General features: G+C 39.3%; 9 protein-coding genes, 3 non-coding genes and 1 pseudogene across 14 annotated transcripts; 8 read left to right on the top strand and 5 right to left on the bottom strand.

The window, feature by feature from the left end:
- The first annotated feature begins 10,731 nt into the window (after positions 1 to 10,731).
- On the top strand, positions 10,732 to 12,472 carry LOC111783834 (thiamine thiazole synthase, chloroplastic). Its single transcript, XM_023664681.2, has 3 exons — positions 10,732 to 11,203; positions 11,455 to 11,943; positions 12,026 to 12,472. Exons 1-3 carry the CDS (start codon positions 10,793 to 10,795, stop codon positions 12,197 to 12,199), a joined length of 1,074 nt encoding a protein of 357 aa, XP_023520449.2. The 5' UTR covers positions 10,732 to 10,792; the 3' UTR covers positions 12,200 to 12,472.
- A 1,310-nt stretch (positions 12,473 to 13,782) lies between these two features.
- On the top strand, positions 13,783 to 17,066 carry LOC111783842 (COBRA-like protein 10). Its single transcript, XM_023664686.2, has 2 exons — positions 13,783 to 14,695; positions 15,223 to 17,066. The coding sequence occupies exons 1-2, from the start codon at positions 14,059 to 14,061 to the stop codon at positions 16,650 to 16,652; spliced, it is 2,067 nt and encodes a 688-aa protein (XP_023520454.2). The 5' UTR covers positions 13,783 to 14,058; the 3' UTR covers positions 16,653 to 17,066.
- Positions 17,067 to 34,698: 17,632 nt separating this feature from the next.
- Positions 34,699 to 38,824, bottom strand: LOC111783809 (uncharacterized). Its single transcript, XM_087117179.1, has 11 exons — positions 38,290 to 38,824; positions 38,109 to 38,204; positions 37,781 to 37,884; positions 36,499 to 37,439; positions 36,222 to 36,344; positions 35,989 to 36,077; positions 35,763 to 35,868; positions 35,583 to 35,680; positions 35,234 to 35,488; positions 35,067 to 35,150; positions 34,699 to 34,992 (listed from the first exon to the last, which is right to left on the bottom strand). The coding sequence occupies exons 1-11, from the start codon at positions 38,377 to 38,379 to the stop codon at positions 34,978 to 34,980; spliced, it is 2,001 nt and encodes a 666-aa protein (XP_086973305.1). The 5' UTR covers positions 38,380 to 38,824; the 3' UTR covers positions 34,699 to 34,977.
- A 1,886-nt stretch (positions 38,825 to 40,710) lies between these two features.
- On the top strand, positions 40,711 to 41,552 carry LOC111783823 (early nodulin-like protein 9). The gene is made up of 2 exons (XM_023664664.2): positions 40,711 to 40,941; positions 41,005 to 41,552. Exons 1-2 carry the CDS (start codon positions 40,755 to 40,757, stop codon positions 41,418 to 41,420), a joined length of 603 nt encoding a protein of 200 aa, XP_023520432.2. The 5' UTR covers positions 40,711 to 40,754; the 3' UTR covers positions 41,421 to 41,552.
- A 1,162-nt stretch (positions 41,553 to 42,714) lies between these two features.
- TRNAK-CUU (transfer RNA lysine (anticodon CUU)) lies at positions 42,715 to 42,787 on the top strand. The gene has a single exon. It is a non-coding gene; the product is annotated as a tRNA-Lys (tRNA).
- Positions 42,788 to 43,971: 1,184 nt separating this feature from the next.
- Positions 43,972 to 44,044, top strand: TRNAK-CUU (transfer RNA lysine (anticodon CUU)). The gene has a single exon. It is a non-coding gene; the product is annotated as a tRNA-Lys (tRNA).
- A 5,766-nt stretch (positions 44,045 to 49,810) lies between these two features.
- Positions 49,811 to 53,488, top strand: LOC111783844 (glucose-6-phosphate/phosphate translocator 2, chloroplastic). Its single transcript, XM_023664688.2, has 5 exons — positions 49,811 to 50,661; positions 51,007 to 51,232; positions 51,798 to 52,020; positions 52,966 to 53,179; positions 53,258 to 53,488. The coding sequence occupies exons 1-5, from the start codon at positions 50,146 to 50,148 to the stop codon at positions 53,267 to 53,269; spliced, it is 1,191 nt and encodes a 396-aa protein (XP_023520456.2). The 5' UTR covers positions 49,811 to 50,145; the 3' UTR covers positions 53,270 to 53,488.
- Positions 53,489 to 55,880: 2,392 nt separating this feature from the next.
- LOC111783829 (uncharacterized) lies at positions 55,881 to 65,916 on the top strand. 3 transcript variants are annotated; one of them, XM_087117696.1, is made up of 10 exons: positions 55,881 to 56,088; positions 56,208 to 56,388; positions 56,728 to 56,840; positions 56,973 to 57,051; positions 57,450 to 57,478; positions 58,364 to 58,457; positions 58,689 to 58,778; positions 58,937 to 59,126; positions 59,435 to 59,864; positions 65,721 to 65,916. In XM_087117696.1, exons 2-9 carry the CDS (start codon positions 56,242 to 56,244, stop codon positions 59,845 to 59,847), a joined length of 1,155 nt encoding a protein of 384 aa, XP_086973822.1. In that variant the 5' UTR covers positions 55,881 to 56,088; positions 56,208 to 56,241; the 3' UTR covers positions 59,848 to 59,864; positions 65,721 to 65,916. The 3 variants fall into 3 exon arrangements, with proteins under 3 accessions (XP_086973822.1, XP_023520444.2, XP_023520445.2); XM_023664676.2 differs by lacking the exon at positions 65,721 to 65,916 and having other exon boundaries at positions 59,435 to 60,035; XM_023664677.2 differs by lacking the exon at positions 65,721 to 65,916 and having other exon boundaries at positions 56,235 to 56,388; positions 59,435 to 60,035.
- GDC1 (Ankyrin repeat family protein) lies at positions 60,091 to 61,354 on the bottom strand. Its single transcript, XM_023664678.2, has 2 exons — positions 60,776 to 61,354; positions 60,091 to 60,468 (listed from the first exon to the last, which is right to left on the bottom strand). Exons 1-2 carry the CDS (start codon positions 61,025 to 61,027, stop codon positions 60,211 to 60,213), a joined length of 510 nt encoding a protein of 169 aa, XP_023520446.2. The 5' UTR covers positions 61,028 to 61,354; the 3' UTR covers positions 60,091 to 60,210.
- Positions 65,917 to 67,799: 1,883 nt separating the features above from the next.
- On the bottom strand, positions 67,800 to 77,228 carry POLGAMMA2 (polymerase gamma 2). The gene is made up of 12 exons (XM_087117686.1): positions 76,869 to 77,228; positions 75,158 to 76,127; positions 74,784 to 74,975; positions 73,347 to 74,026; positions 72,663 to 73,125; positions 72,162 to 72,257; positions 71,734 to 71,826; positions 71,381 to 71,575; positions 68,966 to 69,058; positions 68,679 to 68,891; positions 68,504 to 68,593; positions 67,800 to 68,345 (listed from the first exon to the last, which is right to left on the bottom strand). Exons 2-12 carry the CDS (start codon positions 76,073 to 76,075, stop codon positions 68,184 to 68,186), a joined length of 3,195 nt encoding a protein of 1,064 aa, XP_086973812.1. The 5' UTR covers positions 76,076 to 76,127; positions 76,869 to 77,228; the 3' UTR covers positions 67,800 to 68,183.
- On the top strand, positions 69,425 to 70,789 carry LOC147789426 (uncharacterized; annotated as a pseudogene).
- A 27,913-nt stretch (positions 77,229 to 105,141) lies between the features above and the next one.
- LOC111783808 (putative serine/threonine-protein kinase PBL23) lies at positions 105,142 to 108,723 on the bottom strand. Its single transcript, XM_023664648.2, has 5 exons — positions 108,285 to 108,723; positions 107,129 to 107,310; positions 106,849 to 107,038; positions 106,150 to 106,541; positions 105,142 to 105,862 (listed from the first exon to the last, which is right to left on the bottom strand). The coding sequence occupies exons 1-5, from the start codon at positions 108,406 to 108,408 to the stop codon at positions 105,542 to 105,544; spliced, it is 1,209 nt and encodes a 402-aa protein (XP_023520416.2). The 5' UTR covers positions 108,409 to 108,723; the 3' UTR covers positions 105,142 to 105,541.
- A 17,534-nt stretch (positions 108,724 to 126,257) lies between these two features.
- LOC111783846 (small nucleolar RNA R21) lies at positions 126,258 to 126,334 on the bottom strand. Its single transcript, XR_002813438.1, has one exon. It is a non-coding gene; the product is annotated as a small nucleolar RNA R21 (small nucleolar RNA).
- Between the last annotated feature and the right edge of the window lie 17,845 nt (positions 126,335 to 144,179).

Below are 144,179 nucleotides of genomic sequence, written 5' to 3' on the forward strand. Positions count from 1 at the left end.
ATTTTGGAAGGCCCTTCCTGCAAACCAGTCTTTTCGTTGTTAGAAATTGTTAAGTATCCAACTGAGGTTGAGAGGCTTTCTGTCTCTCTCCACTACAAAAGTTTATTAATTTAACACGGTTAAAAGCAACCTATTTTTGCCTTGCAAATAATTTTTTTTTCTTAGGAGTAGATATTTGTGGGGCACAATTTTGTAGAATGTAGGTAGTGGTTAAATAGGAGGTTTTTTTGGAAAAAGGTCGTCAAATCTTCTTTTGATTCCTTGTGCATGTAGTAACTTTCCTTAAAAGAGGGTATTTAGGCACATTGTGTCCTTTATATGGAAATCAGAGGCCAAAAGGTCATTCCCTTGTATAGATAAGAATCTGATCCCACTAGAAATTGAGCAAAAAGGAAGCCAAGAGGCCATTCCCTTAACTTGTACCGATTATAATCTGGCTCCACGAGAAATTGAGCAAATGGGAGGTCAAGAGTCCATTCCCTAATACGTACTAATCAGAATCTGGCCCCATGAGAAATTGAGCAAAAGGGAGGCCAAGAGGCCATTCCCTTGACTCGTACCGATCAGAACTTGACCCCACGAGAAATTGAGCAAAAGGGAGGCCAAGAGGTCATTGCTTTCACTCGTATCGATCAAAATCTGACCCCACGAGAAATTGAGCAAAAGGGAGACCAAGAGGCCATTCCCTTGACTCAACCGATCAGAATCTAACCCCATGAGAAATTGAGCAAAAAGGAGACCAAGAGGCCATTCCCTTGACTCGAACCGATCAAAATCTGACTCCATGAGAAATTGAGCAAAAGGGAGAACAAGAGGTCATTCCCTTAACTCGTACCAGTCATAATCTGACCCCACGAGAAATTGAGCAAAAGGGAGACCAAGAGGCCATTCCCTTGACTCGTACCGATCAGAATCTAACCCCATGAGAAATCGATCAAAAGTGAAGCCATGAGGCCATTCCCTTGACTCGTACTGAGCAGAACCTAACCCCACAAGAAATTGAGCAAAAGGGAGGCCAAGAGGCCATTCCCTTGGCTCGTATTGATCAAAATCTGACCCCACAAGAAATTGAGCAAAAGGGAGAACAAGAGGTCATTCCCTTGACTCGTACCGATCAGAATCTGACCGCACGAGAAATTGAGCAAAAGGGAGACCAAGAGGTCATTCCCTTGACTCGTACCGATCAGAATCTGACCCACGAGAAATTGAGCAAAAGATAGGCCAAGAGGTCATTCCCTTGACTCGTACCGACCAAAATCTAATCCCACCAGAAATTGAGCAAAAAACTGCGGAATTTGCCTATTTCTTTTTTGGACCTTTTCCCTCATGTTGATATTGAAGCAGTGGAAGAACTTGAACGGCAAAATCAGCATTGAGCTCTACCTAAACAGCAATCATAACATTTTCAGTAAATTCATAAACATTTACTATTAAGATCTTTAATTTAGGTTAATTTTTCAGGAATTGAATAGGTTGAGGCTAATAACATCTTACTCATGTTGTATTTAATGTAAGTGTTATCTTAATTAACCTCACCTGATTTGATATTATTGTATTTGATTATATCATGATTGTGATAGTTATAGTTGTGATGGTTGCACATGCATATATGACATGCATTAGCTTATTATTCAAGTCTTAGGAACACAAATGATAGGTATGTTGAGCAAAGAAAATAAGGATGGGGCATGTGATTGGGTGTTTGCTTATCAAGCCATGCTGTTTAAACCAACGTGAATTTTTAAGAAGATTGCTCCAAGAAAAACAGGCTAACCATGAAGTTCTTATGACTCAACCACCGAAAAAGAATGTGCACCTTGTTAATATAAGTAGTAACTTTCAATTCATAAGAGTCTTTCTTAACTATTATATCATCAGGATCGATCTCAATCGAATGCAGTCTTGGTTTATTCATGTTCCACTCCTTGGCTTGCGTGTCCCCATATATATATTTTTTTTATATTCAATATATCTAATATATTAAATAATAATTTTTACACTTTAAATTAAATATATTTTTTATTTTTAATATATATAATATATTAATATAAACTAACTAAATCATGGAAAAAATATAACTCACCTTATGGTGGAGAATGAAGAAGAACAGTGATTTTCTTTTGAAAGCAAAATAGTCATATACATGTTCGATTTGTGTGAGAATTTATTGATAGGGCGAAAACATTACTGAGCAATTTATGTTGACTTATGTTGTCGAAATTGATACTCTTATTTTCTAGGGAGAAATTTCAAACTAAACCGTTATTTGGTAAATTATTTATTTGAAAGGTAAATATTTTGTTGGATTAATTAAATTAATGGAGCAACCTGTTTTGTTTTTCCAAAGAGTTGAAGAAAATTGATTGAAGTTGGAGATTTGTTGATTCCACTCCCCAAAAGAAAGAGAAATCTCTTCGTCTTCTTCCTAATTTAATGCAAAAACTTACACCAAGGGAACCATAATCATGTTTACCACTATAAATATGTTGAAAACATGTTCCAACAATTTGAAGCCACATCAAAGCTTTATAAGAATTGTTCCAACAATTTGAAGCCACATCAAAGCTTTATAAGAATTGTTCCAACAATTTGAAGCCACATCAAAGCTTTATAAGAATTGTTCCAACAATTTGAAGCCACATCAAAGCTTTATAAGAATCCTTCCAATTGTGGGTTTGTTGCTTTAAGCTAAACCCATTTGAGTGTTGATCTAGTTTGGTAGAGATGGATGTGTTTGTGAAATCTTTGCAGAGTGGCATGATTTTGGCCCTAGATGTTTTTGCCGTCGGACACGATTGGCAATGTGAAGGCTAAGATTGAAGCCAAGATAGGCTTACCAGCTGATACGCTGAGGCTCATTTTCGCAGGAAAAATTCTGGACGATTGTCGAACGGTTGCGTATTACAACATCCACAATGATTCTGCAATGCACTTGGTTTTTCGTGGTTATGGTGGATTTTAACTGTGTCGCATGTGTTCACTTTCTTTTATTGTTATTATTATTAAAATGAAACAACACAGTTCATATGATTTCAATGCTATATAATTAGATCGTGTTCAAAATAAAATATTATTATTATTTGATTTGAATTTAAAGTAAGTTTAAGCATACTGGCTCCAGAAATAGACATCCCAATAAGGAGACCAACTGGTATGTTCTATTTAGCCAAAATTTGAAAGAATATCGCAAGACATCCTTACATCATATGTCTATAAAAGAAACTTTCATTCTCGAACGTGATTAAATAATTCAGGTTATTGTCTATTAAATAATTCAGTCAAGTATTTGCGAAGCATGAATATGTGGCAGATGTTATGCACCGCAAAGAGCGATGGTAGTAGAGGCTAATTTGTATGTCACTGGCTTGATCCGATCTACAATGTCAAATGGTCTGATGATCCATGTACTTAGCTTGCCCTTCATCTGACTTTTAGTATGTCTTTCATCGAGGTCACCTTCAAGCATACATTGTTGCAGGCTTGAAACCCAAGCTCCTATATCTCAAGTCAACGTAACTTTGTTATCTATCTAGGGTCGTGCGCATCACTATCCTAATCGTTTGCTAGACCTCAATGTACACACAATTTATTGTTCTTAAATGGAGTCTTTGAATGCTAAAATTGTCCTTCAAGCTAGTAAATGGAGTCTGGAACTAGTTGTTACTTATGAAGTATGGATGACAATGCAAATACTCGATTTCGTGAATGAAGAAATTTGGGTGATAGACGATGGAGTCGGTCCATCGACATCTTAGAGACAATCATTTGCATCAATGCATAAAAAAGACATTTGAAATTAAAGGATTATTTTCTTGTAAGAGCTTGTCGCAACTTATTTCTAGTTTGAATTAGTTATGGAATATATGATATTAGTAACGAATATATTAGTTAGGGAATATATCTTATATATTCATAATCAGTTAAATTTGAATAGATTTAGTTAGTTTATATTTACTCATTTGTAGTTGTAGGTATTAGTTGGTATCTATTTAAACGCTGTGAATATCAATGAAGATTTAATCTACAATTCCAATTCTATTTCTCATTCTTAAATTGTATTCTTTGGTTGAGTCATAATATTTTCATATCTATTCACACTCTTGAGTGGTAGATATTGCGTCAAGTAGAGGTCGTAAATTAGATAAATTATGAGTTAATGCCACAATGTTCTATATGGAAGGACAGTTTTGTTGATGCATTCCTCTCGAGAATGGAGAAGATAAATGATCTTTTGAATAGAAATTTTTTGTCAAATAGATCAAATCATTGCTAAAAGCGAAACATTACCGAGCAATTTACATATCATGTTGAGATGAGTGACTTATGTTTTTCCCTAATCCTTACTTTTGGATTTCTCGAAAAAAAAAAAAGAATAAAGTTTATTGGCACAACCAAATTTCTGACATGAACGGTCTCTTTCTTGCCTTTGATTATAAAAAAAAATTTAGTTCGTGAGAAAGCTCATGTAAAAGTAGCGGTATAATAAAATCTAATGACAAACTCGACAACGATCAACTATCATACAACGATGATGGCAAACAAATACAAGTTCCCATGTAAAATTTGATTGAAGTTGGAGATTTGTTACGTCCGTTTTAGGGATTGGCTACTTACCCATTCAGTTACTTTGGCACCCTAACGATGTTTACACTATAAATATGTTGAAACATGTTCCAAAAACTTACTCCAAGGCTTTAAAATGCGTCTTGTGGGAAGGTTTCTTTGGGCTTTCTTTGGGCTTTTCCGCCCCCCTCGAGGCTTTAAAATGCGTCTGCTAAGGGAAGGTTTCTTTGGGCTTTCCCTTTCGGGCTTCCCCTCAAGACTTTAAAATGCGTCTAATTAGGGGAAGGTTTCCACACCGTTATAAAGGGTGGTTTGTTCTCCTCCCCCAACCAATGTGGGACATCACAATCCACCCCCCTTCGGGGCCCAGCGTCCTTGCTGGCACACCGCCTCGTGTCTACCCTCTTTCGGGGAACAGCGAGAAGGCCGACACATCGTCCGGTGACTGGCTCTGATACCATTTGTAACGACCTAGATTCACCGTTAGCAGATATTGTTCTTTTTCGGTCTTCCCTTTCGGGCTTTCTCTCAAGGCTTTAAAACGCGTCTGCTGGGGGAAGGTTTCCACACCCTTATAAAGGGTGATTGGTTCTCCTCCCCAATCAACGTGGGACATCACAGTATTAGTGTTAAATTACTAAATGTTAAATTGCATTAATAAAAAACACGAATACTAAAACGGGTTTGGAGGAAGGCACCAACGGTATTATAATCAGTAGACTTAGACGATATCATGAATCTTGAATCGTGTTCAAAATAAAAGATAATTGTTCCATTTACCTAGAATTGAAGCAACGTTGATCTAAACATGCATGCATAAGTGGTGTATGATAGAATAATCGTGTTCACTTGTTATTACTTTTATATGTCGCGATTTCTTAAATAAAGAATGGTGTAATTTTGTTTGTAAATTGTTTGGAATAACAAAAACAACTAATTTTATAAAGAGAAATATTTTGAAAAAATGGGAAAGTGAGAACCTAATTGACTGCACATCTGCAACCCTGGCCTAGTCAACCCAACCTCTCTGCCCCCGACCCAGAAATAGTCTCAGCCCACAGCCCATTCGACCCTGCAGCAAACCGCCCAGCACTGCAACCCATACACCAGCAGCGACCCAAAACTAATTCACCAACTCCAGCCCACCCTCACGGCCTGCAGCCCGAGCGCCTGCAGCTGCGACTAAGGAATTTGAGTTATTAACAAAAAAACGAGATGGACGTTCTAATAAGAAATAACTACCGGTGATACTTGGAGCAACTTCGAGGGACGGAATTCAAATATACTCGAAATTAGGGATAGTACCGTAGGAAAATAGACTGTTATGATAGGTCTCGTCATTGCATCCGCATATTCTTGCATCATAACCCTGATAGGGGGTCACTTACTGAGTATTTTTAAAATACTCAAGCCTCGTGCTACTACATTTTGCAGATAAAGGCAAGGCACCCCTGTGAGGTTGACGAAAGCATTGCAAACCCGAGACCGTGACACATGCATAGGATAAATTTACATTTTCTTTAGTAGTATAGGTTACTGTAGGTTGAGTTGTATTTTCCATTTAATAAATATAGGTTGGTTCAATTCGAACTTTCATTACCATTTGTAGAATAGGGTAGTATAGGTTGATTTGTATTTCTTTTGTCTCCTTTGTTAATTTCTTCCCAAGCATCCCTCGCCTTGACCAACATCGTCAAACACTTGAGAGAGAAAGGGAAAAAGGGCGAGTATGTAAATATACCAATTAAGCAACCTATTTGTAGGCGTCCATCACCTCTTTGACCCGATAGAGGATTACGTGCTTTACTTGTAGGCTTTAGAGATTCAACTCTTGTTATTAATGGGTCTGGGTAGCTAGCCTATCCTTCGCAGCGGTAACTGGTATCTAAAGATGAGGCGTTACCCCAAATAACTTTGTACTAGGTGGGGGACAACATGGTGAGTGCTAGTCTACTTGTCACCCATAAGGGAGTTAGTTGGCAAACCCATCCCACAGGTCATGAAGTCACCCAAGGTTGGGGGCGCTACCCCCAGTACGTGCCAGCTCTACTAGTTACCTGCATGATCAACGCTCTCCCATAGGACATATCCATCGTGCGCAATAGTCTATCTATCCTTCTAATCCATCATGCACAGTAGTCTATTCATCTCTTAGTAACACAATTCTAACTAGCGTCACGCCTAGCTCGATGATACCGTATCATAGTGGCAAAAGAAGTGGAAGCTCCTCATACATTATACCCGTTGCTAACAACCTAGAAGGCTACCATTGTCTACTCGGATTGCTGAGGTGGTTTACTAGGTCTCTAAGGGGGTTTGGGAGTCTCATAGGGATTCTCGTCTCTAGGTTTATCATATTCAATTCCCCGAGTCTGTTCGATAAGGAGCATTAGAGCCCCACCCATTGATTGTCTCTCACGATTTAGCTGCACTTAGACCTCTGGAGGCGTTGCACCCTAGGTCATGGTCTAGCCAAACCAACATTCTCACCCTAGGTTTAAGCTATTTCTACTACTTACTCTCTATGGGGAAAATTTTCACATTCATTGACCTGAAGCTAGTGTACAAGTAATAATGCAACAGTCACACATGCTCAACAGGGTGATAACATCCATCAATATTTTATTACTACCTATACATAATTATAACTACCAAGTGATTACTCCAAGCATTGCATTCTAAGTGATTACTCCAAGCATTGCATTCTAATTTTCTGGTAGTTATTTATAGGTTGGTCGTGTACCTTTTTTAGTACGATTTCCCACCAATATGTCCAAAATTTCTAAATTTCCTCTAGTGTGACCTAATTCGCATCAAATGAGATTAGTATTAAAATCGGGATGAAAAACTGACAAATGGGGTGTCAAACGACAAAGAAAATGTGATTCACATGTGGCTCATGCGTTCTACACACATCGAAAGGTATCCTTATGCGTGCGTATCACGGGCCAGACGAAGCTACAATCGCGGGTTGCGGGCCAGCGCACGGGTCAGGTCGGGTCAAATGGTGGGGGATGGGTCACCCTAATTCGCAGGTGCTAGTTCGAGTTTGCACGCTGGTTGTCGGGTTGAGTCGTGGATGTAGGTTGTAAGTACGAATTGGTTACCAGGTCGCGGGTACGGTTCAGGTCGCACTGCGTATCGTTGCTCAAGGGAGGATGCATTCATTTGGTTTGCATTTGACGTATGTCCACCTCTGGCTATGACACGCTTCTACCGCCATTGATCGACGCGTGTCCTACCGTCATTCGTTGGTTCCTTTGGTTAATTTTTTTGTATTTTTCCTCATGTTTTACATTTCAAAACTATTTCTTTGAATTTTCATAACTTTCAATTCTTAATTCAAAATAAAATATTTACTTCCCGAGAAACATAGACCACGTATCTAGCAATTCGAAAGTAATTTTTATATAAATTTTTGTCAACCACAGAGCCTCTACTAAAGTTTGTAATCTATTTAATTTTGTAAATGATTATAAATAGAAAGTTTTCACGGCTATTTAAATGTGTTGATTTTAGCAAATATTCTCACTCTGGATGACCATTTACGTATATCAATTTGGCTTTCAATTTTTTAATTTTTTTTTTTCTTGAATGTGTTAGAGTTTCTACTCTATTTGAAGTTCTCATTGTTTCTATGGTCTTCTCCCACCGTCGGTTATAGGTGATCATGGGGTAGTGTTGTTGTTTACCACCACTTTTAGTTGATTTCATCCGAGGAAGAATATGAGCCAGGATTGCTAGGAGAAGGAAATCACTCAATGAAAAATCGATTTGGATCAGTTTGCGATCGATTCAGCTTAATTCAACTTGGTTCAATCTGATTCATTGTTGGTTCGTTACATTCCATTTGATTCGAGCTTTTCACTCGTTTCTAGTTTGATTTTGGTTGTACACGTTGATTTTTCCTTTGGTTCACGTTCAATTTTTATAATTTTACTTTAATTTTGATTGATTTAAAATTTTTGAAAGATTAAGAAATTTTAAAAAATTTATGTGGTTTTTATGTGGCAGCTAAATATGTGATGATGAATTGACAATTTTGCCCCTGACAAAGACGACATAAATGAATGACTAAGCTGCCACATAAAAACCACCTTAACTTTGTTTGTCTTAAAAGATATTATTTTTGAGATTCCTAGAGGACCACAACACCTAGCCCCTTGTTAGAGATGTTACCTATAGCAAGTCGTGACTCTTCCATTCATGTTAGACTTCTTTGGAGCTCGAGAGCACCTCGGCTTATGCGCATGAAGTGCGATGACCAAATGGACCATAGAGAGTAGAAAACGAGAGACTAGATGCACTTTGAAAACCCAAATACACCCTTGAAATAGAAGTAGAATATATGAATTTTAAGAGCCTAAAAGTGATTTAAGTGAACCCAAGTCATGGGGCTGGCCAACTCTAAGACCCCGATTGAACACTTAGGTTAAGAATTTTTTAATATGAGAAGTTTCAACGAGAGTCTAAAAGTATGTAACGGCTCGAGTCCACCTCTAGCAAGTATTGTCCTCTTTTCAATGTTACTTTCTTAAAACATGTGTTATTTGTACTTTTAATACTTTTTAGGTTGGTTCACAACTTCAATTTACTTCTTTTTTTATCTTTAATCCCGGTGACAATATGCTATTTAAAAACTTAAAAAATCTTTAAAAATAGATCATTGATTAGTAAATTAGTGAAAAAAAAAAAAAAAAAAAAAACAAACCCTTAAACTTAGGAATTTGTAAATAATAATAATAATAATAAAAGGTTGAATTTTCATTTCTAAAATGATTTATTGCAGCTCAATTTATCTTTTTATTTATTTGTATGTTATATAAAATAATAATGTTATTGAAGTCTTTTCATTTCTTTTTTTTTTCTCTTTTTAAAATCGCCTTTATTTAAAGTTATGACTAATTATTGAAGATTTTATATGAAAGTGACAATTTTATCACTCTCTTAAAAATAGAGTCCACATTCTAGTAGGGTGTTAAGCGACACAAACACAAGGTCTCGTGAACACCACACAATGACTAGCAGCAATGTACAGTGTTTTTTTTTTTCAAACATGCAACAAATTCACATGAAGGAGTGAAAAAAGTGAACTCGTAAGAGATCAAGAGAGCGAAAAGGAAAGCAAGAAGAGTAGAAATTTTTATTTAAACACAATTTTTTAGAGCATATGTAAAATAAATAAATAAATAAAAAACTCGAATTATAAGATTTCATCCGGTTTTAATAATAGCCCGCTCTCATGTCGAAGAGGACGAAAAATAGTGGATGCACAAGAACAAGTTGAGATGTGATGTAGCTAACGATGGAGACGTCAATTATAAATGAGTGAGATAGGAGAAAGATATTGTGAATTTAATAATATCAGGTAGAAAAAAATATGTAATTTCTATCTTAATAAATTAGCATTATTATTATTTTTTTTTTTGTTAAATAAAATTTGATTTTCTTTTTCCCCTCAGTTTAGAGAAATTATTTAGTAAATGAACAAATATTTATAATTAATTGACTTAAATTAGCGTTAAAAATTGGTATTAATACAAAAAATATATTTCTAAAAATGGCATTAAAATGAGTGGAAAAGAATTAAAAGAAAAAGGAGTGGCGCATATATAAATATGTTTTTGATATATAAAAAATATCTCTGAGCAAACGTCAGATATTGGAAAACAAATATAATATATATATTTAATCACAATGGCTATCATGGATGACACGTGTACAACCCTACCACCTCATTCTCAACCCTTCATTTTCTATCCTCTCCCCACGTGTCCCCTCCCAGATATTTTTAACTTTTTTATTTTTTATTTTTAAAAACTTTTTTTATAAAGTCAGCAGGGTTCGATTATTATTTTTTTAATTATTTTAAAAATCTCATTTATTATAAAAATAAAAGATAGCACAGTGTTGTGTTGGGTAAGATTGTAACTCTAATTTTAAGTTGGTTGGATTAGTAGAATAAAAAAATATAAACCTGCAAATGGAACTGAGTTTTCAGACATTCAACTTAGACGTAATCGATGAGGTTGTCAGGTCATGAAATATAAAAAAAAAAAAATTAAATATCTAAATATAATAATTATATTTTGTAAATATTTGAAATTTAGATGTAAAATTGTGTGCGGTAGTCTTCGATATCTTCTATAAAACCCTTCTCCCTTCCCATCTTCTTCACACACACTCTCATCCCAAAATTACATCTCCTCTGTTTTCATCTGCTTCAAAAATGGCTTCCATTGCCTCTTCTCTCCCCACCAAGCTTCACAGGCCCTCCTTGCTCGAATCCTCCTTCCATGGCTCCCCTTTGCTCCCTACTCCTTCTTTCCGTCTCAAACCCACCACCGCTGCCGCCTCCCTCTCCATCTCCGCCTCCGCCGCTCAGCCTCCCTACGATTTGAACCAATTCAAATTCAACCCCATCAGGGAGTCCATCGTCTCCCGGGAGATGACCCGCCGCTACATGACCGACATGATCACTTACGCCGACACTGACGTCATTGTTGTCGGAGCTGGATCTGCCGGTCTCTCTTGCGCTTATGAACTCAGCAAAGACCCCTCTGTTCGAGTCGCCATCATTGAACAATCCGTCAGCCCTGGCGGCGGTGCATGGCTTGGCGGCCAGCTCTTCTCTGCTATGGTAACAAATTCATTTCCCTTTCCATGTATACCCATAACGTCTCATTTTCTTCTTTTTTTTTCTTCCATATTTGGATGGATGCTCTGTTTTTTGTTCTTTCTTTGGAAATACCCAAAATTTTGAAAAACCCACAAAGCTTTTCATGATTTGTACTCATGCATGTCGTTTTAGAACCCCGAGATTGAATTTAATTGGGAGATTTGAAGTTCTTAAGCCTGGGAAAATGTTTGATTTTGAGTTGAATTTAACAGGTGGTGCGGAAGCCAGCCCATTACTTCTTGGACGAGCTGGAAGTGGAGTACGATGAACAAGAAGACTATGTCGTGATAAAGCACGCGGCTCTGTTCACATCAACGATCATGAGCAAGCTGTTGGCCCGGCCAAACGTGAAGCTGTTCAACGCCGTGGCGGCAGAGGATTTGATCGTGAAGGAAGGCAGAGTCGGCGGCGTGGTCACGAACTGGGCGTTGGTGTCCATGAACCACGACACACAGTCTTGCATGGACCCCAATGTGATGGAAGCTAAGATCGTGGTCAGCTCATGCGGGCACGACGGACCATTCGGCGCCACGGGAGTGAAGCGGCTGAAGAGCATCGGGATGATCGACAGCGTGCCGGGAATGAAGGCGCTGGACATGAACTCGGCGGAGGATGCCATTGTTAGATTCACGAGAGAGGTGGTTCCGGGAATGATTGTGACAGGGATGGAGGTTGCGGAGATCGACGGAGCGCCAAGAATGGTAAGGAAGGGTGATGAAATTGAATAAATGACGATGAAATTGAATGAATTGTAATGAGATGTTTTGAATTGGTGGGATGCAGGGGCCGACGTTCGGGGCGATGATGATATCAGGGCAGAAGGCGGCGCACTTGGCGCTGAAGGCGTTGGGGAAGGCGAACAGCATTGATGAGAAGGGGGAGAATGGAGGAAGGGAAGTGGAAGCAGCAGAGATGGTACTGGCGGCGGGAGAGACGCCGGAGGTTGCAGATGCTTAGAAGTTTTACATTTAATTTGCTTTGGGGTTTGGGGTTTGGGGTTTGGGGTCGGTGTGTTTGTTTGTTTGTAGTGAGTTTTGAGTGAAGAAGAAAAGGGTTTGGGTTTGGGTTTGGGGTTTCCATGTGATGGCTCTGTTGTTTTCGTAGCATAATGGGTTAGGTTGTTGGGTTGGGGTTGGGGTTTGTGGCTCAGTCAAAGACAATATCGGTTGCCTTTTTCTTTTCTTTTTTTTTTTTCTCTCTTTTTTGTTAATAAATATGGGGTTTCCAAGATATCTCTCCTACAATTATATTAAGGTAAAATTGAAGATACTTTTTTAACTTTTTTAACCTAAACAAAAGATATTTTCATCATAATTATTCAATACAAATAAATTCGTTTTACAGTAATTGGTTACTGTAATTGGTAATTGGTAATTGGTAATTGGTACTTTTCTGAGCCATTGGTTACTTTAAAAGGTAAGGAAAATGCTGTTTTCTATCCTTTTTTTAAAATTGGTAGATTAAAAGTAAAAAAAAAAAAGAAAAAAAAACCACTTTCAAACACAGACATTAGTATCAAAAAATACTTTCATGAAAATAATATCAGCTTACTGCCATCCAGTTCCAAAAAATAAACTTACCATATTTTTGTATGGATAAAATTATAAATGATGTATTTAAAAATAGTAACTAGAGAAATATGAGAGCTGTGAACTTTGTTAAGTTCTTTAGAGTTTCAATCTCACATCGTTAGGCAACATACATAGGTGGGATCAAAAGTCCACCTTTGTTTGTTGCACTTTCGATCACAATTCTATTTCTTTTTGAGTCATGCTCTAAACTTAGTCATGTCAACAGAATTCTCAAATGTGGAATAAAAGACTCGAAAAAGAAAAAGGAGTCGAGGCTCCTCGAAGCCACAGTAAAAAATGACAAAGACTCCAAAAAGAAATAGAGTCGAGCATCTTTGTTTGAGGGGAGGTGTTGGATGAAAGTTCCACATCCGCTAATTTAGGGAATGTTTATGGGTTGATAATAAAATAATACTCTCTCCATTGATATAAGGCCTTTTGGGAAGCAAAGCAAAACCATAAGAACTTATGCGGACAATATTATACCATTGCAGAAAGTCGTGTTTGTCTAACACACATAGTAATCCTCTTTCAAATGGATGGTTTTGACCCTTTTTAAATGCCATTGTCGACCCATTTATTTTCACCTATTGGTTGTTTAATAACATGTCGAATCTATACAAAAACGTAATCATTAGTTGAAAATGAACTCCCTTAGCAATCAAGATTCATTCTACACACATTACGACTTAGCATGGTAGGGTAATACAAAGTTAGGATGTAATCGATCCAAGAACATCAACAAATTTTCAGCACTTGGTTCAAAGACTCATTCTCACAAAAACAAGAGGTGAGGGACAAGAATTAAAAGTGTTTAATAGATCCTTAAACTTTAAAAACTTTTTATATAAACATTTGTGAAGAACAAAATTATAAAAAAATTAATCTTTTAAGTTAATAGACTTATTTTATTTTATTTTAATTTAATTAATAGGTTAAGAAAATGCTTGAGAAAAGGAAGCGAAGGAAGCAGAGTCAGTTTGTGGAGGGGGCGAAAATGGCGGTAACACCAGAGGCAGAAAATGAACCTGACTCTCTCTTCTTCTTCTTCTTTCTCCTCCTCTCTTTCCTAACAATCCCTTTCCATTTCCGACTTTCCTCCACTCATTTTCCCCCCTGCACCGCCGCGTCATTGCGCGGCGCCGCTTCCCGCCTTCCTTCACTGATCTTTTATACCAAAACGAAAATACACACACCAAACCCATTTTCAATTTCTCTCCGCTTATCATCCTCAATACTTCCGGCATGCAATTTCCAATGCAAGGTTTGATCCACCTTTCCCTCCTTATTTCCCTGCTTCTTTTTTCCCATTTTTCTATCTGTTTCGGACAAGACTACATCATCGGCGACGGTGCCGGTACCGTCGGCGGTGGAGGTGGCGGTGGCGGTGGCGGTGCTGGTGCCGGCGAAGCCGACGCGAAGGGGGCAACACCACCGCCGGAGCAGAACAACTGCAATGGCATATTCTTGTCGTACACTTTCGTTTCGCGTGAGAAGGTGTTTCCCCGACTGAAAAACGTGACGGCTCAGCCATGGGCTTTCAGGTCGGAGGCGATGATTCTAAACGCCGGATTGACGGAGCTGAAGGCATGGAAGATGTTCATCGGCTTTCAAAACCACGAGATCCTGGTGTCGGTCAACGGCGCCGTGGTGATAGACGGGTCGGATTTCCCTGTGATGGTTGGGAATGGAACCACCTTGGCTGGTTACCCAATGACGGATCTGAAAACGTCGATTGAAACTGCCGGCAATATGGATGAGATTCAGGTGAACGTGGAGCTGGTCGGAACGATGTTCGGCATCAAGCCTCCTGGTTTTCCAATGCCTAAGACCATTAACCTTGTTAACGATGGGTACAAGTGCCCTGCGCCTCGCCGTCGCGGTATTCTTTCCACTTTCCTTATTAACTTTTCTACTTCTAACCTTAGGGTAGAGAAGGAATGTTAGGACTATCATTACCTCTTATGGTTTCGAACAAAGTACAACATAGATCCTCCCCGAGGCTTATGGAGACCTCGAATAGCCTCCCCTTAATCGAGGCTCGACTCCTTCTTAGGAGCCCTTGAACAAAATACATTAGTTTGACACATGAGTCACAACTTTTTTTGTTCGACATTTGAGGATTCTATTGTCATGACTAAGTCAAGGGCACGACTCTAATACCATGCTAGGAATAAAAGACTCTACAATGGTATGATGTTGTCCGGCTTTTGCTTTGGGCTCCCTCAAAAGCCTCGTTACCAATGGAGATGTATTCCTTACCTATAAACATGATCGTTCCTTAAATTAGCCAATGGACTCCCTCCCAATAATCCTCAACCGAAGAAGCGGTTCGTTACATTTTTATTGTCCTGTTTTTGTATTGGTAAGCTGTAACAATTTAGTTGTGTTTGAATGACTGATACATAGGAAAAAGAACAATGCATATATGCTGCACAAAGGATCCAAAATTCAAGGTGAAAGCACCAGAGAAAACCAAATTTTTTCCTCGCCAAGATGGAGATCTCTCACTAACCTATGATGTAATGCAAGCTTATGGAAATAACTATCTTGCTCAAGTTACAATCGACAACAACAATCCCTTGGGCCGTCTGGATCACTGGAACTTAACATGGGAATGGATGAGAGGAGAGTTCATTCATAGCATGAGAGGAGCATATACTTATACAAGAGATATCTCTCAATGCATTTACGGTCCGACAGGCCAATTCTATCAAGATTTCGACTTCACCGGAGTCATGAGTTGTGATAAGAGGCCAGTGATCGCAGATCTCCCGGTGGAACGAAAGGACGATGACAAGATCGGAAAGTTGCCATATTGTTGTAGGAATGGAAGTTTGTTACCAACAATGATGGATGAAAGCAAAGCCAGGTCTATTTTTCAACTACATGTCTTTAAGCTTCCACCAGACATGAACAGAACAGCTCTTACTCCACCACAAAAATGGAAGATCACCGGCATTCTCAACCCGAAATACGTATGCGGGCCACCGCTCCGAGTCGATCCGACCGAGTTTCCAGACCCGAGTGGGCTTCAATCAACAAGTACAGCAGTTGCAAGTTGGCAAGTTGTGTGCAACATTACAAGGCCAAAGATGAAACAATCAAAATGCTGTGTTTCATTTTCAGCATATTATAATGACTCTGTGATTCCTTGCAATACTTGTGCATGTGGGTGTGAAGACATTGATACTGATACTTGCAATCCAAATGCAAAGGCAATGATGCTACCTCCAGAAGCTCTTTTGGTGCCATTTCATAACAGGACAGCCAAGGCAAGAGCTTGGGCTAGAATCAAGCGCTACCCAAATCCTAAAAAGTTGCCTTGTCCTGATAACTGTGGTGTTAGCTTGAATTGGCATATTAACTCAGATTATGCCGGTGGATGGACTGCAAGACTAACACTTTTCAACTGGGAAGATTACCCATTTGCGGATTGGTTCACTGCTGTTCGGTTGGACAAGGCCGGCCGTGGCTATGAAAACGTTTATTCCTTCAATGGCACCCTGCTTCCCAACCTCAAGAACACCATCTTCCTTCAAGGCTTGCCTGGTTTAACATACTTGATGGGGGAGGTCAATGGGACTCATCCTGAAGCCGACCCAAGAATTCCAGGGAAGCAGCAATCTGTGATTTCTTTCAACAAGAAGGGCATTCACGACTTCGACATACTACTCGGTGACGGTTTCCCGAATAAAGTTATTTTCAACGGCGAAGAATGTTCACTTCCGAGTGAAATTCCCTTGGCAAGTTCAGGCCAACGCTCCAGCCATGCTCTTATGCCAATCATCTTCGTCTTAGCCTTTACTTTCATGCATATCACACATCGCTTACATTGATCCGACCAATCATGTAGGCCTAAATGATACTGGAAGACAGTTTTGAATACCTGTAGCAGATGTATGGTTTATAGATAAAAGCTTGAGCTGACGATGACTACGACGACGTCGTTGACGACCCAGCAATCTGTTAAGGGGTCCTCAATTGGAAGGGACAACAATCTGCCATTGAAAATGGGAGATTTTCAGGAGTTTTTTTTTTGTTTTTCTTCTTTTTTTTTTTTTTTTGTACATATGATTTTTTTGATCCGTTGGGATTAGGTTGAAAGAAATTTTAGTGTTTGAGCCAAGTTCAACAATGAATGTTCATCATTAGTTGTAACTGGACAGTGTCTGTTTGTTTTGTTTTTGTTTATTTATATGTGAGACTTAATATTTGTCTCCAGATTCAAATAATATTTAGTGTTACAATTTTTTCAAACTCTACAGATTCATAAACCATGCATTTGGACTTTGTTTAAACAGAAAACATGATTCAAATGTAATTCATCCATAAATTCAGGTTTGGGGTGTTTTAGTCACGTTGCTAAAGAGAATCGCTAGAATCTGAGAGAAGAAATCTACGCTCATCAAAGATATTATTCCTCATATTCATCGGAGCATCATAGCAGTATGACGGTATCCAGAATCTCCACATCCTATTGACTCCAATATGCCGTTAGTGCTAGGAGAGCTCTACCAAGTGGTATTAGAACATGTATCGTCGAGCCAGGCCTAGGTTTGAATAGTGTAGCGCACGACAAAGCAACTAGGTGCCACTATCGTGTGTGGAAACAGTCAAGGGTCCCTTGAACAAGCTCGTCGTACTATAAACCTGCCTTGAGAGTAGTGAGAGATCACATGGGTAGACTGTCGTACTATAAACCTGCCTTGAGAGTAGTGAGAGATTGAAGACTGTCGTACTATAAACCTGCCTTGAGAGTAGTGAGAGATCACATGGGTAGACTGAGTAGTTGGCAGGCACACAAGGTCACTCTCCCAAATGTTGATTGTATGGTTTTTCTCGTGGAAGGGTCACCAGTTAACCTTACACAAAGGCGTTCACACGATATATCATATTGTCCTATGAGATGCGTTGAAGTCGCACCTCATACCAGGATACCGGAGATGAGATTCGTAATTATTGGGACAATGTAAGCGTGCTAAGTGTCACGATCATGCATGTCCAGGATGTGTTGTCCATGGTTGCATGCTTGTTCCAAACCCCTTTTACATGCTTTTATCCTAGATAGGTCTTTACGATTCTATATTGGGTCAATATGAGGGTGTATGACCGTTCACCAAAAATCGTGTCTACACCTGCAAGGGCTAAAATGCCCCAAAATGTACTATAGGGGGATATGCCCAGTTGTCAACTTCTTCCTACCCAATAGTTATATGCAGTAAGCCGTTGTTGTTGCCTTTTTGCTTACATTCTCATATAACACCATTTTCAATTTTTTAAATCTTGCTTTCAAAACTCGCTTTCGAAATTTCTCTGCCCCCGTTTTCTAAAAACTTTCTTCTTGAACCGGGGACAGAGGCTCGAGCATATGTCGCTTGGCCGTAGGCAACGCAAGAACGAAAAGACTTAACTCACTTGTTGTTGGGAAGTGAGTGCCGCACAATCACAAGTTCGCTATCATCAAAGTGCAATTGTGACAAGTGGTATCAGAGCCAAGTTCGGCTCCTTGGAAAGTATTACGCAGACATGCCCGCCAAGAAACAACTGGGCAAGTCCCAAGCTGATCGATTAGCTAAAATCGAAGAACAGTTACTCTGCATGAGTGAAATTCCAGATGGAATGGGGCTTTTGGAATCTCGCATGAATGAGATGTCCACTAAAGCTGATAGGTTCAACGAGATGGCACGCCACCTTGAAACAATGTCTATCATTGAATTAATGACTAGGGTCGAGGCCCTAGAAGACAAGGCCACAAGAGCTAGTATCTTTGAACAAGAGGGTTGTTCGACGGGCTCTATTGTTCGAACAGAGGAATACGCCGAGGGCTTAAACAATGCTCAACTGCCAATTATCCAGATGGTCTCAGAATTGTCTGAAGACTTTATTTAGAGAATCCCTTAGAATGGTCAGGGCCAAAGTGGCAGATCTAGACACCAAACTAAACCTCACTATGAGAGCGGTGAGGGACCAAACCCCAACTGGGGGTGTAGCACGATTTAACAAGATAAAGGTTCCAGAGCCCAAACCCTTATGTGGGGTTCGAGATGCCAAGGCTCTAGAGAACTTTATCTTCGACCTTGAACAATACTTCCGAGCCACAAATATCGGGGCAGAGGAAGTGAAGGTAACGTTGGCGACAATGCACCTAGCCGACGACACAAAGTTATGGTGGAGGTCCAAGTACATGGACATTCAAGATGGTCGATGTACTATGGACACTTAGGATAACTTGAAACAAGAACTCCGCTCTCAGTTTCTCCCAGGAAATATCGAGATAATAGCCAAGAGAAAACTAAGAGAGCTAAGGCATACGGGCAATATCTGAGACTATGTTAGGCAGTTTTCTGGGCTTATGTTAGATATTTGTGATATGTTCGAGACAAACAATATCTTCAATTTTATTATGGGGCTGAAGCCGTGGGTGAAAACCAAACTCTACGAACAAAGAATTCAATCCCTTTCCACAGCCTATGTTGTTGCTTGAACAATTGTTTGATCTTGATAGTGATGAAACCTCATAAATGGGGCAGAATCAAGCATCCACAAGTGGTGAAAATGAGAATTATCGACCAAACTCCCCTAGAGGTGGGGTGATAGCTCCGAAGACAAGGAGGAGGAATATGAATCCTCCCAATAGAGAGGTAGGGCTCCTTGGCGAAGACCATACAAACAGATTAGTCAGAGTCAAAGTCACAACCCCCCTTCTTGCTTCATATGTAAGGGGGCTCACCAAGTATCTGAATGCCCACAGAAGGCAGCATTATGTGCCTTCCAAAAAAAATTTCGAGCTAATTCAAAAGTTGAGTACGAAACAGTAGAAACAGAAACACCGTTAGATAGGACTGTTGGATATCCCCGTGTTGGGGCGCTAAAGTACTTGTCCGCTCTTCAGAAAATAGTGGAAGAGATAGAAAAGTCAGTGGAATGCGATCTTATGTATGTTGAGATTTGGGTAAATCATAAAGTAGCTAGAAACACCATTGTCAACTCTGGAGCCACCCACAACTTCATGACGGAGACCAAAGCAAAACGTTTGAATATCTTTTGGCATTGGGATGTAGGGAAGATAAAGGTCGTCAATTCAACAGCCTTACCCGTATTAGGAGTTGCGAAGAGAACTCCCATCAAACTGGGGATTTGGATGGGACAAACCGACTTTGTGACAGTTAAGATGGATGACTTCGACATTGTGTTACGGATGGACTTCCTACTGGAACACAAAGTCATCCCCATACCCCTAGCAAAAAGTTTAGTAATAACAGGGTCAAACCCGACGATTATCTAAACAAACACTTGTCGGCTAGGAAGGGTGAAAAAGATGTTAGCACTACAGTTGAGGCAGGATCTAAGTCGTGATGAACTTACACTCACTGCCATTACCGTATCGGAAGAGGGAAGCTCGAGTGAGCCAACCTCAACAAAAGTCTCGCGGTCAACTAAAAAACATTGCAACATGAGACAAGGAAGTCGGACAAAGTATTTATCTCCAGATTGGAAGATAAATAACAAGGTTGATGTCATATCAGGGGCAGAATCACCTGCCACGAATGAATGTCATACTTCTGAACCTAAGCTAGCTAATTTTACGAGCAGCTAAATGACTTACTAACAATTGGGTCCATCAGGCCCCAAATACCACGGTTAGTGATCACCCAAGGGTTAGAGAGAGGCACCTAGCCAACACTGTCGCTGAGGGAGGGAGACAGAGACAAACCTTAGAAACAACACATGGTCACGTAGAAGTACCATCAAGACAGAGAAAGAGAAGGGTAGGTCGAAAGCGTCGACCACGACAGTTTCAAGAAGGAGAGAGTGTTCTTATCAAGTTGAGGTCAGATCAACTCCAAGATCAAAATAACAAGAGTCGAAGAGTGGTGAGAAAATATTATGGACCAGTCGAAGTTATTCACAAGATCGGAAAGGCGTCGTATAGGATCCATTTGCTCCCATGGATGCGGACTAGCCCTGTTGTCCACGCCAGTAACATGAAACGCTACTCTTCTGAAGTAAAAGACGTCAAACACAGATAGGTGAAACTTTGACGGAGAAGAATCCTGAAGCAAAAGATGTAGGAGAAACTTTGACGGAGGAGACGCCAAGAGCCAACGAACCAAGAAGCAGTTTTCAACATCTCCTTACAGAATTGACGAGACTCTGCAACACTGAAATCAACTAGAAACACACTGAAGAGACCTAAAAGTCAACCTCAGCCTACAACACAGAGTTGTAACGAGTCGGTTGACAGAGATGTCAACCAATTGAGTGGGGGAGGATGTCACGATCATGCTTGTCCAAAGCATGTTGCTTATGGCCGCATGACAAATGTCCTAGTCTTGCTTGATCGGGTCGGTTGACAGGGACGTCAACCAATTGAGTGGGGGAGGATGTCACGGTCATACATGTCCAAGGCATATTGTCAATGGCCGCATGACAGATATCCTGGTCTTGCTTGTCCAAGACGTGTTGTCCATAGTTGCATGCCCGTTCCAAACCCCTTTTACATGTTTTTCCATTCCATATTGGGTCAGTATGGGGTGTATGACCGTTCATCAAAATCGTGTCTACACCTGCAAGGGCTAAAATTGTTAAAATAAGTCACTAATTTGTGAAGTAAATCTCACACACACTAACGATAGAACGCTCTGATACCACTTTGTGAAAATACTACTCGCGTATTTGTGAAGGAGATGTCAAGAAAGAAGAGACAAGGAGACGAAGATACCACTTTGTGAAAATACTACTCGCGTATTTGTGAAGGAGATGTCGAGAAAGGAGAGACAAGGAGACGAAAGACACTGATTTTATCAAAAAGTCTTTTCTATTGCTCTGTATTTCTTTTCTTTCTTGTTCTCTTGTTGCTCCCTGACTTCACAATAAAAGGATTAGGTATTTATAAGTTTTCTAACTCTAATAATAGGTATGGGAGAGCACCCATAAACCTACCATGATTCATACAAATGCTTTAGGTTTTACTTTCACTTGACTTTTTAAATTAACTTTCCTAACAAATTAACTAAAGTTAACATTTAGCATTTTTAAGGTTATTTCAACAAAACTCCCCCATAAACTTAAATGCTCCTACCATCGGTCATGTCAATCATCTTCTTGTATTTGTCGAAAAGTACTTTCGGCAGTGGTTTTGTAAAGATGTCCGCATCTTGATCTTGACTTGCCACATGCAGCAATTCCATGCTTCCTTCCTTCACATGATCTCGGATAAAGTGAAATCGAACATCAATGTGTTTGCTTCTTTCATGGTTCACTGGGTTCTTTGCCAACTCAATTGCTGATTTGTTGTCAACTTGAATCACGATTACACCTCGTTTCTTTAGCTCCATCTTTCTCAACAAATTTCTAAGCCATATCGCGTGACACACACACCAAGATGCTGCCACATACTCAGCTTCACACGTCGAGAGTGTCACGATCGGTTATTTCTTTGAAAGCCAAGTAAATACTGTGTTGCCCATGAAGATACATAACCCGATGTACTTTTCGGATCGTCTATGTCTCCGCACCAATCACTGTCAGAGTAACCAACTAATTTGTAATCTTCTGTTTTCGAGTAGAATAACCCAAGTTGCACCATTTCTTGGATGTACCGTAGGACTCGCTTCAACGCCTTCCAATGTGAATAAATCTGCTCCTCCATGAACCGGCTTATAATGCCGACACTTAATGAAAGATATGCCCTTGTGCATGTAAGATAACGAAGGCTTCCTACCAGGCTCTGGTACCTATTTGCATCTACTCATTCTCCTTCATCGTACTTTGAGAGTTTTGCACCTGGTTCCATTGGTGTTGATACCGCGTTGCAATTTTCCATCTTGTACTTCTTCAAAATCTACTTTGCATATTTCTCCTGTGATATAAAGATACTCGTCTCTCCTTGCTTAACCTCCAAACCAAGGAAAAACTTCAACAAGCCCAAGTTTGTCATCTCAAATTCTCGTGTCATTGTGTTTTTGAACTCTTCAATCATTTCATCATTGTTTCCTGAAAAGATGAGGTCATCGACATAAAGAGCGACAAGTATCACATTACCTCCACTTTTCATTGTGTAAAGTGCATGCTCGTGGGGACATTGCTTGTACCCGTTCTCCTTAAAGTATGTATCGATATGAGTATTTCATGCTCGCACCGCCTCTTCAAAGCTAATATTTTCAGCATTTGCCAGAAGACATACAAGGTATGCCTCATTTGTTGAGTCATACAAGTCTCGTAAACTTTGCATTTTGGGTTGTCGTGGTTCATCTTCATCATCGGAAATTTCTGAGTCTGTTGGTGCACTTGTTGGTGCAACGATTGATGATTCTCCAACTTCGATATTGACTTCCGTCAAATTGTTTCAGTCTCATTTGCTTGCTTCATTTACTCGCACATCACGACTCACTATCACCATCTTGCTTATCAGGTCAAGTAGCTTGTATTCTTTTGTCTTCTCATCATATCCAATAAAAATATACCTTTTGCTTTTGTCTTCAAGCTTCGTTCTTCGTTGATCCAGTACGTGGGCATAAGCCACACTACTGAACACTGAGATGAGAGATTGTAGGCTTTTGTCTGCTCCAAGCCTCTTGTGGTGTTTGATCATCTAACTTCGCATGTGGACATCGATTTTGTACGTAGATGGTGTTAAATAAAACCTGAGTTTTTGAGTTTTTCCTTATTTAGATTCACACGATTTCAGAATACCTCCGTTTGATCATTTGACAAACACGTCGAATGGATCACCAAAGTTTTAGACAGAAATTTTGTAGGGAGTGGCACAGATTTAGTTGGCCACTCTCCAGCCATTTTTAGGATAGGTTATATTTAAATAGGAAATCTGTTCAAAAGATTCAATAACCTGATTTTAAGAGCAGTCAAAATTTCAGCCATTCTCTCTCTTTGTTATTTTACGCATTTTATTTTTCTTCCAACAACCTCCTGTTGACGATTTCCTCTCACCGAAAAGAAAGGATTTCTTGGCCGATTATCGGAAAACAACAAGTGGTATCAGAGCCAAGTTGAAACCATCGATGTATATCATTGCGGAGGAGCCAACCTATCAACAATCAAGTTGAATAGCTCAAGTGGTTAGAGTGTCGACCTAACAACACACAGGTCTCAGTTCGAGTAGAAGAAAATGCAAAATGCGAAAATAAACACATCGTGGGGTCCATCCCGAGCAAGCTCGCTCACTCCTCCACGTCGCCGCCAAGTGCCGACATCTCCATCACCACCACGAAGAGGCCGACGTCGTGATGACGGGCGTCGAGTTGTCGTTGAGCGAGTGATCAGGGAGACAATGACTGCTGTCGTTCAGTATCCGATATTGACAAGGTCCAACTATAACGAGTGGACCTTGTTGATGCGCGTCAACCTACAGGCACAATGGTTATGGCACGCTGTCGAGCCAGAGGAAGGAGAAACGATTGAGTACTGGGAAGGATCGGCTGGCGTTCGCCGCCACATTACGATCTGTGCCCCCAGAGATGCTGGCATCTCTCTCCACCAAGCGCACCGCGCAATCGGCCTGGGAGGGAATCAAATCTTGTCGGGTCGGTGTACAGCGAGTGTGGGAATCCAACATCGAGCAGCTGCAGAAGGAGCTCTCGGAGATCCGCTTTAAGGACGGCAAATCCGTCGATGATTTTTCAATGTGGATCACGGGGCTCGCCAACAGCATCACCACACTCGGTGGCAGCATCAGCGAGACAGAAATCGTGAAGAAGATGTTGTAGGTCGTCCTCGATCACCTCGAGCAAATCGCGATTTCAATCGAGACATTGCTTGACGTGAACGACCTAACGGTGGAAGAGGTGAGCGGAAGACTGCGTAACGTCGAGCAGCGGAAGAAAAATACCATTTCAGCTGTCGACAAGGAGGGTCGTCTACTCCTCACTGAGGAGGAATGGCTTGCATGCCTAAAGCTCCGTGACGACACCGGCGAGAGAAATGGGCCCTCCAGCCGCAAAGGTAGTAAGAAGCCATAGAAATCAATCTCGCCGGCGCATGCACGGGAAAGAGGCGGATCAAAAGAAGGAGGAGCCGATTGATGATGACGGGCCAATCCAGTGCTCGTACTGTGGGAAGAGAGGTCACCCGAGCAAGAATTGCTCAGCAAGCTCAAGAACAAGGAGGCCGAGAAGGCCCATGTGGCTCAATTCGAGGAGGATGAGCCGACCCTTTTCATGGTGACTGCATCAGTCCTACCTGACGTCGAACCCGAGGAAGAGCTCCCCAAATCCACAGAGGTAATTGACGACGGCATAACTGCTCCGGTGAGCGTCGAACCCGAGGAAGAGCTCCCCAAATCTACAGAGGTAATCGACGAGGACATAACTGCTCCGGTGAGCGTCGAACCCGAGGAAGAGTTCCAATTGTGCATAACAAAGGCACCGGCTGGGGAGCCAATTCAACTGAAGGAGGAGCGAGTGTTAACTCAAATCAGTGGAAGAGGTGAGCTGCAAGAGAACCGACGATGGGTCCTCGACACGGGGGCAACAAACCATATGACCGGGGCCAAGTCTGCGATCTCCGAGCTTGACTCGAGGATTCGCTGGACGGTGAAATTTGGCGACGGCTCCGTCGTCGAGATCGAAGGGCACGGCACCATCCTGTTCGTCGGCAAGGGAGGCAATCATCACAAGCTGACCGACGTCTACTTCATCCCGAGACTCAAGGCTAATATTGTGAGTCTGGGTCAACTCGATAAGGCCGGCTGCCACATTTCCATCAAGCGCGGGCTACTTAGGATCCGCGATGATCGACGACAGTTGCTCACGCAAGTTCGGTGCACGGCAAACCGCCTTTACATTCTAAAGTTTGAGATAGAGCAACCAGTCAACCTCTTTGTCAGGTACTGGAAGATGGAAGACCTATTAGGAAGAGGTGAACCACCTGGACTGGCGACGCGCCAACTCGAAGAAGAGGCGGCCAGGTACCAGAGGATGGAAGACCTAGTAGAAAGAGGTGAACCACCTGGACTGGCGGCGCGCCAACTCGAAGAAGAGGCGGCCAGGTACCGGAGGATGGAAGACCTATTAGGAAGAGGTGAACCACCTGGACTGGCGGCGCGCCAACTCGAAGAAGAGGCGGCCAAGTACCAGAGGATGGAAGACCTAGTAGGAAGAGGTGAACCACCTGGATTGGCGGCGCGCCAACTCGAAAAAGAGGCGGCCAGGTACCGGAGGATGGAAGACCTATTAGGAAGAGGTGAACCACCTGGACTGGCGGCGTGCCAACTCGAAGAAGAGGTGGCCGAACAAGACGTGGAGTCTGGAGGACATGCCGCCAGGGACACCGAGTCATAGGGCTCAAATCGGAGTTCAAACAAAATAAGGTAGATATACCACAAGTTTTAGGAGGAGATTGTTAGATAAAACCTGAGTTTTTGAGTTTTTCCTTATTTAGATTCACACGATTTCAGAATACCTCCGTTTGACCATTTGACAAACACCTCGAATGGATCACCAAAGTTTTAGACGGCAATTTTGTTGGGAGTGACACAGATTTAGTTGGCCACTCTCCAGCCATTTTTAGGATAGGTTATATTTAAATAGGAAATCCAAAATACTCAATAACCTGATTCAGTCAAAATTTCAGCCATTCTCTCTCTTTGTTATTTTACGCATTTTATTTTTCTTCCAACAACCTCCTGTCGACGATTTCCTCTCACCGAAAAGAAAGGATTTCTTGGCCGATTATCGGAAAACAACAGATGGCGCATTGCACGGCTTCTACCCAAAGTTCGTTTGGCATCCTTTTGCTCTTGAGCATTGATCAACGCATGTCGAGAATGGTCCGATTCTTTCTCTCGGCCACACCATTTTATTGAGGGGTGTACGGTGCGGTTAGAAATCGCCTTATGCCTTGCTCCTCACAATACTCCATGAACGTCGTCGAAGTATACTCGCCACCTCTATCGGATCGTACAGCTTTGATGTGTCTACCAGTTACCTTCTCCACCATCACTTTGAACTTGTTGAACACCTCTAATGCCTCAAATTTTTCTTTCAGAAAGTAAGCTCAAGTTTTTCATGAGTAACTCGAGAGGTTGTTTAGCCCAAAATTCAACATTCTTTTGAATTGAGGTTCTCGCATGCTTGCTTAGCACGCATTCTTCACAAAATTTTCCTTCAAAGTCCATGTTGGGTAGCTCATGCACCATATTCTTCTTCGCTAACTCCTTTAGGCTGCCATGACGTAGGTGACCAAAGCAGAGATGTCACAGTGATGTCTTGCCTTCTACGTCGATTCGCAAACACTTTTCTCGTATGCTTCTTAAATTCAGTTTGTACATCCGATTTCTTCCTATCTCGACTCGAGCAACCAAATGCCCTTGCTTATCCTTTAGGTGTAGCAGGCGGTTCTTTAAGAATATCGAGTAACCTTTATCTGTGAGTTGTCACATACTCAATATATTTGTCTTGAGTTCTGGTACGTAATAAGCATCTTGGATTGACCCCATTAAACCATCCTTTTGCAAGAAATGTATCGTACCTCGGCCTTTGACCTCCACCTTTGACGCATCTCTAAATGAGACATGACCATTTTCAATCTTTTGCATCTCTTTAAATAGGTATTCGTGACCGAATATATGGTTGCTTACCCCTGAGTCGAGGTACCACACAGTGTCGTTGTTGATGTTGTCTTCATTTTAAGCCATCAAGAGAATACCTCCGTTTGTTGCATCATCCAAAGATAGGTTGATCGTTTCTTCCACCTTTTTCTCGACTCGACAATCTCTTGCAAAATGCTCCACTCTGCCACAATTGCAACATTTGTCGGAGTTACAATCATTCTCATAATGACCATATTTTTTACATTTATAGCACTGAATGTTGGAATAATATCCTTAACTGCGTCCTCTTCCACACCAATTTGCTTGGCTCGATTGTCTCTTCTCCTTATAATGTCCTTCATTTCTGCTACCTTGACCACCTCGACCATTTATGCGACTTCTTCGACCTCTACCTTGAAAATTTTGAGAGTAGAGTACCTTTTCATCTTTTATTAATGTCTTGGTTTGAAGTGCTTGATCGAGTGTTTCCTCCTTCTTCTTCTTACGTTGCTCATGTGCCTCGAGAGAACCGGCGAGCTCATCGACCGTGAACGTCGCTAGGTCCTTTGACTCTTCTATCGCACACACAACATTCTCGAAGTTGTTGGTTAATGACCTCAAGATCTTCTCCAGAACCCGCGTCTCAAATAACATTTCTCCGTTACGATTTAGTATGTTTACCACATTTTGTACGTGCGTAATGTAGTTAGATACATTTTCTGAGTCCTTCATCTTCATGCTCTCCAATGACAGAAACACACATACAAGGAAGTGATTTTTGCACAATAACGTTATTCTCTAAGAGAGACAATACTTAAAAAATAAACAAAACAAACTTACTTATTTTATTCAACTTGTTACACAGTACATATATAGACAGACAGAGAGAAAAACTAACATCTTATAATCTTAGCCACACATTAATAACTGCTAATAACTTCCCTTGATCTTATCCACAAATACTAAAATTGACATAATTTAAAATACTAACAGCAAATACAAATGAATTACGGTTAATACAAGATTAAATAAACTAACAAATCATCCCCTTAATCTTGTATTTCGATCTTCACATTCTTGCATTCTTCCAACCAATTCTTTCTCGAAGCTCTACAAATTTTTGTCGTCCTATTGGCTTCGTAAGTATATCTGCCAATTGATCCTCAGTTTTTACATGATCCACTTCAATCTCTCCTTTTTGCACACATTCACGAATGAAATGGAACCTCATGTCTATATGTTTGTTGCGATCATGATGAACTGAATTTTTCGCTAATGCTATAGCATACTTGTTATCGATATTTAAACGAACTGGATTTACTTCCTTCCCATGCAATTGCTTCAGTAGTTCTACATAAACCTCTTCCTTCAACTCACCATTAAGAAACGCTGACTTGACATCCATATGATGAATCTCCCAACTCTCTTGCACTGCTATAGCAATCAAGACTCGCATTGTTTCAAGCCTTGCAACAGATGCAAATACCTCATCAAAATCCACTCCATATTTCTGGACAACACCCTTTGCGACTAAACGGACTTTATACCTCACGATCTCCCCATCCGAATTTCTCTTCAACTTATATACCCATTTCAACCCGATTGCTCGATGTTCCTTTGGTAGTTTTGCGAACTCCCACGTGCCATTTTTTTCAATAACAGACAACTCTTCTAGCATTGCTTGCTGCCATATCTCATTATCTCTTGCTTCCATATATGAATTTGGCTCCTCAAGTGAAAGAAAACACATCCCAGCTTTTTCATTCAACTCAATAGAATCAGAGTAAATTTCTCTTAACGATCGAAATTTTCTTGGACTAGATGAGACGTATGAATCGTCTCCTGGTGATGAATTGTCTCCTGGTGATAAATCATTTGCTGGTGGTGAATCGTCTCCCAATAGAGTCCCTGATGATTCTCCCCGCTCTTCTAAAATGTCCTCGTCATTCACATAGACCTGTGGATCATAATGAACAGCGAATTTACCACCTTCCTCTTATTTTCTTCCAATTATTGCACATCCCATTTATATTCTTCTTCTTCTAGAAACTTGACGTCTCGGCTGATATGAAGTCTTTTCGCTTTAGGATCATACAAACGATAAGCTTTTGAACCTACTTCATATCCCACGAAAATCATTGGCACACTTCGGTCTTGTAACTTGGTTAAATTTAGTGTTGTATTTCTTGCATACGCCAGGCTTCCGAACACTCTAAAATGCTCTACATTAGGCTTTCTTCCTCTCCATTTCTCATAAGGAGTTGCTTCAATTACACTCTTCGTTGGAGATCTATTAAGAATGTAGACAGTTGTCTTCACCGCTTCTGCCCAAAAATACATCAGCAAATTTTTGCACTTCAACATGCTTCACACCATTGCAATAACTGTTTGGTTTCGTCGTTCAACCACACCATTTTGTTGCGGAGAATAGGGTGCTGTTAAATATCTTTTAATCCCACTGCTCTCACAATATTCTTTGAACTCAATACTTGTAAATTCTCCACCTCTATCAGTTCTAAGCGCTTGCAATTTCTTTCCGGATTCAGTTTCAATTTTATTTACACGTTTGAATCTCAAGAATGCATCATATTTATTTTTGAGCAATTCAATCCACATATATCTACTAAAATCATCTACCAACATCAAAAAGAATTTATTACCTCCATGAGTTGTTGGAGTAATTGGACCACACAAATCGCCATGCACCAATTGTAGAACACTAACGGCTCGAAAATTCGCTTGTTGTGAGAATGGTGTTCTTCGTTGTTTAGTGATTACACAACTATCACAAACTTGTTTGATCCTTTCAACATGCGGAATTCCTTTCACTATTTGTTTTGTAGACAGGTTTCTTAAAGCCTCAAAATTCAAATGCCCATATCTAGCATGCCACAACCAAGAATCTTCAGACAACTTACCAAGTAGACATGTTGGTTCGTTGTTTTTAGGTTAATTGTATATAGCCTATTTCTTGACCGCTTCACTTTTGCCAAGAACTCCTTTGCCTTTGTGAAAATGACAAGTAAACCATGTTCGATCTCAACTTTACAACCCTGTTCATCCAATTGTCCTAAACTTATAATGTTACTTTTAAGTTTAGGAATGAAATATACATCGGAAAGAATACAGTGATCTCCATTTTCACATTGCAGCATCACATCACCACGTCCTTTTATCTCTACAAGTGATCCATCTCCGAACTTCACCATGCCAGTCACTGACTCGTTCAATTCCGAGAACCAACTTCGACAACCAGTCATATGATTGCTAGCTCCTGTATCTAGGAATCAAGTGTTGTTTTTCTTCTCAATTTCTTCCGGGCCAACCTTCTCTTCATAAAGAGCCATCTCTGTCAACTCTGGTGAATCGAGAGTTCGGACTTCACAAACTTGTGCTGTAAGTAAGGCTGGCTCATCCTCATCACCTTGCGTCTCAGTCAAGTGCGTCTGATCCTCCCTTTTCTTCGATCTACAGTGGGATGCATAATGGCCAATCTTTTGACAATTATAACACTTCACCTTCCGACATTCTGAGACATAGTGGCCTAGGCCTTGACAATTGTAGCATTTTACCTTGCTCTTGTCACCCTTCTTCTCTTGATGTAACGAGTCGTTTCCACATCCATGACCTCTCCCTCTCCAGCGACCACTGTGACCTCGCCCTCAGCTATGGCCTCCATTGTCGCTACGTTTTTTCTCGAACGTTGAACTTTCACCTTTGCCTTTCGATTCTTTTGCTTTTCATTCTCCTTGAGTCAATAAGACATGTTCAACATTCTCTTTGTTGCCACCAATCCGTTCCTCATATGCTTTAAGACGGCCGATGACTTCCTCCATGGTCATCACCTATAAATCGGCAAATTGCTCTATTGCCGATGCGATATGAAGAAACTTAGAAGGTACTGAGCGGAGAAATTTTTTCACCAAGTATGCCTCTTCAAACTTGTCTCCAAAAGTACGTATTTTATTAACAAATCCTGTCAACCTTGCTGCATAATCATCAATAGTCTCGGACTCCTTCATATTCATAATTTCGAACTCAATCTTCAGAGTTTGGATCTTTGCCTCCTTTACACGTTCAGCACCGACATGAATAGTTTTTAACGTCTGCCATGCTTCTTTTGCTGTCTCTTTCTCTACTAACAAAAACAACATCTCCTCAGGGATTGCTTGATAGATAGCTGCTAAGGCCATTTGATCCTTCCTTTCATCAAGACTATCCAGAGACTCAGTTGATTCGATTGCGTCCCACACCCCTTGAGCACGCAAATAGACCTTCATCTTCATAGCCCATGTTGAGTAGTTGGTTCTCGATAACGTCGGGTATTGGAGTGATACCATACCTTCCTTTGTTGCAGACTTCGACGACTCTCCTCTCTCTCCAGTGTTGTTATTATTTCTCGACATGATCTTTGGCATGTAACCACGCTCTGATACCAAATGACAGAAACACACATACAAGGAAGTGATTTTTGCACAATAACATTATTCTCTAAGAGAGACAATACTTAGAAAATAAACAAAACCAACTTACTTATTTTATTCAACTTGTTACACAGTACATATATAGACAGAAAGAAAAACTAACTTCTTACAATCTTAGCCACACATTAATAACGGCTAATAACTTCCCTTGATCTTATCCACAAATACTAAAACTGACATAATTTAAAATACAAACAGCAAATACAAATGAATTACGGTTAATACAAGATTAAATAAACTAACATCCAACTCGTCATGAAGAGTTTGGAGACGCACTTGCTCGACTCGGTCAGTTCCTTTGAACATCTTTTCTAAAGTGTCCCACGCTTCTTCTGAAGTAGTTGCCCTGGCAATCTTCTCAAAGCCCGACTCGTCAACGGCTCGAAACAGCATGTATAATGCCGCCTTATCCTTTGATCGCAATTCTTTTAACGCCTTGTTTTGTGCCGCCGTATAACCCGTGGTATCCTTTGGTTCTTCGAAACCTTCTTCGATCACTTCCCATGCATCTTGAGAATCGAGAAGAGCCTTCATTTGGATGCTCCAATTCTCGTAGTTCATCTTCGTTAGTCGTGGTAGCGGCATTTGACCCATCACATTTGCATCGGCTCTGATACCAATTTGTCAAAATAAGGCTCACTAATTTGTGAAGTATATCTCACACTCACTAACAATAGAACGCTTCGATACCACTTTATGAAAATACTACTCACGTATTTGTGAAGGAGATGACGAGAGAGGAGAGAAAGGAGACGGATGACACTGATTTCATCAAAAAGCCTTTTCTATTGCTCTATATTTCTTTTCTCTCTTGCATTCTTCCTCTCTGACTTTACAATAAAAGGAGTAGATATTTATAAGTTTTCTAACTCTAATAATAGGTACGAGAGAGCACCCATAAACCTATCATCATTATTACAAAGGCTCGGTCTTTTCTTTCACTTTGACTTTTCAAATTAACTTTCCTAACAAATTAACTAAAGTTAACATTTAGCATTTTTAAGCTTATTTCAACAAAAATGCCCCAAAATGTACTATAGGGGTATGACTAGTTGTCAACTTCTTCCTACCCAATAGTTATATGTAGTAAGCCATTGTTGTCTTTTTGCTTACATTCCCATATAACACCATTTCCAATTTCTTAAATCTTGCTTTCAAAACTCTCTTTTGAAATCTCTCTACCCCCGTTTTCTAAAATTTTCTTCTTGAACTGGCGACGCAAGAACGAATAGGCTTAACTCACTTGTTGCTGGGAAGTGAGTGCCGCACAATCGCAAGTCCGCTGCCATCAAAGTGCAATTGTGACACTAAACATGAGAATAAAAAATTGGTTCACCTCAAGTTGAGATTCACCATCCAGAAGATATGTGGCACTAGAACCTGATGAACAAATTCCATACTCCAATAGGGTCTACGACATTTAAGAGAACCGCTCGAAACTTCGAGACTTACTCAGAAGCTCAACTAGTTGTGAAATTAGGCATGAACTTCTTAGAGCTCAAAGAAAAGCTTGTAGTACATATTAGGTTAAGAATGCGATGAGAGTTTACAAGTAGGTTCCTTGAGAGCCTACAATTTGGTTGAATAAACTATATAAGAGGTAAGAAATTACTAAAACGCAACTAGGATGAATTTTGAGATGAATGTAATATGTGATTCATGTGATTGATGGATGTTATCTCCTTGTTAAGTTTGTATGAATGTTTAGTTTACATTTTTAGGTGTCTTAGGTGATTGATAGAATCATCTCCCTAATAAACGTGCACGAATATTTAGTTCATGAATATCATGCTCTAGGTGATCGATGGAATAATCTCCCTAGTAAATTATGGACAAGAAAATCAAGTTAAGACTAGGGCACAAGAGTTAAAGTGGTTTCGAGTTGATCCAGGCCACTATATTTCAGGTAGATCAAGCACTCAAGATAATGAGCGACGATCAAAGGTTTAAACATGTGTGCACCCAGAGAATGAATTAGCTCAAGGAGTTAGTCTTAGATGTCATAGAAACGAGAGACGAGATTTAAATTACCTAGATACCATTAGGAACCTAATAAACCTCCACCGCATCCAAGGACGACCAAGGTAGCTTTCTAGGCTATCAGCCGTATGAATGATGTCATCAAACTCTCCTACCTTTTCCACTCTGGTACCAATACTGTCAAGCTAGACATAGACTAGTTAGGATAATGCGTGCCCCAACCTTGTGGAAATGGCCCCGGGTATCTTGAAAAGGGTCACTATGTTGTAAACCTATCCATGAGAGGGGATGTGTAGTAGTTGGCCAACACACATTGGATCACCTTCCCAAAACTTTTGTGACTTTGTGAGAGAATCCACTAGCTAACCTTCCATGGATGATATTCAAACTAGAAAAACATCACATTCCATCCCGAAACGGGAGTTCTCATTTTCAATGTAGGTCTGTTTAGAGTGAGGAACTGTCTCATTAAAACTTTATGAAGTAGCGCTTCAACCCAAGTTGTCAGTGAACCCTAGGGAGATTTATCGCCCAATAGACTTGTGAAGCCAGAAATGGGTGAACCACGTCCACTAAACCCGAACCCATAATGTGTCCGTGAGTAAAACAAATTGAAAACTAAGAGAGAGATTGATTTACAAAACCCAATTCAACCCATATTGCCTTCATATATATATATATATATTTCCCTTTTTCAATGTCATAAGAGATATTTAAAGCAAATTTAAAACCCAATTCAAGATTCAAAGCATATCAAGAAAAGTTGTAAATAAAAAGATGAAGAATGAAAATAGAATTGAATCAAAACAACAACAATGAAGATGAATTGGAGAAGTTTAAGGTGATTTTGAACTCCGAAGAAAAAAGATATAAAAAATAAATAATAAATTCATGAATTGCTGTGGGAATATTTCCCGTATACAAATGATATTTACGTCCGTATCCATCAATTTGTTACAAAGAATCATAGAAGAAAATGAACAATTACATACAACAAATTTGAAATGTGGGAATGTATAGAGCTGGTCAGAAAACTCGGATACTTCCACTTAATTCCGCCCACCTGTTCGTGCCAGACAAGTATACGATAATCTCTTGCCCCGATCAACTCGATCATCGGAGAAGACATAGCTTCAGCTTTCTCTATGGCTATGGCTTCTTGGCCTGCACCACCACCAACAACAACAATGTTCTAACAACACAACACAACACAACAAAACAAAACAATAAGTCATTACCTTTTTTAGATATTTCTTGTGAAGCTTCATTGCTCCAGTGCATGCTTTCTTGGCATCCAGATTTCCAGTCATGTCGTTCAATATCTATCACACAACAAGACGAGACAATAAGAAACCATCAATCCATTCGACTGGAATGCTTACAGCGAATACGACAAGTCTCGAACCTTCACAACATCGTCGAGACCCCGAGCTTCTGTAAGCAGCTTTGTGCTCTTATCTTTCAACACACTAGCAACAAGGAAAACAGAGATTGGAAGAGGAGCTTGTGAGTTCTTTGCTTTCAAGTTCTCCCTCTCGTATTTCCCGCATTGACGTATCGCTTTTGCTTTTCCTTTCGACCCATCGCCTTTATCACTGCACACATCAGGTTCTTCATACACTGTGAACTGATCAGGATCATATTCCAGTGCCCACATCATCTGTTGCAGCAACACCAAAAGTGTCAAATATTATGCCATTTTTTATGCCATCTTCACCCAACATAGCATCATCAATACAGATATAGAAACGTACCTCCCAGAGATACAAAGAATCGCAAAACGAAAACTCTCGACGAAACAAAACCATAAGCATCCTGAAAGCGAAAAGATAATCGCCACCACCAAGTGTCTCTGTGTTCATACAAACCAAACCACACATTCAATTGTTACATATTCAGCTCAAACTGTAATAATATAAGTCCATGAGCAATACCCAAGTGTTGATGGAGCTTTGGATCAATCACTTGCGTGATAGCAGCCAGATTACTGAGTTGAGTCTCCACACCGACAGAGCTATCCGTGCATCGGAAGTTCCCTCGCTTTATAATTTCAAAAATAATAATACTTCATCAGAATCTAAAAATGCAAATATATTTAAGACTATCTACGTAAAACAAGCAAACAAAGAACTTGATCGATTGATGAAGAAAGGTTAGTACCAATCTGCGCATCAAACGTTCAAAGCACCAAAACGCATCGCCTTCATCCTCGAGAAGCATTATCATGGGGGAACAAAGATCACTCATTCCTACTCAAAAATATTCATAAAGTCAGGTTTAAAACATGTACTTTCTCCAAAGAAATGGATAATTCCATGGCAGAGTTGTCAACCGATAATCTAGAGAACCTATCTCGTTTTTCAGAAGAGAAAGGCTTTAATAAAATTACGCACCTTGACAGTAGCCAACGTCTTTATCGATCCAAGCATAAACAGCAAGAATATCCCAAAGTTTCGACAAGTTTTCTTGTTTTTCATAGAACACCAATGTTCTGTCAGTCCGAACCACATCAAGACCTGGAATGAACATTTAAATACTGATCAGCTTAACTACAAACCGAGTTATGTCACAACAAGACCACTACTTCAAGTAGATGAAGCAAATAAGTATTAGAAGTGATGAATTTGACCAATCTGTGAATGTATGTATGCAATTAAAGCTTCTACTAACCTATCTGATGTAAAGTAAGCATCCACTGAATTATTTTTGGATCAGTCACAGGTTCCATACTATTAGAGGAATTTGATTGTGAATTTGATTGTGGAACATTCGGATCAGCATCAGCATTGGCATTGGCATCGGCATCAGCATTGGCATTGGCATTGGCATTGGCGTCGGCGTCGGCATTGGCATTGGCATTGGCGTCGGCGTCGGCATTGGCATTGGCATCGGCATCGGCATCGGCATCGGCATTGGCGTTGGCATCGGCATCGGCATCAGCAACAGCATCGGCAACGGCATCAGCAACAGCAACAACATCGGTATCGGCAACAGCATCGGCATCGGCAACAGCAACAGCATCCGCATCCGCATCCGCAACAGCATCAGCATCGGCATTGGCATCGGCATCGGCATCAGCACCCGCACCAGCATCAGCATCAGCTTCAGCATCAGTATCAGCATCAGCATCAGCATCAGCTACAGCATCAGCATCAGCATCAGCATCAGCATCAGCATCAGCATCGGCATCAGCATCGGCAACAGCATCGGCAACAGCAGCAACAGCATCGGCAACAGCAGCAACAGCATCGGCAACAGCAGCAACAGCATCGGCATCAGCATCAGCATTGGCAACAGCATCAGGATTGGCAACAGCATCAGCATCAGCATCAGGATTGGCAACAGTATCAGCATCAGCATCAGCATCAGTAACAGCATCAGAAACAGCATCGGAAACAGCATCGGAAACAGCATCGGAAACAGCATCCGCAACAGCAACGGCAGTATCTTGGGGTATAAGCGGACCACTCCCTGGATTTGTTTCCAAAAGTACAAGCGGATCATGAATAGGCGTACCATCCTCTGTGATTACAGGAGCTGTGATGTATCTACCACTTCCAACGACAGGAAACATCTGTCGACAGTCTTCCTTAAACGTAGCATACTGTATCCTGCAAGTACAAAAGCTCACATCTAACCATTCGTGTAATTTAAAGAAGTCGTGCTACGACTTACTAGAAATTCTTAAATAATTGACAAGAAAACAACATGTTCCCATGAACGTATGGTCCACAAATAGTACAAGCTGCAAGGTACATTGGTTAGGATTTCATGATTACTTTATTACAAGCATTTGCCTATAACTCTCGGTTATAGGAAACTATAGAGAACGGTTTGAACTAAGTTATTCGAATGGCTCATCAGAGTCGCTTCGACGCTGAACTATGTAGATTATCAGCATCGAATTAGATTGAAATCAATTTAGTAACGTGAGAGAATTAAATAGGACTACCTTCGACGCTGGCGAATCTCTTCTCTTTCCTCATAGGTGCTGGTAGGATCATAACAACCAAGAAGAAACTCCCACACTTCTCCTCTGATTGAAGGATGGATCCCCTGTATTAGATGCAAATTTTGAAAAACAAGAACATTATCATTAGACCTTTGATTATTGCTATCTCGATCGCATAGTTTCTTGAATATCCTAAACCTTCCCAAAGAACAAACCATTTTCATTATGGAATGATCACACAGTGATCAAAAGCAAATGAGTTACCAATCAGAAGATAAAGTTGAGCAAGAACTAAAAAACAGAATTGAACAATGAAATTTGAACGTACCCCACGATGAATGCGATTTAGAGTCTTCGCAATGTCCAGTTGGCCTTCGGGATTGAATGCTCCTTGCCATTTTCTAACACTCAAGGTCTTCCCAGCCTGCATCATGAAAAGGGAAGTTTAGAGTGTCCATGAAAACAACGATCCTAGAATTGAAGATAAAGAAAAGGAAAAGGAAAGAGACCCTGATCTTGAAGCGAGTTTTGGGAACATCGGTGCACTCAGGGCGAACCTCATAGAAAGAATCAGCAGGAGCTCCAGCGTCCCTCCACATTCCCTCAAGACACCAGAATCACAACCCAGAGATGATTAAAAGAGAAAAGCGATTAGAAAGCAAGAAATGCGGTGACCCCCAGAGATGATGAGACCCCAGAAGAGCAAAGAAAAGAAGAGGAAAAGGGAATGAAGGGGAAAAGGGGAAAGAAGGAAGAGCCAGAAGAGAAGAGGATGAGAAGAGGAGGGGTCCGTGGGGGCGGGGGGTGTGAGGGCTGGGTAGCAGATCCAGCTCCAAATAAGCAGATTAAGAACCCAAAAATAAATACAGAGAAGAAGAAGAGGAAAAAGGGGCGAAGAAAAATGGAATGAAGAAATTAATGGATACGAAGAAATGGAAGTTGGGGGAATGGTTGAAAATGGAGAGGAACGAACCCACTTCCTCATTTTGTCTTACTCTCTCAAATCAAACCGTTCATGTTTTTCGCACAAACCCCACACCATTCCCTTCCTCTTAACAAATTTAACCTCCCGAATCCTTCGCCTTATTGTTTTTCTTTTTTCTTTTTTTTTTTTTCTTTTTTCTTTACGGGAAAAAATAAATTAGAAGAAAAGACAGAGACAGCGTGGAGCCCCCACATTCCACGCGGTCGTTGACTCAGTCCAAGTTGGAGTGGACCAGAGTGGTTGACTTTGACCACTCTACTTTGGACTTATGGATTGGGCCTCCGACCAAAACAAATCCTCAAATGTCGAACAAATAACTCCAAAAGAAAAGGAGTCGAGCCTCCTCGAAGGCATAGTCAAAAAATGACTAAGACTCCAAAAGAAAAAGAAGTCGAGTCTCCATTAAGGGGAGGCGTAAGGACTCAAGACTCCTCGAAGGCATAGTACAAAATGACTAAGACTCCAAAAGAAAAAGGAGTCGAGCCTCGATTAAGGGAAGGCGTATTTTGTTCGAGGGGTGGAGTTTTATTTAAGTCAGGCAATGATTAAGGGGAGGCGTACTTTGTTCGAGGGGTGGAGTTTTATTCAAGTTAGGCAATTTATCTCTTCCTGTTCTATGACAAGGTTTGTCATTCTCCTTAGCTCGTATCTCATCTCTTGCGCTGAAACAATTGACTATGTCATGATCTCCTATTGAGGCTAAATATCGAGCTTTAGCCAACACACTTTGTATGCATATTGGTTGCACGAGCTATAATGTAACCGTTCATGTTTTTCTTCGCATCAAATTTTGCTAACACGACGTGTCAACAAATGATTGGAGTTTCTATATAGAGAGTAAAGTAGGAACATTACATTAATATTTGATGTGATAAGTTTGTAATTGATTTCTTAAATCAACATTTCTAAGTTTGTCATTTTGTTTTCTTATATGCTTTGAGAGATGTTGACTTTTTATCTTTCTTCACAACAAAGCAATTCTAAAGGCACATTAATCTATGTTTTACGCCTCTAATTACACACACTTTCCACGCTCCAAATTATTCAAAGTTTTCCCCATAACGATGAGAACGACCATGATCTTGTATTTGGATATATAGAGAGTAAAGTTGTATTAGATTCTGTGTTATGAAACTCTCAGGAATTCGATCTTATACCCTTGTTGAAAAACAAAACTTTTATATCTAAACTTTAAAAAAAAAAAAAAAAAAAAAAACTAAAAAACCATAACGAATTAGCCCATGGGAAGTTTTGGAATGAATTACCTTGATAATCATGATCAATCGTAAATAAAACTCACTTCTAAACTTGTGGTTCAAATCACTCCATAAAATACACTCGCCCGGACTACTTGAATGACTATAGCATGCAAATATGAACACTGTGATTATCGTCACGTCTCTAAGAGAGACATAAATGCGAGATACATAGAATCTATGTAAGTGAGCATACCAACAATAGACTTAAAAAGCACAACAATAATATAAATCATCTTATTAATCGTATTCATATACATATAAAAGTGTAAAACAATTATAATAGTAAAAACGCCAATCACCAAATATTACATCATTATACAATAGATGAAAATTTACATGTTTATGATCAGAACCATCAAATTTACTCAATTTATCCGTCTTTTCTTCCCGACGATCATCTTTTCATACGTTATATTTCTCTCAATCTTAAAACATACAATACTTCTTCCGATCTACGAATGACACAAAATGGATTGACTTAGAAACATAATCGAGAATAATCAAGTCTCGTAGCCTTAACCCAAAGGAGAAGACATGAATATTCTTGGAAATAGATTGAAGGGAAAGCATAATCCTAGAACCCAAAGTTTAAAAGGGCAAAAGTATATGCTTGATTTGCAGCCAAAGCAAAAGAGAATAAACAAAAACCTCAAAACTTTGCCTATAAAACCTGGTTTTGAGCTTCCCTTACCTTTTCAAACTTCTTGGTTTGCTTCTTTTTGCATATCAAATGGCTCACAACAACAATTTTGGCCATTTTGCACCGAAATTGATTGGATTATTGCTATTGGTTCAAAGGGTGGTTCATGGAGTTGAGTTTCAAGTGGGTGGATCAAAGGGTTTGTGGGGAGTTCCTAATGCTCATAGCTTTAACCAATGGGCTGAATCACAAAGATTCCAAATTGGAGACTCTTTAGGTAATTAATGTGTTGTTTTTGTTTGGTTTAGACCATTTTCATAAACTATGTGTTGTGGTGCAGTGTTCAATTACGAAGGTGGCCAAGATTCAGTGCTATTAGTGAACCAAGATGACTACAACAATTGCCACACGGAGTCACCCATTAAGCACTTTTCTGATGGCCACACCGTGATCAAGTTTGAAAAATCTGGCCCTCATTACTTCATAAGTGGTATCAAGGACAATTGCCTTAAGAATGAGAAGTTGGTGGTTATTGTGTTGGCTGATAGAACCAAGCAATACTCTTCTCCACCCCCGGCTCCCGACGCCGGTGAAGGCTCTTCTAAGCCTCCTGAAGCGTCGGTCGAGATGAACCCGACCCCGTCTCCGATCTCTGAGGAACCACCAGCTAATGGTGCGATGTCTTCTGCTTCGCCTATTGTCACCTTCTTGGGGTTGAGTGGAGTGTTTGCTACTTCAATGGCTCTTGTTTTGTGATTTTATGTTGTAATTTGATGGTTGGGGGTTTTATTTTATGATTGTACATGGGTGGATTGTTTGTTCCGGTTCATCTTTTAAGTAATAACCTAAAGGGACTATTATATGGACAATGTTGGATACCTTATCCTAGTAGCACTATTGATATGACCTACTTTTATTTGTAATTGTTACAAATCAATTTAACCTAAATGGTTCATGCAGAGATACGAGAGTGAGGATATCCACAATGAATTTGTATGCGTTAATCTCTCCCTATAAATTTGTTATTTGAAAATATTAATATTTCAAAACATGATTCTATGTAACTTAATCTTAATGGTGCGTAAATTATGTGCCCTCGCTTATAAAGGTTAAAATGACTTTGGAGCTTATTCAATATGTCTACGATCTTTGAGACTTTACCAAATAGAGAATTGAAAACACAATTTTACGAGATAGAATTCACTCCTCCCTCATATAAAATAAGTAGATGAGTAATTTCTTAAGTGCTAGTTTCGAGACTTAAACAATGGGGTCGCACCCTTTCAGTGGCCCAAAAGGAATTAGTTTATAGTTAGATTAAAAACAAGTTGTTCATTAAAGAATCGACTATATTTAAGGTATAAGATTTAATTACATAAATAAAACATATTTTTGATCCAATTGTAATTATAAACCATTCATGAAAAATTGAGTTCTTTGTAATGATTATATCAATTGACAACTCATTGTAACGACCCATATCTCAATAAGCTTGAGCCACAAATCATCACAGATATGTAATATTTAAAAATACGTAATAATTTAAAACTTTTTATAAAATGTGCACATTTAATTTAAATGGAATAAATACAACAAAACATTTAAAGTACTACCTAATAGAGTTTACAAAATAATGGACAAATACAAAGTATTGGATAAAATCTTGGAAACAAAGACATCAATCTGTCTTGATCCCTAAAATCCCACAGCTCGTGCACGACATCGACTCAATTGCTCCGTTTAGGCTTCGTTTGAAAGATAAAAATACTATAAATTTGTGACATCTCACGTTGGTTGGAGAAAGAACAAAACATTTTTTACAAGGGTATGAAAATCTCTTCCTATCTGATATATTTTAGAAATCTTGAGGGGAGTCCAAAGGAAGAAAAGCCGAAAGAGAACAATATCAAATAGAGCTTGAGCTTCGTAATCTTCGCGTGTAGTTTGCTTATTGTTTTTAGCTCATTTTTAAGTCTTATGTCATTGGTTGGTTGGCTCGTTCATTTATATTAATTATATAAATAGGAAAACCTAGATTTTAATAAACAAAGCCCGTCTAGCTCAGTTGGTAGAGCGCAAGGCTCTTAACCTTGTGGTCGTGGGTTCGAACCCCACGGTGGGCGTGTTGACGAAAAATCTTTATTTTGATATTTTCTTAACACATTTATACAAAATCTTAAGTAATTTAAATGACATAATTGAGAATGTGTTCTTTGTATATGATTTTTTAAATTTCAATTTATTCTTTAGATTATAATCTCAAATATAGAGATCATAATTTATTTTCAATTCATGGTTAATGGGATGAAATTAAAATTCAAATGTTGAATTTCAAATAAAATAAGATTTCAGAATTTTCTCAATAGTTATAACGGAAATAAATAAATAAAAACTCTTATTATTCATTAAATAAAAAAAAACAACTATATAAAACATTAATATACTAAATATGTAGATGGAATATAAAAATATAGATATGCACAATTACCCAGGTATATGGAAGAATTTTTTGTAATTAACTAATAAGAAGATAAATTTGTTACAACAAAAAGAAATGAGAAAGCACGATACGAACAGTAGTAGTTTTGATAACCGAACTGAAAATGTCAGTGTAGTCGAAATTAGGAATCTGAGTATTACCTTTGGCAACAAGACAAGCTTTGAAATGCTCGATAGATCCATCAGGCAAATATTTAATTCGAAACACCAATTTAGAGCCCACAATGTTGGTGTTGGCAGGGCGATGAACCAAAATTCAAGTGTCATCTTGTTGTAAAGCTCTAATTTTCTCATCCATGGTAGCAAACCAAGCAGGATTCTTAACCGTAGATTTGAATCTTTTTGGCGCAATGGATGCAAAAAGAGTATAAAGAAGTCCAGATGAGCCAAAAATACCAAGATTTGTTGGTTGGCAAGTATCGAAGATACTAGCTTGGCCCATGTAATCATAGGATGAGAGCCTAAAGAAGAAGAGAAAGCAACAACAGGTTCAATAGAGAGCAGATCAAAAGTCGAGGGTGGCAAAGAAGAACTTGCAAGAGAAGTATTAATTTGCACAGACTCATCCACAAGGTTAGAACAAATATCACACGGAGAAGAGATGGATCGAAGAATGTGCGGTGAATCAATATGGTAAGAGATGAATCAATATGATAAAGATACTGTTCCAATAAATTTAAAATATGAAGAGAGGAAAGAGGTTGTATCTGTCAGCGATATACACGAGGAAGGTGAGTTTTTTCAAATTGAGCGTGGCTGTAATATATTGTAATTAAATTTTTAAAAAACCTAGAATTTTAACAACAAAGCCCGTCTAGCTCAGTTGGTAGAGCGCAAGGCTCTTAACCTTGTGGTCGTGGGTTCGAGCCCCACGGTGGGCGTTTTTATAAAATTTTCGTAATTTTTTATGCACAAATAATTATTTAAACCATCCTCATAAAACAACAGCATGCGCGTATTTAAGGAGTTTTTTTTATATCAATGTAAAAGAAATATTAAATAAACCAAAATGAATATTAAATATAATCACGCCCTATACTAACCTAATGTCAAAGCCCTTTATCAATTGGTGCGCACTCGACTCCATCCTTTCAACTCACTCTTGAAGCGTTTTTAGCTTAAATAGAGTTGAAAAAAAGTCTGGTTTGATTATCGTTTTAACCAATTAGAATTATTTATCATTGTTTAGAGTAAATAATGTACTCACCATTGGAATGTCTACAAGCTAGGTTGGATGAAATTGTTTGATGCATGAATAACATATATCTTATGATCCTATTTACGTGTTAATATGACATTCAAATGAATTATATGAAGCATGCATGTTCTTTCATGTTTGATTATGATTGTTAGGTTGATATAACCATGTTTGCACCCTGTAAGATACGATGATGTACCAAATATGATAAGCATGAATAAAATATGATAAATATATATATGTACGTCTTCTACGAAATTTTAGTCATGATAATTATAGAAGTATTATATGCATTATCCCATTGTGTCATAATTTTTAATGCGGAATCACATGCATATTATATGTCATATAATCATGGAATAGTTCTTCAACATGTTATGTACAGCCACGCTCACCATGATATTATTTGTGTTTCTTTCCTTTCCATTAGTTTTCGGCAGCGTAAGTATGCACTAGTTCAGAGTTAGGTTTAGGGGATATGCTTATAAGCCCACGTAGTGGGTCCACATGCATATGTGTGGACTGAACTATGTGTAGAAAAATATTTTGCATCTAAAAAAAAAAAACTCATGAGTTTTAGGATCTTTTAGCCATGTTGTATATGAATGCATTTTTCTACTGTAATAGTGGGGTCACATAATTATTAAATGCAAGTTTACCATTATCAAATATTGTCCTCTTTGGGCTTTTCCTTTCGAGCTTACTCTCAAGTTTTTTTTAAAACGCGTCTGCTAGGGGAAAGTTTTCACACCCTTATAAGGTGTTTTGTTCTCCTCCCCAACCAATATGGGACATCACACAGCATATTATTTTTATTTCATGTTTTTAATCTTGCATAAGAAGTCATTGAAAATTCATTTATAGGGTTGGTTTTTTCCTGAATGAATCAAAATCGAGTAAAGTGACTCAGACATTTTCTTAAAAGTTTGAATCAATTTGAAATGTTATATAATGATCTTTTACTTAGTAACAACTTGAAATTTTTTACTTAATTATAGATCACTACTGTATACATATCATCAACATTGAATGTGGAAATACTTTATTTAAATTTTCATAAAACGTCATCTTAATCTTCAAACACATCCATGGACTTGCGTGTTTCGAAAACACTTTTAAAAATGACACAACAAAAGACTAAACAAAATAAATAAACGTTTAAATTAAAAACATCATATTCTAGCCCAAGTCTAAGAAAATAAATACGACTACCCTATGCGTGTGTCATGGTCTCGAGTTGCGATGTCGTCGTCAGCCGTACAAGAATGTCTTGCCTTAACCTGAAATAAAGGTAGCACGTGGCTTGAGTATTTTAAGAAATACTCAGTAAGTGACCCCACTATCGGGGTTAAATGCAACATGCAAATGCAATGACGTGACCTATCATATTAGTCTCTTTTCCTACCACATTATTCTAATGGGCAGTTTTGATGTGTACCATATACTCTACACGCAGTCCATACCTGCGAGTATGGACTCACTAAACAGTTCGCACACTGTTAGGCCCCTTTTCTTGTCGGGCGAGCCTACTCTTGTAGTTCCTTATGCCGGACACTCATTAGAATTAGTAACCGTCACGACAACATTATGTAAAACATAATGATACTTCACCTGTCTAGTGGTGTAAGCGTCCGTACCCTCATCATTCATATCATATTGTTTCTCATTTTTTAGTTCTTATATCATATATAACTCTAACGGGGTTATATTTCATGTCATTCATATCATGTTTGTTGGCTTTTTGGCCTTTGATCTCACTCTAATTAATTTCAATCAATTAATTGAGTGATGTTTTGATGATAACAAACATACTTTTAATTATTAACTATTTTCAGTATTTTGAACTGTTCACAGTATAAGGTCGAGAATAACGATTACAACGACTTTTCAATTACTCAAATCAGAGCTAAAACAAAGAAATTAGAGTCGAGACAACATACCCGACGTGATAATATGGCAGCAAAATCAAAATGATAGACAAATCAAAATATATCAAAGTATGACATTTATAATTTTGGAAGAGTAACAAATAGTGGAGTTTTTCTTACTATTATATTTCTAAATAAAATTATTTTTACAAAATATAAATTTGAATCTAACCGTTACTCACATCGATTTTTATTATTACTATATTATATTATTATATTATTATATTTTAAAATTTTGGTAGTTACTCACATCATTTTTATTATTATTATATTATTATATTTATAATAAATTTTAAATTTTCATTTGACCATTACTCGACTTTTTATTATTATTATATATTAAAAATTTTAAATAAATGAATTTGGAAAATTTTCTTATTTATTTACTTTTAATCTCCACCTCCCATTATTCCTAACACAATACAATTGTCAATATTAATTCCTACATTTTGCTACTTTTCTCCTCTATATAAACTTATCTTCTCCCACATTTTAATACACACAACTTCCATAAATTTTCCAATCCTCATTTGTTCAAAGTCTCCATTGTTTGTTGCTCTCTCCAAGCTTACAAGTTTATTTCTCTTCATCTTATTCTTGAGAGGGATTATTTATTATTGTATTGTGAGGAAATAGTTGTGAGTGTTCCAAATTGTAAATCTACTCTTTGAGAGAATTGTAGTGTGTTACTATCAAACTCAAATACTTGTATCGGTTTGATCCTGCGTCGTGGAAAGGATTGAGTATGCTCTTGAACTCGTAAAAAGAGCGGTATAGCGGTTTGGCTCTGATCTGTGGAAAGAGTTGAGAAAGTTGTTTATTCAAAATTCCCAAGAGGCGCTTGGGGAGTGGAGTAGGTCGAGTTTGACCGAACCGCTATAAAATTATGGTGTCATTTTCTCTGACTCTTTCCTATTTAATTTCAAAATTATTATTGTGATTTATTACATGTTCTACTTGATTATTGTTTTGACTTGAATTATTTTGTTCTAGTAATTATCATCTTCTACTTATTTGTAAAAAGTTTCATCATTAGAAAAATTAATCACGTTTAAACACTTTTATCGTTAAAACCCTATTCACCCCCCCCCCCTCTAGGGTTGCTATACCGATCCAACAATGTTGTATACATTCAATTTAAGAGACATAACATAACGTTCCATGCTTTGAACATAACATCTCTTCATATACATCTAATATCATAACATATCGTATCACAATATATCATTTCATAAACATGCCAATTTATCACATATCTCGTACCATAACATATTTTAATATCGCTTTCATATCATACCACAACATAAATATATATATATATATATATATATATATATATATATATATATATATATATATATATATATCGTTATTCACACGTCGTATCATAATCATATTATAGCGTAAACACTTCGTGGTCATATCATCCCTAACTTATCATAGCCTTAGCGTTCTTATACATATCACAGTCATATCGTTACATGAACGTACCTTAGTCATATCGCCACAGGAACATATCCTAACGTTATCGTTCTATCAATCTATCACAATCTCATCCCTTTCTACCCATAACCTAATCGTATTTTTTTTATCAATCTCTCATATCCATAGCACTTTAATACGTAACCTAACTTTAACGTTTCATGAGCATATCTTCTCCTATCGTTACATTACGTTTTGTGCATCCTTCTCGTATCCTATCTCAAACATATAATTGAACACATCGTATCATAAGTATTATCATATAATTCACATATTATAACATATCATAAACATATCATAAGTATATCGATCCACAAACAATTCACACATATCAATATATATGACACGTGTAAAACCACATGGCACGTGTCAACATCAAATATAATCATGTCAATAGTAAGACCACTTACTTGGATGACCTTACCGAAGTTCTATCTAACTCCAAATTAGCTTGCTTTCGTCCCTCGAATTCGTTCCCACTTATATCAAGGCACTTCACCCTATTAAAGATGATCACCAAATTCCTTTCAGTTTTGTCAAGTATTTAACAAATTCTTAATTTTTTAATTTAGATTTAATATTTTTTAGATCTCCTATTTTATTTTCTCTCTCCATTTTTTTTTAGGTTTTGGTTGTATTGATAAATATTCTTGGCCAATTTTTAATCATGGTTACTCTCAAAGCTTCTCTTTTATTTTCTTTACGTAATTTCTTTTTTTTTTTCTTTTCTTTTGAATTCGTTTAGTAGTATGTTTTGGTTTTTTGTTTGTTTGTTTATTTATTATTATTTTTTTTTAAACTTAATTTTTTTTATAATTATTTTTATTTGTATGTCACCATCGCACTTTGATGGCAGCGGACTTGCGATCGTGCAACACTCACTTCTCAACAACAAGTGAGTTAAGTCTATTCATTCTTGCGTCGCCTACGGCCAAACGATGTATACTCGAGCCTCTGGCCCCAGTTCAAGAAGAAAGTTTTAGAAAAACGAGGCAGAGAGATTTCGAAAGAGCGTTTTGAAAACAAGATTTGAGAAATTGAAATTAGTGTTATATGAGAATGTAAGCAAAAGACAACAACAACGGCTTACTGCATATAACTATCGGGTAGGGAGAAGTTTAGTGTATATAACCATGAAAGAAATAGCAATGATTCATATAAATCACTTAATGGTAAACTTATACAGACAAAAGTAGCTATTATGCCTTTTTTTGATGAAGCATAAAGTCCTACAGTTTCATCTAATAAGGTTATCAAATGAATTGTAATGGCAGTATGAATTGAATGACAGTTGAAAGGACCGAAAAAGATATATGAATTAATATATGTTCTAAAGTTGAAAATATCATAATTTTTTTTTTAAAAAAGGTATCTCAATTCAATTATTTGAATTAATATCGGAGACGTGAATTAATTATATTATAGAACTTGTTTTGTAATATAAAATGACATGCCGCTACTCAAACTCGAACCAAGATGCTCTAGACAACTTCTCTCTACCCAATAGTTATATGTTGTAAGCTGCTGTTATTACCTTTTTGCTTACATCACACATAACACCAATTTCAATCTTTCAAATCTTGCTTTCAAAACTCTCTTTCAAAATCTCTGGTTTTCTAAAACTTTCTTCTTAAACTGGGGCCAGAGGCTCGAGCATACGTCGCTTGGCCGTAGGCGACGTAAGAATGGATTAGCTTAAATCACTTGTTGCTAGGAAGTGAGTGTCGCACAATTGCAAGTCTACTACCATCAAAAGTGTAATTGTGCAATTGTCCGTTACCATCAAGAACAAATTAATGTCCAACTTTTTTTTTCGTCCTAGGCCGTGGTTTACTTCCATGCTTTTATTGATTTGGAGCTAAGTTCATTAGTCTCTAGTAAGTGTCTTTGGAAACTTATGCTTGTTGGTGAAGTTACAAAGGTTATACCTCTAAACCCATAATTTGATTTGATTTCAATTTCAAAAGCTAAAGAAAGGAGAATTTGATTTGATTTTGGATCCTCACCGAATCGCCCAATTCCATGAAGAAAAAATGTTACATTTTGAAATGGATCAAAGCCGCCACCCACCTTAATTTTTTAGAATATCGTTTGAAAATTTTCATTTGAATTCTCTCATTATCTTCCATGTTCTTATTGTATTAAAAAAATCTTGACTACCAATCCCAAAACTGTACAGATTCATTGAAACAATCACCAAATACGCTCTGCTGCATCGGTGCCTTCCTTTTTAGACTTCCCCTTAGCTTACTTTCTACGATATGCCACCGTTTTTTCAACTCTTCATCTTCCTTCTCCCACCTACCCGCCTTCTACCATCGGTGCCTTCCTTTATTCTCATTATTAGAGCGATTAGAGCTCTTATTTTCCGATCATGATCTCTTCTTTCACTCAATCTGCAAAACCCATTCATGGGTCTCACGTCGTTCACCGCCGGAGCTCTCCGGCGCCAATCCGGCCGTTTTCTTGCCCACCTCCATTGCCGGCGCTAAAGCCCCAAGGCTTCGTTCTCTGTATGAAAAATGCCCTTCATATCTCTTCGGTTTCTAATTTCGGGCCACTGAGAACCCGTAAGAGTGATTTGGTTACGAGCAAAGCCTACGAGGCTGACCGATCGCACCCGATTGAGTCGAACGTTGAACTGACGGTAGCCGAAGCGCGAACAGAGGCGGCGAAGAAAGTGAAGATCGGACTCTATTTCGCTCTCTGGTGGGGTTTGAATGTCGTGTTCAACATTTACAACAAGAAGGTTTTGAATGCGTTTCAATATCCATGGCTAACCTCCACGCTTTCCCTCGCTGTTGGCTCTCTCATCATGTTAGTCTCTTGGATGACAAGGATCGCCGAGGCACCCACCACCGATTTTGAGTTCTGGAAATCTTTGTTCCCTGTGAGTTCTGTTCTTCTGGGTTGTGTTTGGAAGTTTTTGTTGGACTCTGATCATCATGTTGTTCTTGAATTTGATGAATACCCATTGTTTGTTAGGATTTGAGAAAGTTTAGGAAGTTTCTGTGATCATCTTGTTGTTCTTGAATTTGATGAATACCCATTGTTTGTTAGGATTTGAGAAAGTTTAGGAAGTTTCTGTGATCATCATGTTGTTCTTGAATTTGATGAATACCCATTGTTTGTTGGGATTTGAGAAAGCTTAGGAAGTTTCTGTGATCATCATGTTGTTCTTGTATTTGATTGTTGTTTTGGAATGTTGTGTGTTTATGTTGATGATTTTGAATAGGTTGCTGTGGCCCATACGATTGGGCATGTAGCGGCCACAGTGAGCATGTCAAAGGTTGCTGTCTCATTCACTCATATCATCAAGAGTGGTGAGCCTGCATTTAGTGTATTGGTTTCAAGGTTTCTGTTGGGTGAGACTTTCCCTGTTCCTGTCTACCTCTCTCTTCTACCAATCATCGGCGGTTGCGCGCTTGCTGCCGTGACCGAGCTTAACTTCAACATGACTGGTAACTCAACTCTTACTTTTGTTCGATCACTATCACTACACTTCCATGTTGCACGACACTCCACAATAGTATGATATTGTCCACTTTGAGCATAGGCTCTCATGGTTTTGCTTTCAGCTTCCCCAACAAAAGGCCTCGTACCAACGGAGATGTATTCCTTGCTCATAAATCCATGATCATTCCCTAAATTAGCCAATGTGAGACTCCCTCCCAACAATCCTCAACCGTGTCTACGGTTGAGAAGTGTTGCGAGAGGAGTCTCACATCGACTAATCATGGGTCCATAAGTAAGGAATACATTGGAACAAGGCCTTTTGGGAAAACCAAAAGCAAAGCCACTTTGAGCTGGAGTGTCGTGATTTCTAACATCGGCTAGTAATCTTGCATAACGTTTCGTGAACTTCTGCACTAAATCACATGTATTTAGTTCGATTTGTAAGTGGATACCGGAGATTGTTGTTACTTTTGAGAGGAATTGGTTCGTTTATCATGTTCCCAAGATGTTCTTAACGTTCTTGTTCCATATGATTGTTGAGAGAGCTGTTGGATGTGTTGACCTCTTCAGGATTCATGGGAGCCATGATATCAAACTTGGCATTTGTGTTCAGAAACATATTTTCCAAGAAAGGCATGAAGGGGAAGGCTGTTAGCGGGATGAACTACTACGCCTGTTTGTCTATTCTGTCCCTTTTGATTCTTACCCCATTTGCTATTGCTGTCGAAGGACCGCAGATGTGGGCTGCAGGATGGAAAACTGCTGTCTCTCATAATGGACCTAACTTCGTTTGGTAAGCAGATTTTACTCTTAATTTTCTCCTATTTAACAGAGTTATCCTATGAACATTACGTATACTCAACGATCTATGGGCATCGACAAACCTTACAAATCACAGGGTTGGTTAGAAAGGGGAACGAAGCATTCCTTATAAGGGTGTGGAAACCTCTCCCTAGCAGACACGTTTTTAAAACCATGAGGCTGACGGCAATATGTAATGGGCCAAAGCGGACAATATCTGCTAGCGGTGGGCTTGAGTTGTTACAAATAGTATCAGAGCCAAACACTGGGCGGTGTGCCAACGAGGGCGCTAGACCTGCAAAGGGGGTGGATTGTGAGATCTCACGTCGGTTGGAGAGGAGAACGAAGCATTCCTTACAAGGGTGTGGAAACCTCTCCCTTGCAAATGCGTTTTAAAACCGTGATGTTGACGACGATACGTAACAAGCTAAAGCGGACGATATTTGCTAATGGTGGCCTTGAGCTGTTACTAATGGTATCAGAGCCAGACACTGGGCAGTGTACTAGCTAGAGCTAGGATGCTGGGCCACCAAGGGGGTGGATTGTGAAATCCCACATTGGTTGAAGAGGGGAATGAAATATTCCTTATAAGGGTGTGGAAACCTTTCCGTAATAGACGCGTTTTGAAACCATGAGGCTACCGGCAATATGTAATCGGTCAAAGCGGACAATATCCGCTAGTGGTGGGTTTGAGCGGTTAGAGTTGGTAACTTGACTTCTGCATTTCATTTTCTGCTAAAATATGTGTTCAGTGGGATGTCTTAGATCCAGTTAAAACTATGCGCCTGCTCGATAACTCTGTTAACTCGAGTCCAACCGTCATCAATCCTGTGTGTGGTTTGCTGTTGTGAGCCTTGAAGAGCTCAAATCTTCATGGTTTCATATGAACATATCTCACTTTGGTTTTGAAAGTGTACTGTTTTTGTGTTAATGGTAGGTGGGTAGCAGCTCAAAGTGTGTTCTATCATCTCTATAACCAAGTATCCTACATGTCTCTGGACGAAATTTCTCCCTTGACATTCAGCATTGGTAACACCATGAAACGTATATCGGTCATAGTTTCTGCAATCATCATCTTCCGCACACCCGTCCAACCCGTCAACGCTCTTGGAGCTGCGATCGCTGTTCTCGGGACCTTCTTATATTCACAGGTAACAGACCTCGTTCATCATTCAGTTGGTTATCTGCTTGCCTTACGCCTTCAATCTCACTGAATCTTATCAATGCAGGCAAAACAATGAGAAGAAGACTCTTAGAACTTAAGTAATTATATAAAAAAGAGAACGGAGCAAAGCATTCGAGAAGTGTCGGGATTTTCGATATGGCAGCGAGGAGATTGATTCGAGTTTATCAGTTTTTGATGTTGTGTTTAATCATTGAGAGATGAACAAGTAGTGATTTTCTGTGCATCAAAGAAGGTCATACATGAATAAAGTGAGTTGGGAAGGTAAATTGTGTAATTCTTAACTAAAAGTTGCCTTAATATGAAATTAACACAAAAAATATAAAAATTAAAATTAATAAAGATTAGAAAATAATAAAAAATTTACATTAAACAAATTTTGTTTTCGAAAATTCACGATTCATGAATTTTTTTTAGCTCTATTACGATGCAGAACACTTATCTACATTTATAGTAGCTAAAATAATATTTGTCGGTTTTAATTTGGTTCAAAAGAACTTTCAAAACGATTCAAACACTCTTTGAACACCACCTTGGAATAGATAAGGATGACATCTACTAATATGATAACAAATGTGTTTAGACACTCTTTGAATGTTCATGGGAGACGCATTCGTTTGACCAAAAGACATCAATAAATTCGAAATGGTATGTCATACCTTAATATGAACACCATCTTTTAGATGGTTCTTCTCCTTTCTTTTTTATCTGATGGTAGCCCAATTATTAAATTTTGGAGAACGTTGTTGCCTCCCGTAGCTAGTTGAACAAATCTTCTATACGAGGGAGGGGATATTTTGTTCTTCGCTATCACTTTTTTAACTCTCGGTAATCAATGTGCAATTACATCGATTCATCCTTATTCTTTACAAATAAGACTCTGCATCCCAAGAAGAAGTCTTTGTCTAATCGATCCTGTAACTATACTTTCAATTCCTTCAATTTTGTCCGTGCTTTCATAGTTGCAATGTAATCTATAGGTGGCAAGATGACAACCGTACCTTAGATAACCTTTAAAAAAAAGTAGTTATTTTAGTGTTGAAGTTACCTTTATGTTCTAAAATGCTCATAAGAAATGGAGGAGGGAGGTGATCTATGAGATACAGATAAAATATTATTTAAAAAAATTAGGCAATTACCGGTAGGGATGTACATGATTCGGGTTGGGTTAAGTTGGAGGATTTTTTTAACCCAACCTAAAAGTTCGGGTTGGGTTAGGTTGGAGGATTTTTTTAACCCAACCTAAAAGTTCGGGTTGGTTGGATTGGTAACCCAACCCAACCCGAAACTTTTCACAACCCAACCCTCTATTTCCAGGTTGGATTCGGGTTGGGTCCGGATTGGGTTGTTAATTTTTTTTTTAAAGTTTTATTTATTCACCATTTATAATTATTCGGATACAATCTTAGATAAAATATATTAAAAGTTCAATAAAAAATAACGAGCAAAAATTGTAACATATTAACATCGTTCAACATTGTCATAAAACTAAAAATAATTAAATACAGACATTTTTTGAGAATTGGTTAAAAGTAACAAAAATACAAGGATAAATCATAAAATTAAATAAACAATAAAAATCATTAGTTTAAGAGTATGACAAAAATAAAAAATATATAAAAATATTTTAATTGAAATATGCTTATATTACTTTAAATTATTAGAAAAATAAAAAAATATATAAATTATGATAGAATAATGTTACATAATAAATATATTATAATTTAGAATATATTTTAAAATGATATATATATAATTTATGAACATAATTGGTTTATTTTAAGGTATTTTTAATATATATATATATATATATATATATATATATATATAAAACTAAATAAAGAAATTAAAAAAAATATAAACAAAAACAAACAAATTAAAAATAGTATGAAATATTAAAATATTTTTAAAATATATATATATAAAAGAAATTAGATAAAGAAATTAAAAAAAATAAAACAAACAAATATTAAAAAATAAAAATATATATAAATTTTGATATAATAATGTTACCGATAAAAAATATATTATAATTTAGAATATGTTTTAAAATTAATATATATATATATATATATATATATATATATATATATATATATATATATATAATTTATTAACTGTATTAATATTATATGTTAGTTTATTTTAAAGTATTTTAAAAATAATATAAAATATTAAGATATTTAAAATATATATATATATATATATATATATATAACTAAACACAGAAATTAAAAAAAGAATGAAATAACAAAATAATATAAATAAAACAAAGAAATTAAAAATAGTATGAAATATTAAGATATTAATATAAAAAAATTAAACAAAATGTATTATATAAAAAAAAAAATTAAAAATAAAAACATATATTTGGCAGATGTCGAACTCGGGGCGAGTGTAATATATTCTATACATTTTTATTTAGATCGGGTCAACTCGAAGGTTTTGCCCATGAACTCGAAATCGAACCGATTCAGTTCGGGTTCAGAAAAATAAACCAAATCCTATTTGAAATGCTAATCCAACTCAACCCAACCCAACCCAAACTGGGTTGGTCAGGATTGTCGGGTTGCCGGATTCAATGTACACTCCTAATTAGGGGTCTAAAAATAATCTGTTTTCTAAAATGTTATTTATTTATTTATTTTATTTTATCAATTACCAGTAGGAAAAATAATCCCAAAAGTATAAAAGTGGGGTGAGGGCTCAACCCTCCGCCTCCGTCGAGTGGTCGCCGCCAGTCAAACTCGTTTTTTCTCAGAGTCGGTCCGTGAAGAAACACCGTCGTTAGGCTACGTTTATTTCACTGGCGCACCATACCTAAACCACCTCTTCTCTCCCTCGCGGTCTTGTCTCGTCTTCCTTCTCTCCACCTAGGTTAGTATTTATACTCCGCTTCCTTGTCTTCATCATTGTTCTAATAATTCTTCGGTTTGAATCGACGTTCGATTTCTGGTGAAGCTTTATCGATTGGGCTTCATGTTTTTAATTCTTAGGTTTTGGTTGTAATTTCAAAATTCTAGAGGTTCCATGGCCTCTTCTGTAGCTGAAAACCGTCAGGAGAAGTTGGCATCCATGCTTGACCAGCTCTATTTAGAATGTGGCATTCTACATAAAATGATTTATAAGAACAAGAACCAGCATCGCCGGAGTTCCTATTTTCGATATCTTTTACAGGTTTTCATCCCCCTCCCTCTTAAGAAAATTGTGGTTAATTGATTAGTAACTGAGAAAAGAAAACTGAACTGCAAGAAAAGAAGTGCATGACTTGTAGGAGGAGAATATTGCTTTTATACGTATATGTTAGTCTGTGTAAATATATGTTCATACAAGCAATAGGTGGGAAACATTTTAATATTGATGACACCAGTTGAAAGGGAACATTATGATACACAAAACCAAGAGTCATAGGAAGTATGTAGTTAAGTTGGTGAAATCATTCATTAAGTGTTAGATGAACAATTTGAGATTTTTGTCATACATTGTAACTTTCCTTGCGTCTATAAAAAATGTTAGGTAAGGAGAGATTTAAGACTTCTACAAGCTGCCAAGTTAGAGGAGTTGGTAAATTCCTGCTTTCAAGTTATCGATGGAAAGAAACCTAAGCAAAAGATTCATTTTTTAGAAAGGTACGTGATTTTGAGTTCCTTCTCCTCATGAATTTTTTTTCTATTTAGCATATAGTAAAGAGATGATTAGATTATAAATGTATGTATTCGTTTTCCTTTGATCTTCTGTTTTGACTTTCTATTTTGTTACAGTTTGAAACGGAGGAAATGTGAAGTTGGGAAATATAATTTCATGGAACAGCTTCTGGGGGCAGCACGCCTTCTATCGGAGGTGATTTTTCTATTGAATTTGTCTTCTTTGCATGACTAATTGGGAGTCTTTATGTAGAATGTTCATTCTCTTTCTATATGTTTATGCTTATGATTGAAAAAGATCATGGTGTATTCCTATACCAAAAAAAAAAAAAAAAAAAAAAAAGGAGATTATGATATAGTATATTATCTAAATCTATTTTGCTTGATGTAAGCTGTTCCATGTTCACTAAAAAATATTTTCAAGTAGTTGGGCTTTGTTTTGAATGAGAGGTCAATCAAGGGTTATTTTTGCTATTGACCTCAAGGGGCAATGATTCTACTGTTACGGAAATTATAAAATGATGTTCACTTTACATCGTAGATTTACCCCTTTGGACATTATATTGAAGGGATCTTTTTCCAAACCTTTTGCAGATGGTGGAGCCAATTTTTAAGGCAGCAACGTATCCTTTTTATCTATTGGTCTAATGCATTAGAGATAAGTTGGTGTTGCTTGCTGCTTTCTGTTTGCTCAAATTCATTTTATTATCCATGAGAATCTTTATCGTGGTGTAAGTTGGATTTCTTCAATGGCTATTCAATTAGTCTTCCTGTATGTCCAACAGTGGAAGTGGAAAACATGCCCTGTATGCCCTGTATTGCACAGCGTTTAGTATGAAAGCTGGCTGGCTTATTTACTTGGTTAACTTGTTCCTTTGACTACTTGACTGGCATATATGATATGTAACTTCATGTTTTCCTTAATATAAAACGTGAAGCTGTTAGATCGTATTACATTACATCAATTATGTACAGCAACTCACCTCAGCATCTGTCAGTGTTAGATATTTGTATGTAAAAAGGTTTTTGACAATATTGACATTTTTCGACCTATTGGATTCTTGCTCCTGCCTTCTTTTATTTTCTCTATATCTTGGTTGTGTTTTGGGCATTCTTGAGATTCAGCACAGTCATTCTTTTTTGTTTTTGCCCACTTCATAAGTTTGCTAGTTAATGCACCTTCACGTAAGTGAGAAGTTCAATAGTGAGAACGTTTCCCACTTAGATGGTAGCTATGTAAAATAAGTGCTTTGTTTTCTATCTCTGCCTCGGAAACATTTACATCAGCGCCTTGAATTTGGTGCTGTTAAAATCTTGTCTGGCACATTATATGGTTGTATATAACACCAGTGATTTTTTTATTCACAGTTGTTGAATGCTTACTTTTCGGCATTTGTGACAATTACCTTGAAATGATGTCTTCTTACCTGGAGCTAATTTGTTTGTTAGACGATGGAAACTAATTTGAAGAAATTCTTTGTGCAAATATCATCCTTGACTATTATCAGTGAGATATCTATCTTGCTTGCTCGAACATTTTTCACAGGGTTTTGCTTTATAATTTTGGCATTACTGGCACGTATTCGGGTGTTGGTTCAACAAGTAAGTTCCATTTTTATTGATAAATATTTAAGAAAAGCAGGAATCATTTGACATTTCAAGGTTAGGATTTTCAGAAACTTTCAAAGGATTGCATGACAATTGACAGTACATTGTCATTTTTCTGAAATGGAAATTGTGGCAACATAATTACCATCGCTAACTTTGATTATTTTACGTTTATGATAAATTTGCATTCCCGTTAACCATCTGTTTCTTTATTGTTTTATACAGATATTACTCGATGTTGTTTCAATATTCAACATGGTTGCGTCTATCTCCAAAAAAAAGCATGTAGTTACAATAAACCAGGAAGGAATTCAGGTATATGGGCTCCACTCTTCCATTCTTTTCCAAATTGCAAAGCCTGCTTCTGTATAATCAAGGGATTCTTAATCTATTCCACTAGGGTTCTCATATCTGCCTTTCTAATTATCTTCACAAAATAGAAGTTTTTAAATTATTTTCCAATATATTTACAGGTCTTTAGAGAGTTTTACCCTACAAATGATGAATTTGTCCTCTTAGAGTGTGTTTGGAAAGAAGACAAATTTATATTGCAAGAAAACAAACAAGAAGTTGCGACTAACAATCAGGAAGAACATATTGGGCCAAATGTTTCTTCGACAGCATCAGCTGTGCGGTATCAGAGCCTTGAATCTTTTCTTGGAGGTAAGGTTTTTAATGGTATTATTCTCGTGACTCCCTTCACATATTTTCCTTTCTTAATATATATATGTGCGTGCGCGTTCTTCCTCACCTTTCAATAAAGTATCCAATATTCCTCTTTGTCAATTGCATTTCAGCAGTAATACATTTTGCTTCTTTGTAGAGCTAACTAACCGAACACAATTGCAACGTCTAGTCGCCACTTTTCTGTCTTCTAATTCTTTGTATGCAGACTTGATTTTTGTTTTCATCTTATTATGAAAAGAAAAATGAACTCTAGTCTACTTTGTATTACTTCTTTTTGGGTGTAGATGATGAACCTGCTACCAAGCAGGCAGAGGCAAATCAAAGTAATGACGAAGCTCTTGATCTAATGAAAATGAGTAAGAATGATTTGCTAGCAAGCCCTTCCAAAAGAGTTAACGATATTTCTGTCAAAGATATTACAGAAACAAAAGACAGTTCAATCAGTCCTGCAGCGACCTCGAGCCAGACATTCGTGCCTCGAGAAGGTAGTTCTCTTGTAAATTCAAGCCCCTCGCTGGTTGGTGCAAAAAAACTGCATTCGAAGAGGCCAGCATTTGTTTCAATTAAGCCTCCCAACCTGATTACAACTAGTGCAGTGGGAATTCAATTCAATGAAACCAAAGCTGATAGTGTGGAGAAGGAGGATCCATTTTTCGCTTTGCTCACCGGTGGGAAACGCAAAAGCAGTCTATTTTAGCAGTAGAGAGAATTCTAGTAAGTAGTCTTTTTTTCTTTATTATTAGAAAGTGCGTAAATGCATTGTTTATGAAATATCATCCAATAGTATTTATTCATAAAATTTTGAGAGCAGTGCTGTACAATCATGTATGATTATAGATAGATAGATAGGTAAAATCAAGTTTAATCCTTGGAGTTTAGGCTTAATTGATAATGTTCTTGTTTTCTGAACTTGTCTATGATGTTTATCAACATTCTCAGAGAAAATGAACGCCAAAGATCATTACTAGTCATTCAAAATACTCCAAAAACAAGGCAGAGAAATACAAAGCTTAAACCTCTTTCTAAGCCTATCCCAAAATAGAGCCACTTACCAACCAAATCATAGCTTCTCAACAGAAAAATTAAGAATAAAATCCTTGATTTCTTGATTAGGTGCCCTATCAATGGCTGTTCGGCCATCTACATCTTTAACATCATACTTAGCCCCAGCTTTCAATAGCTCCTCAAGCTTTGGTTTGTCCCCTTCTGAGGCAGCCAGCATCAGCAAAATGTCCACTGGGTGAATGTCTTGGCTCAAAAGAGCCTCCATTTTGTCATACGTACCCTCCACAGCCAGCATTCCCATGTAGTTGAAATACTGCACAACCAAAAATGTATGTTTCTTCCTTTAAAACTTGTTTCTAGGAATGATGTTAAGCTCAGTTCAGAGCTATAAGACATACTACCATAAGCTAGTTGAGCTTAGCTTTAATGAATGATTGATTGGATTAAGAACATCAAAACTAGCCCCAAAATCATCAGAAATAGATTTTGGATTAAGAACATGGAAGCACAGGAGGTGTAAAGAACAATTTGAACTTCCAAATCATCAGAAATAGCCCCAAAACAGCAATGAAACTGAAGAACAAGAAACAGAAATCCACAGAACAATAAGAAAGAAGAACCTGCTCAACATCGTCTCTGATGAAGTCGTCTCGGGACTGGCTGCCATAAATGCCTGCACCTTCGGCATTTTGCCTAAGGTTGAACCAGCAGGTTGCTCTAGAGCCGTTGGAGGGTCCAATGGCGATGGGTGAGACCCATCGGAGGTTGGATTGAAGACCGAGAAACTGGGAACCCAATTTGAGTGGGGGGCGAGAATTGAAGGATGTTGGGGAGAGATTTATGGAGGTAGAAGTACAGGAGACGGAAGCCATGGCTGAGTTTTTGCAAGTTTTGTAAGAGGAAGATGAGGTTTTGCTCGCGCAGTGTGTTGCAGATTCTATCCATCCACTCGGAATCCAGTGGGCCAATAATGGGTATGTAGGGAAGAGATCTTGGACGTTGGATGGGTTTTGACAGAGATGAAATCTTGAATGATACAGAGATGGGGTGGTGAATGGCGATGAACTGATGATGAGATAGATGGGCTTTGATGGCCCATCCCTAACAACTAAACAATCTATAAATGTGGGTTTGGGAAATGGGTTTGGATTTGGAGGGAGCGAGTTCAAAACCCAAACTCTCCATTTTCTTTAATCATAATTATGTTGGATTTTTTCTTCACTAACTACTTTAATTTATGAACCTTCCAAAATTGTAATTATGAAAGATAAATAAAATGTCGTACACAATAAAAATTAATGTGTCACAAGACATGTTGAGCGGCTTGTTCCTCTTAATCCTTTATAGGCTTTGAAATATACAAATATTGTCTACATTCGTGAGCATATAATGGTTAAATTGGTGTGAAGATATTGTGAACTAGTGGTCTATATCATCGTTATTGAGGTGGAACGACCAACATCACCCTACTTATAAGTGATAGAAGGCGTTGGTAGCAATTGTTCCTCTAGTTGGAAGTTAAATTATACATCACCCTACTTATAAGTGATAGAAGGCGTTGGTAGCAATTGTTCCTCTAGTTGGAAGTTAAATTATACATCATATTACCCTGTCTACACGATAACAAATTTTTATAAACACACACTACTGTCATACTTAATTGAATGTACACTTTTGACCAAAATGTTAGGATCGATACCAATTGTTAGCTCTGATACCGATTGTTAGGATCACTCAACAACGCACACACTCGATCAAGATGAACACAAAGAACAAGAGAGAGAAAATACAAGGAGGAATATTGGCTAAAGGTTTTATTATTGATGACTCAACAAAATACAGAATGAAAGAAGTACCTTCTGAGCACTACCTAAGGGTATATACATGGTTTCAATTTTCTAAATATATCTCTATCAAATTTTTACCAATTCTCCTACATATAGATCTTTATCATATCAGGCTCCCTATCCCAACAATCTCCCACTTGGAGACTGATCCAGTCAACCGCAACAATCTCCCAATTAGAGACGGGTCCAGTCAACCCCAACAATCTCCTACTTGGAGACTAATCCAGTCAACCAAGAATTCCATTCTCAATCTGTACCATACCAATTGAGGCTTTGTACAACCTCAATGTTCCAACATCAACACAAAATGTTTGCTGGATTCCTTGCACCCTCTATCTTCTCCAAACACATCACCATCTTCAACTAACCTCCGAGTGAATGGTATCGCCTTCTATGTTTTGAATGATAGACCGGGTTCCTCGCCAACTACATGACACTCTAACTATCTATCTGAAGAGTCTTCTCGTGTTGCTTCTTGTCTAATTCTTCTAGATAGTCTGTCATTTATATCATCTCCTTTCCAGCTTCAGCTAATGCCAAGTACTCAGCCTCAACAACGCATTTCTGAAGCCTAGACATCCCATCATCCATGGCTTGCTCTCATTTAGTTGTATCCTCCAACTGTAGGACCTCATCAAGGGGCTTTTGTTCCCTTCATCAGTCACCAACCGATAGTGTAAAGAAGGTACATGCCTATTTGGTAATCTGATGGCTCTGGAGGATCTTTTCAACACCAGTTCAGGTGTCACTTGCTCCACTGCTGATTCCTCTGCAGTAGTCTTAGGAGTTTCATGAGTATCTGCTACAACATCACTAGGTGAATTTTATTGCAACTCAAGCTCAACTCCCACTTGCTTCGTGGTCTTGGAACTATGGTCCACATCTGGTTCCTCAGCAGTAGTCTCAGGAGTTTCATGAGTATCTGCTACAACATCACTAGGTGAGTTTTCCTGCAACTCAAGCTCAACTTCCACTTGCTTCGTCGAACCTTGCTCCACATATGGTTCCATTTTCAACCGCACTTTCTTCAATTCTATGGCGGTCCTTGTGAAGCTAACTCGTTTCTGCTTGCTCATAACGTAGTTCTCACAACGACCCACATCAACAGATTTCAGACCTTCTAAAACTCCTTTCACGGCCAGCGTCTTCATTCCTTTTACGCTCATATGTCCAAGTCTATTGTGCCATAGACTTGAATTTGAAGCACTCTCAGCAACAGCAACTATGTTCATACACCCTGCAGTGGTGTATAAGTGTAACGACCCAAAAAAAAGAAAAAGAATAATATAAATAATTAAAATAATATTTTTCCTAAACTACTCTCCACTAACCCCTTCCTCTCCCAACTATATCTCCTCAACCAACTCATCAGTCAAAATCCCAAATAAGAATACAGGATTCATTGGTGATTCCTACAATGAAAAAAAAAAAAATACCAACAACCAGATCTACAACGGGAGGGGAGCTGGAGATTTAATTATTGGAGAGAGATCTTGCTTTCTTATTACGGTAAGTCATATTTCATATCTCTTTTTCATTTATCCTATCGATTTCCTTTCCTTTGTCTAATTATTCAAAATCAGATCTCTTTTCCCTACCCATCTATTTAGATTTTCGTTATCAGGTTATAGAAAATTAACTATAACCGAGGCTAATATCTGTCAATAGAATAAAAAATATATATATATATACAGAACAGAGAAAAAAAATGGAAGCTAAGAAGTAAATACAGAACAGGGAGGAAAGAAAATATTCGGTTTAAAAAAATTAACAAGTAAATAAGAAAGAAAGATTTGGGAAGGAGAATTTATATGTGACATATGTGAATTTGAATGATAACCGAATTAAAAGAAAGAAAAAAGAGGGAAAACCAGAGAAAGGAAAGATTTGGAAAAAATAATTAATTAGAATACAGGAAAAATATAGAGAGCAGGAGAGATGCCAGAATATTGTTAACAAAATCAGAAAAAAAAAAGACACAAATATATATATAAGAGAGCAGGAGAGATGCCAGAATATTGTTAACAAAATCAGAAAAAAAAAGACACAAATATATATATAGGAGGCCAAAAATCTTGTAAACAAAATCAAAAGGAAAGAGAAACCGGAAGAAATGCAAAGAAAAGAAAAAAAAAATAAAGAGACAAAATCAAAAGGAAAGAGAGAAGAGAAGGGGGCCAAAATCTTGTAAACAAAATCAAAAGGAAAGAGAAACCGAAAGAAATGAAAAAAAAAAAAATAATAAAGAGACAAAATCAAAAGGAAAAAAAGAAGAAAAGAAATGCAAAGAAAAGAAAAAATAATTAAATAGGGCAGGGCAGAACTAAAAGAGAGAGTACAGAGAACATGTACAGAGGAAAAAAATAATAAAGAGAGCCGGACAGAAATAAAAGAGAATACGTAGTAGCCATAATACAAAATCAAAAGAAAAAAAAAATACAGAAAAAGAGAAAAACAAAAGGGAAGAGTTGGGAGTAAGAATCGATGGGATTAACCAATGATTAATAAGAATCAATTAAAAAATTGGTAAAAAATATGTCTTGAACAAAAATTGAGAGAAAAAACTGAGTATAGGAAGAATATCAGAAGACAAGAAAGTAGACGCCCGAAATAAAAAATAGAAAATGAAATCTTAATATAAATAGAATATATATATATATAATATGTATATTATAACGTTCCAAGACTTTATCCATGCAAAGTCTTTAATGCTCGCATGAAGTTTAGCACATGAATCATTGTAAAAGTTAGAGAATTGAACATGAAATTGATGACATGGATTCATATAGGTGGCTTGGATATAAAGGGGAAAATCAAACTTTCATTAAGGATAAATTGGTCACCCATATAAACTAACCAGGTAAGTGGTCTTACTATAGGATAGACTAAAAATTGTATGAGTTACGATGATGTATGAACTATGTCGTACGATGCGGTATGTGAGTTATGATGATGTATGAGTTATGATAATGTGTGAGTTACGATACTTGATGATGTGCTCAGTATATATATATTTTGATGAATGTCGTACTTGATATGTTTGATGTACTTTGTGGCAATATGATGAGTATGAGGATTGCGTGACGTTTACCTTAATATGATGATGTTTTCCATATTGAGCATGCTATATGATGATGAGTGCCATATTGCATCATGTCGTTAGATCGACATAGGACACAACCCTAAGAGCGTGAAAATGATATTAATATAAATATCCATGAGTATCTGTTACCTAGAGTAACAAAGAGATGAGACTAGAGGGTTGTGTTAGAAGAGACATTATGATGGATTTAGAGGGACCTCATGCATATTGTATGTTCATGAGCATAGGACTACTTTCCCTAGAGATGATGAGTGCGGACGCGCACCGTATGATGAGCGCGAATGCGCACAGGTGCGAACGCACACAAATAAGGGTGTTCATGAGGCGCATGACACTATGGGGTTCCGCTGACCTCCGGACGTCGCTACAGATTAGTTTGACCTGAGGGTCCAGGGGGTGTGCGAGCGCCCTGGGGATTCACACTCGCACGTGTGAGTCGTGTGTAGGGAAGTACTACACATCCAATTTGTCCGAGACTGGAGGCCATCCCTAAGATGATTAGAGATAGGTCCCTAAATCATGATTGTATGTGTCTGCATTTGCATGGCCCTATAGTGTAGCCACTTACTGAGTATTCTTTGAAATACTCAGGCTATGTGCCACATCATTTTTCAGGTAAAGGGCCAGGCGCACTTGTACGGAGGATGGCGGCATCGCGAGCAGAGACTGTGGCACGTGCATAGGATAGATTCATATTTAAATTCTTAGTTTTAAATTAGAATAGGTTGTTTTGCATTCCATTGTTTTAAATTACTTTTTATGTGTTTTTATTTTCTCTAAATTTTAGTATTTTGTATTTAAACACGTAAGACCATGACTGTGTTTTCTAGAGAATAAGTTGTTTTAAACGTTTTTGAAGTTTACATTATAAATGATGTTCATGTAAGAGTTATATTTCCGCTTTATAGATGAGCATGAGACGTTAGTGGCGACTCTAGATATGTGGAAATTTAGTGTCGTTGCAATAAGGTTTCAGATTTTGAGCCACGTGCTACCACCGTAGCACCTTTCATAATCTTCCACGACCTCTTCCTTAACTTTGTTGCATAACCTGTGCTGTCCAACTGACCAATAGAGATCATGTTCTTTTTTAGACCAGAAATATATTTGACATTCTTTAATGTCCACTAATTTCCTGCCGGAGTTTTTATGCAGACATCTCCTTTTCCTTTAATCTCCAAATCTTTGTTGTCGGCAAAATACACCTTCTCGAAATTTTCAGACTTGAAATTCCGGAACAACTCTTTATTTGGAGAAGAATGAAAAGATGCACTTGAATCCAAAATCCAGGATTCAATCGAACTGTCCATGTTGAGGACTAGAGCATCCCTAATATCTTCTGTTGAATTTGTAGAATCATCATCATCTCCAGATTTGTGATTCTGCTTCTTCTTCAGTTTTGTACAATCTGTCCGAAAGTGTCCTTTTTCTCCACAACTCCAACATTTTACATTGGCTTGTTTGGAAATTTTTCTCGGTTCCTTGATTTTGATCGCCCATGTTTGTCTGAGCTCTTTGATTTACTTCTTCCCCTTCGGTCAACACTGAGAGCATTGCCTGACGAATCTCCAATTTCTCGTTCGCGAATACTTTCGCTGAGAACTACATCTTGAATTTCATCAAATTTCAGTTTATCAGATCCTCGAGAACTGCTGATTGCGGCAACAACAGTGTCCCATGACTTGGGTAAAGATGACATCAAATCAACGCTTTAATTTCATCCTCGAAATTAATTTCCACCGAACTCAGTTGACTTACGATCATATTGAATTCATTTATATGATTAGCAATAGATCCACCTTCAGACATCTGTAGATTGAACAATCTCCCCATCAAATACACCTTGTTCATAGCCGACGGTTTTTCATACATATTCGACAGCGCCTTCAACAGATCTGATGTTGTCTTCTCCTTGATGATATTGAACGTCATGTTTCTGGATAGCGTCAACCGGATCAACCCTAAGGTCTGACGATCCTTGAGCTTCCACTGCTCCGTGGTCATAGTATCCAGCTTCACCCCCAACAAGGGTTCGTGAAGATCTTTCTGGTACAGATAATCTTCAATCTGCATCTTCCAGAAACCGAAATCGGATCCATCGAACTTCTCAATTCCAATCTTTGAACTTTTCATCTTCACAGATCGTGGTGACTTTCGCCTTGCTCTGATACTAGTTGTTAGGATCAATACCAGTTGTTAGCTCTAATACCAATTGTTAGGTACTCAACAACGCACACACTCGATCAAGATGAACACAAAGAACAGGAGAGAGAAAATACAAGGAGGAATATTGGCTAAAGGTTTTATTATTGATGACTTCAGGTATGTACAACAAGAGAGAATACAGAGAATGAAGAGAGAATGAAGAGAATGAAGAGAGAATGAAGAGAGACGGCCTAATAGGGTATATATATGGTTTCAATTTACTAAAGATAACTTCCAAAGATTTAAGCGAGATATAATCTAACAAATATATCTCTACCAAATCTTTACCATGTATATCTCTATCATATCTTAAATATCTTCCAAATATATCTTTCCAATTAAATATCTTCCAAATATATCTCTACCAGATCTAGGCATCATAGTAACCAAAAAAGTAGATATTACCATGATTCAATTTGGTTTATAGACATTTTCTCTTCTCCTTTTTCAACTCCCAAAAAGAAAATCATAGCTACGAACTCCATGATGTCAACGTTTGCTTAACGACATGCCTTTGGCTAAGAAGTTAGATATTCAAATGATAGTTCGTTTCATGGATTACATAGACATGGAGAATTGAGTTACATAGACAACACTTCAAAAAGAGCAAAAACCTAGCTATACATACAATCACAAGCCTACCTTTAGTCACATAAATTTCAGAATGCCTTCCCACAGATGAGGAAATAGGAATCATCATTTCCCATTTGGCTGGACAATTATCACCAGCATCATATCATCATCAAGGAGGGGTGAGTGGTCAATATTTCACATCAGCCAGCATAAACACAACCTTCAGAAGGCATCTAGAGTCGAACGACTGATGGCTGTTGATGTCGGTTAGTTTAGTTAGAAATTCATTTTGGTACATATCTATTTAGCAGAATACCAGTTTTGTGCACACTTGGCATCCACAGCAAGGTCGACTTTAAGAATATTCTTTCCATTGAAGGGTTTCGACATGCAATCGACAACAATGGCCTTAGCAACCTCAGCTGACTCAGTTGGTCCTTCCAAGATCACTTCATCATGAACCTGACTTAAAGGAGAAGTGTTAATTCATGCAGTATCTCACAGATAAGTACAGAAAAAATAGGGTGCTGCAGGAAGGGATGCAAGTTATAATTGAAAAATAACCAAAAGAAACACAAGTCTTCAGATATTAAATCGCAGGTAAGGTAGTGATGACTGACCTGCAAAAGCAGCCTCCATCCAAGTTCCCTCAAACGTGAATTTTTAGATATTTCCAACATGGCACACATGGCAACATCGGCAGCACTACCCTGTAACATACCGACGTTCGTGAACCAAATTTAATACTGGAGATTGGGATGAGGAGAAGCCAAGAAAGGAAATTTATGCACAAACCTGCACAGGCGTGTTAATAGCAGCTCTTTCTATATGCCCTTTTTGGGCACGAGTAACTTGCTTCATTGAAGGAAACTGACGAGCTCGTCCTAGCAATGTGCGAACACATGATTTCTTCTCAGCCTCTTCCCTTCGAAGTTCTTGCCATCTACGAACCTCTGTTCTTTCATTATACCACAAGTCAACCGTCTTACTTGCTTCCTCCACAGTAACCTGAATGGTGAGGTAACCAGCCGCCAGTTAGCAACTTAACGATATTTAGACAGAAAGTTGGTTTTGGAAAATACCTTCCAATCTTTGGAAAGGCCAATAGGAGTCTTGCCATATGCAATGGAAAAATTAAGCATTTTAGCTTTCCTTCTTTCAGAAGCAAAGGCATCCTGCAGAAAAGAAAGAAATGTTCACATAAAAGAAATAAAAAAACAAGAGATCGTTTAAATGGCACTTTGTTCTTGCTGGACGAACATGGTTGCACAAGAATAGACAAAAGGATAAGAAACTGCTACATATTAAAATGAAAATGTATCGACAGGAATTACAATAAATAAAAAATGACTGATAAGTAAATAGAAAATAAATAACAATTGAGTTCAATTTTGTGTATCAACTGATAAACGCAAGGGTTTCAAAGGGATACAAAGCATCTGATTTACATAAAAAAAGAAAAATAATAAATAAATAAATAAATAATTAAAAAAAGTTAAAAAGACTTGGTTGACTATGTTGGGGGATGAAATATTACTACGATGAAGAATCTCCGTCAGGACCAACAGTTCAAGATTGCAAAATCACCTTTCTCTTAAGGAATCCAATCACCCACAAACCTAATCCGACCGTGTCTCCAATCGTGAATATATTGATCTTCTAAGCTACACGTGAGACCTCCAATCATGAATATTCCTCAACGTCTACATCCGACAATCCGGGCATAGGTTATCAGTTGTAACCATGTTGGGCTAGGTACAATCAAACAAGCCTAGATGGTGGAAGATTGAGATCCAACAGTAAGGTTAGCCTAACGAGGAGAAACCAAGGCCCCATAATGGCCCATAGTGGCACTAACAAGGCAACCAGAGGCCATCACAAAACGGCCAAACTAGATCATTAATGTCACTTAGACCTGACTGTTACACTTCTTGAAAAGGCGGTGAAACCGAAGGGAACCGGCCACTAAAAGACTCTCGAATGCTGAGTACCAGGCAAAGACTCGAAGGGACTTTGTTTTAGGTGTGATGAGAAGTAGACCTAAGAGAACCTTTGTAAGAATTGAGAAATTTGGGAATTAAGGATTTTGGTAGCTAGTGCCGAATAAGAAAATATTGATTGATATAGAGGAAATGAAAGAGAACCCCCCAAGTGAAGAATTTGGAAGTAGAAGATTCGATGGAATTAGCTATGCTCCATCATGCTGTTCGTCACCAAGAAAAATGAAGGTGAAAGGATAAGTGAATCAAAGTGTAGTGGTTCTTATAGATTGCAAAGCTACGCATAATATCATCTTTCAGTTGCTAGTAGAAGAGCTGAAGTTACTCCTCACTGAGACAGCGAACTATGGTGTAGTGATATGGGAAACAGAGTTTCCATTTGTGGTATAGGAGTCTGTAACTCAGTTGTGGTTTGCCTACCTGAGATCACTGTAAGGGAAGATTTCTTACCCCTAGACCTAGGAGGGGTAGATGTCATTTTGGAAATGCAATGATCATGGAAGATGGGGTTTGTGCGTGTGGATTGGATGTCGCTAACCAAGACCTTCTACCTCGGTAGAACAAGGTGACATGTGAGGGGATCTTTCCCTCACTAAGGCCAAGGTCTCAGTAAAAATGCTTGCCCGAACTGGAGAGGACTAGAACATGGGCTTCTTAGTTGAATTAGATCTTGAAGGATCACCAATGGGGAAGAGGCTAGCAAAGACGATGCCAACTTGGATGTTCACAGGGAAATGCATTTGCCTTAGTGGAATACAACCGTATCTCTGAGTTACCAAAAGGCATTCGACCAGAGCGGCCAGCTGAGTATGCTGTTGGCCAGATCAACGTCAAATTTTATAAGTATGATAAAAATTTTATTTTGAAAGGCTGATCAGTGAGATGCTCGCTTCTATGGTCATTCGACCTAGCACCAATCTATTCTCTAGCCCTGTGCTTCTAGTGAAAGTGGTGTTGCGAGGTTTTGTGTAGATTACAAGGCACTAAATCAGGCAACTATTCCAAATAAGTTTTGCTTTTCATACAGTGTTCATACTTTCAAGACATTTTAGGTCCATGTGAAAAGTTTTGCTTTTTTGGGTGTCATGATACAAAGGTTCTCTCTACTTATAATGGTGGATTCCAAAAACCAACTAGAACAAACTCACTCAAACAATTACCTAACGAAATACCATACCATAACTACTACAAAACAAACAGACTAACGACTATTAAAATTAACAAAATATCGCTAAAATAATAGCATCATCAAAAGAAATTACTAATTGAATCTGACTCGCAACATCAGAGCATGTCAGTGGACAATTCATGTGTCCTTGGAGAAATATAGATACGATATTTCAAAATTCAGTGTTAAAGATAAAGCATTTCCATTTCATATCATTTCTAAGATAATAAGAGAAACGGATACCAGTTTGTTATACTTCGGAAAACTAACACTCCAATAAAACGAATCACAGTTGCACACATTTTCTCGTAACAAAAACATCAGTTTACCTTCAACAATGGAACTGGAGGTTTATCTTCCCCAGGTTGAGGATCCCACTCAAGAAGCACGCTTCCTTCTTCAACAGCTTTACGAATATGAGGGTACATATTCATTGCAGTTCTTGAATGGAAATCTCCCCCAGCTTTAAAGGCGTCCAGCATGCTCTTACAATTGGCAAGGTGAGCAAGAATCCTAAGTTCCAGCTGCAAAAGGAATTTACATTTCAATCATTAATGTTCTCTTTTCTTTACACGATTATATAGTTGAAGCCAATACGTCACAAAAAGATAGCAGGGGAAGATGGGGCAAATCTAATTACACAGCGCATAAATGAATCATCTCCCATCATTAACAAAATTACCTGGCCATAATCAGCAACAATGAGGGAATGTCCAGGAGAAGCTATAAATGCCTGACGGATCTTATATCGGTCCTTTTCCAGAGCCGGTTGATTCTAGTATAGAAAAAATACAACCAACTTAAGTCTCCATTAGAATCATAGTTCGCAAGGAATATATGAACATAAAGATCACTTGAAACTGAGATGACAAACACACTCACACAGAATGCTTAATGTAAAATAATTGGTGCAAAAAATAGCTAGCAATAATCATAATATTTTACATAATGCCTGTTATAGGTGCTCTGCGATCATGATAAGCTCTAAGCTTCTAGTCGCTATGAGGTGACACTATCTAATTGAAGAAGCAAACCTACTTTCCCATGTAAATCATCACAGATCTCTTCAGTGCCAAATGCAAATATAGTTGAAACAAGTTAACTATGAACCTGCAAACTTGGTCTCCGAGCAGAGAGGCGGCCAGTTTCTGTGTTGATGTTCAGAGAACAATGGACACGCCCATTCTTACCAGATATATTGATTCCCTGCAATAGTAACAGCCAGTTTCACTATAAGTCAAAAATTGTGCCTAGAATTTGAAGTCCAACATATGGAAACCATAAGTGTTGATCAGAGAAAGAGAGGGACTCCATGCTTTCAAACTTCAAAGCTGTATGTTCATCAATCAAAATCAACATGTCTTCAGATAACTGTGCATAAATCAAGTGAAGCAGTATACAATACTCTGAACTAGTTCCTTCTTGAACCGACAGGCACATATAAAAGTCATAAACTCATAATTGGCAAACAAAGTTACACCTACCTTCTAAAGTTCTTCCCCTTCCACCAGTAACAGGATCAAAATTAGCAAAAGTTCCATTAATTATCGTGACTCTTTTGAAAGGATATTATAAATGGGCATAAATGGGGACTTCGCAGAAGAATTTCACCTGTAAGGGAAGGATGAAATTTGATATCAAAGAGTCAATAGAGCAGATTTCGCATAAAGCAGCAATAGCATGACAGGCTTCCATGCCCTCCTCCTTCAATTTAAATGCTTTTAAAGCAGTTCCATAATCAGACATATTTGCACATTCATGAATTATACGCCTTCTGTTTTCTTCATGAGGCATTGTCTCAAAATCGTTGACAACCTCAGTGTCAGACTGAGGGTCGTCGGTGAAGTCATCAAATTCTGCAGAGACCTTGCCTGCTAAAATCTTCAGAGCATTCCCACTCACTGAAGGCCAACCAGTTGCTGTGTACAATTCTGTTGAGAGAGCCTCATCACTGAAGCGACGTAAAGTAATATTCCGAAACTTGCTGGGAGTTTTCTTCCCTTCTTCAGTGACTTTTTCACTGTTTGGAATTTTGAATGTCCTTTCAGTTGGAAGAGACTCTTCAGGGTTCTTACTGTAAAATGAAAAAAATAAGGAAGCATGACTTTTCAAACGAATCAACAAGTTTGAAGATAAAGGATTAGAAACATGTCCATTATCACAAGGGGAAAAGGCATGGAATTGTGTAATAAAGAGCTTAACAACTTGCACAAGTCCATGTCCACAAATAGTAAATAACTCATAATTGTAATTTTTAAAAAGCCAAAAATATTATTTAGAACATAGACTAATTACCTGTTACAAGTGCCACCAAAGAGCAATTGGCGCACTTGTGCATCACTTCCAACATTCATGTACTTGGCATCAGGGCAGTACTTTGAAGCCCAGTTACGAAATCTGTTAGCAGCAACCCCTTGTTCTGCTTTGGCCAATTTTTCTATCTCAGCAAGATATGGCCTATCAACTAGCATTCCCTCAGTTTCCATTCTGACAAGAACTTCACCAAATGGTTTCCAGTAATCTTCATAAAAGTTGAACATTGTTTTATCCGGAATCCTTTCTCCATCTCTCTCCCAAGGCATGTCAGACAGTTTTTTCTTCAAGCTCTCATAAAGCTTCAGCGTGCATATTGAATCTAATGCAGAATAAGATACCCATGGTTTCCGTTCTTCTCGTTGAAGTTCTTCAACAGGGGGAATGACTATAAGTTTGCCTTCAGATCCATCCTTTTTCATCTTCTTCCGGCCAAAGATAGTTTTCATGGACACTTTACCAATCAACTCTTTTTCCTGGTCCAATTTAGCCCCAGACATGACCTTTGTATCACAAGAAAGAGCTTCAAGTGAATATCCACCATTCATTCTCCTTGATGAATCCCATAACCGTGCCATGTGCATCGTGTCAGCATGGAAGCCAGAAATCTTAATCCCATAGTTTTCAATAATGTGATTGTCAAAGCTGTAGTTGTGCCAGACCTAACAGGAAGGCAGGTTTGGTCAAAACCAAACTATCTTCTGAGTTACAGCATACCACACACATGCACATGTTGCATTCTCATAATTTAACTAATACAATTGAATAAATGGTCAGAATAATTAGCCAGTCTTATAAAAAAAATACAATTGTGATGCAGTAAATATATGAATGAGAATACCGAGCTATAGCGGTTTTACAATTTATCAACAATATGTTCAGAAGCCAACATCTAGAAGACAAAGCTTTGGCTATTTCCTCGATTGTATCCAACTAATTATCTGACGGTGGATAATGTATCTAGGGTGAGTTTGCATACCTTTTTTAAAAACATCTTTTCTTAAAACACTTCTAATAGAAGTGGTTTTAATTAAAACATTAAGTTGTTTGGTTACATTTTCTTAAAAATGATTTTAAATTACAAGTTTGTTTGGTTGTGCTGCATCTAAAATTGATTCTACAAATATTAATCTACAACAAAGTGATTGGTCACCAATCACTTTAAAATCAAGTTTTGGAAAACCAACTTGAAAGTTATTTTAAAAAGTAATTTATATTTGCAACCAAATATTGCATACTCTAGAAAGAAAAAAAAAAGAAAAAAACAATGTTGAGTAATCCAAAATGACTTAGGAATTTATGCCAAAAGACGCCCTTATTCTCTGCAAACTTGTCCCAGAAAAGGAAACCTCCTTCATCAAAAAATTTGGCCTACATTAGTCTCCTAAAAAAGGGTCCAAGAGGAACAAAAAGAAATACCTTTCTGATCAAAGGATCTTCGAAGAATGGTGCAAATTGAAGCAAAATTTCCTTACCGCCACCATCAAGAACATCCACCCAGATGCAAGACTTTCCATTTCCAAAATCTGCTTTCGGTCCTGAATAAATACTGAAGCATATTATTTCACCATGGTCAACGGGTGTTTCTTGCTTCACATCAATCTTGGCCACCTTAAAGAAAATAGAAAAACAGAACAAGGATTGAAGAAATTTCACAAGTATGTGCCCATCATCATATGACAGAACTTGGGAGTAAATTATACAGTTATGTTGGATCTATTGGTCTGTTGGCCTGTTTCAAGGCAGTAAAGGTACATAACGCAGAGAATGAAAATAAAGTAAGATTTAATCACCTCAGTATCGCAAGCATGCACCAGATTCTTGTACTTGGTAGTAAGCATTGAAACAACTTCCTTTGCTGCAGATACACCATCAACAACAAGAACGCTTTCATATACACCATTAAGCCTCTCCTTTATTGAAACAACTTCTTTTGCTGCAGATACACCATCAACAACAAGAACGCTTTCATATACACCATTAAGCCTCTCCTTTATTGAAACAACTTCCTTTGCTGCAGATACACCATCAACAACAAGAACGCTTTCATATACACCATTAAGCCTCTCCTTTATATCTGGCTTATGAGCAGTTGCAAGTACTTCCATCATCTTGGTGCCACTTCCATTGACGATCACTTTAGAAAATTCTTCCACAGCTACACCCTTACTTATTCCATTAGCAGCTTCAGTAAATTGCGAAGTTTTTAGTACACTATTCACCTTTCCCAAAGAGATATTTCTATTTCTGCCATTAGGTGAAACATTTGGTACGTGACGCATAATTGACCCCTTTCCATTTTGAGAAACAGAATACTTTTTGTTACTTTGCATAGGAACAACCTGACTATGCAAAACATTATTTGCAGGCTTGCTCATGGGCCATTCCCCAGAATAAGAATTAGTGTCTCCATTGCCATTCCCCAAATTTGACTGAACCTTAGAATATGGAGGGGAAAGACTGTTGTAACAATGCAAAGTCCCATAGTCAATGAGATTTTCTTTTTTTCTTAGCTTTTCTTCGTCATTCTTCGTCAGGATCTCAGTTTCTGAAAACCTAAAGAGCTTCTCTTGTTTCAGCTGCCTAGTACTCTTAGACCAATCATTTACATCAGACAGAAACGCCCTCTCCTTGTCATGTTGTCTAGTTTCAAAAAATGAATTGGTGCACAAAAAAGAACTTTGTCGACACTGCAAGGAAGCATGAAACATATTCACATTTGGAGAAGCGCTGCCAACATTCTTCAGAGGACAAAATTCAGCCCTGCAAATCAATATTTTCAGAAATATTAAGGTCGAAGTTCTTCACAACCATACTCTCACTATAATTAATCGATAAACTGCACAATGTAAGACACAGAAACAATTAAAACAACAAAATGGATGAACCAAGAAAGGTGTCAGTATCACTTCTGCTAAATTTGAGTTCGATTACCTAAGACTCAATCACTCTCATATGGAAAGGTAAACGTCCTCCCCATAGATGAAACCAAATAATATGACACAATTTTATGGACTAGATAACGATATAGGAGAAAAGAGCTAAAGTGCCTAGAAAGATAACCGATATACTCCTTCATGACTGAATTTAAAAGCCTCAAAAATCATACTAAAGAACCATTGCCATAAAGCTTCAAATCATATTCAAAGAACGACATTCTACCAACAAGAAACAGAGTGAACGGAATAGGAGGTTAACAACGAGTTCATTTTTTCAGATATCATCATGATGATAACTAAAAATTCCTAGAAATCACACCCACCAAACATGTCCTTCCCCATATCACAAGTTCCCTATCACATGCAGGGGGAGGAAACTCACTTCGCAGTTTCAGTTAAGAAAACTTCTAACAAATGTCTGGAACGAACAACAAGCACATAAACACACACACAAAAATGCAGCTAATTCCCCATACAGAGGACAAAATGTTCTCCACGCCCCGATTAACAACAAAAAGATAACACAAAAGCCTCCCGTAAAGAACAAACCCAAGAGAAAAGTGACCTGTAGAGCCTCTTGGAGGAGGCGCAAATGGAAATAGAAGAATTAGAAACATATTTAGACCGCCATAGAAAGAAATAGGAGGGCTATTGAGAAATCAACGAAGAGGCTTGGGAGTGGAGGCCCCCAAAGTGATCATCGCTGCAACTCTGCCCAGCTTGCCCCCGGAGTGGCTTATAGAAGGAGCCGTTTTGAGAAGTTTTGGGCTAAACCAAAGTTCAGAGGGGTTTATCGTGACTGTTGCTTCAGGGCTGTGGGTCTGAGCACGGCCATGGCGGAGGGGGGCGAAGGTTAAACCCTGGGGGAGTGGGAGTGACGACTGATGAGAGAACCCCAAAACCAACGTACAATTTTCTGATTTAATTTTGGCGGCCCCAACAGAAATTATAATTAAAATTATTTATCATTTTAAAATGAATTTTAAATTTGGTGTGACTAATTTTCTTTAAATTAATAAAAATACATTTAAATATAATTTATTTAAATAATATTCTTAAACTTTCAAAAATGTCTCAAAAATATCAACTTTTAATATTACAGTTAATATATGAACGAAAACTGTCTATCAACACCTCATAAATTATCTACTTTTAAAAGTCTGTGTATTTTTTTAAATGTAGTATTATCCGTATGAGTACTTTTTAAGTTTTTTTTAAAAAAGTTTAAAGACGTTTTGAAGTTTTTAAAAAAGTTGAGGGTACTAAGATCATGACTAAGATAATTTAAGAACTCTCATGCGACAATAGAATCATGACTAAGGTTACATCGATCGAATCATAAGAAGCCTTTGATGTAGGTTCTCATATTGTATCGCTTGGAACATAAGAAGTCATGGATGTAAGTTTCAGACTATGCTATTTAGAATGTATGAAATCTTGGGCATAGATTTTTAGACTGCGCCGTTTGGAACATGAGAAGTCTTGGACGTAGGTTTTAGGCTACACCAATTGGAACATAAGAAGCCTTGGGTGTAGGTTTCAGACTATATGTAGGGAATGTATGAAGCCCTAGATGTAGATTCAGACTATGTCGCTTGAAACACATAAAGCCTTAGACGCAAGTTTCCAGATTGTGTTGCTTAGAACGCATGTAGCCTTGGACACAGGTTGTCGAGTTCATGTCTTGTACCGTAAATCCTAGGGAGAGTATCTTAGGGAACATAACCAGGAAAATAACAAGAACTAAGGACAAGGGCAAAAATCAAGAACAAGAACCAAGTTCCAAAGATAAGAAACTAGAACAAGTATCAAACTTCAAGTTTTCAGAACTAAAAACCGAGAACCTTATAATCAAACCCTTTAGATCATAACCTAAGAACTCAAAATCTAGGACCAAGGTCCTTGAGCATAACAAGGACAAGAATTCAAAACTCAAGAACAGAACCTAAGGACTTATATTCTCAAGATAAGAAAAAAAAGCATGACAAGAAAGAGTGTAGTACCCTAACATCAAGCATGTACGCGATTTAATGAGTCTTTGTACATATTCCTATTCTCTCATGTTTTAAAAGTGACAAAAAGGGGTTGGTCGAGGATCGAAGTGGATCTGAACTAGATGTCATATAGAGTCACATCATGTTTCAACTGTTTTAATGCTTTGAGGTATTTTGTTTACTCGCCCAATGTATTCAAACTTTATTTTGGATTTGTAAATAAAATGAATTTATGTTTTTTTTTAACGCAAAAAAATTTATTCTTTTTTTTTTTTCATTTTCAAGTTTTTACATAATCGCGATCGTAAAAATCGGGTTGTGACAAAAAGTGTAGCGATCATATGTGTGTAAACAAGAAGTTGTTCTCAAATGTGTATCTATTTTGATACAAAGTGGAGTAAGTAGATTCTACCATTCAAAGAAGGGCCTTATTTATTCCCATTAGTGGTATCAAAGCATTGCGTTTGTTTTAACTTAGTCATGTGAATGAAATTCTCAAGTGTCGTACAAAAAAGTTGTCAGCTTCGAAGGTGTAGTCATAATGACTTAGGTGTCGAAAAAATGAGTGTGCTTTGTTCGAGGGCTACATAGAAGGAGGTCTCTGGGGAGACTCTATGGTGTACTTTGTTTGAGGGGAGGATTGTTGAGGATTTTTGAAGTCCCACATTGGCTAATGAAGAGGAAGATCATACGTATATAAGTGAGGAATACTATCTCCAATGGTAGTCCTTTTAGCAAAACCAAATAGTAAAGTCATGAGAGCTTATGCTAAAAGTGAATAATATCATACCAACGTCGAGGTCTGTTGTTCCTATCAAGTTTGTAGCAACTACCTCTTGTGATTGTCAAGGGGTGTGGATGAGGACAGTTCTACCATTAAGCTATCCAATCATGCATAAACGCAACAAACATATTGATGTAAAGTTTCATTTCTTGCATGATATGACCAAATATGGAGCTATTGATTTGAAACATTGGGTCACACTATAATAAGTTGCAGATATTATGACAAAACCGCTATGTAACGACCTGGGAAAGAAAGAAAAAAAATACATATATAATAAATAAAATAAATTAAAAAAATTAAAAACTCAGTCGCCGGAAAACCCGCGAGTTTTCACGTGACCGCCGAGTTTCGCGGAACCCACGCGAAACGACGACCACAGCACGCCCAGCCCTCAGCCCACGACACCTAGCATCTTCATAACACCTGCAAAGGGAGAAAAGATAGAAAATTTCGAGAGAGAGAGAGAGATTTCGGACAAACGTCGGCGAGTGTCCAGTTTCTCCGACGAGCCCTCAAACCACCCTCAAACCGACACCAAACGACCTGTTACCACCATGAGAAGGATCCCTAACGAAAGCACAATAACTCAGGGTGCGTTTTGTGTTATTTTGTAAGCGTCGTCGTCGGTAACCGAGGTCGGAAAATTAGGTTTTCTTAATCGTTCTTAGATCTGTTGCTTTTAGGAGCTTTTAAGCCGCAAAACTCCCAGAAAAGAAAGAAGGACGATGAACGAAGAGGAAAAGGGAAGAAAGAGGACCGAAATCGGCAATGGAAACGCCGCGGGAAGGAAAGAGAAAGCTCGCCGAAAAATCGGCCGAAGTCGGGTAAGAAAGACGAGATCCACGGATCCGGGTCAACCCGAACCCAAAACCCGAGAGAGCCAGCCCATTCCTCCCTTGGCCTCTGCCTTCGGCCCAACCCAAACCTCAAACCAGCCTAGAAGCTACGTTCAGTTGAACCAACCCAAACTAGACCCACGGTCCAATTGAGCCGGCCTGCAAACCAAACACTTGCGGCCCAGCCCAGTAAGCCGAGGCCCAACGATTAGTCTTGGCCTAGTAGCCTTCCACAGCCCGCGACCCGAACCGGACTGCGACCCGCGCTTCGACCCGACACTACCGCTCGACGTGGCTCTCTCTGCTGCCGCCACGTGTCACACAGCGGCGCAGGCAGTCCCTCGGCTCGGCTCAGTGCAAATGGCTCGGGCTCCCTCCAGTGACGCTCCGGCGGCTCCTCCGGCGGTTCCAGCGGCTGTTCGGCTCGGCTCACCTGTTTTCAGCCCGGTTTCCACTGTTTCGACCCTCCCGGATCTATTTTTGGCCCCGATTAAGGTATTCAAGGCCGTTTTAGAGCCGTATTTCACATTTATTAAATTATAGGTAAATTAATTGTGAAATACTAACGGAAAGTGGTGAACGGTGTGATAGGAAACAAACCCCGGTGACGTAGGAAGCAGCTCTCACGGAACGGGAGCTTACGTTTAGCTATTTAGGGAGTACTTCGGCCAAGGCCAACCAAGTAAGTGGCCTTACTATAGGATAGGCTAAATAAATTGTATGATGCTTGATGATATGTGCCAGTATATACATATTTTGTTGAGTGACGCTTGATATGTTTGACGCACGTTGTGGCATTATGATGAGCATGATGATTGCATGATTTTTACCTTAATATGATGATGTTTTCCATATTGAGCATGCTAGATGATGATGAGTGTCATATTGCATCATGTTGTTAGATCGACGTAGGACACAACCCTAAGAGCATGAAAATGATATTAATATAAATATCCACGAGTATGCGTTACCTAGAGTAACAAAGAGATGAGACTAGAGGGTTGTGTCAGAAGAGACATTACGATGGATTTAGAGGGACCTCATGCATTTTGTATGTTCATAAGCATAGGGCTACTTCCCCTAGAGATGATGAGTGCGGACGCGCACCTTATGATGATCGCGAATGCGCACAGGTGCGAAAGCACACAGATGAGGGTGTTCCTGAGGCGCATGACACTATGGGGTTCCGCTGACCTCCGGACGTCGCTACAGATTAGCTTGACCAGAGGGTCCAGGGGGTGTACGAGCGCCCTGGGGACTCACACTCGCACGTGTGAGTCGTGTGTAGGGAAGTACTACACATCCAATTTGTCCGAGACTAGAGGCCACCCCTAAGATGATTAGAGATAGGTCCCTATTCATGATTGCATGTGTTTGCATTAGCATGGCCTCTATAGTGGGGTCACTTACTGAGTATTTCTTCGAAATACTTAGGCCGTGTGCCATATTGTTTTTCAGGTAAAGGCAAGGCTCCCATGTACGGTTGACGGTAGCATCGTGATCAGAGACTATGGCGCGTGCATAGGATAGTTGCATATTTAATTCCTAGTCTTGGTTAGGATAGGGCGTTTGCATTTTATTCATTTATATTAATTAATTTGTAATCGTTTTATTTTATCTTTTTGAACTCCAGCACGATGTTTGAAACACGTAAGTCCGGCAGTGTTTTCCAATGTTTAAATGTATTATGAAGTTTTAAATTTTTCCGCTAATAAAGATGAGCATTCTTAGATTGTTATTCTGCATTAGAGATGAGCATGAAACGTTAGTGGCGACTCTAGATATGTGGAAATTTAGGGTCGTTACAGTTGGTATCAGAGCTCTAGGTTTTAGATTCTGTAGACTAGCCTACGATGTAGGCTTGGCACGCTCCACGGTCCCAACGTCGATGCCCGTCACCATCAGGTACGCCTTGCATAAGATAAGAAAAGAGAAACGTTTTAAAACTCGCATGCATTTTTTTTATGTTGACATTACTGAAATTGTTGTGATGTTTCACATATTTATTTAAGAGTATGATGTCATGTGTTACATGCTGAGTAATTTTGTTAGTAACATGATATGATGCTTAGCATGATGAATGTTTACTTCTTTGGCGTTACGATGTATTGTATAGTGTGCGTATTGCTATTTATATATATGCATAGTATTAAGGCCTTAGACTTAAGCAACCTTATATTGGTTTATAGAACCATGCCCAAAGGACGAGGAAGAGGAAGAGGAAGAGGAAGAGGAAGATGAGGATGGGGGCGACCCCGTCGTAGAGAAGTAGGACGAGGTGTGGCAGTAGAGGGCCCACCTCAAGAAAGATCAGAGACTGGGCCGGTAACAGTTACGCTACCCCCAGTCTTACCACCAGTTGAGCTACCTTCTTTAGCTCCACTACAAGCTGAGCCTCCACCACCACTAGAGCCTCCACCCCAGCCTACCCTACCACTCTAAGTCGCACCTGAAGCTGCACCCCCAGTGGGTGGAGTAGATGCTAATACTAGGTTAATGTGTGACTCCATCCAAGCCCTAATTCAAACCTTGGTAACCAATCAGCAAGCCAGTCTACAACAAGCCCAAGCACAGGCCCAGGCACAGGCGTTGGCACTGACACAGGTACAGGTACAGGCACAGGCACAGGACACTGCTCAGGCCAATGCCCCAGTAAACCCTCCACAACTTGTTAGATGTTCAAACTGGATAAGGGATTTCAAGAGATACGACCCTCGACAATTCACTGGTTCCCTAGTAGACCCCATGGAAGCCCAAATGTGGATTGCAGCGGTGGAAACCACCTTTGAGACTATGGAGTGCCTAGAGAACCAAAAGTCGTCCTACAAAAGAACGCAGAGATATGGTGGAGAGATAACAAAACCCTCCTTAACCCAGAAGGGGGACCAATGAACTGGAAACGATTTAAGGAGGCCTTCCTTAAAGAATATTATCCTAAGTCAGAGCGACTTAAAAGGTAGCAGGAGTTCGCCCACCTGGTACAGGGCGGACTCACAGTGGAGAAGTACAACTGAGAGTTTAATAGACTCAAGAGATTTGCACCGTCCATGGTGGACACTGAGGAAAAGATGACAGAGAAATTTGTATTGGGTTTGGAACCAAGAATCCGCCGCATGTTGGAGGCGTTCAACCCAAAGACCTATGAGGAAGCCTTGAGAACTACCAAGGTTTTAGAGAAACCAAAGAATGAGAAACGATGTGAAGAGCCAGTTATAATTGGGCAGAAGCGTTCTCATGAATCAGGAGGCTCTGATCGTCCACCACCAGCACGTAGGCACCGTTCCAATAACAGACCCGCTCCTAGATGGGATGAGCGACGCCCTCCCCGACGTACTGACAGGAACCCCAGGAATCAAGATGGGGCCAGAGGGAGGAGAGAGGAAGGGTGCACTATCTGTGGAAGACTACACGGTGGGAGGTGCATGGCTGGCAGCCGAGCGTGTTATAGATGTGGTCAAGAGGGGCACATCGCCGTGAACTGCACGGCCAGAAATGCTGCAACACAAGCAAACCCGCCCAGAGTAGTAGAGCAAACGGATCTACCAGCACCACTGCGAGCTCAAGCTAGGGCCTACGCGTCAACCAGCAAGGACATTGGGAGGTCCGACGCCGTGGTGACAAGTACACTATCCATTTTAGGTCATTTCGCTTTTATCTTATTCGATTCTGGTTCCACGCATTCCTTTATTTCCATGCCTTTTGTTGTACAAGCAGGGTTCGAATTAGAACCGTTATTGCATGAAATGTCTGTAAGCACCCCTGCGGGGGTAGACTTAGTATCTAGGGATAGAGTAAAGGATGGCCAAGTAATCATAGGGAACCAAACTTTAAGCGTTGACCTGATGGTGGTAAACATGACAGATTTCGACGTCGTACTAGACATGGATTGGTTAGCTGAAAATCGAGCTAGTATAGACTGTCGCAAAAAGGAAGTAAAATTTTCACCACCGACAGGACCTACCTTTAAATTTAAAAGCACAAATACCGGGATTACCCCCAAGGTAGTCTCGATGATGAAAGCGAAGAGGTTAGTCCAATAAGGTGGATGGGCTATATTAGCATGTGCTGTAGACATAAGAGGAAAGGAAAAGACCCTAGTAAACGTGCCAATAGTAAACGAGTTCCCGGATGTATTTTCGGATGACTTACCTGGAATACCCCCTTCCCGAGTGGTCGACTTCGTCATCGAACTCGAGTCGGGAACTGGGCCTATTTCCAAAGCACCCTATCGCATGGCGCCAGCAGAGTTGAAAGAACTCAAGGCGCAATTGCAAGACTTACTAGATAAAGGATTCATTCGACCTAGCGTGTCCCCCTGGGGTGCGCCAGTGTTGTTTGTTAAGAAGAAAGATGGATCGATGCGTCTGTGCATCGATTATAGAGAGCTAAACAAGAGAACCGTAAAAAACAAATATCCTCTAGAATAGAAGACTTGTTTGATCAACTCAGAGAGGCAACAGTATTCTTTAAGATAGATCTTCGGTCCGGTTACCACCAAATTAGGATTAATGAAAAAGACGTACCAAAAACAGCGTTTAGGACAAGGTATGGTCACTACGAGTTCGTGGTGATGTCATTTGGCCTCACTAATGCCCCAGCTGTGTTTATGGAGTTAATGAACCGGGTATTCAAAGAATGCCTAGACATGTTCGTGATTGTGTTCATTGACGACATCCTCATATACTTGAGAACCGACCTAGAGCACGAGGAACACCTCCGAAAAGTCCTAACCACCCTAAGAGAGCACAAGTTGTACGCCAAGTTCTCCAAATGCGAAATTTGGTTACGACAAGTCTCTTTCCTAGGACACGTGGTGTCAAAGGACGGAATATCTGTAGATCCCACCAAGGTCGAAGCGATCACAAAGTGGGAACGCCCAACTACGGTAACGGAAGTAAGGAGTTTCCTAGGATTGGCGGGATATTATCGAAGGTTCGTGCAAGATTTCGCTAAAATATCCTCGCCTTTAACAAAGTTAACAAAAAAAGGGGTGCCATTTAGATGGGATGATGCTTGTGAGGCAAGCTTCCAGAACCTAAAAGAGAGATTGGTAACCGCCCCGGTACTCATAGTACTCGAGAGCTCAGAAGGATATGTGATCTATAGTGATGCCTCCATGAAAGGACTAGGATGTGTGTTAATGCAACACGGCAAGGTCGTCGCATACGCATCTCGTCAACTTAAGGAATATGAAAAGAACTACCCTACCCATGACCTAGAGTTGGCCGCTGTAGTGTTCGCGCTGAAAATCTGGCGACATTACCTGTATGGCGAGAAAACCCAAATTTTTACCGACCACAAAAGTTTGAAATACTTCTTCACCCAGAAAGAGTTAAAGATGAGGCAGAGATGGTGGTGAAGGATTATGACGTAGATATCCAGTACCACCCTAGGAAAGCAAATGTGGTTGCAGATGCCTTGAGTAGGAAGACGGTCCACTCGTCGGCCCTCATTACGAGGGAAGTAAGAGTACAAAGAGAGTTCGAGCGAGCCAACATAGCTGTAGCGACCGAGGGAGTGATAGCACAGCTGGCCCGACTCACGGTACAACCTACGCTTAGGCAGAGAATTATTACCTCCCAATGAGAGGATCCTAACCTACAGAAAGTCCTAGGACAGCTAGACGAAAGTTCAGTAGATGGATTCTCGAAGTCATCAGATGAAGGACTATTGTATCAGGGGCGCTTATGTGTTCCGGCAATAGAAGATTTAAGGAAGGAGATACTGATGGAAGCTCACAACTCGCCATTTGCCATGCATCCAGGAGGTACTAAGATGTACTAAGATTTAAAACAACACTTTTGGTGGAAGAGCATGAAGAGAGATGTGGCCGGGTTTGTGAGCAAGTGCTTAGTTTGTTAACAAGTGAAAGCTCCAAGACAAAAGGCGGCGGGGTTGTTGCAGCCCTTAAGCATACCGGAGTGAAAGTGGGAAAACATAGCGATGGACTTCATAGTAGGTTTACCCAAAACGCCCAAAGGCTATACAGTGATCTGGGTAGTTGTCGATAGGTTGACCAAGTCGGCACACTTTCTACCTGGGAAGGTTACATATACAGTTGACAATTGGGCACAACTGTATGTGAAAGAAACAGTAAGACTACATGGAGTCCCAGTGTCTATAGTGTCGGATCGGGATCCACGCTTTACGTCAGCGTTTCGGCGCGGACTTCAAAAAGCACTAGGTATCCGGCTCGACTTTAGTACCGCCTTTCACCCCCAAGCAGATGGACAAACGGAGCGTTTAAACCAAATTCTAGAGAACATGCTACGCGCTTGCGTACTAGATTTTAAGGAAAGTTGGGATTCCAAACTCCACCTGATGGAATTCTCGTATAACAATAGTTTCCAAGCAACTATTGGAATGACACCGTTTGAGGCCCTGTACGGGAAACGGTGTAGGTCCCCACTATGTTGGGACGAGGTAGGAGAGAGAGAATTAGTAGGACCCGAGTTGGTTTGACTCACCAATGAGGCTGTCCAGAAAATTCGAGCGAGGATGCGTACCGCTCAAAGTAGACAGAAAAGCTACGCCGATGTAAGGCGTAAAAGCCTGGAGTTTGAGGTGGGGGACCCAGTATTCCTCAAGGTGGCACCTATGAAAGGTGTGTTAAGATTCGGACATAAGGGCAAGTTAAGTCCTAAATTCATTGGATCATTTGAGATCCTAGAGCGAGTTGGTCCCGTAGCGTATAAGTTAACCTTACCTCCAGCCCTCTCAGGAGTACATGATGTATTTCACGTGTCGATGATGAGGAAGTACATCACGGATCCTATCCACGTAATAGACTACGAACCACTCCAACTCAATGAAGATCTGAGCTACGATGAAAAACCAGTAAGAATCTTAGCTAGAGAAATAAAAACCTTACGCAACAGGAGCATTGCGTTCGTTAAGGTACTGTGGCAGAATCACCACAGTGAGGAAGCCACGTGGGAGCGTGAGGACGAAATAAGAGAGAAATACCCCGAGTTGGTACAAGAGTTTGAGACTTTCGAGGACGAAAGTTCTTTTTAGGGGTAGATAATGTAACGACCCAGGAAAGAAAGAAAAAAATATATATATAATAAAAAAAATAAAAATAAAATTTAAAAACTCAGTCGCCGGAAAACCAGCGAGTTTTCTGGCGACAACTGAGTTTCGCGGAACCCACGCGAAACGACGGCCATAGCACGTCCAGCCCTAAGCCCACGACACCCAGCATCTTCAGAACACCTGCAAAGGGAGAAAAGATAGAAAATTTCGAGAGAGCGAGAGAGATTTCGGACGAACGTCGGCGAGTGTCCAGTTTCTCCGACGAGCCCTCAAACCACCCTCAAACTGACACCAAACGACCTATTACCACCATGAGAAGGATCCCTAACGAAAGCACAATAACTCAGGGTGCGTTTTGTGTTATTTCGTAAGCATCGTCGTCAGTAACCGAGGTCGAGAACCCAAAACCCGAGAGAGCCAGCCCATTCCTCCCTTGGCCTCTGCCTTCGGCCCAGCCCAACTACAATGGCCCAAACCTCAAACCAGACTAGACCCACAGTTCAATTGAGCCACCCTGCAAACCAAACACTTGCGGCCCAGCCCAGTAAGCCGAGGCCCAACGATTAGTCTTGGCCCAGTAGCCTTCCACAGCCTGGGACCCGAACTTTGACCCGCCCTTCGACCCGACACTACCGCTTGACGTGGCTCTCTCTGCTGCCGCCACGTGTCACACAGCGGCACAGGCAGTCCCTCGGCTCGGCTCGACGCAAACGGCTCGGGCTCCCTCCGATGACGCTCCGGCGGCTCCTCCAGCGGCTCCAGCGGTTGTTCGGCTTGACTCACCTATTTTTAGCCCGGTTTCCACTATTTCGACCCTTCCGGATCTGTTTTCGGCCTCGATTAAGGTATTCGAGGCCGTTTTAGAGTCGTATTTCACATTTATTAAATTATAGGTAAATTAATTGTGAAATACTAACGGAAAGTGGTGAACGGTGTGATAGGAAACAAACCCCAGCGACGTAGGAAGCTCTCACGGAACGGGAGCTTACGTTTAGCTATTTATGGAGTACTTCGGCCAAGGCCAACCAAGTAAGTGTCCTTACTATAGGATAGGCTTAATAAATTGTATGATGCTTGATGATATGTGCCAGTATATACATATTTGGTTGAGTGACGCTTGATATGTTTGACGCACGTTGTGGCATTATGATGAGCATGATGATTGCATGATTTTTACCTTAATATGATGATGTTTTCCATATTGAGCATGCTAGATGATGATGAGTGTCATATTGCATCATGTCGTTAGATCGACGTAGGACACAATCCTAAGAACATGAAAATGATATTAATATAAATATCCACGAGTATGCGTTACCTAGAGTAACAAAGAGATGAGACTAGAGGGTTGTGTCAGAAGAGACATTACGATGGATTTAGAGGGACCTCATGCATTTTGTATGTTCATAAACATAGGGCTACTTCCCTTAGAGATGATGAGTGCGGACGCGCACCTTATGATGAGCGCAAATGCACACAGGTGCGAAAGCACACAGATGAGGGTGTTCATGAGGCGCATGACACTATGGGGTTTCGCTGACCTCCGAAAGTCGCTACAGATTAGCTTGACCAGAGGGTCCAGGGGGTGTACGAGCGCCCTGGAGATTCACACTCGCACGTGTGAGTCGTGTGTAGGGAAGTACTACACATCCAATTTTTCCGAGACTAGAGGCCACCCCCAAGATGATTAGAGATAGGTCCCTATTCATGATTGCATGTGTTTGCATTAGCATGGCCCCTATAGTGGGGTCACTTACTGAGTATTTCGAAATACTCAGGCCGTGTGCCATATTGTTTTTCAGGTAAAGGCAAGGCTCCCATGTACGGTTGACGGTGACATCGTGATCAGAGACTGTGGCGCGTGCATAGGATAGTTGCATATTTAATTCCTAGTCTTGGTTAGGATAGGGCGTTTGCATTTCATTCATTTATATTAATTAATTTGTAATCGTTTTATTTTATCTTTTTGAACTCCAGCACGATGTTTGAAACACGTAAGTCCGGCAGTGTTTTCCAGTGTTTAAATGTATTATGAAGTTTTAAATTTTTCCGCTAATAAAGATGAGCATTCTTAGATTTTTATTCTGCATTAGAGATGAGCATGAGACGTTAGTGGCGACTCTAGATATGTGGAAATTTAGGGTCATTACAGCTTGATGCGTTCTTAAAGCTGCATGAGTCAATGGGTATGTGTTTAATACCACTACTAAACGGAAAAATATATCAAATTTCATTAATACAATTTTTACTATTATTATTATTATAGTAAAAATAGACGTGATTTGTCACTTATAACCACAAATGCCTAGGCTTATCATATTATTTGGTCATGGAAAATAACTGAGTGTGCATACAATCGTCATCTAGCATCATCATACATATTTCATGCAAACTAAACATATATGTTCAACGAGGCGATACCATCAACCATGAATGTGATTAAGAGCCTACAAGTAGGCTACTTACTGAGTCTTTGTACTCAATCCTATTTACTAATGTTTTAAAGGTGACAAGAAGGAGTTGGTCGAAGATGGAAGCGAATTTGGACTAGGTGCCATACATAGTCATATCATGTCTCGACTGTTTTAATGCTTTATGGTATTTTGTTCAAGTTTTTACACCGGGATAGGTGTAGCAATCGTATGTGTGCAAACAAGAGTGGTTCTCAAATGTGTATCTATTTTTATTTAACTAATTTTGACATAACCAAATTCTTCTATCAATTGCACACCAAGTTCTTCACGCAACTTCCAAGATGCTTCTAATTCTAGGGGCTTTGTCAACAAATTAGCAAGTTGATTTTGGGTACCACAAAATAATAAATTAACGGTTTCTTCTTTTGTAAGATTTCTAAGAAAGTGAAATCTTATTCTTATGTGTTTGGAAAGTCCATGTAGAACTGGATTTTTGGATAGCTTAATAGTTCAAGTATTATCACACATTAGCTTTGTTCCTTCTATTTGAGAGTGACCAATCTCTTTGAGTATCCTCTTCATCCAAGCAGCTTGACATGCACAGGCACTAACAGCAACAAACTCAGCTTTTGTGGTTGATTAGGTGACTATAGACTGCTTACGAGAAGACCAAGCTACTGCTTCTCCATTCATAATAAACACATAGCCGGAAGTACTCTTGCTATCTTCCATGTCTCAAGCATAGTCCCTATCAGTAAATCCAATTAAATCACTAACTCCTCCCTTTCTATAAAATACACCATAATCTACCGTACCTTTCAAGTACCTTAAAACTCTTTTATCTGCTGCAAAATGTTGTTGTGTTGGACATGTCATAAAACGACTAATCAAACTTACAACAAACATGAGATCAGGATGAGTAGCTATGAGATATCCCACTATTTGTTTATACAAAGTTATATCTACTTTTGCACCATTTCATCTTTGCCAATTTTCTATCCTAGGACAATGGGATTACAAATAGAATCGTAATTCTCTATGCTAAATCGATTTAAAACTTCGACAGCATACTTTCTTTGACATATAAAAATACCATCTACTCTTTGTATTTCCTCTCTTCCAAGAAAAAATCTTATCTAACCTAAGTTAGTCCTATCAAACTCTTTCTTCATGGAACGTTTATACTCCTCCAATAGTTCTTCATCGTCTCCCGTAAATAAAAGATCATCAACATAAATGCTTACGATAAGAATTTTACCTTCCTTCCTCTAGATGAAGACTGTCTGCTCACTGGAACTGCTTTTGAATTCTTCATTGATGAAATAGGATTCTATTCGACTAAACCAGGTTCTAGGTGCTTGTTTTAATCCGAGCCTTTTGGAGTTTGTACACCATCTCCTCACTTCCCTGGTTGTTCAACAAAAATATCTTCTTTTAACTCGCCATATAAAAAAACTGATTTGACATCTAACTGATAGAGTTTCCAACCTTTTTGGGCTGCAAAAGCAAGGATCATTCTCACAGTATCCATTCTGGCCACAAGTGCGTACACTTCTATATAATCAATTTCTTGCTCTTGTGTGTAGCCTTTTACAATTGTATTTATCAACTTCTCCAGATCACTTAGCTTGGTTTTATAAATCCATTTCACTCCTATTTTTTTTTGCTCCAGCCAGTAGAACCACCAAGTTCCATGTTTGATTTTTTTTTCAATGGATTTGATTTCTTCATCCGTAGCCAATCTCCATTTGAGCTTTTGAGAGCTTCCTCAAAATTCACAGGATCTGCAATCATCAAGAATGTCATATTTTCTTCATCCTCCTCAGATAAACCTTCACCAGAATTATAATCTGCTAACCATACAGGTGGATGTCGATTTCTCCCCTCCCTTATTGTCAAATCTGGTGCAACAGTTACTGGAAAATTGTGCAACTAGTTCAATTGTTTCAGTAACCAGTTCAGTCGTTTCTTCTAAGATTTTTCCTTCTTCGACTGTGTTCTCATCAATTTCAATATCCTCCGTCCAATTTTGTTTCACCTTCAAAAAACTTCCAATCCCATTCATGATCTTCCTTGAAAGCTACATTCGACTTACTATAATTTTATTTGTAGTTGGATCAAACATTCTATAGCCTTTGGATTCGCTACTGACTCCAAATAAAACACATGTTACACTTTTATCTTCAAGTTTGTTTCTCTTGCATCTGAAATATGAATATGTCCCACATATCCACAAACTCTGAAATAATCTACTAATGGTTTCACTTCGCTCCAAGCCTCTTCTAGTGTCATGTCTTTTATTGCAAGAGTGGGTGATCGATTCAAAATGTGAATCGTCCACCTCACTGCTTCAGGCTAGAAATTTTTAGGCACTTTCTTCTCTGTCAACATAGCTCTTACCAAGTTCATCACAGTGCGATTTTTTCGTTCGACCACTCCATTTTGCTGTGGAGTATAGGCTGTGGTCAATTGTCTCTTCACTACCTGTTTGCAAAATTAGTTGAATTCTGGAGAGTTGAATTCTCCTCCTCTATCTGTTCTTGAACATTTTATAGGCATTCCAATTTTCTTTTCCACCATTGCTTTGAAACATTTGAAATGATAAAATGTTTTTGATTTTTCTACGAGAAAATAACTTCATGCCTTCCTTGAAAAATCAAGCACAAGTATTTTTTCTGGCCATTTGAAGCCGATGAAATTGGACCACATAGATGTGCATGAACCTGCATGAACAAGACCCAATTTTTCGGTTGCTCTCCATTTACCCATTTTTAGAAATGAAGTCCAATGTTGCTTGCCTTTCATACCTGCTCACAGGTGGTGTTTAGATTTACAATTTGCGGCAGGCCTTTCACCATGTTTTTGTGTTTCAAGGTGCACAAGTCTTTGTAGCCAAGATGACCATAATGATGGTGCCAAAATTAGAAGCTATAATACCCCAAATCAACTTGCTGATCAAATTAGAAGCATTCCGAAAGTTGCTTGAAGAACTTGGTGTGCAGAATTTGTCTGACTTGAACTAATTCTTGAGAAATAAGAATAGGTTGAAGGAAGAGATGGTAGAAGAATTTGATTATGTTAAATAAAGTTTTTTCTTTCACTAGAGTATTTTTAGGTATTTAGTTCAATTATTTTCAAAGATTTGTGGTTAGTTTATATTTATGGTTATTGATAGAGCTATAAAAGCCACTCTTCAAGACTATCATCCCTCCCTCAAAATAATTTATGAGAGTTGTTATAGGATCTCAAATTCTCCCTTAATACATGAAGAAGAGATTTTCACTTTTTGGTTTCCACCAAATTTTCGATTCATTGAGTCTCAACAAAATTTGTTCAAAGACAGTACAATCAATTAGGGGCGTACATGGTTCAGGTTAGGTTGGGTTGAAGGAATTAGGGGCGTACATGGTTCAGGTTAGGTTGGGTTGAAGGATTTTTTTAACCCAACCCAAAAGTTCGGGTTGGTTGGATTGGTAGCCCAACCCAACCCAAAAAAGTTTCCAACCCAACCCTCTATTTTCGGGTTGGGTTCGGGTTGGTCCAAAAAAATTAAAAAATTTTAATTTATATGACCTAAAATGATAAAACAATTACTACCTATAAGTTGTAGATCAAAAATATCAAACCCTTAATTGCATTCATATTATCACCTATCAATATGTAAAGAATTTGCAATGAATCAATTCCAAAGTTACCACATCTAATTAAATTATCCACCATCATAATATATAATCATTAAACAAAATGCTTAAAAATTCACCTATAAATATGTAAAGAATATTTAATGAATTAATTCTAAAGTTACACCGTTCAACAAAATGCCTAAAAATTTAAAACTATCCAACCCTCTATTGCATTTTTAATTCTTACAAAAGAAAAATAGCATCTTGAATGTTAGTACCGTTTTAAGATTGTTTGGATAAAGCATAGTGTAACTTCAAATATTTTACTTAAATTGAAAAATAATTATTCTTGTATTACATTGGTGGAGCTTGAAGGTCTTAAGTCAAAAATAAAATATAAATTGTGATATAACAATATATAATACTTCTTAACAAATAGACAACCAGTAGATTTGGAGTTACGTATCTTAATCTTAGAACCAATCTCCAAATCTTCAAGTTGTTGAGCAATATCTATTTTCATCCAATTTTGTGTACCTATAAGAGCTTCCACTGTTTTAAGTGTCAAAGAACTCCTAAAAGAATCAAGATATAGTCGACACAGTAACGACCAAAACATCTTGGGCAATTTTCGATAAAACTCTATATTTAAATTCATTTGCCTTCCACCATGTCAAAACATCAAAATTATCATCAAGTTCTTCACTAGGGTCAGATAAATATCGACCCATATCATACTTTAACTCGAGTGAATTTTGCTCTTCTCTTCTTCGTTTGTATCTTGATAATACTAATATTGAACCACTCAAATTCTCTTCAACAATTGTGTCCATCTCCATACTCATGGACTTAGAAGTGAGTCTTAATTCAGATTGATGATGATCTTGAGTATTATCATAAAACTTGTAGTAATCATACAAACGAATTAAATAATTCTTTATGCCATCCACCATCACTTTAGCCATAGCATCTTCATAAATATTCGAAAAGCAAAATGATATGTAATCCAATTTGTAACGAGGATCGAGTACCACTGCTATGAATATCAACTTATTAATTCTTTCCACTGAGCCCCAATATTTGTCATACTTAACTTTTATATTTGAACTCACGTTACTCAAAACAGAGTTTACATTTGTACTCCACTGAATTAAAAGTTCTCGAATACCCCAAAGTTCATGAAAATAAGAATTAGAAGTCACATATAAAGAACCACTTATCTTCGTAGTGACATCATAGAAAACCTTCCAAAACTTTACAAACACTCCAACATTTTTCCAATCATCAATGGTTGGTGGCCATGTTCTTTTGTTTCCATGATCCCCTCTTTGAAGTAATCAACATAATCTAATTCTTCTTTCTCTAATTACTTTGAAAGCTTTTTCAAATTTTAAGGCAGGATCAAGCATCAAATAATTGGAATTCCATCGAGTCGCCACATCCAAACAAACGAGTGTTTTACATTTAATTTTTTCTTGTTCAACACCATTTTTAAATTTTGTCAATCTCTTGGGGGATGATCTAATATACCTCACGGCATTGCGAACACTAGAAATTGAGTCATGCATTTCTTTAAGCCCTTCATTCACAATCAAATTAATTATGTGAGCACAACACCTCATGTGTAATATTTCTCCATCTATGACAAGTGAATTCCAACTTTTAAGCCTTCTCATAATATATGAAATAGCTATATCATTGGAACATGCATTATCAACTATGATAGAGAAAACCTTATCGATTCTCCATTCCAATAAACAACTCTCAATAATCTTGTCAATAGTCTCTCCCTTGTGGTTAGCAACTTAACAAAAGTTGAGAATTCTTTTATGAAAATTCTGTTCTGAATCAATAAAATGTGCGGTGATTACCATATAATTAATGTTTTGCAACGAAGTCCATGCGTCAGTGGTATGACAAACCTTCTTGGAATGACTGACTAAAAAATCTTTCAACTTCTTTTTTTCTTCTCGATAGAGTTGAAATATATCTCTAGCAATGGTTACTCTTGATGAATGGTCAAACTTAGGACATGTAATACTACAAAAAAAAAAAAAAAAAAAAAAAAAAAAAAAAAAAAAAAAAAATTGAAACCCTCATTCTTACAAATTTAAATGATAATTCATCAATAATTATCGTCTTGGCACATGCTGCTCTACATCTTGTTTGACTAAATAATGAAGTAACAATATTACTACCACCCTTTCCATCTATTGAACGTTGAAAACTTAGAGTGGTTTGTCCTTTGTCCTCCACCTTATATGTGTACTTTCTACACTAATTTTTTAAGTGCTTCCATAACGTGCTAGTTCCACAAGAATTAGTATCACAAGCATACTCCTTAGAACAATAGTTGCACTTGCACCTCTTATTATTGTTCTCTAATCTTAAAGTGATCCCACACGGTTGATTTACTGGGTTTCTTCTTCTTAAATTCAGATTGTGTAGCCAATGGTGGTTTCGATGCATTATAATTACTAGAGCTACTTGCACATACAGCTGCACTATTATTTTCCATCTATAAGAAGTAAAATAGAACTATTATGATTCAAACATTTAACAATATATCATCAGTCTTTGCAGGGGGATATAACGAAAAGAGAAAAAGCTTACTCGTTATAACGTTCCAGGAGACTAAAGAGAGAAAGACGGCGCGCGAGAAAGAAATAAGACAAAGAACGCGAGAGAATGCTATTGAGATCAAATTCCTTGTGAGAGACTAAGTGATATGATAAGGAATCACTACAAGGGGAGTAAGATTCGGATTACCTTTTTGATCGAATATCTCAAGGCAAGAACATTGTTTGAGATTCGAATCACTCCACAAGCAAGATTGATCACGTCTAGCTTGAATGATTCTTGTTGATCAAATATCTCCAAGAACACTTGCTTGAGATTCGAATCACTCCACAAGCAAGATTCATCATGTCGAGCTTGAATGATTCTACATGCAACCTAAACTACATAGAATTGAAAAGGAACTTAGCCATTGGCTAAAGAAAAGGACAAATGCTTCTTTTACTATATTTTCAAAGTCTGCTTACAAATACAACATACAAGGCTTTATATAGCCTAAAAAACGAAACTATTAAAGTCATTCTTTCAAAGAGGGGTAACATTCATATTTTATGGCCATAATTAGCCATTATGTAAATGTAACCTAAAGTAAATAAAAAGTCTTAAAATGCAATAATTCTAAAATGCAACCCACCCAAAATTTATAACAATCAAACTTCATTTTCTTCGATGTGGCATAAATTGAAACATCTTTTGATAATTTTGACAATGTTTTCTTCATATCTTCATTGAAGTATATTGTATGATTGATGTCTTTTGGTTCATATCACTAAGTATCGAGAGAGATTTGTATTTTGACTGAAGGTTTGTATTTTGGCGTGGGTGTGAAAGAGAGAAAAAGATTGTGAGGTGAGGCTGTGAGAGAAAGGCTTAGAGAATTTTGTATGGCGGAGAGAGAAGGAGAGAAAGAATGAGAATAGGGAATAACCAAAGAGAGAGAGGTAGAGGGAGAGGTAGATTTCTTTAGCTTTAATGTAGAACTTGAGTTGAGAGGTAGAAATGGCTGAGAGCAAAGAGAGAGAGGTACAAATGGCTGAGAGCAGAGATGTAGGGAGAGAGCATAATAGATTTAGTGGAGAGAGCCCATTTCCCACGACAGGAGAGAGGGAGGCATTTCCCTCAAGGGACGCAGAAAGCAGAGGGAGGGTGCCTACGGCTTATAGAGTAGCAGGAGGGAGAGAGAACTTTCTTTCACTACCATATTAATTATTGGGTTTTGAAGTGTCCGATTTTGGCTTTGGTAAGAGACTAGACAAGATTGTAGATTGGGCTTTGGGATTTAATTTTTTTTTAAATATTTTTGGGTTGGGCTGGGTTGACCCAATCATTTTCTTTTGGTACCCGAACCCAACCCAAATCAGATCGGGTTAAAAAAAATGGACCCAACCCAAACCCAAAATTCAACACAACCCAACCCAACTCTTACATTTCGAGTTGGGTCAGGTTGGGTTCTCGAGTTTCCGGGTTGGGTGTACACCCCTATGATCAATTGTCTGGAAGAGTTAACTAAGATTTGTTTGAAGACAATATGATCATTTGCCTGGAAGAGGTAATGCTTTACGATTCATTGAGTCCCAAACAATCTTGGCTGTGCGACGATCCAAGATTTGTTCAAAGACAGTACGATCAATTGTGTGGAAAAGGTAACCAAGATTTGTTCGAAGACAGTACGATCAATTGCCTGGAAGAAATAATGCTTTACTTGATGATATTTGAGTCTAGCATCATCAAGGTGGCCCTTTTGTGCCTCAGTGAGCATTGTTCATAAACCAATCTCCACCACACTCTATAGACCCTTTGCTCTGAGCAAATTTTCCATCAACTCACTCTAATGATCATAGTGACCATCGAAGTTAGGGATCTTCGTTAAACTTTTGTGTAACGACCTTAAATTTCCACATACTCAGAGTCGCTACTAGCGTCTCATGCTCATCTCTAATGCGGAAAAATAACTCTTACATGAACATACAATATGCATGAGGTCCCTCTAAATCCAATTATACGTCTCTTCTGACACAACCATATCTCATCTCTTTGTTACACTGTGTAACACGTGCTCATAGATATTTAATTAATTACATTTTCTTACTTTTAGGGTTGTGTCCTATGTCGATCTACGACATGATGCAATATGGCATACAACATCATAAGGCATGTTCAACATGGAAAACATCATCACGTTAATAACATCATCATGCATACATCATACTCAACATAGAAGCCATTAAGTGCATTACATATAACATGTACGTCATGCATCAAAACATAAATAACGAACATTTAACATATATCACAACACGTCATACTCATACATCATCATAATTCAAACAATCTTTAGCCTATCCTATAATAAGGTCACTTAATTGGTTAGCCTTAGCTGGAGTACTCCTTAATTTAATTAACGTAAGCTCCCATTCCTCGTGAGCTACTCTAAATGTTGTCAGGGTTCGCTTCCTATCACACCATTCTCATCATCTTTTGTTAGTATTTCACATTTTAATTAATAATTCAACTAACATGTGAAATACGACTCTAAAACGATCTCAATAAAAATTGAATTCCATGTTCTTATTGTTTCTAAATTGTATTGGATAATGAATTCCATGTTTTTATTGTTTCTAAATTGTATTGGATAATGAAAATTAAATTAGAAATATATCAATATTATTAATATTTCATGTTATTTGCATCATTCAATCCAAATATGGTGTAACGACCCGAAATTTTCTACTTAATTTAAGGTCGCTACTGTATACATACCATAAACATTGAATGCGGAAGACGTCATTTAAATTCCATAAAACATAACCTTTAACTTAAAAACACAGCCATGGACTTACGTGTTTCGAAAACATCTTTAAAACGACACAACAAAAGACCCGAAATAAAATAAATAAGCGTTTAAGTTTAAAACATCCTATTCTATCCTAAGTCTAAGAAAATAAATACCACTATCCTATGCATGTGCCATGATCTCGAGTTGCGATGCCGTCGTCAGCCGTACAGGAACGCCTTGCCTTAACCTGAAAAATGTAATAGCACATGGCCTGAGTATTTAAAAAATACTCAGTATGACCCCACTATTGGGGTTAAATGCAACAATCACATGCAATGAAATGATGGGACCTATCTTTCATTTCGTTTCGTTTCGTTTTCCCTACGGTGTAATCCTAACAGGTAATCGTGGACGTGTACCATATACTCTACACGCAGCCCATACGTGCGAGTATGGGCTCACCAGCTAGTTCGCACACCGCTGGGCCACTGTCCCTAGCCGGTGGGCATGCTCTGGGGGCCCACCAGGACCCGTTAAAACTAAAACCGTCACGGCAGCGCTATGCAGGGCATAACGATCGTTGTCCTGCCATTTGGATGTACGCGTCCGTATCCTCGTGATGGGATAGGGGTATCCCCCAAATGCATGATCACACAATATGCATGAGGTCCCACTAGTCCTACAGTCATCATTTAATGAACATAACCCCGTGTCACGTTTTCATGCTTACATGTCATTCTCATTCTCATTTCGTTACATATCATACAAACCACATATTATAACATAACATATAGGAAGCATATCAATCCACAGACAATTCACACATATCAATATATATGACACGTGCAGAACCACAGGGCACGTGTCAACATCAAATATAACCACGCCGATTGTAAGGTCACTTACTTGGCTAGCTTAAGTCGTTGTCACGTATATATCCTTACTGAAAGTTCGATTCCGTCCTTTGAAATTCAAGCCAACCGTAATAACAGACAAAAATCTCTAAATCTGCAATCTGTTCAAATACTTCTTCTCAAATCTGACTATGGTTGTTTTCTGTTTTTTTTTTTTTTTGGCAGGTGGGATGGGTCGAGGAGAGATAATTGTGGAAAGGGACGAAGGGTTAGTGGAGAGAGGTGGGGAATGATTTTTTTTTTTTTTTTTTTTTTTTTAATTCTAATTTTAATTAATTAATTAATTTATTATTATTATTATTTTAACTATTTTTTTTTATAAAGTTTTTTTTTTATTTGTTTATTTATTTTTTCCGCTATTACATATGGTTTGTTATAATATTATATTCAATAGGTACAAATTATAATAATTTCTCATATCTTCCATTTTCCTATTCTCATTCTTGATCTTTTCTGTTATATTTTGGTTCAGTTTACTATCACCGCCAGTTTAATTGATTCTCATTTTCTTTTCTTTCGTATTTTCCTATTCTCATTCTTGATCTTTTCTGTTATATTTTGGTTCAGTTTACTATCACCTTTCGTATTTTCCTATTCTCATTCTTGATCTTTTCTGTTATATTTTGGTTCAGTTTACTATCACCGCCAGTTTAATTGATTCTGATTTTCTTTTCTTTCGTACAAATATTAGAAATGAATCAGATTTTTTTTCTTTCTTGTTTACTGTACTTGCCAAATCTGATTTCCTTTTTAAAATGTTTATGCAATCCAATCACTTTCAATCTATTCTAATTTTCTTTTCTTTCCTAAAATCTATTAACCGAGTCCATTTTAAATCGATTTAATTTTCTTTTCTCTCATAAAATCTTCCTCTTATGAGTTTTTTTTTTCTTTTAATTCTATTTTTTTTATAATTCTATTCTTGTATCTAATTGTTTAATTATGTTCAGCAGTTTAATTCTATTCACAGATTTTTTATTGGCTTTGTTATTTACAACCATTTATTTCCAAATCTTCCTCTCTTTAACCCTGTTTTTTTTTTTCTCTTTGATTGGGAAATCTCTGTATTTCTTTTTTTTTTTTTTCCTCTTTTGATTATGTTTTCCAAATCTTGAGATTTTTTTTTATTTGATCGGTTTTCTCAATCTACCTCTCTTCCTTTGTATTTCTATCTCCTGTCAAATTTTAATGGATTCTTTTGCTACAATCTGCCTAATCAGATCTAAATAATTGAACAGACTAACCATCTCTCCCTTTGCTTTTCTCCTTGGGAGAAAATGTTTTATTTCTGTTTTTTTGTTTTGTAGGGAATTATTGATACATGATGAGAGAGGTATTTAATGGGAGGGGTGGAGAGATTAAAGGAGAGAGGGTCAGCTACTTTTTTTTTCTTACTTATTATTTATTTATTTATTTATTATTATTATTATTATTATTATTATTATTATATAACCTAACGGGGCATTACATTATATACCCCTAAAATAAACTTTCGTCCTCGAAAGTCTCCAACTCTTATACTAATTCGAGAAATTTTTCTCTTATTTTGTCCTCACGCTCCCACGTGGCCTCTTCGATGTGGTGATTTCGCCACAACACCTTAATGAACGCAATGTTTCTGTTGCGTAATGCTTTTACTTCTCTTGCTAAGATTCTTATTGATTTTTCCTCGTAACTCATATCTTCATTGAGTTGGAGTAGTTCGTAGTCTATTACATGGATATGGTCCGTAATGTAATTCCTCAGCATCAACACGTGAAATACATCGAGCACTCCTGAGAGGCGCGGGAGGTAGGGTTAATCTATACGCTACTGGACCAATTCGCTTTAGGATCTCGAATGGTCCGATAAATCTAGGACTTAGCTTGCCCTTACGTCCGAACCTCAAGACACCTTTCATGGGTATTACCTTTAGGGATACTAGATCCCCTATCTTGAACTCTAAGTTTGTACGCCTTACATTGGCGTAGCTTTTCTGTCTACTTTGAGCGACACTCATCCTTGCCCGAATTTTCTGGACAGCCTCATTGGCGACTAGGACAAGCTTGGGTCCTACTAGCTCTCTCTCACCTACCTCGTCCCAATATAGCAGGGACTTGTACAGTTTCCCATACAGGGCCTCGAACGGTGTCATTAGAATAATGCCTTGAAAGTGCAACTTCCTTAAAAGTCTAATACGCAAGCGCGTAGCGTGTCCTCTAAGATTTGGTTTAGGCTCTCCATTTATCCATCTGTTTGGGGCTAGAAGGCGATGCCAAAGTTGAGCCTTGTACTCAACGCTTTTTGAAGTCCGCACCAGAACGCTGACGTAAAGCGTGGATCTCGATCCGACACTATAAACACTGGAACTCCATGTAGTCTTACTATTTCTTTCACATACAGTTGCGCACTGTTATCAACTGTATAAGTGGTTTTCCCAGGTAAGAAGTGTGCCGACTTGGTCAACCTATCGACAATTACTCAGATCACTGTATAGCCTTAAATCGTTCTGGGTAATCCTACTATGAAGTCCATTGTTATGTTTTTCCACTTCCAATCTGGTATACTTAGGGGCTGTAACATCCCCGCTGTCTTTTATCTAGGAGCTTTCACTTGTTGACAAACTAAGCACTTGCTCACAAACTCGACCACGTCCCTCTTCATGCTCTTCCACCAGAAATGTTGTTTTAAATATTGGTATATCTTAGTACCTCTTGGGTGCATGACAAAGGGAAAGTTGTGAGCTTCCATTAGTATTTCTTTCCTTAGCTCCTTTATTGTTGGGACACATAGGTGTCCCTGATACAATAGCCCTTCATTTGAGCACTTCGAGAATCCATCTACTGGAATCTCGGCTAGCTGGTTTAGAACTTTCTGTAGGTTTGGATCCTCTCGTTGGGAGGTAATAATTCTCTGCCTAAGCGTAGGTTGCACTGTGAGTCGGGCCAGCTGTGTTATGACTCTCTCGGTCGCTATAGTTATGTTGGCTCACTCGAATTCTCTTTGTACCCTTACTTCCCTCGTAATGAGGCCGAAGAGTGGGCCGTCTTTCTACTCAAAGCATCTACGACCACATTTGCTTTTCTAGGGTGGTACTGGATATCTACATCGTAGTCCTTCACCAGTTCTAGTCACCTTCTCTGTCTCATATTTAACTCTTTCTGGGTAAAGAAGATTTTAAACTCTTGTGGTCGGTAAAAATTTGAGTTTTCTTTCCATACTGGTAGTGTCGCCAAATTTTCAGTGTGAACTACAGCTGCCAACTCCAGGTCGTGGGTAGGGTAATTATTTTTGTATTCTTTTAGTTAACGGGATGCGTATGAAACAACTTTACCGTGTTGCATTAACACGCATCCTAGTCCCTTCTTGGACGCGTCACTATAGATTACGTACCCTTCTGAGCTCTCGGGTACTGTGAATATCGGGGCGGTCACCAATCTCTCTTTTAGGTTCTGAAAGCTTGCCTCACAAGCATCATTCCATATAAATGGTACCTCTTTTCTCGTTAACTATGTCAAAAGCGAGGCTATCCTAGCACAGTCCTGCACGAACCTTCGATAGTATCCCGCTAGTCCGAAGAAACTTCGTACTGATGTTACCATAGTTGGGCGTTCTCACTTTGTGACTGCTTTGACCTTAGTAGGATCTACGGATACTCCTTCCTTTGACACCACATGTCCTAGGAAAGAGACTTGTCGTAGCCAAATTCGAACTTGGAGAACTTGGCATACAACTTGTTCTCTCATAGGGTGGTTAGAAATTTTCGGAGGTGTTCCTGGTGTTCTAGGTCTATTTTCGAGTACACTAGGATGTTGTCAATGAACACGATCACGAACGTGTCTAGACAGTCCTTGAATACCCGGTTCACTAACTTCATAAACATAGTTGGGGTATTAGTGAGGCCAAATGACATCACTACAAATTTGTAGTGATCGTACCTTTTCCTAAACGCTGTCTTTGGTACGTCTTTTTCATTGATCTTAATTTGGTGGTAACCGGACCGCAGATCTATCTTAGAAAATAATGTTGCCCCTCTGAGTGGATCGAATAAGTCTTCTATTCTAGGAGAGGGTATTTGTTCTTTATGGTTCTCTTATTTAGCTCTCTCTAATCGATGCATAGACGTATCGATCCATCTTTCTTCTTAACAAACAACATTGGTGCATTCCAGGGAGATACGCTAGGTCGAATGAACCCTTTATCCAATAAGTCTTGTAATTGCGCCTTGAGTTCCTTCAACTCTACTGGCACCATGCGTAGGGTGCTTTGAAAATAGGCCCAGTTCCCAGCCCGAGTTCGATGACGAATTCGATTGCTCGGGAAGGGGGTATTCCAGGTAATTTGTCAGGAAATACATCTGGGAACTTGTTCACTATTGGCAAGTTTTCTAGGGTCTTTTCTTTTCCTCTTACGTCTACGACACATCCTATTATTGTTCAACCGCCTTGTTGGACTAATCTCTTTGCTTTCATCATCGTGACTACCTTTGGGGTAGTCTCGGTACTTGTGCCTTTAAATTTAAAGCTAGGTCTCACCGGTGGTGAGAATATTACCCTTTTTTTTTTGCAACAGTCTATATTAGCACGGTTTGTAGCTAGTCAATCAATGCCTAGTATTACGTTGAAGTCGGTCGTCTTTACTACTATTAGGTCTACGCTTAGAGTTTGGTCGGCTACTATTGCTTGGTCATTCTTTACTCTATCCTTAGTTACTAGGTCTACCCTCGCAAGGGTACTTATCGACCATACATGCAACAAGGGTTTTATTCAAACCCTGTCTCTGATCCTTCTCGAGGTGGGCTCTCTTCCGTCTCATCTCGTCCTCTACCTCTAATAGGAGATCGTTCCCTTCCTCGTCTTACTCTTTTGCGTGGTCTAGGTAGCATGGTTCTAGAAACCACGATAGTATCTCTTAAGTCTAAGGCTCATTACTTATGAACTTATGCTATCCATCACATATACTAAGTTAACATCATATTGCAAACAAAATCACTCACCATGCAACACATCACATCATACTCTTAAATAAATAGGTGAAATGTCACAATAATTTCAGTATTATTAACATAAAAATGCATGCGAGTTCGAAAACATTTCTATTTTCTTATCTTGTGCAAGGCGTACCTGACGGTGACGGGGCTTGTCTACAGAATCTAAAACCTAGAGCTATGATACCAACTGTAACGACCCTAAATTTCCACATACTCAGAGTCGCTACTAGCGTTTCATGCTCATCTCTAATGCGGAAAAATAACTCTTACATGAACATCAATTTTCAGGTGAAGGCAAGACGCACTTGTACGGAGGCGGCATCATGAGCAAAGACTGTGACGCATAGTAGACTCATATTTAAATTTCTAGTCTTAGGTTAGAATATTTAAATTTCTAGTCTTAGGTTAGAATAGGTTGTTTCGCATTTCATTTTTAATTATTTTGTTTTTGTTTTTTTTTTCCTCCAAATTTCAGTATTTCGTATTTAAAACTGTGTCAATCTCCAAATTTCAGTATTTCGTATAAATAGCTTCAGACCCCATTTAGTTAACAAGAGAAATGTTTCCCAAATCCATCTCCATTCTCCATTCGAACAAAGATTTTTCTGGGTCGATCTCCGCAGGTTAAATAGACATTTCTAGTCTCGCTCCCAGTCTGTTTCCCACACAAATTAATTAAAAAGTTGAGAATGGTTCTATATAGATAGTATTTTGAAGTAATTTGATATATGCGGTTATAACATCAAAGTTGGTTTGAGGTGAACCACAATGGCAATGGTGCTCAATTTCAATGGATGCGCAACAACAATCCTAAATCTATCCAAGGAACGAGAGCTAGAGGGACCGAGAGATCAATCCTTCAACCCGTGAGTCAAACATAGCTCGTGAGTTGATTCAATCCACTGAACACAAATTTAAAAGTTACAAAATACATAAAAGTTCAGAGGTTTATTACACTGCCAACCAGACATAGACGAACGTTATGCTTTTCAAACTCCATTACGTACCACTGTTAGAAAATAGACGTGAAATCCAACATGGCATAATGGTAAATATGCTGTAGCTACCTTGAAACAACCCTAGACCCTGGGAGGGGAAACAAAAAACTATAAAAAAAAGAGGGATGAAAGTTGTAATTCCGTTTGGCACATTGGTCCAGTATATCCTTAAAATGGCTTTGTCATATTGGAAAATATTACAAAGAAGGAAGGAAATGAGGGGCCAAGCGCCAAGCTGCCCCAGTTTACAATTGCCACACCTCCACAACATCTTCTCTTTTTTTTTTCCTCTTAAAATGTTTACTCCATTTTAAATCACCTCCCATCACCATCACCATCACCCTCCACAATTTTATCTCCATCGTTCCTACTTCTATCCGGAGAACCTTCTCCTGAACCTGAATCTGGTCCCAAATTTGAATCGTCATCTATGTCTTCATCGATGTCCTTGTCTGCGGCTAAGTATTCGATTGCTGTAACCACGTCGCTGATCAATGGTCGAGTACCCGCTTCCTCTTGTAAACACATGGCTGCTACTGCTAGAGCTTGATACAGAGCCTTCACTGAGTAATTTCCTTCTAGCTTTGGATCTGCCATTAGGGTAAATTTCCTTCTGTCTTTGAATAGTGGTTGTGCCTGCAATCAAACGAGAATTAACAAGTTTTTAGCCTCAACAGATCTTTCAACGTTCGAGCTTAGAACGTTCGTCATACACAAAAATATCGATATCGATCAACATGCTAGGAAGTTTTTTCTTAGTTTGGAACAAGATATCGACATGTAAATCACATCACAAGATAAATTAAATGTTCTTCACTAATACCAAGATCAAATAATGAAGAAATGTCAAGAAAAATTGAAAACATTGACTTAATGATTTGTGTGTGCAGGTGAGAGGAGATAACAAACCAGAAAAAGCATACCCAAGTAATTAAATTTTGTTCTGCTGTTGGTCTAGCATTGTCTATAACCCGTCTTCCAGTTATAATCTCCAGAAACACGACACCGAAGCTGTAGACATCTGATTTCGTCGTCAATTGTCCCGTAAGCGCATATTCAGGAGCACAGTAACCATAGGTTCCCATCACCCTAGTGGAAACATGAGATTTATCCCCAGTAGGACCTAACTTTGCAAGACCAAAATCAGAGAGCTTTGGATTGAATTCCTCATCCAACAATATGTTTGAAGCTTTGAAATCACGGTATATCACGGGCGGACTGGCGGTTTCATGCAAGTATTCAAGTCCTTTTGCCGCTCCTTCGGCAATTTTCATCCTCGTCTTCCAGTCCAGACACTGCTTATCTGGCGGTATATCTGAAAATAGGAGGCTCCAACTTCAGAATCCAATATAAAAAATTTTGTTGATGCAAGCTTAAGATCGAGCACCTTCGTTTTTTCGATGTATGAATAAAAAATCCCAAGGTTTCATTGGATTTCGGTTACTAAAAATGAAACATTTACATTGAAACATACTACGTTTGTAATTTAACATGAAATATAGCTACATCTAGATGACTTCATTTAAAGCAATCTTTTTGTAGGACTGTCCACGAATTCAAACATATAATTCAGGGATATTATGAGCTCGTAATCGATTTAGAAACGAATCATTAGGTCATACCAAGAAGATGATCCTCCAAGGAACCGTTAGCCATGCACTCGTAAACCAAAATCCTCTGATCTCCATCAGCACAATACCCAACCAAATTCACAAGGTTAGGATGGTGAAGAAGGCTCAACATCAAAACCTCTACAAGGAATTCTCTGTTTCCTTGAAATCCATTTCGGTCGAGCTGCTTCACGGCCGTTACCTAAGGAAGACGAAACCAAATACAAATAAATAGAGAACTCGATAATGAATCTATTTCGCATAAACGAAAGTAAAGGTTGTGTCACGATACTTGGTTTGTGCCTTCGAGGATGCCCTTGTAAACCCTTCCAAAACCACCTTCCCCCAATAGATTGTCTTGGCTGAAGTTATTCGTAGCAGTAGATAGCTCACCAAATGAAAAAATTTGAGCAGAGATGTTTCCTTTTCCTAACTTCTTTATCTCCTCAGTTATGTACCTTCGCCGACTGTTATCTGTGAGTTCACAGTCAAGTTTTTCGAATTAAACATATGATCGGTGATTTGAAACTGCTACATTTTGAAGAATCAAGGCAACTAAGGCTTAAACAATGATCTTGTAGAATGTGTTGAATAAGAAGAGAGTTGAAATAATTCAGGAATTAATCCATCAAACACTTTACACATGTATGAAGCAATGAAACAAATTACTGCCAACAGATAGTTAGTGATTAAGAAACATAATCCGTTCCGAGAACGAAACTACCATATGCCTCAACCATATAAAGTTTCCTAGCTCAAATACCATACTCAATCAAGGAAGATACAAGGCTGAAACACATTTGGAATTCCAACGAACTCCAAATTCTAGGTATGTTTTAGGGGTTAGGATAATATGTTCAGGATTGTTGGGAGGGAGTCGACATTGGATAATGTAAGGAACGATCATGGGTTTATAAGTAACAAATACATCTCCATTGGTATGAAGGTTTTTGAGAAAGCCCAAAGCAAAGCCACAAGAGCTTATGCTCAAAGTGGATAATATCATACCATTGTGGAGAGTCGTGATTCCTAACCTGATATATATTTATTTGGAGAAAAACAGATACTCTCTACCATAAGACAAATCGAAACTCAAATATCATGTTCGAGAGAGGAAACACATGAAAAAAACTTCGTGATTCCTAACCTGATATATATTTATTTGGAGAAAAACAGATACTCTCTACCATAAGACAAATCAAAACTCAAATATCATGTTCGAGAGAGGAAACACATGAACTATTAAAAACTAACACAAGGGGGAATTCTTGGAGTGTATTAATGCCTCAAACCATATCAAGATTCAATGCTGAAACACTGATTTTGAGCAAGAACAGTCGAAACCCGAAAATGCGTTTCAAATTCCAATGAGCTAATAAAACCTACATGGAGATTTAGACTTGAGATTGAAAAAACAGTGATATGCAACCAATGTGAAGAGAGCCAACCAGATTTAAAGGAAATGTTGGCAAATGAGGATAGAGCTTTTGGCTCCTGATGCTCCTTAACGCTCTTTTTTGAAGATTTCCTTTTGACTTTCTCCTCTGACATACAACATTGAAAGCAATTCATCGTCCTTTTCCTCTTTTTTTCTCAAAAAAAACTCAAATGGCAGTCACAAACGGCAGTATTCTAGATGTTGCATTGAACTAATCCACGAAAAATCAAAGCACATAATAACAGAGAAACAGAAATAAAAGGCACGAGGAGATTTGAAATGCCCTCTTCTTCAGATTCACCCCTAGAAATCTAAAAAGAATGAACGAACAAAGGGATCCGAGAGAAGAGATAAAGGAGATAGTGATAGTAAAAGAAATAAAGAGCTTGTTCCCAGAGAAAACCCAGGCGTTGTGGTTCTGTTTTCCTGGTCTCTGAGGAACAAGAAGTAAAGTTTTACCATGATGTTTGTTTTTGTTGGTTCTTGCCGTCCGAAGGCGCCAAGTTTGGAATCGAGAGCGACAGAGTCAAATTTGCTAATTAGAGAAGGATGGGTGAGCGGCCATTTCCCCATTTTCAGAAAGCTTGTTGAGCCAAATTAAGCGCCAAATCAGGCGTTTCTCGCGCTTCTCGATACAGAGGATTCCATTTTTGGATGCAGTTGCAGCAGCTTTACATTACTCGGAATGGGAGGTTCACCATCGGTTCAACAACCGTTCCCAAATTGTCGGGGTTCATTTCGCGGTCTTCAAACTGTGCCTACAAATTTAGAGGAAGAAGACGAGAGCAGTTAAATACATAATTCCATGTAATTAATTATTTTCTTTATATTTTTTTAATAAAAATATCCTTTATATATATATTTTTTTTAATAATATCATTGAAATTTAAAAGCTCTAAAACAAAAATACTTTTAAAATAAAGTCATCGATGAATATTCGGTTCAAAACATAAATAAATATAATATAGTTTTGTAACATAAAACAAATTGGCATAAAACACCTATCAACTACTAATTAAATTCAATGCTACTGTCCTATCATGATCTATCTTGACTTCAATGATCTCAATGTTCACCATCATCCGTGCGAGCTTTACCTTTACCTTTACCTGAAAAAATATGAGAGTAGCATATGGCTTGAGTATTTTAAGAAATACTTAGTAAGTCACTCCACCGTTAGGGGTAGTAACGCAATTACCCACAATACATGATTGTGACCTATCTTTTAAAACCGTAACAGGATCTTAGGCTCTTTTCAATTCCGAACAGGGTTGTATGCATGGTACTTCTCCACACACAGCCTACGTAGGCGCACATAGACCCCTAGGTGGGCTCGTATACGTACCCCTGGGCCTAACTTGGTCGGACACAATGCATTACACATCACCAGACACCTCAGAAAAGAAAAGGCTCGCATGACATCATGTCAAACATAAATATTGAAGGTATGCGTCTGTACTAGCATAACATAGCGGGGAAGTATCTAGACGCACATGACATACATACATGCATGAGGTCCCATGACATTCATTAATAACATAACATTTATTTAATTTCCTTTCTCCTTTCTTCAACATATTTCTTATATGCATCAGGTATACATGGCAAACATACATAACTTTACATAGTAAAACATGACATTTCATTCATAATATAGTGTAATGGATATCACATGCATGCATCACATATATCACATAACAATAAATACATAATTAATATGGTATATGCAGGAGCCATCATCCATACATCAATCAATTAACTAAAGTAAGGTCACTTCCTTGATTGGCCTTAGCCAAAGTTTCTGGTTACTTGGTAGCCGCGTTGAAACTCTATTCCAATGCTTAATTTTCACCTATGTCAATTCATATAACGTACTTAAGTATATAAACATCTTAACCTAATTAAACATGATGATTATTTCCAATATAAGTCATAAAACTAACTAATGGATAATATAAATCTTACGACCTTAAATGCCTTAATAAGGTCAAAAATGGCCTCAAGAGGGTTGAGAACGGTATAAAAATTGGATTCCGAGCCACCTAAGCCAAGTCGAGAAACCAAGCCACGAAGTGAGCCGCGAAGCCAAGCTAATCGAGCCGACCAAAGTCACTGAGCCGAGCCAAGAGGAGCCACAGCTGGAAATAGGTCATGTGTCGAGCACGTGCAGCGTTGAGGGCGCGAATCAAGACTTAGAGTACCCGTCAATTGGTTATATCGCCGATTCATTAATTATTTTTCCTAACCAAGGGTCTCCTACTTGAGCATCACTGATCCTCTATTGAAATGTGGGTTGGACCGTCAGTTGTGTTAGTTGTGCTCTAATTCCTTCCACTCCCAATGTTATTTTGGCTTGCTCAAAATCTGTCTGTACACGGGGCTCTCTCGTGATTAATGCAGATGAATGGGTTGTTTTCCTACGTAAGGCATCTGTAACCACATTGACCTTTCTGGGGTGGTAATGGAGGTCGATGACATAGTCTTTCACTAATTTCAACCACCTCCACTATCTCATATTCATTCCTTTAGAGTGAAGAAATACTTCAGGCTTTTGTGGTTGGTGTAGATCTGAGTTTTCTCTCCATACAAGTAGTGCCGCCAAATCTTTAATGCAAAGACTACAGCTGCTAGCTCCAAGTCATGCGTGGGGTAGTTCTTTTCATAATCCTTCAGTTGTTGGGATAAGAATGCAATGACCTTTTCACGGTACATCAACACACATCCCAGGTCCTTCTTGGAAGCATCACTATAATCACATAATTTCCTATGCTTTCAGCCATCATGAGTACGGGTCCAGTCACTAGCTTATCTTTCATATCCAGAAAACTTGCTTCGCAATCTTTGGCCCATACAAATGGTACACCCTTCTGAGTCAGTTGCATAAGCGATGAGGCTATTTTGACAAAATTTTGTATGAAGCGTCGGTAGTAACCTGTCAGACCCAAGAAACTACGTACCTCAGTAACAGTGGTTGGATAAGTTCATTTAGCGACCGCTTCCACCTTTGTAGGATCTACTGACACACCATTCTCAGATACCCCATACCCAAGAAATGAGACCTCGCGTAACCAAAATTCACATTTGGAGAACTTAGTGTATAAGTTGTTCTCCCTCAGGATTGCCAAGGCCTTCCGAAGGTGCAACTGATGTTCTTGGCTCATCTTAGAGTATACGAGGATGTCATCTATAAATGCTCTAACAAAAGTATCCAGACATTCCTTGCACACCCGATTCATCAACTCCGTGATCACTATAGGGGCATTAATGAGTCCAAATGACATAACTACGAACTCATTATGACCGTACCTTGTCCTGAAAAATGTCTTTGACATGTCTTCCTTTTTTTATCTTGATTTGGTGATAACATGACCGGAGATCTATCTTAGAGAACATTGTTGCTTCCCTGAGCTGATCAAATAAGTCTTCAATGCGTGGAAGAGGATACTTGTTATTCATTGTTCTCTTGTTCAACTCCTTATAATTAATTAACAAGCGCATCAAACCATCCTTTTTCTTAACGAACAACACCGGCGCACCCCACGGAGATACATCGGGCTGGATATAACTTTTGCCCAATAGTTCCTAAAATTGTGTTCTGAGTTCTTTCAACTCAGCTAACGTCATACAATACGAGGCCTTAAAGACAGGGTCGGTACCTAGTTCCAGCTCTATTCCAAAAATCCACATCTCGAGATGGAGGGATTTCTGGTAAATCTTTAGAGAACACATCTGGAAATTCGTTTACTACTAACTCTGCATCCAGGGGAATTCCTTCCTTTTTGGTGTTCATGGCGCTGGCTAGTATAGCCCATGCTCCATGTTAGACCATCTTTTTTTCTTTCATCATCGATATCACTCTAGGCATTATTCCCAGACATGTACCCTTAAATATGAATCTAGTTTTGGACGGTAGCGTAAACACCACTTCTTTCTTATAATAATCTATAATAGCATAATTTTTCACTTACCAATCCATTCCAATATTACATCCTAATTGTCCTGGACGGTAGCGTCAACTACCATATGGTCTACCTTTAAGCTAATTCCTAACACTATCACTTGACCATCTTTTCTCTATACGCAACAATCAAATCCACCCTTACCGGGATGCTAACAGACAATTCATGCAACAGAGATTCTAAAACAAATTTGCTTAACTGACAAAAACAACAGATATAAATGAATGTGTAGATTTCGAATCAAACAATGTTAAAGCAAGATGACTAAGAACAAATAAAGTACCTCTCACCACAATGTCGGGATTCCTAGTATCCTTAATAGCAATTTCTAGTCATGTGACCTTCCTTTCCACACCGATAATAGGCTCTGGTGTGGGCCAAATTGCTCCCAGTGATTCTTACTACTTTCGTTACATTTAGGTCTGTTGTCCTGCCTATTTTCACATCGGCCTGTTTGTTGACCATGCGTAGAATCTCGGTGATGTCTACCAGGTCGTTGTTGTGACTATGTTGGAGGTAGATCGTGATGATCAATCTAGTAATGGCGTCGCTTCTATCCCACAATCGGTGGAGGGAGTTTTCGAGATTCATCAACTCCCGTCATGGCCTTAGCTGCTCCTAGGGCGGTAGCATATGTAGTAGGTGTTATCGCCTCAACTATACGGCAGATCTGTTGGTTATAAACTTGTTTTTTTGTATTTATTTTATTTTTGTTGTTCATTTCTCCATAAAATAAAAAAAATAAAAAAAAATAAAAAGAAGAAAAGAAGAAGAAGATAAGTTTAATTTGTGTCTTTGCTCCTTCTCCCCTTATGTTATTTTTTCTTTCAATTGGTATCAAAGCTACAAGATCAAGGCCTGCTTTCAATCATGTCTCACCTAGAGATTGAGCGGTTAAGAAGGGAGAGAGATAAAAAAATGTGACATGACAGGAGCCAAAGCACCGGTGCAATAGAAGCCTCAAACGAAGTGAGTGTACGGATTCAAGATAAGGAGGAATCTGTCACACTCAATTACCCGATGCTTACAAATGCAACTATGCAGCTTGGGCAATTAAGATGGAGGTATTTATGATGGCACAAGGTGTTTGGGAGGCAATTGAGTCACCCGAAACAGTAGATAACCGCAAAGATAAAATGGTTTTTGCAGCTATTTATCAAAGTATTGGAGAATATACGTTGCTACAATTGGGTGCCAAGAAAACAGCCAAAGAAGCCTGAATCATGTTGAAAAATATGAATCTAGGTGCGGAAAGAGTGAAAGAAGTTAGAACACAGAGTCTCTGGCGGGAGTTTGAAGCGTTGAGGATGGGTGATTCAGAAAGTATTGATGAGTATTCTGGAAAACTCACCATTAATGTCAACAAATTAAGAGGCCTCGACAATACTGTGGATCATATCCAAGTAGTTAAGAAACTTCTATGATCCACATCTGCAAAGTTTCTTCAAATCACCTCAACGATTGAGGAGTTTAGTGATCTTAAAACGAAATCCGTTGATGAGATTATTGGATCACTCAAGGCACATGAAGAAAGGTTGCAAGGGTTTGGAGAAAAAGATGAAATTGTTCTCCTCACTCGTGCAGAATGGAAGGAACGAGAGAATGCAAAATCCTCAAAGAAAGAATGGAAGGGTCAAAGCAGTTCCAGAGGAGGCAGGGGACGGGGTCGTGGAAGATGGAGAGGTCGTGGGAGAAGTGACTAGCATCGAGGAGATGAAGGAGAGTCACAAACTCAGAAGAAGAAATTCGACAAAAGTAAAATTAAATGTTACAGGTGTCAGCAGATGAGACACTTCGCATCAGAGTGTTCCACAAAAGACGAACAACTCAACTTGATAGAGATGCAAAAGGATGAGAAGACTTCATTGCTAAGAGGCGTGTGAAATTAAAACCACACTTGACAAAGAGCCTGATTTTGTGATGTTGAATGAAACTAGAGTGCCGCCACCAGCCAATATTGGAGACGAAAATTCCTGGTTCCTAGATACTGGAGCAAGCAACCACATGTCAGGAGAAAGGAGGATGTTTCATGAGCTAGACACATCTGTTGTTAGAAAGGTACGTTTCGGTTATAGCTCTGTAATAGACATTTGTGGTCGAGGAATAGTGCGCTTCAAATGCAAAACCGATGAGCACTTGATCTTATCGCAAGTCTATTAGTGTGGAGGCAGAGAAAGACAAGAAGATTAAGAGCTTTAGAACGGACCATGGAGGAGAGTTCGTATCTACTACTTTTAAAGACTATTGCAAGAATGAAGGCATGAAGAGATTTCTTACTGCACCATTTTCACCACAGCAAAATGGCGTAGTAGAAAGGCGTAATCAAACGGTTGTAGAGATGGCGAGATGTATGTTAAAGTGCAAAGAGATGCCTACAAAATTTTGGGGAGAAGCTGTCAAAACTACCGTGTATATTGTTGACTCTGGCAATTCGGAGGACAATGTCGATGAAAAATTGGTCGAAGATTTCTTCGAAGGAAAAATTAGCGGAAGTAAAAGGAGAGAGGGAGAGAAATTCGCTGAGATTTGCTGAAGACTCGATATCTTATTTTCTTTCAGTTGAATGGTTTAAATAACAAATCTAATTACAAAAATATGAAAACTAATTATACAAAAATAGAAAAATGGACGAAGACTTCGCCCAAATTGGCCAAAAAATGGCACCTAGAATTACGCTCTTCCATTGGCGTAAATTCAGATGTTTTGAGAAACCTAACTAAATAAGGAACATGACTTTTATTTAACAATCTCCTCCTAAAAGTTGTACCTTATTATTTGAACTCCGATCTTTGAGCGTAGTTCTTCAAATTTCACCCGCGCCAGGGACTTGGTGAAAATGTCTACAAGTTGTTCCTCTGTTTGGATGAAATCAATCTTGATGAGCCCTCGATCTGCACATTCTCGAATGTAGTGGAATCTGATTTCTATGTGCTTGCTCCGGTCGTGCAAAACTGGATTTTTGATCAGGGAGATCGTAGCTTTGTTGTCTACGTATAGCATTGGTGGATCGCTTTCTCTCCCGATGAGTTCTTCCATTAGTCGCGCAAGCCAGATCCCTTGTGTTGCTGCCATCGAAGCGGCGATGTAATCTGCTTCGCAGGAAGACAAAGCAACTACCTTCTGTTTTGTTGATTGCCAGCAGATCGCACCGCCTGAGAGAAAGTAGATCATTCCGCTGGTGCTCTTACGATCATCAACATCACCAGCCATGTCACTATCATTGTAGCCGACCAGCTTGAGTTTCTCCTTTCCGCTCCCTGCGCAGTATCTTACACCCCAGCCTCTGGTTCCGGCTACATAGCGCAGGATGCGCTTGACAGCCACTAGATGCTCCTCCCTAGGTGCTTCCATAAACCTGCTCACATATCCAACAGAATAAGCAAGATCAGGACTAGAGTTTACCAGATAGCGCAGACTCCCGACAATGCTGCGGTAATTGGTGGAGTCGACTGTCGTCGTAGTGCCGGCCTTCCTTAGTTGGAGTCGGGCCTCCATTGGCGTCCTTGTAGGATTACTGTCCACAAGCCCAGTTGTGTCCAGCAGCTTCTTCGCGTATGCACTTTGGCAGTTGGAGATGCCGGTAGAATTTTGTTGCACTTCGATGCCGAGGTAGTAGCTGAGCACGCCGAGATCGCTCATCTCGAAGTTTTTCGACATCTCCTTCTTGAACCTTTCGAGGACTTCCACGTCGCCTCCAGTGATTATGAGGTCGTCGACGTACACTCCCAAGATCAGTCGCTTCTTGCCATGGCCGTGCGTGTACATGCCATGCTCAGAGGCACAACGTTTGAATTTCAGTGACAGTAGGGTACTGTCGAGCTTCGCGTTCCAGGCTCGTGGGGCTTGTCGAAGCCCGTAGAGTGCCTTGTGCAGCGCAGTATCTTATTGGGGTTGTCGTTGTCCAGGGAGCCAGGTGGTTATCGGACATAGACGGTCTCTTTCAGCTCTCCGTTAAGGAAAGCAGACTTTACGTCCATATGGTGAACCTCCCAAGAGTAATGTCCCGCAATTGCCAGCAAGAAACGAACGGATTCTAACCTTGCCACTGGCGCAAATATCTCTTCGAAGTCCACTCCTTGCTTCTGGACGTAGCCCTTCGCCACCAGACGGGCCTTGTGCTTCACAACTTCTCCTTTTTCGTTGCGCTTCAGTTTGAAGACCCATTTGAGCCCTATGGCTCGATGTCCCGGCGGCATATCCTCCAGACTCCACGTCTGGTTCTCGGTGATGGATGTCATCTTCTCCTGCATTGCCTTCAGCCAGCACAAGTTCTTTTCTGCTTCGGCGAAGGTGTTCGGTTCATCTGCACTGATGGCATGTAGTTCGGCCACTTCTTCGAGCTCGCGCGCTGCCAGTCCAGGTGGTTCACCTCCTCCCACTAGGTCGTCCATCCTCCGGGACCTGACCTCCAGATCAGTATCATGATCGGCATCCAGCGTCGAATCCGCAGTCCGTGGTGTTGTGAATTCCACTGGTTCAGGGGGTGCACCTGCTGGCGGAGGTGACGGCTCCTGATGCTGGGCTCCTCCTTCTTCCGGCTCGGTGACGAGGTACTCCACCGTGAATTGATTTGGATTATGGTCTGCCTCGATCACGTCATTCCACTGCCAGAAGGTGCTTTCGTCGAAGACGACGTCCCGAGACACGTGAGCTCGCCCCCCTACAGGATCATAGAGTCTGTACGCCTTGCTCCCAGGTTCATACCAGATGAAGACGACCTACAGCCCCCTGGGATCGAGCTTGGCGAGGTGGGGACGTGTTACCTTCATGTATGCGACGCAGCCGAACACGCGGAAATGATGTACCGCTGGTTTTTTGTTGTACCAGCCTCATATGGTGTCTTCCCGTCGAGGCTTCGGGTTGGTGACCGATTGAGGAGATAGACGACCGTCATTACTACCTCTCCCCAGAATCTCCCAGGCATCCCGGCCGTCACCAACAATGACCTCGCTGTCCCGACGATGGTCTGATTTTGGCGCTCCACCACTCCGTTCTGTTGGGGGGAGTAGGGCGCCGTTAGGTGCCGTTGTATGCCGATCTCGTCGCAGTACTTACCGAAACTTGCCGAGGTGAATTCTCCACCTCGGTCTGTGCGCAGCACTCGCATCTTCTTCTCACATTCGGCCTCCACTCGCGCTTAAATGCGCTTAACCGCCTCTGCCGCCTCACTTTTCGTTTGCAGCAGGGTCAGCCACATGAAGCGGCTTTTGTCATCGACTAACAGTCGAAAGAGACTCTTACCGTCTGGGGTCGCCGGCTTGATGGGCCCGCAGATATCGCCGTGTACAAGCTCCAACGGCTCATCAGCTCGGTAGGATGTTCGAGACGGAAAGGGTGAGAGCCTCTGTTTCTGTTTGCCAATGAGGCACCCGTCGCACAGCTTGTTCACGCCTTTGAGTGCTGGCAAACCGTGCACCAACTCCTCCTTCTGTAGCTTTTCTAGAGCAGGAAAGTTTAAGTGCCCGTACCTTGCGTGCCACCTCCAAGATATCTCTTCGGTCTTGGTCGAGAGGCTGATGGATTAGTCTATCTCTAACTCCAGGATGTAAAGACGGTTTGTCGTGCGCCTTGCCTGCGTGAGCAGCCGTCGTTGATTATCGCAGATTTTGAGTAGTCCGCGCTCGATGGAAATGAAGCAGCCTGTCTCATCGAGTTGACCCAGACTCACAAGGTTAGCCTTGAGCCTCGGGATGAAGTAGACGTCGGTCAGCTTGCGATGCTCGCCTCCCTTGCTGACGAACAGGATGGTGCCGCGCCCTTCGATCTCGACGACGAAGCCGTCGCCGAATTTCACCGTCCCACGGATCCCCAGTCGAGCTCGGAGAACGCAGATCTAGCCCCAGTCATATGGGTTGTTGCCCCTGTGTCGAGGATCCATCGTCGGTGCTCGTGTTGCTCGTCCCTCTTGCCGATCTGAGCGAACACTCGCTCCTCCTCCAATTGAATTGGCTCCCCAGCTGGTGCCACCTTTGCTACGCCCAGCTGGAGCTCTTTCTCGGGTTCAACATCGTCGTCGATTGCCTCCATCTCCATGGATTTGGAATCGAAATTGGGGACGCATGCACTTACCATGAAGAGAGCTGACTCGTCCTCCTCGGATTGAGCCACACATGGGCCTTTTCGGCCTTCTCCTTGTTCCTGAGCTTGCTCCAGCAAATTCCTGCTCAGGTGTCCTCTCTTCCCACAGTTCGAGCACTGGATCGGCCTGCCAAGCAATTCCTGCTCAGGTGTCCTCTCTTCCCAAGCAATTCCATCGCTGGTGCTCGTGTTGCTCATCCCTCTTGCCGATTTGAGCGAACACTCGCTCCTCCTCCAGTTGAATTGGCTCCCCAGCTGGTGTCACCTTTGCTACGCCCAGCTGGAGCTCTTTCTCGGGTTCAACATCGTCGTCGATTGCCTCCATCTCCATGGATTTGGAATCGAAATTGGGGACGCATGCACTTACCATGAAGAGAGCTGACTCGTCCTCCTCGGATTGAGCCACACATGGGCCTTTTCGGCCTTCTCCTTGTTCTTGAGCTTGCTCCAGCAATTCCTGCTCAGGTGTCCTCTCTTCCCACAATTCGAGCACTGGATCGGCCTGCCAAGCAATTCCTGCTCAGGTGTCCTCTCTTCCCACAGCTCGAGCACTGGATCGGCCTGCCATTGGTCGACTCCTTCTTTTGATCCCCATCTTTCCCGCGCGTGCGCCCGTGGGACTTCCATGGCTTCTTACCGCCTTTGCGGCTTGAGGGCCCGTTGCTCTCGTCGGTGTTGTTGCGGAGCTTTAGCCGTGCAAGCCATTCCTCCTCCGTGAGGAGTAGACGGCCCTCCTTGTCGACACCTGAAGCAGTATTTTTCTTCCGCTACTCGACCGTTACGTAGTCTTCCAGTCACCTCTTCCACTGTTAGGTCGTTCACGTCAAGCAATGTCTCGATTGAAATCGCGACTTGATCGAGGTGATCGGGAACGACCTGCAACATCTTCTTCACGATTTCTGTCTCGCTGATGCTGGCCACCGAGAGTGGTGATGCTGTTGGCGAGCCCCATTCGCCAGTCCTTAAAGCGGATCTCCGAGCGGGAACGACCTGCAACATCTTCTTCACGATTTCTGTCTCGCTGATGCTGGCCACCGAGAGTGGTGATGCTGTTGGCGAGCCCCATGATCCGCATTGAAAAATAATCGACAAACTCGCCAGTCCTTATAAAAAGCGAATCTCCGAGAGCTCCTCCTTCCGCAACTGCTCACAATGTTGGATTCCCGCACAATGTCGGCCTCTTCGTGGTGGTGATGGAGATGCCAGCACTTGGCAGCAGCGTGGAGGAGTGAGCGAGCGCCTGCTCGAGATGAACACCACGGTGTGCTTATTTTCGCACTTTGCATTTTCTTCTACTCAAACTTGAGACCTGTGTGTTATTAGGTCGACACTCTACCCACTTGAGCTATTCAACTTGATTGTTGATAGGTTGGCTCTTCTGTGATGGTATACTACCAATCGCTTCAACGAGGCTCTGATACCACTCGTTGACTCTGTCAATTCGGAGGACAATGTCGACGAAAAATTGGCCGAAGGTTTCTTCAAAGGAAAAATTAGCCGAAGTAAAAGGAGAGAGGGAGAGAGATTCGCTGAGATTTGCTCAAGACTCGATATCTTATTTTCTTTAAGTTGAATGGTTTAAATAACCAATCTAATTACAAAAATAGGAAAACTAATTATACAAAAATAGAAAGAATGGACCAACACTTAGCCCAAATTGGCCAAAAAAAAATGTCACCTATAATTATGCTCCATTGGCGTAACTTCAGATGTATTGAGAAACCTAACTAATTAAGGAACATGGCTTTTATTTAACATATATTCTGAACAGATCGCCAACAAAAGGAGTTGCAGATGGTACACCGTATCAAGCTTGGTTTGACAAGATACCGAAGGTTCATCACTTTAAAATCTTCGAGTGTCTTGCTCATGCCAAGAATACATATTCACACCTTCCTAAACTTGTTGATAGGAGTGTGAAGACAATTATGTTGGGATATGAAGATGGAACCAAAGCTTATAGACTATTGGATCGACAAAAGAACAGAATTATGGTGAGCATGAATGTGTTGTTCGAAGAGGAAAAAAATTGGTGTTGGGAAGAAATCACAAACGATGATGATGAACAAAGAGGAACTTTCACCATTCAAATTTCAGAAAAACAGAGTAGAACAGAGGAGAGGAATATTGTGATGGTGTTAATATAACACATGCGGAAGCAATTTGGATCTTAGGCAGTTTTAGAACATCAATTATAGTAAATAACTCGCATGTTCATAAGTATTAAAACTTAATGAGTTTAGATACTAACCTTTTGTAGTTCAAACTCCTTTTTCCTCACGAACCGGTTTCGAACCACCACTAGTGTCTTCTCCACTATCCTCCGGCCTTAGAACGGGATTGTGGAATCCGGTGAGTGACTAAACTTGGGATGGATTTTGTATATGTGAAGAGAGTGTTTGTGAGAGGTTTTTCTCAAGGTTTTTCACCAAGTAGAAGAAGACCTTCCATGTACCATGATCACTCTATTTAAAGAGTCATGTATGCATGTTCATGCAAATTTGAGATCACCAAATTTTGACACTTAAAATTCTACTCAAATGTTTGGAATTATGTGGCAAGCATGCATGTTTGAGTTAACCAAATTTTGACACTCAAAATTCCACTCAAACTTGTGGGGTTTATTTGGCAAGCATGCAAGTTTGGTTAAACCAAATTTTGACACCTCAAAATTCCACTAACATGTATTTTTCAATTAAATGAAGTCACCATTTTGACTTTCTTCATTTTAATTCAACAATTAATTTGAATTTCAAATTAAAGTAACATTAAATGATTAATTAAACTATTTAATTAATATTTAATATTAATTCAAATGCCAATCCCAATCACATAATTGATTAAGATATTTAAATCTTATTTAAATATCTCAGATTCTCTCTTTTTGTTTAATTCGTAAATAAACAAAAATGCGGTTAAATATATCGTATATATATAGCGCATATTCCCTAATTTGAATTCGAACACTTCGAACTCACTCGTCACACTGTTCTATGGTTTAGTCCGATATGAGCTAGCAGAGGGACCTAATGGACCTATAGATCATGGGCTCCAACGATCCAAGATTAACCGGTTAAACTCATTAACCTTGTTAACCAACATTCGTTAACTACTAGGACACTCCACTATAGCCTAGTAGTTGCACTCCCCTCACTATAGATATATTTCTGTCCATTTGATATAACCATGATTAGTAAGTCGATCCTTCACAGGTTGTTCGTAACTAAAGCTGGATCAATTTACCGTTTTACCCCTAAAGTTACTTATGGTTCCTTATGTCTCACTGATCCTCTAATGAACAATTGGTCTGTGGTCCAACCAGTAAACCGAATCCCTCTCAAGCTAACGAGAGGGTGGGGCCCCTTGTTCAAGCCCTGGAGTCAGTGCTTAAGGGAACTACCTCTCTTCTATCCCTAAAAGTGGGTAGGAGTGAATTCCATCTTGCACCCCACGTCCCCAGCCATTCACCCAGTCTTACCCCTGAAATGGGAGGCCTATTGAGTCGGCGAACTAGAGCCACTCTCACCCATGCAAATCTAAGGATAATTCCGAATAAACAGGAGTTCATGGTTAGCTCAGGATTAAAACCGAGTTACCTAAGTTATCGAATGAAAAGAAAATCAGTCTCAACAGTAAACGACATTATAAAGTGAGAGTGATTTTCTTTATGGTCCGATCTTATGCAATACTCATTGCATAGGACGCCCCCACTCACATGTCTCCACATATACAATTTAGTGATCACATTGTTTATATCATATACAAAAGTGGGCCGCATCCATAGTGTCCCCAGAATAAGGTACTCAGCCTTATTCTTATACTATAGATCATTTTGACTATATATACTTGAACTTGATCCACTCTTATGTCTCTACATATAGTTCAAGTAATCATACTATAGCCAGAGTGTTCTTAGTTTATTGGATTTAGATTAATGATCGTAAAGTTCACTTTATTCAATAACAATCTTTACTGAATAAACAACAATAATAACTTTATTGAAAATAGAATATGTTTTTGTTTACAAACTATGAGTTTTAGGACATAAAACCCAACATGTTGAACAAATCAAAGTTAATCCAGATGAAAGTCAAAGGGAAAATTTATCCTCAACTTTATCAACGCCATACATTACCTCAAATGCATCATCATCAAGCTCGTCAATGTCGAAAAAGTTCAGGTCTCTAGAAGATATTTATAGAGAATTGAACGAAGCAGAGGAGGAAGCAGTAGGCCTTTTTTTTCTTTCTATAGAGGAGCCAACCTCATATGAGGAAGCTGCTAAGAATGAAAACTGAAGAAATGCCATGAAGTCTGAAATTCTCTCCATTGAAAAGAACAGAACGTGGGAACTCACAAATTTGCCGAAGAATCATAAAGCAATCGGCATCAAATGGATTTTCAAATTAAAGAAAAATCTAGATGGAGAAATCATGAAACATAAGGCGAGACTCATGGCTATGAGATATGCACAGCAATTTGGTGTAGATTACAGTGAAGTATTCGCATCAGTGGCAAAGTTAGAAACAGTGAGATTAATTCTTGCTTATGCAACCATTAAAAACTGGGAAGTACATCACATGGATGTGAAGATACCTTTTCTGAATGGCGAGTTAGAAGAGGAGGTGTATGTTGTTCAACCAGAAGGGTTCTTCGACAAGGAAAATCCAAACATGGTATTAAAACTACGTAAAGCCTTGTATGGATTAAAACAGGCTCCGAGGGCTTGGAATTTTAAACTTGATCAATGTTTGCAGTCAACTTGGTTTTGTTAGATGTCCACAGGAATATGCTCTCTACAAGAAAATTAATGGAGTTGAATCAATGATAATCGCCACATATGTGGATGATTTAATCATAGCCGGCTCAAACAAACAAGTTATAGCTCAGTTCAAGGAGAGATGCACCAGAAATTTGAGATGAGCGATCTTGGACTTTTGAGCTATTACTTGGGTATTGAGGTACGACAAAGCAGTGAATCAATCACTTTATGTCAGGCCGGATATGCAAGAAAAATCCTAGAGAAGCTAGGAATGGGGGAGTGCAATCCTTGTTCGATTCCCATGGAACCAAGAATGAAGATGAGCAAATATGGGAATGGAGAACCTGCGGTTGACAAAACACTTTACAGAAGTGTTATTGGAAGCTTATGCTATCTGGTTAATACTTGACCCGACATAGCCTACTCAGTTGGTGTGATGAGTAGATACATGGAGGCACCAACAACTTCACATTTCACAGCAGTAAAACAAATATTGAGGTATGTGAAAGGTACTCTAAGTTTTGGTTGTGTTTATGAAGTTATCGAATGTGGAGCATGTAGGATTTAGCGACAGTGATATGGCTGGGGATATTGATGATAGGAAGAGTACAACTGGAGTGTTGTACTATTTGGGAGTAAATCCAATAACCTGTGTATCACAGAAGCAGAAGGTGGTGGCTTGTTGTCATGCGAGGCTGAGTATATAGTCGCAACTGCTAGAACGTGTCAAGGAGTATGGTTGGGCAAGATTTTGAATAACATCAGTCAACTGCAAGTAAAACCCAAGCTTAATGCTGACAATAAGTCAGCTATAGCGTTGGTGAAAAATTCTGTTTACCATGACCGAAGTAAGCACATTGATACCAGGTTCCATTTTATGCGACAATTTGTGCAAACTGAAGCTATTGAACTGGAATATGTGAACATAGATGAATAGTTGACGGATATTCTGACAAAGCCATTAGCAAGACAACGGTTCCTGGAATTGAGAGAGAAGATTGGCTTGAAGAAAGTCGATTCAGCATAGTTAAACAAGTTTAGAGGAGTGATGGTTGGTTATAAACTTTTTTTTTTATTTATTTTATTTTTGTTGTTCATTTCTCGATTAAAAAAAAGGTCGGAGATATCGTGTGAGGAAGAGTGGGAGTAGTGGAAGAGTGGAACTAGTTTGTAGGGAGATATAGTGAGTGGTTGCTGATTTGTAGCAAGAAATTTATTTATTTATTTTTTTCATTATATAAGGAAAATGGTGTAAGTTAGTGAGACACAAAAAGAAGATAAGTTTAATTTGTGTGTCTTTGCTCCTTCTCCCCTTATCTTATTTTTTCTTTCAAGATCTTCTTGTCCAATCCAATACGAACTTCTGTGTCATCCTATATTCAGTGTTCACGAACGCTAGGGAGAAGCATCATTCTCATAAAGTTTCTAGCATAATTGGTAATTGAAGGCCTCCTTTGACACAGTTGAGGGAACCCTTACTACTTACGGAGTTGAGCATCCTCTGAGTAGTATTGTTCTAGAAAGGCATTCTTGAAGTCCGCCCACGAGATTACACCTCCCCCATGACTAATAATCTCACGGGTGGACTGCCACCATAGTTCTACATCATCTCGTAGCATGAACGCTCCACATTGTACCTTCTGAACATCTGGGCAATTGGTCAGCCCAAACACTGACTCTATCGAATTCAACCATAGTTGTGCCACTCTCGGATCATCTTAAGACCCACTAAATTTACAAGGGTCACCCTCCTAACGTCTTGCAAGCACTTTGCTTCACTGATTGACGACGAAATATTTTATTGTTGTGTTGTAGCCATTGTTTGCATAACGGCTTGTAATAATTTCATTACGACAGTTGTAGGGTTTGGTACAGCTTAATCGAAGTTCACTTTACAACTTCTAAGACAGGTAAAGCTGCTAAATTGATGATTTTCAGTTTTCCTGTGTCTCAATGCCAAAGAATGTTTTAAGTATTTTTCAACCTTCATATGAATGGCTCCATAATCAACAATAGTGCACTGTTTACATTATATATTTTTTGTTAGAATTTTTATTAAGTGCACGTATCAGAGCTAACCCTTCTAGACCATTTGGATATCCGTTATTCTCATTTTCTACACTCCATTTCTGTTGTACTAGTTATGGTGGTATATTTCAACTCACCCTAACCTGGAAAGATGGCACAATTATTACAACCCCAACATTGTACAACATAATGACATGTACATAAAAAAAGAAACAGGAACTCATTGACAAAAATAGAGGATTCAAAGCTTGTTGAATCACTTATGGCCCTACTGGATTGAGTGGAGATCAGACAATGGGGCATTCACCCAAAGAACCTAAAACAGCCACAATTGATGGAAGAAAAGTTACCAGACTAGATTGTAAAGTCGGAAGTCTTAATAAACAGTACACAGCAACTTCAAAAATGCTCCAAACTGCATACACTGAATTTGAGTGGAACAAAGAGTTCTAGTGCATCAAGACATTGAATTCAAACTTAAATCACTGTTCTAACCCACTATACTAATAGGGTCTCCAAATGAGACCGCGAAACAAACCATTCCCACTTTACCATGACCTAAACAAGATAATATGGGTAAGTCTAGTTATTGAATCAACCCTAAACCTCAGAACTTCAAGCAAACTTATGAAACTCAGACTTCAAAGTTCTAAGCAATTCAATAAGTTTATAAACTTAACTTCAGAATTCCCAACTCAGATTTCATAATTGAGCACTCTAAAATGTACTTACTTACATTGCACTATTTTTCATAACTCAACTCAACGCATCTTAGGTAATGTGTACATCTTTCATTCATATCATGACACGTTCAAATATCACTTGAACCCATAGGAATAAAGTTTAAAAGAAGGGTAAGTTTTGACACCAGAATTTATAAGGGAAAACGATGTTAGCATGTACCTAATTTTTCATCCCATAAATAACTCAAAAGAATTAGAGATTAGAATTGTATTCCAAAATGCAGCATAGAATCTATATTTCACAATTGTAGGAGCTGTCAGCATTTGGAATGGCTTCAAAATGTTCAGCACAAAACAACAATCATCTAAATGATATCCGAAGCTCAAATATGAACACAACATGCCCCTACTTCCACATCCATAATCTAAAACATGCTCAACAAAAACACATAAATTAATCGATTTGAAACATATATCCCTCAGAATTGATAATTCATCAGTAAGATTCAGTCCACTACTTTTATATACCAAATCGATCATCATAGGGATATAAATTTCAAGACCTTTTCACATACCAATCATTCTCATTCAATGTAAAAATCGAGAACTAAGAACAACTAACCAAGAGATTGAAAGCTTAATCCATCCATAAAAAACAAGACCAAAATCAGAAAACTCATCCCAATCCTAACAAATTTGCATCGAAAGGGGGGCCCTTATAATTAAAGCATTCTGGATGAGACGAAAGATGAAGAAGAAGAGGATGACGAGCGGCGGATTTGTGACATTTGGGTTCTTCTGGTTTTATACATGGGGCAGATGAGAGACCAGAACCTTCAATTGCTTCACGAGGGTATACACAATTACATTTTTACCCTTCGCCATCGTAACTGTTTTTTTAATATCTATATATATATATTTATTTTTTATTTTTTTATATCTCCAAACTATTTATCTAAAAATACATTTAAATTTGAAAATTTTGAGTAAAAAATTCAAATGTTCCCATAATATTTTATTTTAAAATTTAAAATTTTAAAAAAAATTAAAAATTATCCTCTAACTTTCCACGATATATTTTAATTCTAAAAAAATTTATTATTATTTTTAAACTTATTTTTAAAAGCACTTTAAACTTTTTTAAAAAAACTTTAAAAATATATTTGGAATTTTTAAAAAATGTACAGAGACGAAACAACTTTTCAAAAGTAATATTAATACACTTTGACTTAAAAAAAAAAAAAAAAAAAGGAATAGTATATATAAATAGATGGTAAATTTTTTTAACTTTTTTTTATAAATGTTATTTTTAAATTTTCACCGCTATTCGTATTTTTTTAAATAAATTACTAATATTTTCCTTTAAAACCAACCATTTATCTTAAATTTTAAAGATATTATTAAATTTGGAAAGTTTTAATAATATTTTTTTATATAAATCACAAAATTCAAAACTTTGTTTATTAGGATTTCTTTTTTTATTAATCATCAAATTTCAATTATAAAATAATGTAAAATAACTATTAAAAAGCTTCTCAGGCGCTGACAGGTTGTCAGGTGGGCAGGCCGTTTCATCGGGCAGCCCGTTAGTCAATTTTGTATATTAAAAAAAGAAAAAAAGAAAAAAAAGGATTTTTTCATCGTACTACACTCGAATCGACGACAAGTCGTATGAAAAAACGAAATTTGCCTTCCGACATATCGACCGAAGTTTTAAACACTGCTACAGAACAACTCATCATTTCTCGTTTTGGCATCAGAGCTGAAGAACCACATCCATGGAGGCGCAGAGGAAGCAGTTGTTGATTGGCTTCTAGGGCCGTGTGATTTGTGATGTCTGCGGCGATTCTTCCATAGGACCAGAAGACTAAATTTGTAGAGTGAAATATCTAAAGCTCTAGATAGCTATTTCATTAATGCCTTTCACCCATTGTACTAAATTTGTAGTTCTTGCCCCTTTTTTACAGTTTTGGAAATGGTTACATGGGGAGTTCTTTTATGATGGGGATCAACCATAGGTTCTTCACCTGTTTATGGGGAGTTCTTTATGTAGTACTTCCCTATACACGACTCACATGTGCGAGTGTGAATCCCCAGGGAGCTCGCACACCCCTTGGACTCTCTGGTCAAGCTAATCTATAGCGACGTCTGGAGGTCAGCGAAACCCCATAGTGTCATGCACCTCATGAACACCCTCATCACTGCGCATTCGCACCTGTGCACATTCACGCTTATCATACGGTGTGTGTCTGCACTCATCATCTCTAGGGGAAGTAGCCCTATGCTTATGAACATACAATATGCATGAGGTCCTTCTAAATCCAATTATACGTCTCTTCTAACACAACCCTCTAATCTCCTCTCTTTGTTACACTGTGTAACATGTGCTCATGGATATTTACATTAATATCATTTTCTTACTCTTAGGGTTGTGTCCTATGTCGATCTACGACATGATGCAATATGACATACAACATCATAAGACATGTTCAACATGGAAAACATCATCATGTTAACAACATCGCCATGCATACATCATACTCATCATAAAAGTCATTAAGTGCATCAAATATAACTGTATGTCATGCATCAAAACATAAATAACGTACATTTAACATACATCACAACACGTCATGCTTCATACATCATCATAATTCAAACAATCTTTAGTCTATCCTATAGTAAGGCTACTTACTTGGTTGGCCTTGGTCGAAGTACTCCCTAATTAGTTAAACGTAAGCTCCCGTTCCGTGAGAGCTACTTCCTACGTTGCTGGGGTTTGTTTCCTATCACACCGTTCGCCACCTTCCGTTAGTATTTCACAATTAATTTACCAATAATTCAATAAATATAAAATACAGCTCTAAAACGACCTCGAATACCTTAATCGGGGCCAAAAACAAGTTTGGGAGGGTCGAAACAGGGGAAACCAGGTCGAAAATAGGTCAGCCAAGCCGAACAGCCGCTGGGAGCCGCCGAGGGATCGCCTGCACCGCTGTGTGCCACATAGTAGAAGCAGAAACGCCACGTCCTGCGGTGCGCATCGGGTCGAGGCGCGGGTCACACTCCGGTTCGGGTCGACTACTGCAGAAGGCTACTGGGGCGGGCTGGTTGTTGGGCCTCGATTTACTGGACTAGGCCACAAGTGTTTGGGTTGCAGGCCGGTTCGATTGGACCGTGAGTCTAGTCTCGGGTTGGTTCAGCTGAACTGTGGCTTCTAGGCTGATTGAGGTCTGATCTCGAGTTGTAGTTGGGCTGGACTGAGATTGGTTTGAGCCTCGGGTTTGGATATTTGGTTCGGGCTGACCCGAATCCGATGGATCCTTCTTCCTTACCCGACTTCTACGCAATTTTCTGGTGCATTTTCTCTCTCCTTCTCGCGGCGTTTCCGTTGCCGATTTCGGTTCTCTTTCTTCCTTTTCCTCTCTGTTTGTCGTCCCTCTTTCCTTCCTTCGAAGTTTTGTAGCCTAAAAGTTCCTAAAACCACAGATCTAAGAATGTTTAGGAAAACCCAATTTTTCGACCTCGGTTACCGACGACGGTACTTACGAATACGCACAAAACGTACCTTGAGTTATTGTGCTATCGTTAGGGACCTTCTCGTGATGGTAACTAAGCGCTTGACATCGGTTTACGGGTGGCTTGCGACTCGTCGGAAAAATTAGGAACTCGCAGACGTTATTCGAAATCTCTCTCTCTCTCTCTCTCTCTCTCTCTCTCCTATTTTCTTTCTTTGGTTCTGGGAGTCGTGGGCTGAAGGCTGAGCGGGGTGCGGTTGTCGTTTAGTGTGGGATCCGCGAAACTCGGCTATCGTCGGAAAACTCGCGAGTTTTTTGGTGACTTGAGTTTTTTTTTTCTTTTTCCTTTTCTTTTTTTTTTTCCTTTTTATTTTCCCAGGTCATTATATTGTATACCCCTAAAAAGAACTTTCGTCCTCGAAAGTCTCAAACTCTTGTACCAACTCGGGGTATTTTTCTCTTATTTCGTCCTCACGCTCCAACGTGGCTTCCTCGCTGTGGTGATTCCGCCACAGTACCTTAACGAACGCAATGTTTCTGTTGCGTAAGGTTTTTACTTCTCTGGCTAAGATCTTTACTGGTTTTTCCTCGTAGCTTAGATCTTCATTAAATTGGAGTGGTTCGTAGTCTATTACATGCATAGGGTCCGTAATGTACTTCCTCAACATCGACACGTGAAATACATTGTGCACTCCTGAGAGGGCTGGAGATAAGGCTTGATGGTGTTAATATCACATGCGGAAGCAATTTGGATCTTAGGCACTTTTAGAACATCAATTATAGTAAATAACTAGCATGTTCATAAGTATTAAAACTTAATGAGTTTGAATACTAACCTTTTGTAGTTCAAATTCCTTTTTTCTCACGAACCAGTTTCGAACCACCACTAGTGTCTTCTCCACTATCCTCCGTCCTTAGAACGGGATTGTGAAATCTGGTGAGTGACTAAACTTGGAAGAGATTTTGTATATATGAAGAGAGTGTTTGTGAGAGGTTTTTCTCATGGTTTTTCCCCCAAGAAGACCTTCCACGTACCATAATCACTCTATTTCTAGAGTCATGTTTGCATGTTCATGCAAATTTGAGATCACCAAATTTTGACACTGAAAATTTCACTCAAATTTGTGGGGTTTATTTGGCAAGCATGCAAGTTCAGTTAAACCAAATTTTGACACCTCAAAATTCCACTAACATGGATTTTCCATTAAATGAAGTCAATATTTTGACTTTCTTTCATTTTAATTCAATAATTAATTTCAAATTAAAGTAATATTAAATGATTAGTTAAACTATTTAATTAATATTTAATATTAATTCAAAAGTCAATCCCAATCAATTCTGACACATAGTTTATTAAAATATTTAAATCTTATTTAAATATCTCAAATTCTCTCTTTTTGTTTAATTCGTAAATAAAACAAAAATGCGGTTAAATATATCATATAAATGTAGCGCATATTCTCTAATTTGAATTCGAACACTTTGAACTCACTCGTCACACTGTTTTATTGTTTAGTTCGATATGAGCTAGCAGAGGGACCTAATGGACCTATAGATCATGGGCTCCAACGATCCAAGATTAATCGGTTAAACTCATTAACCTTGTTAATCAACAACACTCGTTAACTACTAGGACACTCCACTATAGCCTAGTAGTTGTACTCCCCTCACTATAGATATATTTCTGTCCATTTGATATAACCATGATTAGTAAGTCGATCCTTCACAGGTTGTTCGTAACTAGAGCTGGGTCAATTAGCCGTTTTACCCCTGAAGTTACTTCTTGTTCCTTATATCCCAATAATCCTCTTATGAACAATTGGTTTGTGGTCCAACCAGTAAACCGAATCCCTCTCAGGCCAATGAATGGGTGGGGCCCCTTGTTCAAGACTTGGAGTCAGTACTTAAGGGAACTACCTCTCTTCTATCCCTAAAAGTGGGTAGGAGCGAATTTCATCTTGCACCCCACGTCCCCAGCTATTCACCCAGTCATACCCCTGAAATGGGAGGCCTATTGAGTTGGCGAACTTGAGCCACTCTCACCCATGCAAATCTAAGGATAATTCCGAATAAACAGGAGTTCATGGTTAGCTCAGAATTAAGATCGAGTTACCTAGGTCATCAAATGAAAAGAAAATCAGTCTCAACAGTAAACAACATTATAAAGTGAGAGTGATTTTCTTCATGGTCCGATCTTATGCAATACTCATTGCATAGGACGCCCCCACTCACCTGTCTCCACATGTACAATTTAGTGATCACATTGTTTATATCATATACAAAAGTGGGCCGCATCCATAGTGTCCCCAAAATAAGGTACTCAGCCTTATCCTTATACTATAGATCATTTTGACTATATACTTGAACCTGATTCACTCTTATGTCTATACATATAGTTCAAGTAATCATACTATAGCCAGAGTGTTCTTAGTTTATTGGATTTAGATTAATGATCGTAAAGTTCACTTTATTCAATAACAATATTTACTGAATAAACAACAATAATAACTTTATTGAAAATAGAATATGTTTTTGTTTACAAACTATGAGTTTTAGGACATAAAACCCAACAAGGCTAACGTATATGCTATTGGATCAATTCGCTTTAGGATCTCGAATGGTCTAATGAATTTAGAACTTAACTTGCCCTTACGTCCAAACTTCAAGACACCTTTCATAGGTGCCACCTTGAGGAATACCGGTCTCCTATCTCAAACTCTAAGCTTCTACGCCTTACATCGGCGTAGCTTTTCTGTCTACTTTGAGCGGTACACATCCTCGCTCGAATTTTCTAGACAACCTCATTGGTGAATCTAACTAGCTCGGGTCCTACTAACTCTCTCTCATCTACTTCGTCCCAACATAGGGGGGACCTACACCGTTTTCCATACAGGGCCTCAAACGGTGTCATACCAATAGTGGCTTGGAAGTTGTTATTATACGAGAATTCCATAAGGTGAAGTTTGGAATCCCAACTTCCCTTAAAATCTAGTATGCAAGCGCGTAACATGTCCTCTAGAATTTGGTTTAAATGCTCTGTTTGTCCATCTGTTTGGGGTGAAATGCGGTACTATAGTCGAGGCGGGTACCCAGTGCTTTTTGAAGTCTGTGCTAGAACGCTGACGTAAAGCGTGGATCTCAATCCAACACTATAGACACTGGGACTCGATGTAGTCTTACTATTTCTTTCACATACAATTGTGCCCAATTGTCAACTGTATATGTAGTTTTTCCAGGTAGGAAGTGTGCCGACTTGGTCAACCTATCAACAACTACCCAGATCACTGTATAGCCTTTGGGCGTTATGGGTAATCCTACTACGAAGTCCATCGCTATGTTTTCTCACTTCCACTCTGGTATGCTTAGGGGCTGCAACAACCCCGCCGCCTTTTGTCTACGAGCTTTCACTTGTTGACAAACTAAGCACTTGCTCACAAACTCGGCCACATCCCTCTTCATGCTCTTCCACCAAAAGTGTTGTTTTAAATCTTGGTACATTTTAGTACCTCCTGGATGCATGACAAATGGCGAGTTGTGAGCTTCCATCAGTATCTCTTTTCTTAAATCCTCTATTGTCGGAATACATAGGCGTCCCTCATACAATTTTCCTTCATCTAAGGACTTCGAGAATCCATCTACTGGACTTTCGTCTAGCAGTCCTAGGACTTTCTGTAGGTTAGGATCCTCTCGTTGAATCGGGCCAGCTGTGCTATGACTCCCTCGGTCGCTACAACTATGTTGACTCGCTCGAATTCTCTTTGTACCCTTACTTCCCTCGTAATGAGGGTCGACGAGTGGACCATCTTTCTACTCAAAGTATTTGCAACCACGTTTCCTTTTCCAGGGTGGTACTGGATATCTACATCATAATCCTTCACCAATTCTAACCACCTTCTCTGCCTCATATTTAACTCTTTTTGGGTGAAGAAGTATTTTAAACTTTTATGGTCGGTAAAAATTTGAGTTTTCTCTTCATACAAGTAATGTCGCCAAATTTTCAGCATGAACACTACAGCGGTCAACTCTAGGTTGTGGGTAGGGTAGTTCTTTTTGTATTCCTTAAGTTGACGAGACACGTATGCGACAACCTTGCCGTGTTGCATTAATACACATCCCAGTCCTTTCATGGAGGCGTCACTATAAATCACATACCCTTCTGAGCTCTCGGGTACTGTGAGTACCGAGGCGGTTACCAATCTCTCTTTTAGATTCTAAAAGCTTGCCTCACAAGCATCATTCCATCTAAACGGTACCCTTTTTTTGTTAACTTTGTTAAAGGCGAGGCTATCCTAGCGAAGTCCTGCATGAACCTTCGATAGTATCTCGCCAATCCTACGAAACTCCTTACTTCCGTTACCGTAGTTGGGCGTTCCCACTTTGTGACAGTTTTGACCTTAGTGGGATCTACAGATATTCTGTCCTTTGACACCACGTGTCCTAGGAAAGAGACTTGTTGTAACCAAAATTCACATTTGGAGAACTTGGCGTACAACTTGTGATCTCTTAGGGTGGTTACGACTTTTCAGAGGTGTTTCTCGTGTTCGAGGTCTGTTTTCGAGTATATTAAGATGTCGTCAATGAACACGATCACAAACATGTCTAGACATTCCTGGAATACCCGGTCATTAACTTCATAAACACAACTGGGGCATTGGTGAGGTCAAATGATATTACTACGAACTCGTAGTGACCGTACCTTGTCTTAAACGCTATTTTTGGTACGTCTTTTTCATTGATCCTAATTTGGTGGTAACCTAACCGAAGATCTATCTTGGAGAATACAGTTGCCTCCTTGAGTTGATCAAATAAGTATTCTATTCTAGGCAGAGGATATTTGTTCTTTATGGTTCTCTTATTTAGCTCTCTGTAATCGATGCACAGACGCATCGATCCATCTTTCTTTTTAACAAACAACACTGGCCCACCCCAGGGGGACACGCTAGGTCGAATGAACCCTTTATCTAGTAAGTCTTGCTATTGCGCCTTGAGTTCCTTCAACTCTGCTGGCGCCATGCGATTGTGCTTTGGAATAGGCCCAATTCCCGGCTCGAGTTTGATGACGAAGTCGACCGCTCGAGAAGGGGGTATTCCAGGTAGGACGTCTGGGAATACATCTGGGAACTCGTTTACTATTGGCACGTTTTCTAAGGTCTTCTCTTTTCCCCTTACGTCTACCGCACATGCTAATATAGCTAATCTGCCTTGTTGGACTAACTTCTTTGCTTTCATCATCGAGACTACCTTGGGGGTAATCCCGGTACTTGTGGCTTTAAATTTAAAGGTAGGTTCTGTCGGTGGTGAAAATTTCACTTCCTTTTTACGACAGTCTATACTAGCACGATTTTCGGTTAGCCAATCCATGCCTAGTATGACGTCGAAATCCATCATGTTTACTACCATCAAGTCAACGCTTAGAGTTTGGTTCCCTATGATTACTTGACCATCCTTTACTCTATTCCTAGCTACTAAGTCTACCCCCGAAAGGGTGCTTACAGACATATCATGCAATAAGGGTTCTAATTCAAACCTTACTTGTACAACAAAAGGCATAGAAATAAAGAAATGCGTGGATCCATAATCAAATAAGGTAAAATTGAAATGACCTAAAATAGATAGTGTACCTATCACCACGGCATCGGACCTCCCAGTGTCCTTGCTCGTAGACGCGTAGGCCCCAACTTGAGCTCGCGGTGGTGCTGGTTGTTTCGTCTACTCTACTACTCTAGGCGGGTTTGGTTGTGCTTCAGCGTTTTCGGTCGTGCAGTTCATGGCGATGTGCCCCTCTTGACCACATCTATAACATGCTCGGCTGTCAGCCATGCACCTCCCACCGTGTAGTCTTCCACAGATAGTGCACCCTTCTTCTCTCCTCCCTCTAGTCCCATCTTGATTCCTGGGGTTCCAGCCGGTAAGTCGAGGAGGGTGTCGCTCATTCCATCTTGGAGCAGGTTTGTTGTTGGAACGGTGCCTACGTGCTAGTGGTGGACGGTCAGAACCTCCTGATTCATTTAGGCGCTTCTGCCCAATCACTACTGGCTCCTCACGTCGTTTCTCATCCTTTGGTTTCTCTAAACCCTTGGCAGTTCTCAAGGCTTCCTCGTAGGTCTTTGGGTTGAACGCTTCCAGCATGCGGCGGATTCTTAGTTCCAAACCCAGTACAAACTTCTCTGTCATCTTTTCTTCTGTGTCCACCATGGACGGTGCAAATCTCCTGAGTCTCTTAAACTCTCGGTTATATTTCTCCACTATGAGTCCGCCCTGTACCAGATGGGCGAACTCCTGCTGCCTCTTAAGTCACTCTGACTTAGGATAATATTCTTTAAGGAAGGCCTCCTTAAACCATTCCCATTTCATTAAGAAGGGTTTTGTTATCTCTCCACCATATCTATGCGTCCTTCTGTAGGACGAATGTTGTGCAGGCGACCTTTTGGTTCTCTGGGCACTCCATAGTCTCAAAGGTGGTTTCTACAGCTGCAATCCACATTTGGGCTTCTATGGGGTCCTCTAAGAAATCAACAAATGGTTGAGGGTCGTATCTCTTGAAATCCTTTATCCAATTTGAACATCTAATAGGCTGTGGAGGGTTTTGCTAGGGCGTTGGCCTGAGCATCGACATGTGCCTGTGCTTGGGCCTGTTCCTGGGCTTGTTGGCTGGCTAATAGATTGGCTTGCTGAGTGGTTACTAAGGTTTGAATTAAGGCTTGGATGGACTCACACATTAACTTAGTATTAGCATCTACTCTGGCCGCTAGGAGTGCAACCTCAGGTGCGGCTTGCGGTGGTAGAGCAGTCTGGGGTGGAGGTTCAACTTGTGGTGGAGGCTCAGTTTGTAGTGGAGGCACTAAAGGTGGTAGCACAATTGGTGGTAAGACTGAGGGCGGCGTAACTGTTACCGACCTAGCCTTTGATCCTTCTCGAGGTGGGCCCTCTACTGCCAGACCTCGTCCTATTTCTCTGCGACGGAGTCGCCCCCATCCTCGTCTTTCTCGTCCCCTTCCTCTTAATCTTTTGGGCATGGTTCTATAAACTAATATAAGGTTGCTTAAGTCTAAGGCCTTAATACTTATGCATATATAAATAACAACATACACACTATACAATACATCATAACGCTACTGAAGTAAACACTCATCATGCTATATATCATATCATACTCATTGACAAATACTTAAAATATCATAAAAATTTCAGTAATATTCACAGAAAATGCATGCGAGTTCAAAAATGTTTCTCTTTTCTTATCTTATGCAAGTCATACCTGCCAGTGACGGGACATCGACGTTGGGACCATGGAGCGTGCCAAGCCTACATCGTAGGCTAGTCTACAGAATCTAAAACCTAGAGCTCTGATATCAACTGGAACGACCCTAAATTTCTATATATCTAGAGTCGCCACTAACGTCTCATGCTCATCTCTAATGCATAATATAACTCTAAAGATGCTCATCTTAATTAGTGGAAAAATTTTAAACTTCAGAATACGTTAAATCACTAGAAAACAGTGTCAGTCTTCGTGTTTCAAACATCATGCTGGAGTTCAAAATAAGATGAAAACAATTACAAATTAAATAATTTAAATAAATGAAATGCAAACATCATATCCTAAGCAAGACTAGGAATTTTAAATATGCAACTATCCTATGCACGCGCCACAGTCTCTGATCACGATGCCACCATCCGTACATGGGTGCCTTGCCTTTACCTGAAAAACAATATGGCACATGGCCTGAGTATTTTCGAATACTCAGTAAGTGACCCCACTATAGGGGCCATGCTAATGCAAACACATGCAATCATGAATTAGGGAGCTATCTCTAATCATCATAAGGGTGGCCTCCAGCCTCGAACAAATTGGATGTGTAGTACTTCCCTACACACGACTCACACGTGCAATTGTGAATCCCCAGAACGCTCGCACACCCCCTGAACCCTCTGGTCAAGCTAATTTGTAGCTACGTTCGGAGGTCAGCAGAACCCCATTGTGTCCTGCGCCTCATGAACACCCTCATCTATGCGCATTCACACATATCATACGGTGCGCGTCTGCACTGATAATCTCTAGTGGAAGTAGCCCTATGCTTATAAATATACAATATGCATGGGGTCCCTCTAAATCCAATTATACGTCTTTTCTGATACAACCCTCTAATCTCCTCCCTTTGTTACACTGTGTAACACGTGCTCGTGAATATTTACATTAATTTCATTTTCTTACTCTTAGGGTTGTGTCCTATGTTGATCTACGACATGATGCAATATGTCATACAACATCATAAGGCATGTTCAACATGGAAAACATCATCATGTTAACAACATCGCCATGCATACATCATACTCATCATAAAAGCCATTAAGTGCATCAAATATAATTGTACGTCATGCATCAAAACATAAATAACGTACATTTAACATACATCACAGCACGTCATACTCATACATCATCATAATTCAAACAATCTTTAGTCTATCCTATAGTAAGGCCACTGACTTGGTTGGCCTTGGCTGAAGTACTCCCTAATTAGCTGAGTTGCTTCCTACATTGCCGGTGTAACGACCCGGGAAAGAAAAAAAAAGGAAAGAAAAAAAAACAAAAAAACAAAACTCAGTCGTGGGAAAACTCGCGACTTTTTCGGCGACCGCCGAGTTTCATGGACCCCACACGAAACGATGGCCACACCACGCTTAGCCTTCAGCCCACGACTCCCAGCACCATCAGAATACCTGCAAAGGGAGAAAAGAAAGAAAATACGAGAGAGAGAGAGATTTCGGACAAACGTCGGGGAGTATCCAGTTTCTCCGACGAACCCTCAAACCACCCGAAAACTGACACCAAACGACCTGTTACCACCACGAGAAGAATCCCTAACGAAAGCACAATAACTCAAGGTGCGTTTTATACTTTTCGTAAGCGCCGTCGTCGGTAACCGAGGTCGGAAAATTGGGTTTTCCTAAAGTTCTTAGATCTGTGGTTTTAGGGACCTTTAGGTCGCAAAACTCCCAGAAAAGAAAGAAGGACGACAAATAAAGAAGAAAAGGAAGAAAGAGGACCAAAATTGGCAACAAAAATGTCGCGGGAAGGAGAGAGAAAACTCGCCGGAAAATTGGCCGAAGTCGGGTAAGGAAGACGAGATCCACGGATCCGGGTCAACCCAAACCCAAAACCCGAGAGAGCCAGCCCATTCTTTCCCTCGGCCTCTGCCTTCGGCCCAGCCCAACTACAACGGCCCAAACCTCAGACTAGCCCAGAAGCTACGGTTTAGTTGAACCAACCTGAGACCAGACCCACGGTCCAATCGAGCCGGCTTGCAACCCAAACACTTGCGGCCCAGCCCAGTAAGCCGAGGCCCAACGATAGTCTTGGCCCAGTAGCCTCCGTACCTCCGTAGCCTCCGTAGCCTAGTAGCCTCGTCGGTAACACGGGAGCTTACGTTTAGCTATTTAGGGAGTACTTCGGCCAAGGCCAACCAAGTAAGTGGCCTTACTATAGGATAGGCTAAAAAATTGTATGAGTTATGATGATGTGTGGGTTACGATACTTGATGATGTGTGCAGTATATACATATTTTGATGAATGACGTACTTGATATGTTTGACGCACTTTGTGGCAATATGATGAGTATGATGATTGCATGATGTTGACCTTAATATGATGATGTTTTCCATATTGAGCATGCTATATGATGATGAGTGCCATATTGCATCATGTCGTTAGATCGACATAGGACACAACCCTAAGAGCGTGAAAATGATATTAATATAAATATCCACGAGTATGTGTTATCTAGAGTAACAAAGAGATGAGACTAAAGGGTTGTGTCAGAAGAGACATTATGATGGATTTAGAGGGATCTCATGCATATTATATGTTCATAAGCATAGGGCTACTTCCCCTAGAGATGATGAGTGCAGACGCGCACCTTATGATGAGCACGAATGCGCACAGGTGCGAATGCACATAGATGAGGGTGTTCATGAGGCGCATGACACTATGGGGTTCCGCTGACCTCCGGACGTCGCTACAGATTAGCTTGACCAGAGGGTCCAGGGGGTGTGCGAGCGCCCTAGGGTTTCACACTCGCACGTGTGAGTCGTGTGTAGGGAAGTACTACACATCCAATTTGTCCAAGACTGGAGGCCACCCCTAAGATGATTAGAGATAGGTCCCTAATTCATGATTGCATGTGTTTACATTAGCATGGCCCCTATAATGGGGTCACTTACTAAGTATTTCTTCGAAATACTCAGGCCGTGTACCATATTGTTTTTCAGGTAAAGGCAAGTCTCCCATGTACGGTTGACGATGGCATTGTGATCAGAGACTGTGGCGCGTGCATAGGATAGTTGCATATTTGAAATTCCTAGTCTTGGTTAGGATAGGGCGTTTGCATTTCATTCATTTATATTATTTAATTTGTAATCGTTTTTTTTATCTTTTTGAACTCTAGCATGATGTTTGAAACACGTAAGTCCGACAGTGTTTTCCAATGTTTGAATGTATTTTGAAGTTTTAAATTTTTCTGCTAATAAAGATGAGCATTCTTAGATTTTTATTCTGCATTAAAGATGAGCATGAGACATTAGTGGCGACTCTAGATATGTAGAAATTTAGAGTCGTTACAGCCGGGGTTTGTTTTCTATCACACCGTTCGCCACCTCCGTCAGTATTTCACACTAAATTTACCAATAATTCAATAAATGTGAAATACGCCACTAAAACGGCCCCGAATACCTTAATCGGGGCCGAAAACAGGTCCAGAAGGGTCCAAATAGTGGAAATCGGGCCGAAAACAGGTCAGCCGAGCTAAATAGCCGCTGGGAACCGCAGAGCCGTTTGCATCGACCAAGCTGAGGGACCGCCTGCGCCGCTGTGTGCCACGTAGTAGAAGCAGAACGCGCCACATCGTGCGGTGCGCGTCGGGTCGAGGCGCGGGTCACATTTCGGTTCGGGTCGACTGCTGCAAAAGGCTACTGGGGCGGGCTGGTTGTTGGGCCTCGGTTTACTGGACTGGGTCGCAAGTGTTTGGGTTGCAGGCCAGTCCGATTGGACCGTGGGTCTAGTCTCAGGTTGGTACAATTGAACTGTGGCTTCTGGGTTGATTGAAGTTTGGGCCGCTGTAGTTAGGCCTCGATTTCACGGGCTGGACTTAGATTGGTTTGAGCCTGGGTCTGGGTATTCGGTTCGGGCTGACCCAGATCCGATGGATCCTTCTTCCTTACCTGACTTCTGCGCAATTTTTTGGTGCATTTTCTCTCTTCTTCCCGTAGCGTTTCCGTTGCCGATTTCGGTTCTCTTTCTTCCTTTTCCTCTCTGTTTGTCGTCCCTCTTTCCTTCCTCAAAGTTTTGTGGCCTAAAAGTTCCTATAACACATATCTAAGAACGTTTAGGAAAACCCAATTTTCCGACCTCGATGACCAACGACGGTACTTACGAATAGGCACAAAACGTACCATGAGTTATTGCGCTATCGTTAGGGACCTTCTCGTGATGGTAACTGAGCGTTTGGTGTCGAGTTTTTTTTTCTTTTTCCTTTTCTTTTTTTTCCTTTTTATTTTCCCGGGTCGTTACATTATTAATATTAGTAGGCTAAATGAATCTTTGTCTTATTCTTATCACTTATATTTGAGCGACGGAAATATTCATAGTTTATAAAGTTAATATCATCTGCATTTGAGCGGTATAAATCCTAGTTGTAACAGCGCAAGTCCACCGCTAGCAAATATTGTCCGTTATGGTCCATTACGTATCGTCGTCAGTTTCACGATTTTAAAACACGTCTACTAGGGAGAAGTTTCCACACCCTTATAAGGAATGTTTCATTCCCATCTCCAACCAACGTGAGATCTCACAATCCACCCCCTTGGGGGGCCTGACATCCTCGCTGGCACATCGCTCAATGTCTGGCTCTGATACCATTTATAACAACCCAAGCCCACCGCTAGCAAATATTGTCCGCTTTGGCTCGTTACGTATCACCGTCAGTCTCACGGTTTAAAACGCGTCTACTAGGTAGAGGTTTCCAAAATGTTTCATTCCCCTCTCCAACCGATGTGAGATCTCACGTAGTAGTTTAAATGAATCTTTCTACTTCTTACCATTGTTGTTGTTTGGGTCATTCTGTTTGTCTGTTTTGCTTCTAACATCGTATTTATGTTATATCAAGACGATAAGCAATCATTAGTTATCAACCCTCTTTCTCACAACTTTGTTCCGTTAAAATTAGTTAGATGAGATATAAACTATTTGTGAGCTTGAATTAGTAGGATAAGTTATTAACTTGAGAATGGGTAGTAGACTTCAATAGAATACTTGCTAACTTGTGGAGCAACTATAGGGGAATTGGGACCAACTTTTGTGCTTTAATTAGTAAGATTCGTATTCGTGGTTCTTATCTTGAGCAGAAAGTTCTTAGTGTTTTCTCTACTATAAATATTGATGATATGTATGCTCTTTTCACAAACAACAAAAAAGGGAATTGAAAAGTTAATTGATTAAAGTTTCTTTGCTTCAAAAGATCTCTCCCCTCAAGTTGTACCTTCGCTTCTTTAATTGTTTCGACATAAATTGTTTCGACATATTTAAATCATGGGTCACATCCAACACTATTGTAGTTCCTATTCTCGTCATTTTCATATGCTAGTAGGTTAGATAAATCCCTATTTTTAAGGTTAAAAGTCATCCCTATTTTTAGTTACAGCACTAAAGTTAGTGGGATGATCTTGACTTTGATTGAGTTGCTTTCCTTCCATTTTTAGGATATAATTGTTATTTAAATATGTATGGATTGAGAAACAAATGATCGGGTCTTCATCAGAATCTGAAATACTTCTATCTCTCTCCTCAGTTGTTTCGGACAATTTTCTCACGACAAATTGCTCAGTCAAAAGACATCAAGTGGTATTAGAGCCAGGTTAATCTACCGATGGTATATCATTGCGGAAGAGCCAAGTTTATCAAAGCTAAGTTGATTAACTCAATTGGTTAGAACGTCGTACTAACAACGGACAGATCCCAGATTCAAGGAAGAAGAAATGCACTAAAACGCGAAAATGCACACTGTTGCAGAGACCAGGTCTGGCTAAAGAAAGCACAATACTCCGTTTTCCAAATCCTACAAATACACCACCCATTTATAACAATGAAACTTCGTAATTGAAATATCTTTTGATAATTTAAACAATCGTGAAGGATCAACATGCTTGTAATGATTATATCAATGAATATAACTTGTTCTATAGTGCATGAGTGCACCTCTAGATCTACCGTGGAGTGACCTAAGGTTAAAAGAATGAAAGTTGATTAATTAAAGAGTTTAATTAATTAAATTTGTATTATTAAAGCTTATAAATGGTAGGTTCATAAGGTATTGCATGTATTTGATATATTAAATAAAAGTATAAAAAAATATGTTAATTTAAAGTGTACCAACTCATATTTAATATATTAGATATGTTAGACATAAAAGAGAAAAATATACTTATTGTATTTGATACATTAAATATTGAAATTAATGTATATATACATGAAATAAAAATATATATTTAAAATTTGAATGAGATTCAAATTAGTTAAGTATATATGAAAATTTAAGATCTACGTTGATTTTAGTGCTTTTCATTCGGTTAGAAAGAGGATGCAATATTGTGATATGTACTCTGGGTGATTGATGGATCTTATCTCTCCGTTGAGCATGTATGAATATTTAGGTTATGAATTTTGTGCTTTAGGTGATTGATAGGATTATCTCCCTGACAAAGCATGCACAAGAACCAAGTTACAAAGCATGCACAAGAACCAAGTTAAAATTTGGGCAATAGAGCTAGAGTAGTTTCTATGTTGACCTGAATCAGTACATTTCTAGTCGACCGAGCACTTTAGGATCATGAGAGATGATTAGAGGTCTAGAACTTAGTGTTCCCAGAAATTGGATTAGCCTCGGTGAACTAGTTCCGAATATCCTGAAAATGTGAGATGCTATTTAAATGGCCTAGATACCTAAACCTCCATAGCACCCAAGTAAATTGAAGAGAGTTTATGAGGTTGTGAAAAGTATCACCAAGTCCAACTGCCTCCTATTTTTTTCGGTACCTCAATAATACTATTCAGTTACCTAGGTCAAACCCTATAGTATCCCTGCAAGTGTCACAATTCATGGTGCGATTATACCCTCGAAAAAGTCATAAGGACGATGACTAGTTTAAGTGGGGAGAGAATGTCACAATCATACTATGAAAAAAGTAGGTTGTGACCCTTACATAGAGACAAACAAGGCAACAATTCTCTTATGGCCCCTATTCGGCCACGCGAGGGCCAAGATAGGCAAGTGTCATGATGTGATCGAGGAGTACGGTGCATCATCTATCACACTAAGCTGAGCATAAGTAAAATAGAGGCAACGAGGTCGACATGAGTGTTAGAGATGGACCCATTAAGGGTCGAAGAGAGCCTCGAACTTTAACCTTGAAAGTTGGGATTCCGGTGTGAGTCATGTCATACGACTTTGAAATTAAGTTTGTCCATATGAAATATGAATACTTGCCAAATTTGATGTCAATTGAACACCCAATGAATGCTTCATGAAACCTTGTGACGGTTCACCAAAATCATGTCACTCTTGCCACACAAAAAATGCCTCATAATTGTCTTAGGGGGAGACATCTGCAAGTGTTGCGAGACGAGCATCTCAAGTGTCTTCCTTTTAAATGGGTCTTTCAAGGATAGTGTCAGATGACACGGGTATATTGAAATTACACCCCAGTCCATGTGTCGAAGGTTGGTATATGAACTCACTATCCGATACAAAGTCTGTAAATGACTTAGCATGGACACAGGAGGGTTCATACCTCGATGAGAACCTAGATGGATGTTCGGGATATCTC

Source organism: Cucurbita pepo, chromosome 14 (genome assembly GCF_057944985.1).
Source record: "Cucurbita pepo subsp. pepo isolate OVF chromosome 14, ASM5794498v1, whole genome shotgun sequence".
Taxonomy (NCBI): Eukaryota; Viridiplantae; Streptophyta; class Magnoliopsida; order Cucurbitales; family Cucurbitaceae; genus Cucurbita; species Cucurbita pepo.

Coding starts and splice junctions, on each gene's coding strand:
- LOC111783834 (XM_023664681.2), top strand. CDS start 10,793: ATGGCTTCCATTGCCTCTTCTCTCCCCACCAAGCTTCACAGGCCCTCC. Junction 11,204..11,454: donor GCCAGCTCTTCTCTGCTATG/GTAACAAATTCA, acceptor TGAATTTAACAG/GTGGTGCGGAAGCCAGCCCA. Junction 11,944..12,025: donor TCGACGGAGCGCCAAGAATG/GTAAGGAAGGGT, acceptor GGTGGGATGCAG/GGGCCGACGTTCGGGGCGAT.
- LOC111783842 (XM_023664686.2), top strand. CDS start 14,059: ATGCAATTTCCAATGCAAGGTTTGATCCACCTTTCCCTCCTTATTTCC. Junction 14,696..15,222: donor CCCTGCGCCTCGCCGTCGCG/GTATTCTTTCCA, acceptor ACTGATACATAG/GAAAAAGAACAATGCATATA.
- LOC111783809 (XM_087117179.1), bottom strand. CDS start 38,379: ATGTGGAGGGACGCTGGAGCTCCTGCTGATTCTTTCTATGAGGTTCGC. Junction 37,885..38,108: donor TAAATCGCATTCATCGTGGG/GTACGTTCAAAT, acceptor CATCTAATACAG/GGGATCCATCCTTCAATCAG. Junction 35,151..35,233: donor GTCTCGACGATGTTGTGAAG/GTTCGAGACTTG, acceptor GTTGTGTGATAG/ATATTGAACGACATGACTGG.
- LOC111783823 (XM_023664664.2), top strand. CDS start 40,755: ATGGCTCACAACAACAATTTTGGCCATTTTGCACCGAAATTGATTGGA. Junction 40,942..41,004: donor CCAAATTGGAGACTCTTTAG/GTAATTAATGTG, acceptor GTTGTGGTGCAG/TGTTCAATTACGAAGGTGGC.
- LOC111783844 (XM_023664688.2), top strand. CDS start 50,146: ATGATCTCTTCTTTCACTCAATCTGCAAAACCCATTCATGGGTCTCAC. Junction 50,662..51,006: donor TCTGGAAATCTTTGTTCCCT/GTGAGTTCTGTT, acceptor GATTTTGAATAG/GTTGCTGTGGCCCATACGAT. Junction 51,233..51,797: donor GCTTAACTTCAACATGACTG/GTAACTCAACTC, acceptor TGACCTCTTCAG/GATTCATGGGAGCCATGATA.
- LOC111783829 (XM_087117696.1), top strand. CDS start 56,242: ATGGCCTCTTCTGTAGCTGAAAACCGTCAGGAGAAGTTGGCATCCATG. Junction 56,841..56,972: donor AAGATTCATTTTTTAGAAAG/GTACGTGATTTT, acceptor ATTTTGTTACAG/TTTGAAACGGAGGAAATGTG. Junction 58,779..58,936: donor TAAACCAGGAAGGAATTCAG/GTATATGGGCTC, acceptor ATATATTTACAG/GTCTTTAGAGAGTTTTACCC.
- GDC1 (XM_023664678.2), bottom strand. CDS start 61,027: ATGGCTTCCGTCTCCTGTACTTCTACCTCCATAAATCTCTCCCCAACA. Junction 60,469..60,775: donor TCAGAGACGATGTTGAGCAG/GTTCTTCTTTCT, acceptor TTGGTTGTGCAG/TATTTCAACTACATGGGAAT.
- POLGAMMA2 (XM_087117686.1), bottom strand. CDS start 76,075: ATGTTTCATGCTTCCTTGCAGTGTCGACAAAGTTCTTTTTTGTGCACC. Junction 74,027..74,783: donor AAGATCCTTTGATCAGAAAG/GTATTTCTTTTT, acceptor CCTTCCTGTTAG/GTCTGGCACAACTACAGCTT. Junction 68,594..68,678: donor CTATTAACACGCCTGTGCAG/GTTTGTGCATAA, acceptor GGTATGTTACAG/GGTAGTGCTGCCGATGTTGC.
- LOC111783808 (XM_023664648.2), bottom strand. CDS start 108,408: ATGAATTGCTTTCAATGTTGTATGTCAGAGGAGAAAGTCAAAAGGAAA. Junction 107,311..108,284: donor CAACATTTCCTTTAAATCTG/GTTGGCTCTCTT, acceptor GTGAACTCACAG/ATAACAGTCGGCGAAGGTAC. Junction 107,039..107,128: donor TCCTCGAAGGCACAAACCAA/GTATCGTGACAC, acceptor CGTCTTCCTTAG/GTAACGGCCGTGAAGCAGCT.